At 40.7% G+C, this 123433-nt stretch overlaps 2 protein-coding genes, 1 non-coding gene and 1 pseudogene across 11 annotated transcripts; 2 read left to right on the top strand and 2 right to left on the bottom strand.

The window, feature by feature from the left end:
• Positions 1–12893: 12893 nt before the first annotated feature.
• LOC111750628 (U6 spliceosomal RNA) lies at positions 12894–13000 on the top strand. Its single transcript, XR_002785732.1, has one exon. It is a non-coding gene; the product is annotated as a U6 spliceosomal RNA (small nuclear RNA).
• A 9803-nt stretch (positions 13001–22803) lies between these two features.
• LOC100677638 (CTP synthase 1-like) lies at positions 22804–68024 on the top strand. Of its 9 annotated transcripts, XR_010318999.1 has the most exons (11): positions 28021–30093; positions 30746–30846; positions 31595–31717; positions 32279–32335; positions 34794–34886; positions 37941–38092; positions 43776–43909; positions 45067–45155; positions 59035–59191; positions 65599–65666; positions 66849–68024. XR_010318999.1 is itself a non-coding variant. In XM_064274601.1 (9 exons), exons 2-5 carry the CDS (start codon positions 30037–30039, stop codon positions 34800–34802), a joined length of 246 nt encoding a protein of 81 aa, XP_064130671.1. In that variant the 5' UTR covers positions 22804–27985; positions 30005–30036; the 3' UTR covers positions 34803–34886; positions 37941–38092; positions 43776–43909; positions 45067–45155; positions 57662–59020. The 9 variants fall into 9 exon arrangements, 3 of the variants coding, with proteins under 3 accessions (XP_064130671.1, XP_064130669.1, XP_064130670.1); XR_010318997.1 differs by lacking the exons at positions 59035–59191; positions 65599–65666; positions 66849–68024 and adding exons at positions 22813–27985; positions 57662–59020 and having other exon boundaries at positions 30005–30093; XR_010318998.1 differs by lacking the exons at positions 59035–59191; positions 65599–65666; positions 66849–68024 and adding exons at positions 31990–32185; positions 57662–59020 and having other exon boundaries at positions 28022–30093.
• LOC100659420 (thioredoxin-like protein 4A) lies at positions 65352–70611 on the bottom strand (annotated as a pseudogene).
• Positions 70612–101590: 30979 nt separating this feature from the next.
• Positions 101591–113664, bottom strand: FBXW12 (F-box and WD repeat domain containing 12). The gene is given in 7 exon segments (XM_064274245.1): positions 101591–102173; positions 102255–102487; positions 102914–103124; positions 103910–104113; positions 110932–111153; positions 111633–111926; positions 112594–113664. Coding segments are annotated over 7 exon segments (1641 nt in total). The 5' UTR covers positions 112924–113664; the 3' UTR covers positions 101591–102026.
• Between the last annotated feature and the right edge of the window lie 9769 nt (positions 113665–123433).

Below are 123433 nucleotides of genomic sequence, written 5' to 3'. Positions count from 1 at the left end.
TTACTGAGATTGAAAAGAGTGAAAATAAATGACTCATCAATTTAAAGATTTATTTACCCTTTTAACTGATTATAGTGCTTGCATACACGGGTATTGAACCCCTACCTGGAATGTTGGAGGATCTGCAGTGCTAACAGCTTGTTTCCAGAAGGTGTTTGCCTCAGCAAAGTCCATTTCTCACCGGTCCTTCCGGTGAAGGCACATATCCATTTCTACCTTCACAGGATACAGGTAGATTTACCACATAACTTCTCCCACCCCTTGTCAGCAGCCCGTCTCAGTGGACACTGTGCTCTGCTGTGGAGTTGCTCAGGTCAGAACAACTGCCACCTGAAGGTAGGAGTGGGGTTCATCCCACATGTGTCTCAGTAAAGAATCACCCTTGGCAGTTTCCTGAGCTGATGGCTGCTGTTGTTGCTTCTGAAGTTTGTTCCTCCAGGGACCCAGTGAAAAATCAAGACCTTTAATTATGTGTTCCTGAAGATACTGTCTACAGCTTCTGGATGTTTCAGGCAAGAAGTACCATTTATTGCAGACACATTTGGCATTTTTTTCTTTGCTGTTCTCTGCTCCTTTCCAGAAGGCTGTTGAGTTTCTAACACTATTACCTGCTGCTTATATTGGTCCTCCTTTCCTTATATAGAAATTACTGTTCTTTTGCTTTTTGGCCCAGACTCTTTTTTTTTTTTTTTAACATGTTCTTCTAGATTTTGTCCCGGACTTGGGGGTGTCCCATTATGGGAGAGATGAATTCAGAGTTCTATGTTTACCAAAAGCATCAAATGTTCAGAGTAATCTTGTTCACCTTTACCTTCTTGAACTGGATGCCTTTATGAGGAGATATTCTCCCATAGCATTTTATCCAGCCAGCTTGTGATCTGTTATTGTCCTCCTTGGATTCCCTTTAGTGATACTCATTCAACAGATACTGAGTACCTGCTATGGGTCAGACAGTCTTCTAGGTAATAGATACATGCCTCCCTTGTAGAGTTAACACAGCACAGGCAAAACCTGTGTCCATTTATTACTCTGTCACCTTGAGACTGAACAAGTACTTCCAATATTTTCTCAAGGTTTTCCGTAACTACTTAGTATAGCTGGCCCCATTTTGAAGGGTAGTCCTTAACTGCTCTTATGGCTTCTTTCTTTGCGGCTCTAAGAAGCCATTTTCCAATAGTTTCCTGAGCCCTAGTCCCCTCTGGGAAAGTTATTCTAGTCTCTTGGGACTTTGCATGTCTTCCTCTTTTAGATTTCTTTGGACCCCCAGGACACCTCCTGCTTAATAATAAGATAATGCCCTCTTTTCTGACTCTCTCCTTAAGAGTAGTTCCATCTGGATGCATTTCCTTTTTTTTTTTTTTGATGTCTAAGGTTTATTGGAGGAAACCTTGGTGGCGTAGTGGTTAAGTGCCACAGCTGCTAACCAAAAGGTCTGCAGTTCAAATCCACCAGACGCTCCTTGGAAGCTCTGTGGGGCCGTTCTACCCTGTCCTGTAGGATCACTATGAGTCAGAATCGACTCAAAGGCAGCAGTGGGTTAGGGTTTATTGGGGGAAATCTTATAAGCAGAAAAGTGATAGGATGCACCTGATTCTCCAAGGTTTTGTTATCACTAAGGGAGGTGTGCTGGGCATAACTGGGCTGGAACTTCTTTAATACTCTAAATATTTTAGGGAAAGGAAGGTAGAGAACATCTGTATGACTGTACCAGTGGAAGCTTCCTGGCCAGGGAAGTAGGACTGTTAGACAGAAGGAGCCTCTAGAGGATAAGCCTTTTAAACACAGACCTGCAGACCCACTGAGCTGGCTCTTTGCTAAGCTACAGAAAATGGGGAGGAAATGAACCGGTAGGGTCATCCATATTTGTCTCTCAGTTGTCTTCCAAGGTGTCAACTTTCTCTTAAAAGAAAAATCCCTCTCTTCTTTGTTTTAATTCTTTCATTGCTCCTAATCTGAGGGAAAGAGCCCTAGTGGCCAATGTTTAAGTTTGGCTGCTAACAGAAAATTCAGCAGTTTGAACCCAGCAGCCACTTCATGGGAGAAAAGACCTGATAATCTGTTCTCGTAAAGATTAAGTAGGAAAATAAATAAATAAAAGATTACAGCCTAGGAAACCCTGTGGGGGAGTTCTGCTCTGTCCTGTGGGGTCTCTGTGAGTGAGAATCAACTCGATGGCAAACAACAACAACAACGATCTAATGGAGCAGGTTTCTAAACCTCTGCTGTTCCTCCTTGACTTCCTAATCATTTCTGATTCCTCAAGACTGTTCCAAGCACAGGCCTTACTCATTACTTTGTTAACCTTTGTGGTAGTAATAATTTCACGGAATGTTTTCTCTATTCCAATGTAAGAATATGGCATTTTTTAATAAGGACACTGTTCCTTTTTTGTATAAGTAAAATCTGTCACCGTTAGTGAAAATTGCAGTGTAAATCTCAGAAGTATAAAACCATGGTCACGGTTTATTATATTGACAGATAAATTGAGATTCGCAAGTGGAGAGTGACCCTTAAGCCATGTAGGAAAAAATGCCTGAATTCCTCATTTTGTCCTTTGTCCTCGAGTGTAGCTCAGAACTATGTAACAAGAGATGGAATTTGGGATAGGCTTTCCATGTTTCCTTCTATACTGGGACTAACAGTGACAGCCTGGAGCTTACACTCTGTGTCCTTAATGTATGTGGAACTTAACTGTGGTTTAAAGCCTGGCCTGTAGAACTAGTTTAAAAAAACATAGTAAAGGACCATGTAATTGTTTTATCTTTGGTATCTAAAAGGCCTATATAGGAAGGACTTCTCTATAGTCAAATCTGTGCCTCAGCAGGGCCTGCTTACTGAGATCGCCTCCTGCTCAGCATCTGCAGATGCCTTCTACAAAAGAAGGCAGTGGATCTGTGCTAAAAGCAAGACCTGTGCAGGCATAGTTAAGGGTCAGACCTTAGCTTTTCCATGCTAAAACCACACACGTTTGCTGAAGGATACTGCCTTTGCTGAACTGTGGAACTGGCATTTGGCTAAGGTACTCATTCATTTGTGCCTAAATGTAAAATCAGATTTGTAAAAAACTTGCCTCTGAACAAAGTGGCCAGAAATCCATGTGGCCAACTTGAATACTATTTGAAATAGTTCAAGTCCTAGCCATATTATAGCCTCAGTTTACATGTGGGATGGGTATATTAATATCAGGCAAAATAGACTTTAAATAAAAAGTTGCTACACGAGGCAAAAGTACTTTGTATATTGATAAAAGGATCAAGTCGTCAAAAAAATATAACAGTTATACGTACCTAACAACAGGCCCATATGAAGCAAATATTGACAGAATTGAAAGGAGAAATAGTTGTACAATAATAGAGACTTTAATACACCACTTCCTAAAATGGATAGTGTGTTCAGACAAGATTAATAAGGAGACAGAGGACTTGGACACTACTGTAAACCAACTGGACTTAACATACATAGAACACTCCACCCAACAACAGCAAAATACACATTCTTAAGTGCACATGGATCATTCTCCAAGATAGGCTACATGTTAGGCCAAAAATAAAATTGTAATAAATTTAAAATGATTGGAATTATGCAAAGTATATCTTATGATAATAATGGGATGAAGCTAAGAACCAATAGCAGAAAAACAGAAATTTCACAATATGTGAAAACACAATCTTAAATAATGAATGTGTCAAAGAACCGTAAGGAAAATTAGAAAATACTTCAAGATGAATGAAAATGAAAGTACAACACACCCAAACTTATGGGATGCAGCAAAGGATGTCCAGGGAAATTTATAGCTGTAAATGCCTACATTAAAAAAGAAGATCTCAAATCAATAACTTTACAACTTGAGAAATTAGAAAAAGAAGAGAAGCTAAGCCCCAAGCTAGCAGGAGGAAGGAAAAAAATCAAGATTAGAGTGGAGATAAATGACATAGAGAATAGGAAAGCAATACAGAGAATGAAACCAAAAGTTGGTTCTTTGAAAAAAGAATCAATGACATTGACAAACCTTTAGCTAGACAAAAAAAAAAAAAAAGACAAACTAAAATCAGAAATGAAGACACTACTGTGAACAAATACACGGCAACAAATTAGATAACCAAGATGAAATTCCTAGAAACACAAAACTACATAAATTGACTCAGGAAGAAATAGAAAATCTCAATATATCCATAACAAGTGAAGAAATTGAATCAGTAATCAAAACTTTGTAACAAAATCTAGGACCAGATGACTTGACTGTGAAATTTTACCAAACATTTAAAGAAGAATTAATACTAATCCTTCTTAAACTCTTGCATAAAACAGGAGACCATTCTATGAGGTCATTCCTAGTTTATTCTATGAGTCCAAAACATCTTGACATCAAAGCCATTTAAAGACACCACATACACACACAAAAAACAAAAAACTACGGACCAATATCCCTTATGAATATAAACCACCCAGTGACCCAGTGCTGTCAAGTCGATTCCGACTCATAGCGACCCTACAGGACAGAGTGGGTTTTTTAGTTCTTATGAATATAGATGAGGAAATTCACAACAAAATGCAAACCAAGTCCAATAGCAAACAATTCAACAGCACATTAAAAGGATTATACGCCGTGACCAAGTGGGATTTATCCCAGGATTGCAAGGGTAGTTCACCACAAGAAAAACAATCAATGAAACACACCACATTAATAGAACAAAGGAAAAAAAAAAAAAAGCACATGATCATCTCAATTGATGTGAAAGAGGCATTTAATGAAATCCAATACCTTTTATGATAAAAAGCATTCAGCAAACTAAAAATAGATGTGAAATTCCCTAAGATGATAAAGGGCATTTAAGGAAAAACCCATCAACATTTACTCAATCCTCCAGCCACTCCTTGGAAACCCTAGGGGACAGTTCTACTTTGTCCTATAGGGTCACTATGAGTCAGAATCAACTTGATGGCAACGGGTTTGATTTGGTTTTAACATTACTGTAAAAATAGCTTGAGGGCAGTGTCTGACCTCCAACCCCACAAGGGGAAAGGAGAATCAAGATCAACAGTGCAAAGCTGACTCCCATGAGGTGGAGGCCAGGCAAGCCTCCTCTCTCTGCCGTCTTTACTAATTCTGACACCAACTGTCCCTTCCACAGCACTCTTCACTGGGTTTGACAATTCATTGCAATGGCCACACAGATCTCACAGACCATAGTCACAGTTACGGGGTTTATCAGGGAAATAAGAGTTACAATACAGGCTCAAGAACACTCAGGATACAGTTATTCCATCAGGAAAGCCTCTTCCCAGCTGTATTCACAGGCACACCTTTCCCTGGCCCTCACTCTCTGCCCAAAGGCAATCAGCTTTCTCACTCCGTGGGCCAAGAAACCCACCACACCATCTCCTACTGCCAGGTCTCTGCTGCTGGGTCTTTACTGCTGGTTTCTCCTTCCTTTGTGGTGGTGGGCTCCTCTTCCTACTCTGGAATTGGCTCTTTTTTAAGGCAAAACTGACCAATCCCCTTGGTAGGCCACAATTACCTTATCACATAACCACCTGGGTGGGAGTTACAAGATCATGGCTAGAAAGGCCACACATAAAAGTAATCAATCCATTGCAGTTACTCAATGGTAAAAGAGCTTTCTAAGGTCAGGAACAAGACAAGGATGCCCACTTTCACTACTGATACTCAACATTGTGCTGAGTGTTCCAGCCACAGCAATTAGGCAAGAAAAAGAAATAAAAGGCATCCAAATTGGAATGGAAGAAGTAAAACTAGCTCTATTCACAGATGGCATGTTCCTATATATATAGAAAACCCCAAAGATTCCATAAGAAAGCTAGCGCTAAAAAATTCAGCGAAGTTGTAGGGTACAAGATCAACCCACAGAAATCAGTTGTGTTTCAATACACCACCAATGAACAATCTGAAAAGGAAATTACTCTATTTACAGTAACATCAAGAAGAATTAAATACCTAGGGATAAATTTAACCAACAGGATGAAAGACTTGTACCCTCAAAACTATAAAACATTTCTGAAAGTAAGAAGATCTAAATAAATGGAAAGATATGCCATGTTCATGGGTTGGGAGACTTAATATTGTTAAGATGACAATACTGCCCAAAGTGATCTACAGATTCAATACAATGGTTACTAACATTCCAACAGGCTTCTTTGCAGACATGGTGAAGCTGATCCTCAAATCCACAAGGAATTGTCAAGGACCCTGAATAGCCAAAACAATCTTGGAAAAAAGAACATAGTTGGAAGACTCAAGTCTTGATTAAAAAAGTACTATAGTAGTCAAAACACTGTGGTAGCGATATAAGTACTAGCATGCCTAGTGTAAGGATAGACACATAAATCAATGAAATAGAATTGAGAGTCCATAAACCCATACATCGATGGTCAATTGATTTTTGACAGAGGTGTCAAGTACATTCTATAGGGAAATAATAGTTTCTTCAACAAGTGGTGCTGGGATATCTAGATTTTCACAGGCAGAAAAATGAAGTTGGACCCTTATTTCACCAGATCCATGAAAATTAACTAAAAATGGATCAATGACCTAAATAAATACAAGAACTAAAACCATGAAACTCTTAGAAGAACACATAGGGGTAAATCTTCAAGACCTTGTATTTGGCAATGGATTCTTAGATACTAACCCAGAAGCATAGCAACAAAAGAAAGAAAAGATAAATTGTACTTCAATTATCCAATAGATAAATTGGACATAAAAACTTTTGTGCATCAAAGAATATTATCAAGAATGTGAAAAGAAAACCTACAGAATGGGAGAAAATATTTGCAAGTCATGTAGCTGCTAAGGGTTTAATATCTGGAATATATAAAGAATTCCTACACTCAAAAACAAAAAGACAAATGACACAATTAAATTGGCAAAGGGAGGCGGGACCAAGATGGTGGAGTAGTCTGATGCTTCCTGTGGTCCCTCTTAAAACAAAGACCTGGAAAAACAAGTGAGTCAATTATATATGACAAGCTAGGACCCCTGAACATCAAATGCAAGTTGAGGAATCGGGCTGAGGTGGGGGGAGGAGAAATGGTTCGGAAGCAGCAAGTTGTTGCCAGACCTGACCTGGCAGGAACCAGCACCCCACGGGGCGATTCTACAGCTGCTGCGAGCGCGCTTAGGCAAGCGGAGGTGCTCAGGACACATTTTCCACATCAGGGGAAGCTGAATGGTGGAGAGTCTGCTCAACCCTCCAGAACAGAGACGTGGCCCACGATCAGCAGCAAATGATAAGTACCTGCGTTTAACCTACCACAATCCAAAAATACCCCTTTGGGAAAAACCTCTCGCCCACTTATCTGCTTCCTTCCCGCTCTGCACTGGGTCCCAGCTGGCTGCATACCCTGGGCTGGAAGAAGGACCCTGCACTCACCCTGAACCATTCTCCCAGCCTTGAAGAGGGAACAAAATAGCAAATGGGAAAAAATAATCTACCGTATCACCTAAGCTGGGAAATCAGGGCAGAAACATCTCCTTTGCCTAGGCACAGGCATAAGACATCCACAGACTTTGACTGTCTTTCACCCCTGCATAGACCTGTGTGGGCCCATTTTAACAGCATAGGCCCTCATTAGCACAGTAGAACAGGGTAAAAAGCTGCAGTCTAACTTCAGCTATTTCATCTACATGGTGGAGAAGCAAGTTCGTGTCATTTGACACCACTCTGCGTATTAAGCAGGGTCCTTACCTTCCCATATCAGGGGCCTGAGGACTGGTGGCTCCACCCACAACACCTAGCCACCTGCTACAGGGGTCCAAGAATAATTGGTGCCTCCCAGTCCCTACAGCCAACAGTACTGGGTGCCCATAGTCTCGATGCAAAACCTACCCACTTACACACTCTAGGGAACAGGGACATGCTTTCCTCACAGACACTCGGGGCAGTTGTCATTCCCCTGCCTTGCTCAGCACATGACCCCCTACTGCAGCCAGATACCTGTGCCTACACCAATCACCTCTGCTCATCTAGGACTGTAGGTGAGAGTGTGCACCAAACACTTGGTGACTATCTGGACACCTGAGCTGAATCCATATAAGAAAAGTGAATGGACTCCTGGGCTCGCATATCAGCTCTAACCACCTAGTGATAGGACGTTAGAACTTCAAAGGTGCCAGTAAACTAGCTCACTTGAGCAGCCAATTTGGGCATATCAAAACAAAAAGCAAGGAGCTAGGACACAGTAAGCAAACATAAATACAATAACTTATTGATGGCTCAGAGACAACAGTCAATATCAAATAACATAAAGAGGCAGGCCATGATGGCTTCAGCAAGCTCCCAAAACGAAGAATCAAAAAATCTAGATGAAAAGAACTTCCTGGAATTACTGGAGGTAGAATACAAAAGATTAATATACAGAACTCTTCAAGAGTTCAGGAAGGAGATCAGGCAAAATGCAGAACAAGCCAGGGAATGCATAGAGAAAGCATTAGAGGAACTTAAGCAGATTAGACAAGAGCATAATGACAAATCTAATAGGCTGCAAGAACCCATAGAGAGACAGCAAACAAATTCAGAAGATTAACAATAAAATTTCAGAATTAGACGATTCAATAGAAAGTCATAAGAGCAGAATTGAGGCATTGGAAATCAGAATTAGTGAGACTGAAGATAAAGCACTTGGTACCAACATATTTGAGGAAAAATCCGATAAAAGGGTTTAAAAGAATGAAGAAACCCTATGGGACCCTATCAAGAGGAATAACCTATGAGTGATTGGAGTACCAGAACAAGGGGGATAACAGAAAATACAGAGAGAATTGTTGAAGATTCGTTGACAGAAAACTTACCCGAAATCATGAAAGAAGATATCTATCCAAGATGTTCATTGAACCCCACACAAGGTAGATCCCCCCAAAAAAGTCACTAAGACATAATGAAACTTGCCAAAACCAAAGATAAAGAGAGGAATTTCAAGAGTGGCTAGGGATAAATGAAAAGTCACCTACAAAGGAGAGTCAGTAAGACTAAGCTCAGACTACTCAGAAGAAACCATGCAGGCAAGAAGGCAATGGGATGACATATACAAAGCCTTGAAGGAAAAAAATTGCCAGCCAAGAATTATATATCCAGCAAAACTGTCTCAAATATGATGACAAAATGAGGACATTTCCAGACAAACGTAAGTTTAGGGAACTTGAAAAACCGAAAATTACAGGAAATACTAAATACTAAAGGGAATCCTCTGGTTAGAAAGTCAGTAATGTCAGATAACAACCCAAAACTAGAAGAGAGGACAGAGCAACCAGATATCAATCTAGATAGGGAAATCACAAAAGTAAATCAAAGCTAAAATACTCAAAACAGGGAAACAGAGATGTCATTATGTAAAAGACGACAATATCAAAACAAAAAAAAGGGACTAAAAAAAGTCAGATCTTTCATATGGAGAGGAAGTCAAGACAATATTAAAGAAATAAAAGATTGGTTTAAACTTAGAAAAATAGGGGTAATTATTAAGGTAACCGCAAAGGAAACTAACAATCCTACACGACAAAAGAAAAATATAAAGACTCAGCAAATAAAAAAGCAACAACAATGAAAAAGAGGGAAAGGAAATATATAAAGAAAAATGACTTAGCACAGAAAATTAAGTGGAACAAAGAAACTGTCAACAATACACAAAAGACATAAAAATGACAGCACTAAACTCATACCTGTCAATAATTATGCTGAATGTAAATTGAGTAAATGCACCAGTAAAGAGAGTGGCAGAATGGATTAAAAAACACGATCTGTCTATATGCTGCCTACAAGAGACACAACTTAGACTTAAAGACACAAACAAACAAAAACTCAAAGGATGGAAAAAATATACCAAGCAAACAACAATCAAAAAGAACAGGAGTGGCAGTATTAATTTCTGATAAAATAGACTTTAAAGTAAAATCCACCACAAAGGATAAGGAAGGACACTATATAATGATTAAAGGGTCAGCATACCAGGAGGGCATGACCATAATAAATACTTATGCACCCAATGACAGGGCTCCAAAATACATAAAACTAACAGCTTTGAAAAGAGAGAGAGACAGTTCCACAATAATAGTAGGAGACTTCAACACACTACTTTTGGTGAAGGACAGAACATCCAGAAAGAAGCTCAATAAAGACATGGAAGATTTAAATGCCACAACCAACCAACTTGACCTCATAGACATGTACAGAACACTCCACCCAACATCAGCCAAGTATACTTTCTTTTTCAATGCACCTGGAACATTCTCCAGGATAGACCACATATTAAGCCATAAAGCAAGCATTAACAGAATCCAAAACATCGAAATATTACAAAGCTACTTTTCTGATCATAAAGAGAAATCAACAACAGAAAAAGCAAGGAAAAAAAAAATCAGACACATGGAAACAGAACAACACCTTGCTCAAAAACTATTGGGTTATAGAAGAAATTAAGGATGGAATAAAGAAATTCATAGAATCAAATGAGAATGAAAACACATCTGACCAGAACTTTTGGAACACAGCAAAAGCAGTGCTCACAGATCAATTTATAGCAATAAATGCACATATCCAAAAAGAAGAAAGGGCCAAAATCAAAGAATTAACCCAAGAACTCGAACAAATAAAAAGAAAACAGCAAAAGAAACCCTTGGACACCAGAAGAAAGCAGATAATAAAAATTACAGCAGAATTAAATGAAATAGAGAAAAACAATAGAGTTAAGACCAAAAGCTGATTCTTTGAAAAGATCAATAAACTCAATAAACCATTGGCCAAACTGACAAAAGAAAGACAGGAGAGGAAGCAAATAACCTGAATAAGAAATGAGATGGGTGATATCACAACAGAACCAACTGAAATTAAAAGAATCATAACAGAATGCTATGAAAGATTGTACTCTAACAAATTTGAAAACCTAGAGAAAATGGACAAATTTCTAGAAACACGCTACCCACCTAAGTAACACAAACAGAGGTAGAACTAAATAAACTAAAAAAGAGATTTGAAAAAGTAATTTAAAAACTTCCAACAAAAAAAGCCCTGACCCTGACAGCTTCACTGGAGAATTCTCCCAAACTTTCAGAGAAGAGTTAACACCACTACTACTAAAGGTATTTCAGAACTAGCAAAGGATGGAATACTCCCAAACTTATTCTATGAAGCCAGCATAATCCTGATACCAAAACCAGGTAAAGACACCACAAAAAAGGAAAATTACAGACCAATATCCCTCATGAACTTAGATGTAAAAATCCTCAACAAAATTTTAGCCATTAGAATTCAGCAACATATCAAAAAAATAATTCACTGTGACCAGGTAGGATTCACACCAGGTATGCAGGGATGGTTCAATATTAGAAAAACAATCAATGTAATCCATCACGTAAATAAAAGACAAGAACCACATGATCCCATCAACTGATGCAGAAAAGGCATTTGACAAAATCTGACACCCATTCATGATAAAAACTCTCAGCAAAATAGGAATAGAAGGGAAATTCCTCAACATAATAAAGGGCATTTATACAAAGCCAACAGCTAACATCATCCTAAATGGAGAGGGTCTGGAAGCATTCCCCTTGAGAACAGGAACCAGACAAGGATACCCTTTATTATCACTCTTATTCAACATTGTATTGGAGGTCCTAGCCAGAGCAATTAGGCTAGAAAAAGAAATAAAGGGCATCCAAATTAGTAAGGAAGAAGTAAAAGTATATTTGCAGATGATATGATCTTATACACAGAAAACCCTAGAGAATTTACAAGAAAACTACTGGAACTAATAGGAGATTTCAGCAAAGTATCAGGATACAAGATAAACATACAGTTGGATTCATCTACCCCAACAAAGAGAAGATTGAAGAAGAAATCACCAAATTAATACTATTTACAATAGCCCACAAGAAGATAAAATACTTAGGAATAAATCTAACCAGAGACGTAAAAGACCTGTACAAAGAAAACTATAAGACAGAACTGCAAACCAAAAGAGACCTACATAGTGGAAAAACATACCTTTCTCATGGATGGGAAGACTCAAAGTTGTGAAAATGTCTATTCTGCCCAAAGCAATCTACAGATACAATGCAATCCCAATCCAAGTTCCAATGGCATTTTTTAATGAGATGGAGAAACAAATTCCCAACTTCATATGGAATGGGAAGAGGCCCCGGATAAGTAAAACATTACTGAAAAAAAAGAACAAAGTGGGAGGCCTCACACTACCTGATTTTAGAACCTATTATACCACCGCAGTAGTCAAAACAGCCTGGTACTGGTATAACAATAGATACATAGACTAATGAAACAGAATTGAGAATCCAGACATAAATTCATCCACATATGATCAGCTGCTATGTGACAAAGGCCCAAAGTCCAGTAAATGGGGAAAAGACAGACTTTTTAATAAATGGTGCTGGCATAACTGGATGTCCATCTGTGAAAAAATGAAACAAGACCCATACCTCATGCCATGCACAAAAACTAACTCAAAATGGATCAAAGACCTAAATATAAAATCTAAAAAGATAAAGATCATGGAACAAAAAATAGGGACAACACTAGGAACCCTAATACATGGCAAAAACAGAATACAAAACAGAAACTAGATAATTGGGAGCTCCTAAAAATCAAACACTTAGGCTCATCTAAAGACTTCACCAAAAGAGTAAAAAGAGTACCTACAGACTGGGAAAAAATGTTTGTCTACAACAAATCCGCTCAGAGTCTAATCTCTAAAATCTACAAGATACTGCAAAACCTCAAAACAACAAAAAGACAACCCAATTAAAAAATGGGCAAAGGATATGAACAGGCACTTCACCAAAGAAGACGTTCAGGCAGCTAATAGATATATGAGGAAATGCTCACAATCATTAGCCATTAGAGAAATGCAAATCAAAACTACAATGAGTGCTTGCTTCAGCAGCATGTATACTAAAATTGGGGCGATACAGAGGAGATTAGCATGGCCCCTGCGCAAGGATGATGCTCGAATTCATGAAGCATTCAATATTTTTGGGCAGAGGACGTCAGAAGCTGGCTGAATGGACACAAAAATAGAGAGTGGAGGGAAGGAGCGTGCTGTCTCATTAGAGGGACAGCAACTAGGAGTATATAGCAAGGTGTATGTATATAAATCTTTGTATGAGAGACTGACGATTTGTAAACTTTCACTTAAAACACAATAAAAATACAGAATAAAGGTAAAAATATCTAATCAGAGGAAAAAAAAACTACAGTGAGGTACCATCGCACCCCAACAACCAAACCAAACCCAGTGCCGTTGAGTCGATTCCGACTCACAGCGACCCTATAGGACAGAGTAGAACTGCCCCATAGAGTTTCCAAGGAGTGCCTAGCAGATTTAAACTGCCGACCCTTTGGTTAGCAGCCGTAGCACTTAACCACTATGCCACCAGGGTTTCCCACCCCAACAAGTCTGGCATTAATCCAAAAAAACACATAATAATAAATATTGGAGAGGTTGTGGAGAGACTGGAACACTTATACACTTCTTGTGGGAATGTAAAATGGTACAACCACTTTGAAAATGGACTTGGTGCTTCCTTAAAAAGCTAGAAATAGAGCTACCATAAGATTTAGCAATTCCAGTCCTTGGACTATATCCTAGAGAAATAGGAGCCTTCACATGAATAGATATATGCACACCCATGTTCACTGCAGCACTATTTACAATAGCAAAAAGATGGAAACAACTGAGGTGCCCATCAATGGATGAATGGGTAAACAAATTGTGGGATATCCATAGAATGGAATACTACACAATCATAAAGAACATTGATGAATCCATGAAACATCTCATAACATGGAGGAATCTGGAAGGCATTATGCTGAGTGAAATTAGTCAGTCGCAAAAGGACAAATATTATATAAGACCACTATTATAAGAACTCAAGAAAAGGTTTAAACACAGAAGAAAATATTTTTTGATGGTTACAAGGGTGGGGAGGGAGGGAGGAAGGGAGATGCATATTCACTAATTAGACAGTAGATAAGAATTATTTTAGGTGAAGGGAAGAACAACACACAATGCAGGAGAAGTGAGCACAACTGGACTAATTGAAAAGCTAGGAAGTTTCCTGAATACAACCAAACACTTTGAGGAACAGAGTAGCAGAGGCAGGGGTCTGAGAAGCATGGTTTCAGGGGACATCTAGGTCAATTGGCATAACAAAGTATATTAAGAAAATGTTCTGCATCCAACTTTGGTGAGTGCTGTCTGGGGCCTTAAAAGCTAGCAAACAGCTGTGTAAGATGCATCAGTGGGTCTCAACCCACCAGAAGCAAAGGAGAATGAAGAACACCAAAGACACATGAGCCCAAGAGAAAGAAAAGGCCACATAAACCAGAGACTCCATCAGCCTGAGACCGGAAGACCTAGATGGTGCCCGGCTACCACCAATGACTGTCCTGACAGGAACACAACAGAGAATCCCAGATGGAGCAGGAGAGAAGTGGGATGCAGACCTCAAATTCTAGTATAAAGACCAGACTTAATGGTCTGACTGAGACTGGAGGGACCCCAGAAGTCATGGGCCCCTGGATTCTCTGTTAGCCCAAAACGAAACCATTTCCAAAGCCAACTCTTCAAACAAATATTGGAGTGGACTATAAGACATAAAATGATACTGGTGAGGAGTGGGCTTTTTAGATCAAGTAGACACATGAGAGTATGTGGGCAGCTCCTGTCTGGAGGCAAGGTGAGAAGGCAGACGGGGCCAGGAGCTGGTTTAATGGACACGGAAAATACAGGGTAGAGAGAAGGAGTGTGCTGTCACATTGTAGGGAGAGCAACTGGGGTCACATTGCAATGTGTGTGTAAGTTTTTGTATGAGAAATTAATTTGAATTTTAAACTTTCATTTAAAGCACAATAAAAAAATTAAAAAAAAAATTAGATCCTACTTGATCATCCAAATAACAAAGGCCAATGTGAAGGGGGGAGCCCTGGTGGTGCAGTTGTTAACACCTTGGCTGCTAAGCAAGAGACCAGCAGCTGGAATCCACTAGCTGCTCCTTGGAAACCTATGGGGCAGTTCTACTCTGTCCCGCATGGTCACTATGAGTCAAAATCAACTTGATGGCAAGGGGTTTCATTTTTTGGTTTGGTTCCAATATGACACTTTACTGTTTGGAGCTGATCATGCTGACATTACGTTATGGCTCTGAGAAGGTGACAGTGGTTCCTAAAAAAAGAGCTTCTGTGTGTGCACTCGACTGAAATCAGATCACACCTCAACTGGTGTAAATGCATACGTGTGGCCTTAAAATGGTAGGATTTCTCAACCTGGATCCATTTGTAAAACAAAATAAAAACGACTACAGAGAAACTTTACTAGATTATGTCCTCGAGGGCAGACTATTTTATTCACTTATGTCTTGCGAGTGCCTACCATGGTGCCTGGCACATAGAAGGAGCTCAGATATCTGCTGGATAATTACAATGATAGCATGCTCGTGTTTAAAAACATAAAAAGCAAAAACTTCTCTTGAGTTGCTCAAGAGGAACACAAACGTTTGCTAAAGATTCACGTGTGCAGAGCAGCTGCATTTTCTAAGAGGCATTGAAGTATGATAATTGAGAGCAGTGGCCTCAGTGTCCAGGTTTCTACTAAACATCTGCTCAAGGCAATTTAGGCTTTCTTTAACACTCTCCTCAAAATCCTTCAAGCCTCTGCCCCCTGCTTGGTTCCAAAGCTACTCCTCCATTTATTACAATAGCAGCCCACTTCCAGGTACCAAAATCTGTATTAATTACCTGTTGCTGCATAACAGTATCACCGTAAAATTAGTGGCTTAAAATAACAAACATGTATTATGTCCCAGTTTCTGTGTGTCAGGAATCTGGAAGTGGCTAACTCAGGGCTTCTCAGAAGACTGCAATCAAGATGTGGGCTAGGGCTGCAGTTACCTTGACGCTCCACTAGGTGGACACTCGCTTCCAAGCTCACTCCCATGGCTGTTGGCAGGCCAAACACAGTGCCTTGCCACATGGGCCTCTCCACAGCACAGCTCACAACTTGGCAGCTAACTCCTCCCAAAGGAAGAAAGCCAGAGAAGGAGAAAGGCACTCAAGACAGAAGGTGGAATCTTTTTGGAACCTAATCTCAGACGGGACAGATCATCACTTTTGCCATATCCTGTGGAGTGCCTGGGTGATGCAAAAGCCTCGGAAGAAAGGCCTGGGGATCTCCTTCTGAAGGGTCACAGCCTTAAAAACCCTATGAAGGGCAGTTCTACTCTGCAACACATGGGGTTGCCATGAGTTGGGATCGACTAGAAGGCAACTAATTTATTCATTAGAAATGTGCCCCTAGGCCCAGCCCACACTCGTGGGGAAGACATTACACCAAGGTCGTGAATTTCAGAAGGCACGGCTCATTGAGGACCGTCTTCGAGGCTGCCTTGTTGTTGTTAAGTGCCCTCAAACCGATTTACCCATGTGCCAGAATAGAACTGCCCTCTAAGGTTTCCTCGGCTAATCTTTATGGGAGCAGATTGCTAGGTCTTTCTTCTGCAGAGCCACTGGATGGGTTCAAATCACCAACCTTTTGTTTTTCAGCCCAGCGCTTAATCATTGTGCCCCCAGGGTTCCTTACAGGCTGTGTGCCACATGTAAATACTTTTCATTTCTCTTTCCTTCCTTTCCCATTCTGTCCTTATTCCCTTTCTACTTCCTGCTAGCACTTACTTCCTTGTCTATGATGAGTTCTTCCTCTGTCTCTCTTTCCCGTCCAAACAAAGGTTATCTGAGTAGAAAACCACTAATTTAGAGTCACTCAAATATTAAGTCCTTTCTCCCGTCCATCACTGGAACTGTAGCTTCCAGGGTGGGGAAGGCTGTCCTGTTTCCCTCCTTAAGCCATTTACTCTGGGAGAGCAGATATCATGTTCTTTCTCATGCTCTGAGACTGGCACATCAAACATGCTTTGCAAATAAGGAAAAAAAAGAAATTGCTGCCATTCACAACATCTGCGTGTGCAAAGTTTCTTGTCAATGGTGAGGATCATGAAAGAGAGCATGTATATTAATATAAACACAGCAACATTTATCTATTAAGGCACAAAACTGTTCCCTGAGAGGACAGGAAATTTAATGCTATTCTGTTTTGTAAAGTCATAGCTTGAATGATCTTCAGATACTTCTCTGGTTATGATATTTACAACTTTCCTAAATTTACCAATAAGAACTTCTAATTCAAGAGCTACAATATCTAAACCCACTAGTTACATAATTTAGGAGAAAGGAAATGGTTTCTTATATGTAGAAAGTAGGACTTTAAAACATCAGCACTATTCTCATACAAAACCCATAGTATTCCTTTTCTCAGTCTTATGTAGTTAATTTCTGTTCCATGTCATTCTGGATCAGCTACAGTCTGTGAACCCATCAGCTTCTACATAAGAGTTCTGGAAATCTTCATTCAGTCTAGTCACAGTCCTTCTCATAAGTCTAATATAGTCCATATTTTTGTTGAGATATTTTGGTCAAACATTGTCAGCAAATAAGCAAAATAAAAGCTTATCTGCAGACAGCAAATCTTAATATGGCCATGATTAATTTATAAACATAATACTCTTAATTACAAAAATTAAAGCCAAATAAAATCAGTTTAAAAAAATTTAAACAAAAATGTTTCTAAATATAATGATTAAGCTTATTTTCAAAGAGCTTCAGATATAAACACATAATCATCTTGAGACATAATACCCTATAGTCAGGGTTGCTATGAGTCGGAATCAACTCAATGACAATCGATTTGGTTTTTTTTGGTTTTACTCAGGATGTATCAAGAATATACCAAGATTATCAAGTCTCTAAATACCTCAACAGTAATAATAAAAAAAAAAAAGAAACTTCATAGTTAAATGATTTGAATTCCTCAATCAAGCCTTCGATGATGTTAGATTCAAAAAAATTAAGTTGTGACCAAGTTAGCAATAAAGAAATAATAATAAAATTATGACATAATATTATGTTTGCTGTCTAATACTAGACAAACATAAGAGGAAATACTAACATAAATTTTAACCCAAAGAGAATCATTCTCTTGATTTTGACAACACGTTCCATGTAATTTACAACATATTTAATAAATCTTTTTAGCACTTCTCTGTTATGAAATTCTTTTTTGTGGCTTTCCATGAAGTTTCAAGGTTGTCAGAAGTTTATTATAGGTCACAGAGAAACAGTACTTAAATTATGTAACCAAAGATGTTAAATGTAAAAACTTTAGCTTTTTTTTTCTTCTTAAAGCCATGTGGCTTGGTTTTCAACTTGGGCATCTTTTCTAATGAGAGACCAAACCTTTGTCTTCGAGGCAAATTTCACAAAGAATATATTAACCCTCCAACTCAGAAATCACAGGAAATTTTGTTATTTTAACAGCAAGCAGCCCAATTCTTTGTTATATATGCTATTTAACATTAAAGCTCTTAAACATTTTTCATAAATTAAACGATTAACCTTTAATCAGACAGATAGAACTTTAGATCATTATCAAATAAATTTCTTTTTAATAAACCTCTTAAATATTATCTTTGTTGTATCTCTCATAGTGCATCTCTTTAAAAAAAATGAACACACTCATTTGCAGACTCAGATATACATATGTATATCCTTTCTCTTGTGGCATAAAAAGCAAAAGTATTCAAACTTAAATTATGATGAATATCTATTAACTCAATTTAATATCAGTAAGTTACCTAAAAGGTCTTGGAAATTATTTTAAGTCTATATACCATAAAACATAACTGTAGTTGAAATAAAGTTTGTTTAAACATTCTAAGTTTTCATTTAACTTTTATTATGTCCCTTATTTTTCCCAATCTAATTTTAGCCTTTAAAGGTTTTATCAATCAGCTTTTGAAAATCACAAAGTCTCTGCTCAATGGAGTAATTCATTGATATGGATATAACCTTCAGCTTCTGGCTAGGGGTGCAAATATTTTTCCAGGCCATTTCAGGTGCGTCTCATTGTAATTTCTAATTTTTGGCTTCTTAAAGTTCCACTACAATAGAAAGTACATGTTTACAATTCTTCTATGATTGGAATCTACCCAATCTCTGATAATTATAGTAAGACAGTAATTTTTCTTCTTCTTTTTTTTAAATCCAGAAAGGTCTTTGCCTAGTTGTAAGGGGTCTTTCAAAAGCTTCCCTGGACCTAATATGACCTGGGAGACTGGGAGCTGGGAAGGCCTGATCCTGCCCTGCCCTCCCTATTTTTTGACTCATGGTAGAAGACAGGTCATTCTACTTCATTTACATATGTTTAAATTGACCTAGGCATTTTGAAGGGCAAAAGATAACTAATTTATTTTCCTTTTCTTACTCTCTTGGTAAGCAGTTTTGCTTTCTCCCTGTCACAACCTTTTACCTACACAGTAAATACCAAAGCTCTTTGGCACTTTTGTAAAGAATTCATCAATTCTTGGTTAGGCTTTTTTTCCCCCTAGGCTTGTCCTGTGCCTCGTTTTTCATAATCTGGAACTGCTAGCTTTACTTTAAGATAAAATTATACTTTTTCCTTAAATAAAACACATTTTATAATATCTAGCTTAAGTTACTTAGCAAGATTTTCACATACAGAACGTAAAGTTTTTCAAAGTAGCTACTAAAAGTCTAAATCCTAAAACAGACACAAGGCACAGTTTTTCTGGGACAAGGAAAGAACTGAGGTTCTAAAAAAACAGCCTTACAAAAAAACAGCAACTCTCGGCCATAGCCTCCAATGTGATACAAGACAGAAACTAAGACACAATGCTGTGGACCAGAAGCAAGCTCTCAAAACAAATTATGACAGAAAGACCACATAAATTCACCAGACAATGCCATACAAAACAGGGATGTGGAGATCCTAGTTTCTTAAAGCGTATACAGCAATTTTTGGTAAGATCAACTCAGTTCAAAAGAAAAAATACGTTCTAGATCAAACTTTTTAACTTGCCAGAGCCTCAGATGGAGGAATATTAGCCTTTTGACAAAACTTAAGCACTAAGCAATAGTTCCCCAAAAAGGAAAAGACAATACAAATGGAAGCTCATTTTCCCAAAGTGGTCACTGAAATTCCAAATTACTTCTAGTACATTCAGTTTGTAGTGTTTTTAAGTATGAACCCCGAACAAATGTCTCAGTAGTGGGGGTGGGGTTAGGGATAAATCCAGGCTCCTTTATCAAAGATGTTAAGCTCTTAAGATTCGAGCTTTTGGTTTTCTTCTTTTTGAACTTAATTCATCCTGCTGGCTAGACACCTAGTCTCTTATTTTAGACCTTAAATATAGTAGTTCCTTCAACTGAAAAGTATTTTAAAGTAGCTACTGATGATTTTAATTTTAACACTGATTCTTTATTGAGAAACCATATTATAAAACAGGTATGTAGCAGTGTCCAAATACCAAGGCATTCCTTGTTGGAGTTCTTTTTGGGACTCAGAGAAAACCTGGAAAATAATGCTCCGTTTTGCCAAATTTGCAGGGGCAATAATATCTCCTGACCTGTTTAAGGAAATTTGCAGAGAAAAGCAGTAGCTAACAACAACAACAACAACAAAAATACCATACTAGAGTGACAACATATTGATGTGAACAGGAAAAATGTTACTCAGAGACGCCTTGATGGGGAAACAATTAGCAAGAGTTGGTGATGGATAGAATGAGGGGGGCAAAATAGAAAGAGGGTTTGAAGTGAACCTTCCCATATCATGGATATGTGCTCATTTTTTGCTTCGTCATGGGTAATGCAGTGACAATGATGGCATTTGCATTACAGTGTAGTAGTGAGAACTAAATATGCTAGGTCCTGGTTATTAAAAGGTGGATAGACACGGTACCTGATAAGGAAACTGAGGCACAGAAAGGTTAAGTAATCTCATAGTAATCTCATTACAGTCTGGTGTGGAGGAGACAGATGGGTCAGTAGGCAATTTCAACACACTGTGATAAATGCCTTAGGGTGAGCATCAGGCCTGTAGGAGTGGTGCTATCTTAGGCTGGGTTTCAGAGGAACAAAGTCTTAGATAGGAGTCTTGAACAAGTGAATGACTGAGGAAATGCTCTTAGGCAAAAGCTGTAAAGGAGTATAAGGGCAGGAAAGAAGTTAGACAAGATATGTGTTTAGCTCAGGGGTCAGCAAATTTCAGCCTTTGGGCCAAACCTGGCCCACCGCCAATTTCTGTAAATAAAGTTTTATTGGAACACAGTTTTTATTTATTCACACTGTCTCTCTTCAACCTGCTACACTGGCCTTTCAGTTCAGCTGGGCTAGGCTCTCCTCCACCTCAGCCTTTTCAAGTGTTTTTCCCTCTGCCTAATTCTTACTCCCACCTCTCCCTCCCCTTTCTTTGCCAGTAAACTTAGGTCTCAACTTTAAAGCCGCCATTTCAGATAAGACTTCCCTGCCTGTATCCCGAGTCTCCACCAGACTTGGTCAGTCCCGGATGGGGATTCCCCTGGCAGGTGGCACTTCATAACCAAGCACTTATGAATATCGTAATAAATAGTGTAATGAGCTCATCAGTTTGCCTCACTATGTTGCCTGGAACTCCAGATTCTGCTTGGCGTAACTCTATCAGGGCCAAAATGACAGACACCGACGTGAGGAGGACGAAAGGCAACTGTATTGGCCGGCCAAGCGAGGAGACAGATGGGGCTGCATACCATCCACAACTGCCTCACTGGCAGCTGGTTTATATAGGTAGGATCTGTTCCAAAATAGAAAATGGTGCATACGCAGGCGTGCGGTGTTTTAGAATTAGTAAGCACTTTCTAAGACGCGGGTTGGATTCCCACCCCCTCAACCCCACAAGAGGAACTAGGGAGGGAGAATTTACCATGCATGAAGCAGTTAATGAGCTAAAGGTCATTGGAACGTCAGGATGGAGAGCAGGACCTGTTTCAGCTGATTCCGGCTAGCCCGTGGCTGTTTTTCTTTAAGAAGGTTCTGAGGAGGAAAAGAAAAAAGAACTCTAGGAAATGGGCTGCGTGAGGAGCTGTCCTGAGGCTAAGAAAAATGGCTCTATGGTTCTAGCCGTGTCTTAACTACATCTTTAGACCTCTGGGCACACGGTCTGTGTCGGTCTTGTTCACTGCTGTGTCCCTTGGTGCCCAGGACAGTGCGTGGCACATTGTGGGTGTTCAGTGAATGTTAGCTGGATGACCCGTACGTCTCTGGACCCTTTGTTCATCTAAAGCAGCCAGTGTCAGGGGAGATGTGGGTAAAAGGGACTCAGGAGGGAGTCAGCACGCAGCAGGCTTCCTTCTTGGACTTCCCGGGGTGACACTGCCGGCGACCCTTGGTCCAGAGGCCCGGCGGGAGAGACCACCAACCCCGTACATCGTGCTCACAGGTCGGACGTTTAAGTGCACGATCAGACGGATCTGGCTGGCAGCCCGTGGGAAGCGGGTGGCGAGAACTCCAGCAGGCCGCTGGGGAAGGGGTTTGGAGCCAGGCGGCGGATTGGCTAGGTGTGAATGCCGAAACGGCCGCCTCCACTTCAACATATAAGTTTGGACTACTAAAAACTAGCTGTGACAAAAGCGGCGAGGCAGAAATGCCACAGCCTGCTCACTCTGGACGGCCGTAAATCCCCACAGCTGGGACTACAGGCCTGGAGTAATCCCCTCGGCAGCCGGCTGGCGCCGGGTCAGAAAGCGGCGTTAGCTCCCGAACCCCCAGCTGCCCCCGCGCACTTCCGGCCCAGCGACTCCTGGTCCCGCCCCGAGGCGGCCCCACGCGCCCGTCCCGCCCCCAGCCCTCTGCGCGCGCACCGCCTAGAGCCCGCCTCCGTGAAAGACTGCCTGGCGCATGCGGCCGGGCCTGCTCACTGGCTGCGGGCCTCACCGCGTGCACTGCCCACTTACTTCTTTGGCTGATTTGAAGCCGGTGTGGGGTAGGCTGAATCCGGGGATCCCATGCGGGAATCAGCTGCGCGAGCAGAGCCCGGCGCGGGACAGACAGTGCTCTCCACCAATCAGGGGTGAGGTGCCCCGGCCTCCTGCCCAATGGGCTGCGCTCCTAACGGACCCGCCGGGGACGCCTAGGTGGCGGCTACACCGCGGGCCGCCTGGCCGCGCGCTGCTGGGACCTAAGCCAAAGGGGACGTGGGCGGTCTTAGGGGCTGCGGGGCCGGGGCTTCAGGGCCCGCAGCGCTCATTTCTGACCGGCCTGGCTCGGCTGGGCCAGTGATGGCGCGTAGATGGAGAGGGCTGCAGAGGCGCGGGAACCCCCTCTTCTCGGCGCCCCCTCCTCCGAGAAACCCTGGGTGGCCACCTCTATTTGATAATTACTGGCGATTGGAATGCGAAAGTTGGAGACAAAGAAGGATCAGTAGTTGGAAAATAAGGCCTTGGTGATAGAAACAATGATAGAATTTTGCAAGACCAACCACTTCATTGCAAATACCTTCTTTCACCAACATAAATGGCGACTATACACATGGACCTCGCCAGATGGAACACACAGAAATCAAACAGACTACATCTGTGGAAAGAGACGATGGAAAAGCTCAATATCATCAGTCAGAATAAGGCCAGGGGCCGACTGTGGAACAGACCATCAATTGCTCATATGCAAGTTCAAGCTGAAACTGAAGAGAATCAGAGCAAGTCCACGAGAGCCAAAATACGACCTTGAGTATATCCCACCTGAATTTAGAGACCATCTCAAGAATGGATTTGACACATTGAACACTGGTGACCGAAGACCAGATGAATTGTGGAATGACATCAAGGACATCATCCATGAGGAAAGCAAGAGGTCACTGAAAAGACAGAAAAGAAAGAAAAGACCAAGGTGGATGTCAGAGGAGACTCTGAAACTTGCTCTTGAGCACTGAGCAGCTAAAGCAAAAGGAAGAATAGATGAAGTAAAAGAACTGAACAGAAGATTTCAAAGGGCCGCTCGAGAAGACAAAGTAAAGTATTATAATGACGTGCAAAGAGCTGGAAATGGAAAACCAAAAGGGAAGAACACGCTCGGCATTTCTCAAGCTGAAAGAACGGAAGAAAAAATTCAAGCCTCAAGTTGCAATAGTGAAGGATTCCATGGGGAAAATATTCAGTGATGCAGGAAGCACGAAAAGAAGATGGAAGGAATACACAGAGTCATTATACCAAGAAGAATTAGTCAATATTCAACCATTTCAAGAGGTGGCATATGATCAGGAAGCGATGGTACTGAAGGAAGAAGTCCAAGCTGCTCTGAAGGCATTGGTGAAAAACAAGGCTCCAGGAATTGATGGAATATCAATTGAGATGTTTCAACAGACAGATGCAGGGCTGGAGATGCTCACTCATCTATGCCAAGAAATATGGAAGACTGCTTCCTGGCCAACTGACTGTAAGAGATCCATATTTATGCCTATTCCCAAGAAAGGTGATGCAAGCAAATATGGAAATTATAGAACAATATCATTAATATCACACACAAGCAAAATTCAGAGATCATTCAAAAGTGGCTGCAGCAGTATATCGACAGGGAACTGCCAGAAATTCAGGCCAGTTTCAGAAAAGGACATGGAACCGGGGATATCGTTGCTGATGTCAGATGGATCCTGGCTGAAAGCAGAGAATGCCAGAAGGATATTTACCTGTGTTTTATTGACTATGCAAAGGCATTTGACTGTGTGGATCATAACAAACTATGGATAACAAACTGAGAAGAATGGGAATTCCAGAACACTTAATTGTGCTCATGAGGAGCCTTTACATAGGTCAAGTGGCAGTTGTTCGGACAGAACAAGGGGATACTGATTGGTTTAAAGTCAGGAAGGGTGTGCATCAGGGTTGTATTCTTTCACCATACCTATTTAATCTGTATGCTGAACAAATAATCTGAGACGGTGGTCTATATGAAGAAGGACGGGGCATTAGGATTGGAGGAAGACTCATTAAGTACCTGCGTTATGCAGATGACACACCCTTGCTTGCTGAAAGTGAAGAGGACTTGAAGTACTTACTAATGAATATCAAAAACCACAGCCTTCAGTATGGATTACACCTCAACATAAAGGAAACAAAAATCCTCACAACTGGACCAATGAGCAACATCATGATAAAAGGAGAAAAGATTGAAGTTGTCAAGGATTTCATTTTACTTGGATCCACAATCAACAGCCATGGAAGCAGCAGTCAAGAAATCAAAAGACGCGTTGCATTGGGCAAATCTGCTGCAAAGGACCTCTTCAAAGTGCTGAAGAGCAAAGACGTCACCCTGAAGACTAAGGTGCACCTGACCCAAGCCATGATATTTTCAATCACGTCATATGCATGTGAAAGCTGGACAGTGAATGAATAAGGAAGACTGAAGAAGAGTTGACACCTCTGAATTGTGGTGTTGGCGAAGAATATTGAATACACCGTGGACTGCCAAAAGAATGAACAAATCTGTATTGGAAGAAGTGCAGCCAGAATGCTCCTTAGAGGCAAGGATGTCGAGACTGTCTCTTACATACTTTGGACATGTCGTCAGGAGGGATCAGTCCCGGGAGAAGGACCTCACGCTTGGCAGAGTACAGCATAACAATGATCCTAAGGATGGCTCAGGAGCGACCGGGCAGTGTTTCATTCTGTTGTGCATAGGGTCGCTATGAGTCGGAACCAACTTGACAGCACCTAACAACAACAACGACACCCTCTGGGCTTAATGAGGCACGGGCCTAGCTTTCCTGGGATGGGAGGCCAAGGTCTCAGACAGGTCCTCTGTGGTGGAAGATGGTTCGGCATCTAGCGGCGAGCCCCTTGGTCCTTCCATGCGCATGGGGACATGGCATGCCTCCACTCCTGTTGGTGGAAGGTGTCTTTGAGCTTTCCTGGCAGCCACCGCCCTTCCATTCGGCCCCACAGTTGTTCCCCTCCCTCGGGCTGCGGACAGTGACGGCGCTGGCATTTTAAAATAGCTGTCGAGGTTTTCGTGGCATGCTTATGTCCACACATAATTTTGAATCTTGAGCCGTCCTGTCACACACGCGATGTGGAGATTATCACCCCATTTTACAGATGTGAGAACTCAGGACTTGACTGAGGTCTGGTGCGTAAGCGGTGGAGCTGGAACTTGACCTCACATTAAAAAAAAAAGTTCAGTTTCTAGATCGGTTTCTGCTCCCCCGCCCCATTGTTGTTGAAAATTCCTCTGCTGCAGCTTGATCTGTATTGTGTTCATGAAAATCTTGCAGTATCTCCGCATCACCTTCAGAATAAAGTTCAGAGTCTAGCATTCAAGTTTCCCCTTCATTGGGCCCCTTGCTTACCTTTCCAACTTATTTCCCACAATCCATTCCCGTCCTCTTCTCCAGCAAAATTGGCCCTACCCCTGACCTCAGTAGATGTCCCTTACTTTCCGACTTCCCTGCTCTCTCCCACACTTTTTAAGCTACTTAGTCCTTCAAGGGTGATTGCCAGTCTCAGGTCTGCAAAGCAGGAGCAGTCTCCAAGCTGGACTTACTTCCTTCACCCTGCGCTGATGGGCCATGGTATTTCCCTTGGTCTGGGCACTGAAAGGTGCTATCTCTTCTTCCCCCTTATATACCTCATTTTGTCCATCTGCTTTTCACTGCCACAGGGTTACTCATTTATTTGTGTATGTTTCATGCCTGTAACTGGAAGGCTGCAACTTGAGATAGGGGCCCAAATCTGGTTAATTTTTGTGGTTCTCACAGTGTCTAGCACAGTAGCTCAAACATGGTAGGTAGCCCATAAATGTGAGCAAATGAGTCCTCCCTGCCTCCAACCTGGTCCATGTGTATATGGGAATGTTTATTGCCAGGCATTGTGGGAGACTGCAAGAATCTTCCCGAAAGAGTAAAACTGGGGCACATCAAATGCAAATGGATGAGATTAGTCTTCTGTAGAAGTAACCCAGCCAATAAAAAAGGTGGCTGAAGAATTTCTAGGAACATCCAAAATTTAACCAGTGAATCCAGGGTACAGTCTCAGCAAGGGTTATGTCAGTTTAGCTCATATCTATGAGGCAGCCACGTTTGATAGTCATGTGTCAATAGGAACGTTTCAACTGTAAGGTGGTGGGCAGGGTGGTATTTCCCGCAAATAATAGGGACTTAGGGTCAAACAAGAAATGGCACACTCTATACCCTTTTTGGGAGATCACAGTGTATGTTTGAAAACAGTAAAGAAGCCAGTTGATTTTGTTTAACCAGCATTTCTCCAATTTCTTTATCCATAAAACCCCTTTTGGGGATCCCATATGCACTTTGTAGGAGCCACAGAACCTGCTTTTGGGAGTGCTGCAACAGGATAGAAAGAGCAGGACGTGGTTGGGGTGGCTTCCTTGCTGTATGAGAGGAAAGGCGTTCTGAGCTTTAAACAAAAGCTGCATTGTTTGAGTAACCTTATTTTTTTTAAACTCATATTTGACTAAAGTTATTCAGTGTTCCAAGATCCAAATATTTGTAATGATCCCATTTAAACCTGACAACCTCCAGTTGTCAATTTGACAGATAAGGAAACCAAGGCTCCAAGAAGGCTTATAGCTCGTTAGTGGCAGAGCTGGTATTGGAACTTGGATAAGTTGATTGGTTGAGATGTATTTTATCTATAATTTTTCTTTCTCCTGGGTTAAGTGCTCAGCTGCTAACCAAAAGGTTGACAGTTCAAGTCCACCCAGAGGCATCTCAGAAGAAAGCCCTGGAAATCTACTTCCTAAAAACGAGCTATTGAACACCCTGTGGAGCACAGTTCTACTCTGACACACATGGGGTCATCATGAGTTGGAATTGACAGCAACTGGTTCTGGTTTTTAAGTTGACTGGTTGAGATATATTTTACCTATAATTTTTCTTTCTCCCAGGTCAAAAATTAAAATGAAGTACATTCTAGTTACTGGCGATGTTATGTCAGGAATTGGAAAAGGAATCATTGCCAGCAGCGTGGGCACAATTCTGAAGTCATGTGGTTTACGTGTAACTTCAATTAAAGTTGACCCGTACATTAACATTGATGCAGGCACCCTCTCTCCTTATGAGCATGGTAAGCCAAATGCATTTCTTTCTCGTTTTGTTTTTTAGTAATGATTGTGTAGTGTAAGAGCATGTATCTCATGGAAATTATATATGTATATATTGCATTATGTAACATCTATTTCCTGCCTTTTCAAAAGGTCTTTAGCATACAAAATTGTGTTTTTCTCAGTTCGACAGAGGAAGCAGGAGAAATGGTCTCTTGGTGGCTGACTGAAAGGTTGTCAGTTCTCTTGAGAAATGAAATCTGGGGACATGATAACCCTAAAATATTTGAGAAGAGGGATTATATTTATCCTTTGTGGCCCCAATCATTAGAAATAGGATTGGTGGATGGAAGTTGTAAGAAAATAGATTTTGGCCCAATAGAAGAAAGAGCTTTTTATTAGCAAATGCTCTTCAATAGTGGGGTGACCAACTCGAAGAAGTCATGAGTTCCTGTTGGTAGAGGTCTTCAGTCAGAGGTTAAATGGCCACTTTGTAGGGAGTTCGTGTTGTAAATACATGTTGTAACCCTAACCCCTATATTTGTGGATGTAATCGCATTTGGGATTAGGGTTTTCTTTGCTGTGTTGTTGAGGCCGTATCAGTGTAGCGTGTGTCTTAGGCCAGTCACCTCTGAGAAATAAAACGAGCAGAATAGGCAGAGAGAAGCAAGCAGAGATGGGGCAAGATAGATGCCACACCACATGGAGATCATCAAGGATCCGAGGAACAGAAGCTGAAAAGAGACAAGGACCTTTCCCCAGAGCCAGCAGAGGGAAAAGGCCTTCCCCTAGAGCTGGCGCCCTGAATTTGGACTCTAGACTCCTAAACTGTGAGAAAATAAATTTCTGTTTGTTAAAGACACCCACTTGTGGTATTTCTCTTACAGCAGCACTAGAGAACTAAAACACTACTCAAAACATGGATTGCTTAAAATTGGGAGTAGATGTGCTGTGAAAACATACTTCTAAGCTTTAAAATTCTGTATTATTGTCTTAGTGTTTAATGAACAAAAACCAAACCCAGTGCCGTCGAGTCGATTCAGACTCATAGTGACCATATAGGACAGAGTAGGACTGCCCCATTGAGTTTCCAAGTAGCGCCTGGTGGATTCAAACTGCCTACCCTTTGGTTCGCAGCCGTAGTACTTAACCACTACGCCACCAGGGTTTCCTACTGTTTAATGTTGAGGTAAAAATCTATAAGGATAAGTGTCAATAGAGCAAAAATCCTTATGTAACAAATAGCGTCAGGAAAAGATTAACAGACTGGAGTGATATTTAATACAGAATTCTTGAGCAAAAGATGAGCTATTTCTTTGAAAGGGAAAATGAGACATTTTTCTTTTCCCAGTTTTAAGCTTGTCACCCATTGTGATGGTAAGAATGAACCATTCTGTGTAAAATTTCTAAAATGAAGCTTCAAGGAACAAATGCTCGACAAAGGAGTAAGGGAAAACTTCTTCACTTTTACAGCTTTGTTTAGGGTTAAAGTGTAGCCCAGAGGTGATTTATAATCAACACAAATTTAATATATATATTTTATATAAATTTCGAATCAAATCATACTTTTATCACATCTTGAACTTTAGTTTTCTCAATTAGAATATTTTGAGAATTCCTTTTCGATAAGCGGCAGATAACATACTACAATAGCTTCCCACCATAGAATCTGATATAGCCACAGCTTTCTAGAGGGTGATGTCTTCCACTCCTTGCTATTTCCTAACTCCTGATTGAGAGTGAGTTTGTCGACAGGCTGGGGGTGTGATGTTACCTTTTGAAGAATGATTGGTAATTTTTCCTTCTTTTGTACATATTTAGTTTTCTGAAAATGCATTTCTTTGCCTTATATCAAATTAAGGCAGACTTTGTTCTATTTGAGTGTTTACACTTTGGAACTCCAGTTGTGTTACGGTATGTGTACTTGTGACTTACCTAAATATTTTACTGTTCCTTATGGGGGAGGTTTTTGTGCTGGATGATGGTGGGGAAGTAGACCTTGACCTGGGTAACTATGAGTGATTCCTTGACATCTACCTCAGCAAAGGCAATAGTCTGACCACTGGAAAGATATATGAGCACGTCGTTAACAAGGAACGCAAAGGAGATTACTTGGGAAAAACCATCCAAGGTAATGCTGGATTTACTTTTCAGATGTTAAGCTATTACCTCCACTTAGCAGATGGGGAAACCGAGCTTAGAAATAGTTTCGTGATTTTGCTAAAGATCACAGCTAATGAGTAGCGGAACTGAGATTGGAATGCAGACATTCTGACGCCAGGCGCTGTGCCCGAACCACTGCTATCCCTGTACTGCCCTCCGCACTGGAGTGTCGACCTCTTGGTGACTGGAAACATGGTGCAACAGGGTCCCAGCAGCCCCTCATGCCTGAGACAGCACGTAGGTGTGATGTTTCCACATTCAGCCTTGACTGTAAGCAACACGGGTGGCTACGTGGCCTGTCATGCTGGCGTGAAGCCAGAAGGTGGACTCCGCAAATGCAGAGGGATAGATGGCCTGATGTAGCTCGGGATGCCGAGCTTGACCTTGCTCCCTTGTGGTGCTTCCAAAAAACAACTTGAAAATCTGGAAAGGAAGCAGCCGGGGGAGCATGAGACCACAGATTCATTGGGGCCATTAAGAAATGTGACCCCACTGCTACTCTGTCAAGGCAAAGAGCACAGCAGTTTAACCTGAGTTGTGTCTGCCTGGATCCTGATTGGACCCTATGGTTAAAATTAATGGTGATGGGAAAGCGTAGGTGACACATTTCTCTTTCCCAGTTGTCCCTCACATCACAGATGCAATCCAGGAGTGGGTAATGAGGCAGGCGTTAAATCCTGTAGACGAAGGTGGTCTGGAACCTCAAGTGTGTGTTATTGAGGTTGGTATGCATCTTTTCTAAATTCCATGGTTCCTGTCTATACGAACAAACGTACATACTCATTTCCTTAGTCAGTCATCAATGACCTGTAAGACAATTACTACTGAAGCTCTTGGGCTTTTCTGTGCTCCTGCAATGTTGATTTAGGCTGTTGTATTGCAGTTTTCCTTCAAAGGTAAACCAAAAAAAACGAATCTGTTGCCGTTGAGTAAATTCCAACTCATAGAGACCCTTTAGGACAGAGTAGAACTGACCCACAAGGTTTCTAAAGAGTGCCTGGTAGATTTGAACTGCCAGCCCTTTGGTTAGGAGCAATAGCTCTTAACCACTACGCCATCAGGGTTTCCTCCTTCAAAGATAGGAGGTTCAAAAGTTCCAGCAGTTTGTTTATAAGTGATACTTTTTAATACAAAAGTTGATTGTGGTTAACTAAGGAGATAAGATTTAGGCTTCTTTGCTTTGTGAGTCCCGTGCAAGTAAAATTCCTAGTACCTCTCTCACCTGACCTTTTTCTTGACGTGATATAGAAGGGTCCGTAATAACCTCGGGGAACAGTTAGCCTGTCTGAAAAAGTCATCTTTTAGCACAAGGAAATGTCTAACTACTGTTAACTAAAAAAAAAGGCTAGAGAGTTTGTTACTGCCGTTACTGATATTGGATTGAGATGACAGGTAACAGTTGTTAGATAATGAAACCAGCAGAGGAGGAAGGTTTAGTGCTAACCTCTAAAATAACTTTGTTCTTCTAGCTTGGTGGAACAGTGGGAGATATAGAAAGCATGCCTTTCACTGAGGCTTCAGTCAATTCCAATTCAAAATCAAAAGAAAGAACTTTTGTATTTTGTAATATTCTCGTCAGCCTAGTCCCTGAGGTAAGGTATTCAAAGTCATACTTTGGGAGAAATGGACAAGAGGGAGAAAAGGATAATTTTCACTCCTTTTCTGATATATTTTTTTTTATTAACTTTTATTGAGCTTCAAGTGAACGTTTACAAATGAAGTCAGAGTGTCACATATCAGTTTATATACACCTTACTCCATACTCCCACTTGCTCTCCCCCTAATGAGTCAGCCCTTCCAGTCTCTCCTTTCGTGACAATTTTGCCAGCTTCCAACTCTCTCTATCCTCCCATCCCCCCTCCAGACAGGAGATGCCAACACAGTCTCAAGTGTCCACCTGATATAAATAGCTCACTCTTCACCAGCATCTCTCTCCTACCCACTGTCCAGTCCCTTTCATGTCTGATGAGTTGTCTTCGGGAATGGTTCCTGTCCTGGGCCAACAGAAGGTTTGGGGACCATGACCACTGGGATTCCTCTGATCTCAGTCAGACCATTAAGTATGGCTTTTCTGATATTTTTAAGTGCTTGAGGTACAGGAAGCAGGGAAGAAAGAACTTTTTGTGTGAATTAAAAATTATATTTTTTGAAAGGATCAGATGGAAACATTTGGAAAGGAGAAGTTGCAGTTAAGAGAAAGCGGATTGAAGGTATGTGTTTGTTTTTACTACATGACAGAACCTCATTGTAACTAAAATGGAGGGATTTTTTTTTTAAGATAAAAATTTGCAAAGATATATAGAACATGAGAGGAGTCGATAGTAATGAAATTAGGAAGCTGAAAAGCAGATGGGCAAGTAGAAACTGACCTAGCAGACCTGGGAGAGGTGAATCCTGGAAAGCAGAGAAGTAACCCTGTTTGCCCTCTAGAACCCCTGTAAGGCTTAGGAATTGGCAGCACCAAGCACTTCTGTAAGTGGGAGTGGAGTGGGTGGGGAGAAGTGGGGCTAGGACTCATAACTGCTGTTTCAGATGCAATTAACCCCCACATCTCTAATACGTGCGGCCTGGCATCAGGCCCTCTCCCACCTTGGCAGAGGACTGTGGGGTTTTTCTATAGAGAGGGTTTCTGGATGGGCTCACTCTAGGGACAGTTGAGGGCAGTAGTACTGAACTCAGATCATGAGGATTAAGTGCAATTTAGTGCTGTTGGCATCCAGCGGTCCCCAGGCATTTGGAGAAAGCATCTAACATGCAAGAGACCAAAACAACCAAATAAAGGGAACCTTAAAGGAAACTGAGGCTCTGCAGGGAGCAAGAAACTTAGAAAAAAAACACCTGTCAGTAATGTCCTCAGAGGATTCAGAGGAGAGAAACAGTGTCTATTAAACAGGACCTGGATGCTGTAGGGGAACTCAGAGAATAACAAATAACTCTTGGATATTAAAAATTGGATACCAGAAATGAAAAACTTAAAGAAAGCTGAAGAAATACACCAGAAAGTAGAGACAGAAGTAGAAGAGAAAAGGTAAGAAAATTAGATAACCAGTCCGGGATTCTAACATCCAGATAATAGGAGTTCAGAAAATAGAAACAGAGAAGTGGTAATTTGAACTAGGAGTCAGGCTGCCACCTGTTTTTAAAATAACATTTCATCAAAATAGGGCCATACCTATTTCCATATTGTCTGTGGCTGCTTTTGCACTGCAACAGCTGAGTTGTGACAGAGACTCTGTGGGCCACAAAGCCTAAAATATTTGCCATCTGGCCCATTATAGCAAACGTTTTCAGACCTTTGATCAAAATAATTCAGAGATGAGCTTCTAGAGTAAAAAGGCCCACTGAATTCCCAGCTTATTTCATGAAAAGTGACATGTACACACGTGCACACCAAGGCACGTCATCATGAACTTTGAGAATGATGGGGCAGAAATTCTACAAGCCTCTAAAGAGAAAAGTAAAGTTTTCTGAAAAGAGACAATCAGAATATCTTTAGACTTTTCAACACTGACAGCTAAAAGATGGTGAAGCTATTTCTTTAAAAATAGTAAGGGAAAAGAATTTCTAACCTAGAATTTTATACCCAGCAAATCTATCAATTAAAGTGTGAAAGGAGACTAAAGATAGTACATGGAAAACTGTTCCACCCAGACTGTGGCCCCTGGACACCCTGCTAACTCAGAACTGAAGCCACTCCCAAAGCCCTTTCTGCCAAAGATTAAACAGGCCTATAAAATACATAGTGACACGCATGAGGAACGTGCTCCTTGGTTCAATCAAGTATATGAGACCAAATGGGCAACACCTGCCCAAAAGCAGAGCTGAGAAGGGAGGAAGGGACAGGAGAACTGTATGAATGGACACTGAGAACCCAGGGTGGAAAGGGAAAGGGGGAGGGTGCTGACATATTGTGGGGATTGCAACCATGTCGCCGAACAATTTGGATATAAAATTTTTGAATGACAAATTTATGCTGTAAACTTTTGTTGAAAACACAATTAAAAAAAAAAACTCAGTGACAAAAACAAAAAGTTTATCGATGTCAAGAAAAACAAAAAGTTAGACCACATAATTGGGAGTGTATAGCAAGGTGTATATGGGTTTTTGTGTGAGAGACTGAGTTGATTTGTAAACTTTCACTTAAAGCACAATAAAAATTATTAAAAAAAAAATTAGACCAGAAAGGAAAAGTGTGGGACAAGGTTTAACTGAATAGCAATTTAAATACTCAAAAATATGTGAACCCTGCAGAGGGATCTAACTAAAATCCTGGGATGGGGCTGCAGGCAGGAAGGGTGTACGTGTAGTGGGGACAGGGGAAGGAGAGAGGGTGGGGTTGTCGTCCACCAGGGAAATCAGAAAATATCTGAGACTAAATGTCAAGACGTAGCAATAAAGCGTGCCAGAAGGATCAGTTAGAAGAGTTGCAGAGTGGTTGCCTCTGGGCTTGGAGAATGGGAAGGGGTGGATGAGGACTAGGTACCACTGTTCTTTAAGAAAGACCTTGTAGAACTATTTGACTCTAAAATATGTGCCTGTGTCACTTTGACAAAAATTAAAATTCTACAAATTCTACTATTTCCCTAGTAAAAGGGTGTTCAGGGGAAAGTCATACTTGAAAACTCTTTATTGTACAGAAATTAACTTATTTTTTCTTTCGTAAAATAGCCAAGTTGAACAAGTGAACAAGTTCAAGAGAAGAGTAAACCCACTTGAGATAGTGTTCAGACGCTTAGAGGGCTTGGGCTTTCCCCAGATCTGGTAAGATTTCCTGACTACCTGGTTTCCGTGTGATCTTATATGTCTAATTCAGATCTCTTCTCCATGACAGATAGGACCTTTGTTTTCTTGGCCTGCTTTTGATTTTAATTGATGGCAGGGAAAATAGGCACAGTGCTCTGAACTGGGCTCTTACTTTACAGGATTTCCGTACCTGGCGTGTGTGAGGCCTTGGGCTCTCCATGCCTTCTCTCTGCTCTCATTCCTTCATTTCTCCTTTTCCTTCCTACGCAAGAACAGCAACGAAGGAGGAAAACCCCAGTTAGCTTGTGTGGTTCGTTAATTTGTCTGTTTAATGTCCTGCCATTTATGCTGTCATTCTCTTGGGATTTGGGGCTTAGGAATTTAAGTTTTGAAAATAGTTAATGTATTTTCATAGCTTCCTTGTATTGTGCTCATTGTTAACATTTTAATCCATCCTAGCAATGTGATGTCTGCTTTGATTTCATTCAGGAATAAAACTCAACTTTGACACCCCTTCTTTCTACCTAACCTGACTTGTTTGCGTTACTGCTAGGTTGTGTGCGGGTGCTCAGATCATGTTGAGACATCAGTGAAAGACAATATAGCAATGTTCTGCCAAGTTGAACCTGAAGAAGTAATTACCAATTCAATCTCCATGTAAATCTTTTTTGGTTCTCATTGTCCTAGAGTCACGTAACCAGTTGTTTTGTAGTTTGAGTCAGTAGACAGTTCCTAGAAGAACTGATACCCCTGGGCTCTATGACTCATCGTTTTCTCATCTCTCCTGGTTCCCCGGTCCTACCTTTATCTGTCCTGCCTCCTTTCTCCCTGCTGCTTGTACTTTATGCTTCCGCCATGATGAATGTCTTTCGGGTCCCTTAACGCCCCACACTCTTTCTAGTGCTGGGCTTTTGCGCTTGCTAATTTCTGTGAGAAATCAGTGCTCTCTCTCCCTGTTGGTGTAACAATTTCTTCTTCATTGTCATCCTTCAGGGCGTAAATAGGACATGGTATTTTCAGCAAAGCTTTACTCGCCAAACCTCCTCAACCTCAAACCTCACGCACAGTTAAGCACTTCCTTCTCAAGGCTACCTGTGTGTCTCATACCTGCTGGTAGTGAGCTTGTCGTACCAATACGAGTACCAGTCAAGTTGATTCCAACTCATGGCAACCCATGCGTGTCAGTGTAGAACTGTGCTCCACAGCGTTTTCACTGGCATATTTTTCAGGAGTAGATCACCGGGCCATTCTTCCAAGGCACCTCTCTGTGGACTCAAACTGTCACCTTTTTCATTAATAGCTGAACACTTAACCATTTGTTCCACCCAGAGATCAAGCTTATCTTACAGCCCCCGGATGTCTGTGTGTGTCTGTGTGTGCCTCCCCTAGTAGACTGTGAGCTTCTTCAGGGCAAAGACCCGCTCGTCAACCTTGTGTAGCCGGTGCCAGTTGTGGAGGGCGTTGTAGGCTGTCAGACGTGTGTTAGTCTTTCCATTAGCTGTGCTCATGGAGGGAACCTGTGGTTCAGGAAATCCAAAATGTTGGGACCTGTGATAGATCCAGGCAGGGTGCATACTATGGAAATTCTAGGGGGTGATAAGTTGAGATGGTGGCGTTAGTCAGATTTAATAGGAGAGTGAAAGGAAAGTTACGGTCAAGGAATCTTGAGATGAAGTTTTTGGATACTTGAATTACACTGTTAAATGTCCTATGTGGTCGTTCGTTAGTTTGTTAGTGCTGCTACGACAGAAACGCATGGATGGGTGGCTTTAATGCATAGAAATTTATGTTCTCACAACTTAGGAGGCTAGAAGTCTGACTTCAGGGTGCTGGCTCTAGGTATAGGCTCTGTCTGCTCTGAGGGGAAATCCTCGTCTCCTTCAGCCTTTCTTCCTCGGTTCCTTGGTGGTCTCCACATGGCATCGGTCCTTCTGCATTAGCGCTTGTGTGCTTCTGGGCCTGATCTGCTCTTTTGTACCTCAGAAAGGGATGGGCTTGAGATACACCCTGCACTGACGCGGCCTGGTTACCGTAAAGAAATCCCTATTCCAAATGGGATTACATGCATGGCATATGAGTATTTCCCACATGTAATTTTGGGGGACATGGTTCATTCTGTAACAGGTGGGTCTCAACTTGGGTGCACAGCGGAATCACTCGGGAAGCTTTAACACATGCTGGTGTTGCCTCCTCCCAGGATCCTGAGTGAAGCGGCCTGGGGTGCAGGGCTGCCTGCCCCCCAGGATTTTGAGTGAAGGACCTGGGGTGCAGGGCTGCCTCCACCCAGGATTCTGAGTGAAGCGGCCTGGGGTGCGGGGCTGCCTCCTCCCAGGATCCTGAGTGAAGTGGCCTGGGGTGTGGGGCTGCCTCCCCGCCCAGGATTCTGAGTGAAGGACCTGGGGTGCAGGGCTGCCTCCCCCCCAGGATTCTGAGTGAAGTGGCCTGGGGTGCAGGGCTGCCTCCTCCCAGGATCCTGAGTGAAGCGGCCTGGGGTGCAGGGCTGCCTCCTCCCCCAGGATTCTGAGTGAAGGACCTGGGGTGCAGGGCTGCCTCCCCCCCAGGATTCTGAGTGAAGGACCTGGGGTGCAGGGCTGCCTCCACCCAGGATTCTGAGTGAAGCGGCCTGGGGTGCAGGACTGCCTCCCCCCAGGATTCTGAGTGAAGTGGCCTGGGGTGTGGGGCTGCCTCCCCGCAGGATTCTGAGTGAAGCAGCCTGGCAGACAGGGTGGGCTTCTGGATTTTTAGAAGCTCCCCAAGTGATCTAATGAGCAGCTGGGTCTGAGAACCACTAGTCCTCTGTTAATGCATTCTTGGGACGGATCCTGTTTGGGTATGGTTTTTTTTTTTTTACTTTTGTGGTTTGGTTTGTGAGTTTTTAGAAAGTTTTTTTTTTTTTTTTAATCCTTATTCATAATAGAGTAACCACTAATTTTCTACTCTATCCTTTTTTAATTGATTTCATTTACATTTTTCAAGAAATTGGTCTCTTTTTTCTTTTCAAATTGACAACAGATGTTTTGCAGAAGACATACAGCCAGTAGGAGGCTAACCTTTTTTTCTTTTTTTAAATAGGTCACCTGTGTCCAGGATGTCTCATGCACCTACCGAGTCCCCTTGTTATTAGAAGAGCAAGGGGTTGTAGATTATTTTCTTAGACGACTCAATCTCCTTATTGAGAGGCAGCCAACAAAAATGCTGAGGAAGAGGAAGGTGATGGCAGACAGGTATGCCTCAGTGAGGAGCTGGGGGATGAGCCTCATTTCTCTTGTTTGTAAGGCCTCAGGGAATTCAGCTCTCGCTGCTGCACTTTAGCATTTCTGCTGTCGAGTGTTGGAAAAGGTTTTAATGGGCAGAGATGTCACGGTTGTTAAGAAGGCCTCTTAGCTGTCAGGAACTCGCTTCCTGGATAAGGGAGTCCTGATAGAGCTGGGGCCGGGTCCCAGGTCTCAGACAGCAAGTCCAGATTACTTTCTATGACACTTGTCTCTCATCAGCTAGAAAATCAATTCAAACAGGCATCCCAGTGCAGTGGGCTGGCGCACAGCCCCGAAGCCCCCAGACTAGGCTCTGTTTTCTGGGCTGACTATGGCTGGAGCACTCTGTGTTTGGGAACATGCTGCTCACCCACACCAGAAGGGATCAGCAAGGGTGGAGTCATCTCTTACTAAAAAAAAAAAAATAGTTACCGTTGAGTCGTTTCCAACTCATGGTGGTTCCTTGTGTGTCAGGGTAGAACTGTGTTCCATAGGATTTTCCATGGGTGATTTTTTATTTTGTTCAGAAATTGATTGCCAGGGCTTTCTTCTGGGTGGATTTGAACCACCTGCCTTTCAGTTAGCAGCGAGTGTGTTCACCATTTGCATCCCCAGTGACGCCCTTCTTTTATTATTGCTGCCAAAACTCATTACCTCAAGGACTGTCCCAATCCACTTTCCTCTTCTTAAAGCTCTGTGATGTCTCACATTGCCTAATCATCCACGCCTATCACAGGGTATTTCAGAGCAGTGGGTGTGCCTGGTTTTAGCATTTGGGGAAGAAGCACTCCTTCCATTGCTCTAACCGTTCCTGTTCAGTCTTTGTCCATTTACAGGTGTGTCTTTGTGTAGCTACAAAAATGGCACAGTTTTGTGATCTTCATAAAGCATTTCAACCGTTTTCATCTGTTACTATTTATACTGTATGATTTTTTAAAATTGTACTTTAGATGAAGGCTTACAGAGCAGACTAGTCTCTCATTAAACAATTAATACATAAGTTGTTTTGTGACATTGTTTGCCAACCCCATGACATGTCAATACTTTCCCCTTCTCGTCCTTGAGTTACCCATTACTGGCTTTGCTGTCTCTTCCTGCCTTCTTGTCCTTGCCCCTGGGCTGGTGTGCCCATTTAGACTCGTTTTGTTTTAAGGGCCTCTCTAATCTTTGGCTGAAGGGTGAACCTCAGGAGTGACTTCAGTACTAAGCTAGAAGGGTGTCCTGGGGCCATACTCTCAAGGTTTCCCCAGTCTCTGTCAGACTGGTAAGTCTGGTCTTTTTTTTGTGAGTGAGAGTTTTATTCTACATTTTTCTCCAGCTCTGTCTGGGACCCTCTATTGTGGCCCCGTCTGAGCAGTTGGTGGTGGTAGCCAGGCACCGTCTAGCTGTGCTGGACTTAGTCTGGTGGAGGCTTTGGTAGTTGTGGTCCATTAGGCCTTTGGACTAATCTTTCCCTTGTGTTTTTGCTTTTTTTATTTATCCCTTGCTCCCGACAGGGCGAGACCAGTGGAGTATCTTAGATAGTTGCTCACAAGCTTTTAAGACGCTAGCTGCTACTCACCAAAGTAGAGTATAGAACATTTTCCTTATACACTATGTTATGCCAGTTGAGCTAGATATTCACCGAGACCATGGTCCCCAGAGCCCTCAACCCAGTAATTTGGTCCCTCGGGGAGTTTGAATGTGTCTATGGAGCTTCCATGACCATGACCTTGCCTTGGACAAGTTGTGCTGGCTTCCCCAGCATTGTATACTCTCTTACCCTTCCGCAAAGTTACTACTTATCTATTGTCTATTAAAGTGTTTTACCCCTCCACCCCTTCCCTCCCCTGCCTCATAACCATCAAAGAGTCTTTCTTTTTGTGTGCGAACCTTTTTGTGAACATCTATAGTAGTGGTCTCATACAATATTTGTCCTTTTGTGATTGACTTCTTTCACTCAGCATAATGCCGTCCAGATTCACCCACACTGTGAGATGCTTTGCAGATTTGTCATTGTTGTATAGTATTCCAATGTGTGTTTATCCATTCATCTATTGATGGGCACTTAGGTTGTTTCCATCTTTTCACTATTGTGAACAATGTTGCGATGAACATATTTGTGCATATGTCTATTGTGATGGCTGTTATTTCTCTAGGATATATTCCTAGGGGTGGGATTGCTGGATCATATGGTATTTCTGTTTCTAGCTTTTTAAGGAAGCGCCATATCGTTTTCCCAAATGATTGTACCATTTTGCATTCCCACCAGCAGTGCATAAGAGTTCCAGTCTTCTCGCAGCCTCTCCAACATTTTATTTTTTTTTCTTTTTTGTGCCAGTAATGTCGGGGTGAGATAGTATGTCATTGTGGCTGTAATTTGCATTTCTCTGATGGCTAGTGATCATGAGCATTTCCTCCTGTATCTGTTAGTCGTTTGAATGTCTTCTTTGGTGAAATATCTGTTTATATTGAAACAGGCTGCTCAGCCATATCTTGAACAGTACCTGAGCCAATTTTTTTTTCCTTCTTCTTTCTCTCCTTTCCCTCCCCTAGCCCATCCCTGCCTCCAAGTAAGATCCTGATGTTAGCTCCCCAAATGGTTAAGTGTTAACCAATGTTTCCTCTAAGACTGTGGAAAACAAGTGATATTGATCTAAGCCCTTCAAATAAGAGGAAGGGTGGTGCCAGCTACCCCCTGAGCTGATGGGATAATGGCAGGACAAGATCAACATGTTTGAGATACAACCACCAAAACTAAACAGAAGAAAGAGAGCACACATTCCACAAGTCCCTAAAACTTATGGCCCCTTTTCCCTTAAAAACCCGAACCCATCAGTAGTCTGGTGAGGTGGACGACTTTAGGAGATCATTCCCCTCTGTCTCTGTATACAGGTATATCTAATAAAGCTCTTGCTACCCACCTCACCCCGTCTCAAGAATTGGCTATTTGTGGCAGGCGACTCTAACTCGCAAAATTGCGGTAACAATATCCTTTACTCATTTTTTAATTGGAATTATTTGTCTTTTTGTTGTAGAGGTGTTGGATTTTCCTGTAGATTTTAGAGATTAGGCCTTTGTTGGATTTGACATAACCAAAAAATTTTTTTCCCAGTCTGTAGGTTCTCTTTTTACTTTTCTGGTGAAGTCTTTTGATGAGCGTAAGTTAATTTTTAGAAGACCGAAGTTACCTAGCTTGTCTCCTGCTGTTTGTGTACTGTTAGTTATGGTTTGTATCCTGCTAGTGCTATGTGTTATGTGTTAGGGCCTCTAGCAGTGATCTATTCTTCTGTGACCTTTATAGTTTTGGGTTTATATTTAAGTCTTTGATCCGCTTTGAACTAGTTTTTGTGTATCATGTGAGGTATGGGTCCCATTTCTTTTTTTTTGCAGATGGACATCCAATTTTGCCAGTACCGTTTGTTAAAAAGACTGTCTTTCCTCCATTTGATAGACTTTGGGCCTTCGTCGAAGATCAGGTGACCACAGGTGGATGGATTTACATCTGGGTTCTCAGTTTGTTCCATTGGTCAATGTGTCATCATACTGGTACCAGGCTGTTTTGACTATCGTAGCTGTATAGTAGGTTCTGAGGTCAAGTAGTGCGAGTCTTCCTTCTTTATTCTTCTTCTTCAGAAGTGCTTTATTTTTCCAGGGCCTTTTTCTTCTCCATATAAAGTTAATGATTAGTTTTTCCATCTCTTTAAAGTATGCTGTTGGTATTTGGACCAGGATTGCATTTGGTTGAATTGACATTTTCACAATATTGAGCCTGCCTATCCCTGAGCATGATTTGTTTTTCCATTCATGTAGGTCTCTTTTGGTCTCTTGCAGTAGTGTTTTGTAGTTTTCTTTGTATAGGTCTTTCACATCCCTGTTTGGATTTATTCCTAAATATTTTATTTTTTTAGGAGCTATCATAAATGGTATTGATTTCCTGATTTCCTTTTTGTAGTTCTCTTTATTGGTGTATAGGAATTCAACTGATTTCTGTATGTTTTTCTTGTATCCTGCTCCTCTGCTGAATCTTTCTATTAATGCCAGTAGTTTTCTCGTGGAGTCTTTTGGGTTTTCTGTGTATAGTATCATATCATCTGCAAATAGGGACCAGTTTGGATGCCCTTTATTTCTTTTTCTTGCCTTATTGCTCTAGCTAGGACTTCCAGCACAAGGTTAAATAGGAGTGGTGATAAACGGTATCCTTGTCTCATACCTGTTCTCAAAGAGAGTGATTTCAGCCTCTCTACATTAAGAATGATGTTGGCTGTTGGTTTTGTGTAGATGCCCGTTATTATATTGAAGGGTGTCCCTTCTATACCTATTTTATTGAGAATTTTTATCAGGAATGGGTGTTGGACTTTGTCGAATGCCTTTTCTGCATTGATTAAGATGATCATGTGATTCTTTCTTTTATATATGTGATAGATTATGTTGATTGATTTTCTAATGTTGAACCATCCTTGTATACCTTGTGTAAATCCCACTTGGTTGAGGTGTGTTAATTTTTAAATATGATGCTGAATTCTATTGGCTAGAATTTTGTTCAGAATTTTTGCATCTATATTCATGAAAAATATTGGTCTGAAATTTTCTTTTCTTGTGGTGTCTTTGCCTGGTTTTGGTGTCAGGGTTATGCCGGCTTCGTAGAATGAGTTCAGAAGTATAATTATAATTTTTAATGAGTATAGAACATTCTATTATGTGACTGCCCCATAATTTATTTAACTATTCCCTTCTTTCATAGGCACTTAGGTTGTTGACAGTTTTTCAGATTTTATTTTCTGTTAATTTTTCTTCATATTGTACCTTTTTCTGTAAAGAATTTGAGATGACTTACTGTCAGATGTTTTGGTACTGTAAACATTTATTTATATAGTTGTTATTCTTTCCTTCCCCCCGGACTGTTTCATACCATTTGGATAAATTCATACATGTAGAATCCCTGAACTGAAAGACATACGGGTTCCTATGGCTCTTAATATATGGTACTCAATTTCTTTTTAAAAATAACTGGTCAGTGTAACGGAAACCCTGGTGGTGCAGTGGTTAAGTACTATGGCTGCTAACCAAAAAAAAGGCCGACAGTTCAAATCCACCAGGCGCTCCTTGCAAACTCTGTTTGCAGTTCTACTCTGTCCTGTAGGGTCGCTATAATTTGGAATCGACTTGACGGCAGTGGGTTTGGTTATTGGTTTTTTGGTTAGGGTAACAGTTTCTGTCTACACATGTCAACATTTAGGTGTCATTATTTTTTGAGATTTTTGGTTGGTTTAAGGGTTATAAGATATATTTTCTTTTAATGTGGATTTCTTTTGATTTACTAGCTGGATTAAATAATTTTCTTTATATTGGTTTACTAATCACATGACCTCTTGTGAATTGTCTGTTATGTCTATTAATTTTTTTACGCTTTGAGATTTTAATTTTTTATAACCAATTTGTATGAGGTTTTGAAATAGTCTCTTGATAACAGCTTCTGAAATCTACTTTATTTAAAAAGCCTGCCACGTTGATTTGAAAATTGTCTTCTCTTTACTGGTCTGTGCATAGAACTCAGTTAATATCTGCTCCTATTCTTCCCAACATGTCTTTTTTCTCTTTAAAAAGCAAGTGTGATCTCACGGGGTTATGTACAGTCTAAGTAAATGAGTGTTTGTTGACCTCTGTTTGGTAGGATATGACTACTTACTGGAGACCTGCTCTATTGCCCTCGTGGGCAAATACACCAAGCTCTTTGACTCATACGCCTCTGTCACTAAAGCTCTGGAGCACTCTGCACTGGCCATCAACCGCAAATTGGAACTCAAGGTAAGGAGGGATGGCGTGAGTATAGCCGATGGGTGAACAGGGAGGCAGATGCTGCGTGCATATCTGCTTCATACTTTTGGAGCTCAGAATTTTTCCTTTGGGATGAAAAGATTTGTGGTTCGCTCCTGGGTTTGAAAGAGCAGTGGGGAGTTTTCAGGAAAGAATGAAGGGGAGATGTGGTCAGAGTAGACACTGAGAGTGAATGCTTGGATCTGAATATCAGGGACCAAGTGAAATTGCCTGTGGAAATGGGCCAGAGGCATGTTGTACAGTTGAAGGCACTGGCTAGAAACCACTTTAGATGCCTCATGACTCTGAGGCCATGCCTTTGAAGCACTGAGTCTTTTGACTTCCTTTCTTAACCTGTGGCTGGTACCATTTTCCTCATCTGTAAGGTGGGGGTAATAATACCCATCTCATAAACTGGTGCCTAGAACATGGGCAATAGTCGGTCAGTAGTAGTTAATAGTACTTATGTTCTGTCTATAAAGTGGTAGGCAGCAGCCGAGCTATGGAATGTGAGGGCAGTGGCCCTGCCTGCCTCTACATGAGGCAGTATAGGGTCGAGGTTCAGAGCGTGGGCCCTGGAGCCAGGTGGCCCAAATTCTGGCTCTACCACTTGAGCTCTGTGACCCTGGCAGGTTACTTCAGCCTCTTTGTACCTCATCTTCAAAAAGAAATAGTGATAATACCTTCCATCTGTGGATGACTAGGGTGTGTGTATACAATTGACAAAAGTCATAGAAGTGTCCACTTAAAATTCTTACATTTTATTGTATGTAAAATTATACTTCAGTAAAGTTGGAAAAAATTAAAGTCTAGGTGGAAGATGAAGTGCAGAGAGTGCCCCTTGGATAGAGAACACTTGAGAGCCTATTCCAGTGACTTAGCAGAGACAGGATCCTAAGCAGACTCAAGTGTGCGCAAATGGAGAGCTGGGCTTGGGAGCTGGGTGATGTTGAAGGAAACTCTTGTATTTTAAAATATAAGAAAGATTTCCAGATTTATCTCAAAGTTATAATTAAATTAAAACATTGAAATTATTTTTTTAAAACTAAGAAAGATGGAGTAGTGATAATATTGTGTTCAAATTATGAAAGAACGTGGCTCTGGAGTCATGAGCTGGCTTCTCCCTCCCCTGTCTGAACAACCCCCAGTACATAGATTCTACAGACCTGGAACCGAGCACCTTACAAGAAGATCCCATCTGGTACTATGAAGCGTGGCAGAAGCTCTGCAGTGCTCAGTAAGTCGTGTTCTCTACCTCTGGCATCCTGGGTTTTATTTTTTTAAAGTACAAAGTACTATGCTTTTGTGTCCTAGTAGTAAGTCATCTACTTGTTTAAATTTTTTTAACTACTGAAAGGACTATATATTATATGATTTAAGCCTTAGAAAAATACAACTTACCAATATAGTTGAGCCTGAAGAACACTTGTCCTCATTGTATTGGTCTACTTTGCTACATGTGTTCATTGATGAGACTTATTTAAAGATTTTTATCTACAATATTCGATGAGTGCCCATCAGTAGACTCTAAAAAATATATTGCTTTTGGCAGCTATTACTTATAATAGTGAAAAACTAGGAATAATTTCTATTTTCCTAAGCAGTTGAATGTCATGGAGGCACTGCAGCTATTTTTTTTTTTTTTTAACTTTTGTTGAGCTTCAAGTGAACGTTTACAAATCAAGTCAGTCTGTCACATATAAGTTTACATACATCTTACTCCGTACTCGCACTTGCTCTCCCCCTATTGAGTCAGCCCTTCCAGTCTCTCCTTTCGTGACAATTTTGCCAGCTTCCCACTCTCTCTATCCTCCCATCCCCCCTCCAGACATGAGATGCCAACACAATCTCAAGTGTCCACCTGATATAATTAGCTCACTCTTCATCAGCATCTCTCTCCCACCCACCGTCCAGTTCCTTTCATGTCTGATGACTTGTCTTCGGGGATGGTTCCCGTCCTGTGCCAACAGAAGGTCTGGGGGCCCTGGCCGCCAGGATTTCTCTAGTCTCAGTCAGACCATTGAGTATGTTATTTTTATGAGAATTTGGGGTCTGCATCCCACTGATCTCCTGCTCCCTCAGGGGTTCTCTGTTGTGTTCCCTGTCAGGGCAGTCATCGATTGTGGCCGGGCACCATCTAGTTCTTCTGGTCTCAGGATGATGTAGGTCTCTAGTTCATGTGGCCCTTTCTGTCTGTTGGGCTCTTAGTTGTCGTGTGACCTTGGTGTTCTTCATTCTCCTTTGCTCCAGGTGGGTTGAGACCAATTGATGCATCTTAGATGGCCGCTGGTTAGCATTTAAGACCCCAGATGCCACATTTCAAAGTGGGATGCAGAATGTTTTCATAATAGAATTATTTTGCCAATTGACTTAGAAGTCCCCTTAAACCATGGTCCTCAAACCCCTGCCCTTGCTCCGCTGACCTTTGAAGCATTCATTTTATCCCGGCAACTTCTTTGCTTTTGGTCCAGTCCAATTGAGCTGACCTTCCATGTATTGAGTGTTGTCTTTCCCTTCACCTAAAGCAGTTCTTATCTACTAATTAATCAATAAAAAACCCTCTCCCTCCCTCCCTCCCGCCCTTGTAACCACAAAAGTATGTGTTCTTTTCCGTTTTTTCTATTTCTCAAGATCTTATAATAGTGGTCTTATACAATATTTGTCCTTTTGCCTCTAATTTCGCTCAGCATAATGCCTTCCAGGTTCCTCCATGTTATGAAATGTTTCACAGATTCGTCACTGTTCTTTATCGATGTGTAGTATCCCATTGTGTGAATATACCACAATTTATTTACCCATTCATCCATTGATGGACACCTTGGTTGCTTCCAGCTTTTTGCTATTGTAAACAGAGCTGCAATAAACATGGGTGTGCATATATCTGTTTGTGTGAAGGCTCTTGTTTCTCTAGGGTATATTCAGAGGAGTGGGATTTCTGGGTTGTATGGTAGTTCTATTTCTAACTGTTTAAGGTAACGCCAGATAGATTTCCAAAGTGGTTGTACCATTTTACATTCCCACCAGCAGTGTATAAGAGTTCCAATCTCTCCGCAGCCTCTCCAACATTTATTATTTTGTGTTTTTTGGATTAATGCCAGCCTTGTTGGAGTGAGATGGAATCTCATCGTAGTTTTAATTTGCATTTCTCTAATGGCTAATGATCGAGAGCATTTTCTCATGTATCTTTTAGCTGCCTGAATATCTTCTTTAGTGAAGTGTGTATTCATATCCTTTGCCCACTTCTTGATTGGGTTGTTTGTCTTTTTGTGGTTGAGTTTTGAGAGAATCATGTAGATTTTAGAGATCAGGCGCTGGTCGGAGATGTCATAGCTGAAAATTCTTTCCCAGTCTGTAGGTGGTCTTTTTACTCTTTTGGTGAAGTCTTTAGATGAGCATAGGTGTTTGATTTTTAGGAGCTCCCAGTTATCTGGTTTCTCTTCGTCATTTTTGGTAATGTTTTGTATTCTGTTTATGCCTTGTCTTAGGGCTCCTAACGTTGTCCGTATTTTTTCTTCCATGATCTTTATCGTTTTAGTCTTTATGTTTAGGTCTTTGGTCCACTTGGAGTTAGTTTTTGTGCATGGTGTGAGGTGTGGGTCCTGTTTCATTTTTTTGCAAATGGATATCCAGTTATGCCAGCACCATTTGTTAAAAAGACTATCTTTTCCCCAATTAACTGACACTGGGCCTTTGTCAAATATCACCTGCTCATACGTGGATGGATTTATATCTGGGCTCTCAATTCTGTTCCATTGGTCTATGTGCCTGTTGTTGTACCAATACCAGGCTGTTTTGACTACTGTGGCTGTATAATAGCTTCTGAAATCAGGTAGAGTGAGGCCTCCCACTTTCTTCTTCTTTTTCAGTAATGCTTTGCTTATCCGAGGCTTCTTCCCCTTCCATATGAAATTGGTGATTTGTTTCTCTATCACCTTAAAAAATGACATTGGAATTTGGATCGGAAGTGCGTTATATGTATAGATGGCTTTTGGTAGAATAGACATTTTTACTATATTAAGTCTTCCTATCCATGAGCAAGGTATGTTTTTCCACTTAAGTATGACCTTTTTAATTTCTTGTAGTAGAGCTTTGTAGTTTTCTTTGTATAGGTCTTTTACATCCTTGGTAAGATTTATTCCTAAGTATTTTATCTTCTTGGGGGCTACTGTGAATGGTATTGATTTGGTTATTTCCTCTTCGATGTTCTTTTTGTTGATGTAGAGGAATCCAAGTGATTTTTGTATGTTTATTTTATAACCTGAGACTCTGCCAAACTCTTCTATTAGTTTCAGTAGTTTTCTGGAGGATTCCTTAGGGTTTTCTGTGTATAAGATCATGTCATCTGCAAATAGAGATAATTTTACTTCCTCCTTGCCAATCCGGATGCCTTTTATTTCTTTGTCTAGCCTAATTGCCCTGGCTAGGACTTCTAGCACGATGTTGAATAAAAGCGGTGATAAAGGGCATCCTTGTCTGGTTCCCGTTCTCAAGGGAAATGCTTTCAGGCTCTCTCCATTTAGAGTGATATTGGCTGTTGGCTTTGCATAAATACCCTTTATTATGTTGAGGAATTTTCCTTCAATTCCTATTTTGGTGAGAGTTTTTATCATAAAAGGGTGTTGGACTTTGTCAAATGCCTTTTCTGCATCAATTGATAAGATCATGTGGTTTTTGTCTTTTGTTTTATTTATGTGATGGATTACATTAATGGTTTTTCTGATACTAAACCAGCCTTGCATACCTGGTATAAATCCTACTTGATCGTGGTGAATTATTTTTTTGATATGTTGTTGAATTCTATTGGCTAGAATTTTGTTGAGGATTTTTGCATCTATGTTCATGAGGGATATAGGTCTGTAATTTTCTTTTTTTGTAATGTCTTTACCTGGTTTTGGTATCAGGGAGATGGTGGCTTCATAGAATGAGTTGGGTAGTATTCCGTCATTTTCTTTGCTTCGAAATACCTTCAGTAGTAGTGGTGTTAACTCTTCTCTGAAAGTTTGGTAGAACTCTGCAGTGAAGCCGTCCGGGCCAGGGCTTTTTTTTGGGGGGGAGTTTTTTGATTACCGTTTCAATCTCTTTTTTTGTTATGGGTCTATTTAGTTGTTCTACTTGTGAATGTGTTAGTTTAGGTAGGTAGTGTTTTTCCAGGAATTCATCCATTTCTTCTAGGTTTGCAAATTTGTTAGAGTACAATTTTTCGTAATAATCTGATATGATTCTTTTAATTTCAGTTGGTTCTGTTGTGATGTGGTCCTTCTCGTTTCTTATTGGGGTTATTTGTTTCCTTTCGTGTATTTCTTTAGTCAGTCTAGCCAATGGTTTATCAATTTTGTTAATTTTTTCAAAGAACCAGCTTTTGGCTTTGTTAATTCTTTCAATTGTTTTCCTGTTCTCTAATTCATTTAGTTCAGCTCTAATTTTTATTATTTGTTTTCTTCTGGTGCCTGATGGATTCTTTTGTTGCTCACTTTCTATTTGTTCAAGTTGTAGGGACAGTTCTCTGATTTTGGCTCTTTCTTCTTTTTGTATGTGTGCATTTATCGATATAAATTGGCCTCTGAGCACTGCTTTTGCTGTGTCCCAGAGGTCTTGATAGGAAGTATTTTCATTCTCGTTGCGTTCTATGAATTTCCTTATTCCCTCCTTGATGTCTTCTATAACCCAGTCTTTTTTCAGGAGGGTATTGTTCAGTTTCCAAGTATTTGATTTCTTTTCCCTAGTTTTTCTGTTATTGATTTCTAGTTTTATTGCCTTGTGATCTGAGAAGATGCTTTGTAATATTTCGATGTTTTGGACTCTGCAAAGGTTTGTTTTATGACCTAATATGTGGTCTATTCTAGAGAATGTTCCATGTGCGCTAGAAAAAAAAGTATACTTTGCAGCAGTTGGGTGGAGAGTTCTGTATAAGTCAATGAGGTCAAGTTGGTTGATTGTTGTAAGTAGGTCTTCCGTGTCTCTATTGAGCTTCTTACTGGATGTCCTGTCCTTCTCCGAAAGTGGTGTATTGAAGTCTCCTACTATAATTGTGGAGGTGTCTATCTCACTTTTCAGTTCTGTTAAAATTTGATTTATGTATCTTGCAGCCCTGTCATTGGGTGCATAAATATTTAATATGGTTATGTCTTCCTGATCAATTGTCCCTTTTATCATTATGTAGTGTCCTTCTTTATCCTTTGTGGTGGATTTAAGTCTAAAGTCTATTTTCTCAGAAATTAATATTGCTACTCCTCTTCTTTTTTGCTTATTGTTTGCTTGATATATCTTTTTCCATCCTTCGAGTTTTAGTTTGTTTGTGTCTCTAAGTGTAAGGTGTGTCTCTTGTAGGCAGCGTATAGATGGATTGTGTTTCTTTATCCAATCCGTGACTCTCTGTCTCTTTATTGGTGCATTTAGTCCATTTACATTCAGTGTAATTATAGATAAATAAGTGTTTAGTGTTGTCATCTTGATGCCTTTTTATGTGTGTTGTTGACAATTTCATTTTTCCACTTACTTTTTTGTGCTGAGACTTTTTCTTAGTAAATTGTGAGATCCTCATTTTCGTAGTGTTTGACTTTATGTTTGTTGAGTCATTACGTTTTTCTTGGCTTTTATCTTGAGTTATGGAGTTTTTATACCTCTTTGTGGTTACCTTAATATTTACCCCTATTTTTCTAAGTAAAAACCTAACTTGTATTGTCCTATATTGCCTTGTATCACTCTCCATATGGCAGTTCTATGCCACCTGTATTTAGTCCCTCTTTTTGATTATTGTGATCTTTTACATATTGACTTCCATGATTCCCTGTTATGAGTATTTTTTTTTAATTAATCTTAATTTGTTTTTGTGATTTCCCTATTTGAGTTGATGTCAGGATGTTCTGTTTTGTGACCTTTAGTTGTGCTGGTATCTGATATTATTGGTTTTCTGACCAAACAATATCCTTTAGCATTTCTTGTAGCTTTGGTTTGGTTTTTGCAAATTCTCTAAACTTGTTTATCTGTAAATATCTTAATTTCGCCTTCATATTTCAGAGAGAGTTTTGCTGGATATATGATCCTTGGCTGGCAGTTCTTCTCCTTCAGTGCTCTGTATATGTCATCCCATTCCCTTCTTGCCTGCATGGTTTCTGCTGAGTAGTCTGAACTTATTCTTATTGAGTCTCTCTTGAAGGAAACCTTTCTTTTCTCCCTGGCTGCTTTTAAAATTTTCTCTTTATCTTTGGTTTTGGCGAGTTTGATGATAATATGTCTTGGTGTTTTTCTTTTTGGATCAATCTTAAATGGGGTTCAATGAGCATCTTGGATAGATATCCTTTCGTCTTTCATGATGTCAGGGAAGTTTTCTGTCAGGAGATCTTCAACTATTTTCTCTGTGTTTTCTGTCCTCCCTCCCTGTTCTGGGACTCCAATCACACGCAAGTTATCCTTCTTGATAGAGTCCCACATGATTCTTAGGGTTTCTTCATTTTTTTAAATTCTTTTATCTGTTTTTTTTTCAGCTATGTTGGTGTTAATTCCCTGGTCCTCCAGATGTTCCAGTCTGCATTCTAATTGCTCGAGTCTGCTCCTCTGACTTCCTATTGCATTATCTAATTCTGTAATTTTATTGTTCATCTTTTGGATTTCGACATGCTGTCTCTCTATGGATTCTTGCAACTTATTAATTTTTCCACTACGTTCTTGAATAATCTTTTTGAGTTCTTCAACAGTTTTATCAGTGTGTTCCTTGGCTTTTTCTGCAGTTTGCCTTATTTCGTTTCTGATGTCTTGAAGCATTCTGTAAATTAGTTTTTTATATTCTGTATCTGATAATTCCAGGATTGTATCTTCATTTGGGAAAGATTTTGATTCTTTTGTTTGGGGGGTTGTAGAAGCTGTCATGGTCTGCTTCTTTATGTGGTTTGATATGGACTGGTGTCTCCGAGCCATCACTGGGAAACTAGTTTTTCCAGAAAATCCGCTGACTGGGACGCTGGCTCCAGGCTCTGAAAACAATCTCTGCTTCCCCGTATTTGTTCGTTTTCCGTCTCTAAATCTGTGTTTGTTGTTCAGGGTTCGTAGATTGTTATGTACGTGATCGATTCACTTGTTTTTCCGAGTCTTTGTTGCAAGAGGGATCCGAGGTAGCGTCTACCTAGTCCGCCATCTTGGCCCCGCCTCTTACTTTAGTTTTTAATTTAACTTGTGTCCTATGCAATGCAAATAAGGATTGCCTTTCAAAAAATGAACTCAGCTGCAGGAAATGATTTTTATTCCCTGAAGCTAGTTCCTGAGATTTGATATGTTTAACGCAGCTGGTTTTTGCTGAGTGACTCTCACCTCCACAGTAGCGTTTGTCTCCTGGGCAGGCAGGACAAGAACCTGGTCCCTGACTCAATGCAGGTAAAGCCCCCCCTGTAGCCCCTGCAGTGACAGAGCATCAGGTCCCAGCTCTCCAGTGGGGATTCGGTGCTAAAGGTTAGGGAGTTTCTGAGTAGTTTCCATTGGACCAGAGAGATTTCAGTTGAGAAAGATAAAACATATATTGAAAAATACAAAGGGAAGGGGAAGAGACTTGGGGCTGTCCTAGGTCCATGGAGTCTGAGGCTGGGAAAATATACTTTTGTGCCAAAGAAACTCAAGTCCCATTTTGTAAGACAAACCATTCCTCTCTCTTGAACTCGTGGCCTTGGGCACATCACCCAGCCCCCACCTCACCCAGATTTCTGAGGCCTCACGCACAGACACCTGGGTGTTTCGCCTGGTCCTCCCTCAGAGCTCCAAGACTGAGCATCCTGGTCATCCTCACAGGTGACCCACACAGGACAAGAGGAGGGGGGCACCCAGCATGGCTTTGCACCAAAATGAGGCCTGTCTCTCCCTTCTGCTATCCACAGGACCAGGGGACATAGGGGATCTCAAGGCCCTTTCTGTGCATGCTGGTATGACCTTGTCCCTGCCTCAGGCCAAGCTGTCATCTCACGAGCCTGGGCAGGAGGCCTCCTGCTCCACTCATTTCTGACCCCACCTCCTCAAGCCCCTCCTCTTTCCAGCCTTCTCAGCAGATGACCTTGCCACCTTCTCAGAGAGAAAACGGAAGCCACCTCCAGTCCCCTGTCATGGAGCCATCCTTTAGAAAGGAACTGGGTGACCCCAGGCTGAGCCGACTGAGTAACCACCCGCGCTCATCTTCCCCAAGAGCGCAGATTGCCCACCCTCTCACCAGGATCCACCACCCAGGTGTTCACAGGCCGTCCCCTTCTCATCTCTGCCCCTCTTGGAGGAAAAAGAAAAAAGAGAGGGAGATGCTAAAAAATAGAAAAAGTGGCAAAATGGCCATGCTTTTATTATTATCATTAGCAACTTTATTAAAATATAATTCACATATCAGAAAATTCATTGATATAAATGTGCAATTCAGTGGTTTTTAGTATATTCACAGGGTTGTGCAACCATCACTATCTAATTTAAGACACTTTTCTTCCCCCCAGAAAGAGAGCCGCACTCATTAGCAGTCACTCCCCATTTCCCCCCACCCTGCAACTCAAGACAACCAACTGCTGTGTGTCTTTGTAGATTTGCCTATGCTGGCTTCTTTAACGTGGCATAATGTTTTCAAGTTTCATCCACGTTGTAGCTGGTTATCAGAACTTCATTCCTTGTTGTAAGAGCCTGGCTGCTAACCAAAAAGTCAGCAGTTCAAATCCAGCACTCCTTGGAAACCCAATGAGACAGTTTTATTCTGTCCCATGGGGTAACGAGGATGGATGGCAATGGGTTTGACATGTTTGTTTGTTTGTTTGTTTTTGGTTTTAAAATTCCATTGTATGGATGTACCACATAGTGTTTGTCTACTCATCAGTGCTATTATGAACATTTGTGTAGAAGTTTTTGTGTGGACATATGTTTTCAGTTCTCTTGGGTGTGTACTTAGGAGTGGAATTGCTGGGTCAAATGTTAATTCTATGTTTAACTTTCTAAAGAACTCCCAGACTGTTTTCCAAAGTGACTGCACCAACAGCCTATGAGAGTTCCAGTTTCTCTGCATCCTCCACAACACTTATTATTGCTTTTTTTTTTAAATCATAGCCATCCTAGTGGGTGTGAAGTGGTATCTCCTGGTGGTTTTAATCTCCATCCCCCACAAGCATCTTTTCCTGCACCTCCGTGGTGTTTTGTTCATTCACACACTCAGCCAACCAGCCTCCATGTTGTCCTGGGCTGGGCTCTGGGGGATCCTGGAATGGCCTGGAGAGATTCACTGGAGTTTTCAGTCCCGAGGGGGCACAGCAGAGCACTGGGAGGTCACCCACCAGCGATCAGCCACAACCAGCAGGAATCTGAAGGGCCGTCCAGAAAGAGAGATGGTGGAGTGGGAAGCTCTGCAAGATCTCCAAGGAGATCAGAATCCGAGGAGTGCTGGAGGTGTGTTGGGAACTGGTTACAAAATATGACTATTAATTTTAAAGGTGACACCCATACCAATGGCAGAGATTCCAAAGAGGTCAGGCTCCAGAATTGCACCGTGCTTACAGTGCCGAGAAGAGAAGCGCGCCTGGGCATGTGTGCATTGCTGGGGCCAGTAGACAACAGCGATTGACGCTTCGATCTCTTCATTGCATGAAGCCAATCCCAACTAACCGTTGTTGGTGTAGGACGCGGGCACCATCTCTGAAGTAACTGATGTAACGAAAAAGAAAGCAAACCAGCTGAAATTCCACAGGATAATTAAGGAACCCATAACCCTTGCCGTCAAGCCAATTCCGACTCACAGTGACCCTACAAAGCAAAGAGAACTGCCCCCATAGGGTTTCCAAGGAGCTGCTGGTGGATTCGAATTGCTGACCTTTTGGTTAGCAGCTGAGCGCTTAACCACTGCGCCACCCCGGGCTACAAGGAATCTTTGAAGAGCTGCAAACCAGAAGGGCTGCGGTTTTCCGAGGGCGGCCTCAGTCCACGCGCAGGAGCCCAGCGGGTCTCGAGGCCAAGTCCGCGGAGGCCGAGGAGGCCGATGCATCACATGTCACCCTCCGCCCTACCGGTCGCTGCAAGTACACATTCCCCCCGCCCTCCATGCCGCAGGCACGCCCGCCCGCCGTGCCATGCTTACGCTGTCCTCCCCGCCCCTGCAGATACACCTGTTCCCCGCACACACACCGTTTGCCACAGGTACACCTGCCCCCACCCCGTGCCTCAGGTACCCCCCCTCAGGCGCCCATCACTCTGTCACCCTCCTGGGTGATCCGGGACCCGGGCCAGGGGTCTCACAGTGCCTTGGGGAGTCTCGTGAGCTTGGATGGCTTTGGCCCTGCCCAGCAATTCATTTTTAAAATTTTAATTGCTGGGCACATTTGCCGTGAGTGCATGGAGTCCTCATGAATATTCCATTCTGGAGACAACTGCCTCTACTAAGTCCCCGCTGCCTGCCTCACTGGGACCTGTGGTGATTCGGAGACGCAGTGGACAAGTGGGCGCAGGACCCCGCGGTGGGGCCGCTCCGGGACACCGTGAGTGGGGACACTTCACCCTATGCCAGTCCTCGCACCCTTCCCCCATGGTGCCTCAGCTTACCCGAACCGATCCTGGGGGCGAGGGGCTGGGGGCTCCTGCTGGCCTGAGGGTCACCTGGCGCGGGTGCACTCATGTCCCCTTCCTCAGTTTCTGGGACAGACTCCGGCCCCACCGAGGCGTCCCTCAGCGGGTTGCGGGATGGACGGGGTCCCACCGTCGGAGGGGACAGAAAGGGGCTTCAGTCCTAAGAGGCAACAGATGTGGGGTCCCACCCCCCGAAGGGGACAGGGGTCCTACCCTCTCCTGAGCCCGCTCCCCCCGTCACCAGCCTCACCCAGGGCTGACACTGAGAACGGTGGGGGGTCCCCGAGGCGTTCTGCCCTGGGGAGACCGGACCATGTTAGAATACAAAGGAAACAACACGAAGAGAACAGTCTGTGCATTTCGGGTCACTCAGCAAGCTCCTCGAGGCTGCATCCCACACTTGACCTATTCTCTGAAACCCTCTGTGAGTGGCCTGGTGTGAGCCTCCCTTCTGCACCCACATGTTCTAGTTTCTTGGCAGACAAAGCCAGCTTCTGCCCCACCCCCACCCCCACCTCCAGCCAAAGTAAGGTCCTGCCCAAGGCCACAGCTAATTACTCAAATCTCAAATCAAAGCAAACCCATTGCCTTCCAGTCAATTTCGACTCATAGCCACTCTATTGGACAGAGTAGAACTGCCCCCATAGGGTTTCCAAGGGGATAAATTTTTACAAAAACAAATTGCCACATCTTTGTCCCATGGAGCCACTAGTGGGTTCCAACCACCCACCTTTCAGTTAGCAGCCTAGCACCTATGCCACCAGGGCTCCTCCCAGGAGTTCCCTTGAGCTTGAAAGGCTGATTAATCTGTAGGTTTAAAGCATTTGTTAGATGTCTTATGCATTTTTGCTGACATCCCCCTGACAAAGGTAAGAACCCCACGAAAGAGAAGCCTCTAGAGAGCCAGTGCCACGCAACTTCATTTATAAAGACAAATTCTAGACATGCACAGGAGAACATGGCCCAGGAGACTCCTGTGACCTGAAACCACCCTGTTCCAGGCCCCAGGCTAGCACTTCTAAGCCACGTGTTCTCATCCCTAACATGGGAACGGTACAAGATTGTGAGGATTGAATGATATACATGGTATGGAATTTCAATAAGGAGCCTTGGAGGCACAGTGGTTAAAGTGACTGCTAACTGAAAGGCTGGCTGTACCTCAGGAGAAAGACGTGGCAGTCTGCTTCTCCAAAGATTTACAGCCTTGAAAAACCCTATGGGTTTTTTTTTGAAGAGATTTCAATGTGTAAACAACAAAACAGTATGTAAATACGAAATGTCAGTAGCAATAGTGCGGAAACCTGTCCACCAAGGGTGACCCTGCTGGTATTTGAAATACCGGTGGCAAGCTTGCAGTATCACAGCAACACACAAGCCACCACAGTACCACAAACTGACACAGGTTTCAGCGGCGCTTCTAGGCTAAGACAGACTAGAAAGAAGGATCTGGTGGTCTACTTTTGAAAAAAAACTGGCCAGTGAAACCCTTATGAATAGCAGCAGAACATTGTCTGATATAGTGCTGGAAGATGAGCCCTCCAGGTCCGAAAGCACTCAGAATATGCCTGGGGAAGAGCTGCCTCCTCAAAGTAGATGTTGATAGAATCAAGCTTTTGTGACCTTCATCTGCTGATGTAGCACAACTCAATATGAGAAGAAACAACTGCAAACATTCATTAATAATCAAAAAGTGGAATGTACGAAGTATGAACTAGGAAAATTGGACATTCTCAAAAATGAAATGGTACTCATAAACATTGATATCCTAAGCATTAGTAAGCTGAAATGGACTGGTATGGGCCATTTTGAATCAGACACTTCCTAGGATATGGCCGTGGGTGATTCTTTGTGTTCTAAGAATTCTTTGAGAAACCCAATGTTACTAAGACTTTTTCCTATGTTACCTCCCAGATGTTTCATAGTTTTAGCTTTTACATTTAATGTATGATCATTTTTAGTTTGGTGTATGGTGTGAGGTAAGGGTCAGGCTTGCTTATTTGTTTATTCATACACAGCTATTTCATTGTCCCAGTACTGTGTGATTCTCCTTTGCCCTTTGAATCAAAAGGCCATGGCATCTTTGTCAAAATTCAATTGAACTTATATGTCCATTCCATAACTTTTAAATGCTTTTACACTAACAGTAAATTTTATATTTGGTTGCCTTGTGGTTCATTTTTTCAGGCAAAAAATCTATTTCAAGAGCTTCAAGAACACTTTCAAGCTCTGACTGCAACATTAAGCTTCAGAAATATCCTTTTTTAATAACAAATACTACAATGCTTTTAGACTGTTAAATTATCATGGAATGTATTTTTGTTATCTGCTATTAGTGGGCAATTGTTTACTTAGGACTTTCCAGTATTCACCCCTGCATTTTTATGTGGCATCCTGACGTAGTAATCACCATTCACCTTAAGCAGATGACTTTACTTCCTTTTTGGCAGACAATGCAGGACATTTGTATGGCAAGTGTAAAGTGCAAGGAATACAACATGCAATACCACCAAATGGCACTTTCCCAAAAGCCCTAAATCTGGTCGATCTGCCCTGTAACATTCTGCTTGTTATTCTCTAACAACAACCAGAAATCTGCAAACATAATAGTGAAGGTCTCCACCACAGAATACTAGCTATGGTTCTCCCCCACCTTTGTTTTAACTTCAGTTGCTCACTGTTTTGTCTTAGAAACGTGAAATCAAACAGAATCAGGCTAGGATGTTTGTTTCCAGTTTGAGCAAATCCAGATATGAGCAACCTAAACATTCAATCTGAGTTCACTTTACACAACTAAATGCATTCCTTAAAAACTCCGTGTGACGCAACACTTAGGGGACGCTGAGCTTCTAAGGGTAATGGGAAAGATTTGGGAACAGCTCATTGTGGTGGTTGAACCTGAGGAATGTATTTAATGTCACTGACAGTACATGTAAAGATTGTTGAAATGACAAATGCTTTCTCACCTATATATTTGCCACAAAACAAAACAAGCAAATCCACGGCACTAAAAATGTACATCAATTGTGAGGTGCATCCTGTGTTCAAAACATGCAAATGCAGAGAAAAATGTGCATCTGAGAGGCAAGAAACAATGGTGTTATACAACAAAGAGGGCATTGATAAGAATGGGGGGGGGAACTCTTCTAATTATTAAAAAAAAAAAATCTATGTTTAAAGTATTTGCATATGGACCATTTATTTGTAACTTTTGATGTTGCAGCTGGGTTCCCATAGGAGGAAAAGATTTTGAAATGTCAAAATTTAAACCATAGCAAAACTAGTGTAAAAAAGAATTAATTTTCATTATAGTTACAAGCTCATTAGAATTTGACTAAAATATACCAATGTCATGTCCCTGACATCATGTCCAGTGTTACAGCACCAAAGTGAGCCACCTTCTCACACTGACCTCTCAGGTTTAAAACTTAAATATGCACATTAAAAAAAAAAGTAATAATAACTTCATTGGTGGTAACTAATTTGCATTGACATCATGATTTTTGGTTTTCTCATTTTAAAAACTGCCATCTGTTTATATCATCTCCTCTGCCCTGGAGATTTTTTTTGTCAGACCAGTAGGAGCAGGGCCAAGCTGAAGCAGTGTCCCTGGAAGTACTGGAAGAAATGGGAAACCACACTGATGACTTATTATAGAAGATTGTAAATGACTTAATGGTGCAACCTAGAACTGAGAGTCGTATTGAAGAACAAATGGTAAGATCGTTATGAATCTGAATCTGTTTCTCTTTTGCATGTCTTTTGATCACTTTCATCTTGAAAAATACAATCCCATATTTGTTTGTTATGGAAATTACTGCTTTGGAACTACATGCAAAATTTTCGGGAATAATAAAAGATATTTACAAATGCTATTTTCTAAACAGACTAACTAAAACAAAATTTGTCATAATTCCTTAAAAATCACACATCTTAATGAAAAAAACACTCTTATTTAGAAATCAGGTTTTATTAAAACACTTTTCACCCCCACCCCCAAGTTAGTCTTCAAACGAAATGCAGTCACAGTGAATTGGAGCTTATTTAAAAGCTTCCCTTGTGCTATAGTGGTTAAGAGCTCAGCCGCTGACCAAAAAAAGGTTCAAATCCACCAAGCTGCTCCTTGGAAACTGTTCAGGGCAGTTCTACTCTATCGTTTAGGGTCACTGTGAGTCAGAATCAACTAGATGGCAATGGGTTTGGTTTTTTGGTTTAATGCCTTTTAGAAACAAAGCCCTGGTGGTGCAGTGGTTAAGAGCTCAGCAGCCATGCAAGGGTGGCAGTTCGAATCCACTGGCTGCTTCTTAGAAACCCTACGGAGCAGGTCTACTCTGTCTGATGGAGTTGCTATGAGTTGGAATCGACTGGACGGCAACAAGTTTGATTTTGGTATCAATGCCTCTTTAATGAAAAGAAAGACCTAAGTCAGGTTAAATCTGCCTGAATGAGTTCGTGCTTACTGTTGTGCTAGATCAGGGATTTTTAATAAAGGGCTTATGTCTTGGATTTTAAGAATTCTGCGAACTCCCAAACAGTTGTGTGCTGGTTGGGGTTGTGAATGGCAGGAGAGTTTGTGACTCCAAAATGTTAAAAACGACTGTTCTGTATCCGGACTGATTTGGCATTTTATCGGTCTCCTCAATAAATGGCAACACCTGTAATATGTTTTCTGCATTTAATTAAAATACAGAGAGACAGCATAATGTTGGAAAAGTATGCTTTCCTGGACATGGTTAATGGTTAATCACAGAAATGGATTATTCACACAGTAGTAATACCTGTTTGAAGAGAACATACTATTTATTCACTTTGAGCTTTGAATACACATTGACTCCCATCTACTAAAATGAAAATCATTTAACTTAATATTTTTCTCTATATTAAATTTTTCCTAAGCAAAAATATTTCAATAACTACAGAAAATTAAGGTGCTTTTATTGGCAAATTTGGGCCTAAGTTTATTTACTGTCCATTAATTGGTATAGACCTCCACGCATCTGTCAGTTTGTCATACTGTGGGGGCTTGAGTGCTGCTGTGGAGCTGTAAGCTATGCCACCGGTATTCAGATACCAGCAGGGTCACCCATGGAGGACAGGTTTCAGCTCAGCTTCCAGACTAAGACAGACTAGGAAGAAGGACCTGGCAGTCTACTTCTGAAAAGAATTAGCCAGTGAAAACCTTATGAATAGCAGCAGAACATTGTCTGATATAGTGCTGGAAGATGAGCCCCCAGGTTGGAAGGCACTCAGAAGATGAGTGGGGAAGAGTTGCCTCCTCAAAGTAGAGTCGACCTTAATGATGTGGATGGAGTAAAGCTTTCGGGACCTTCATTGGCTGTTGTGGCACGACTCAAAATGAGAAGAAACAGCTGCAAACATCCATTAATAATCGGAACCTGGAATGTACGAAGTATGAATCTAGGAAAATTGGAAATCATCAAAAATGAAATGGAACGCATGAACATCGATATCCTAGGCATTAGTGAACTGAAATAGACTGGTATTGACCATTTTGAATTGGACAATCATATAGTCTACTATGCTGGGAATGACAACTTGAAGAGGAATGGTGTTGCGTTGATTGTCCAAAAGAACATTTCAAGAACTATCCTGAACTATGACGGTGTCAGTGATAGGATAATATCCATTTTTTTACAAGGAGGACCAGATAATACAGCTATTACTTAAATATACATACTAACCACTAGGGCCAAAGATGAAGAAACAGAAGATTTTTATCAGCTGCTGCAGTCTGAAATTGATCGAACATGCAATCAAGATGCATTGATAATTACAAAAACAAAAACCAAACCCAGTGCCTTTGAGTCTATTCCAACTCATAGCGACCCTGTAGGACAGAGTAGAACTGCCCCATAGAGTTTCCAAAGAGCGCCTGGTGGATTTCAACTGCTGACCCTTTGGTTAGCAGCCGTAGCACTTAACCACCACGCCACCAGGGTGGTGTTTTAATGCAAAAGTTGGAAACAAAGAAGAAGGATCAGTAGTTGGAAACTATGGCCTTGGTGATAGAAACGATACTGGAAATCAAATGATAGAATTTTGCAAGACCAACGACTTCTTCATTGCAAATGCCATCTTTCACCAACATAAATGGCAACTAAAAAAAAAAAAAAAATTTTTTTTTTTTTATATATATATGGACCTCGCCAGATGGAACGCGCAGAAATCAAATTGACTACGTCTGTGGAAAGAGATGATGGAAAAGCTCAATATCGTCAGTCAGAACGAGGCCAGGGGCCGACTGTGGAACAGGCCATCAATTGCTCATATGCAAGTTCAAGCTGAAACTGAAGAAAATCAGATCAAGTCCACAAGAGCCAAAATATGACCTTGAGTATATCCCACCTGAATTTAGAGACCATCTGAAGAATAGATTTGACGCGTTGAACACTAGTGACCGAAGACCAGATGAGTTGTGGAATGACGTCAAGGACATCATCTATGAAAAAAGCAAGAGGTCATTGAAAAGACAGGAAAGAAAGAAAAGACCAAGGTGGATGTCAGAGGAGACTCTGAAACTTGCTCTTGAGCACTGAGCAGCTAAAGCAAAAGGAAGAATAGATGAAGTGAAAGAACTGAACAGAAGATTTCAAAGGGCCGCTCGAGAAGACAAAGTAAAGTATTATAATGACATGTGCAAAGAGCTGGAAATGGAAAATCAAAAGGGAGGAACACGCTCGGTGTTTCTCAAGCTGAAAGAACTGAAGAAAAAATTCAAGCCTCGAGTTGCAATAGTGAAAGATTCTATGGGGAAAATATTCAATGATGCAGGAAGCATCAAAAGAAGATGGAAGGAATAAACAGAGTCATTATACCAAAGGAATTAGTCCATGTTCAACGATTTCAAGAGGTATCCTATGATCAGGAAGCGATGGTACTGAAGGAAGAAGTCCAAGCTGCTCTGAAGGCATTGGTGAAAAACAAAAATAATAAAAAAAAAAGGCTCCAGAAATTGATGGAGTATCAATTGAGATGTTTCAACAAACAGATGGAGCGCTGGAGGCGCTCACTCGTCTATGCCAAGAAATATAGAAGATAGCTTCCTGGCCAACTGACTGGAAGAGATCCATGTTTATGCCTATTCCCAAGAAAGGTGATGCAACCGAATGTGGAAATTATAGAACAGTATCATTAATATCACATGCAAGCAAAATTTTGCTGAAGATCATTCAAAAACGGCTGCAGCAGTATATCGACAGAAAACTGCCAGAAATTCAGGCCGGTTTCAGAAGAGGACGTGGAACCAGGGATATTATTGCTGATGTCAGATGGATCCTGGCTGAAAGCAGAGAATACCAGAAGGACGTTTACCTGTGTTTTGTTGACTATGCAAAGGCATTCGACCGTGTGGATCATAACAAATTATGGATAACATTGCGACGAATGGGAATTCCAGAACACTTAATTGTGCTCATGAGGAACCTTTACATAGATCAAGAGGCAGTTGTTTGGACAGAACAAGGGGATACTGATTGGTTTAAAGTCAGGAAAGGCGTGCCTCAGGGTTGTATTCTTTCACCATACTTATTCAATCTGTATGCTGAGCACATAATCCAAGTGAGAAGCTAGACTACATGAAGAAGAACAGGGCATCAGGATTGGAGAAAGACTCATTAACAACCTGCGTTACGCAGATGACACAACCTTGCTTGCTGAAAGTGAAGAGGACTTGAAGCACTTACTAATGAAGATCAAAGACCACAGCCTTCAGTATGGATTGCACCTCAACATAAAGAAAACAAAAATCCTCACAACTGGACCAAGGAGCAACATCATGAGAAACAGAGAAGAGACTGAAGTTGTCAAGGATTTCATTTTACTTGGATCCACAATCAACAGCCATGGAACCAGCAGTCAAGAAATCAAAAGGCGCCTTGCATTGGGTAAATCTGCTGAAAAGGACCTCTTTAAAGTGTTGAAGAGCAAAGATGTCACCTTGAAGACTAAGGTGAGCCTGACCCAAGCCGTGGTATTTTCAATCACATCATGTGCATTTGAAAGCTGGACAATGAATAAGGAAGACCGAAGAAGAATTGATGCCTTTGAATTGTGGTGTTGGCAAAGAATATTGAATATACCATGGACTGCCAGAAGAACGAATAAATCTGTCTTAGAAGAAGTACAGCCAGAATGCTCCTTAGAAGCAAGGATGGTGAGACTTCTCTCATATACTTTGAACATGTTACCAGGAGGGATCAGTCCCTGGAGAAGGACATCATCCTTGGTAAAGCAGAGGATCAGTGAAAAAGAGGAAGACCCTCAATGAGATGGATTGAAACGGTGGCTGCAACAATGGGCTCAAGCATAACAATGATTATGAGGATGGCGCAGGACCAGGCAGTGTTTCGTTCTGTTGTACATAGGGTCGTTATGAGTTGGAACTGCCTCGACGGCACCTAACAACAACAATTAGTATAGAAATAAACCTTTACCTCTTTCAATATATTCAGACCAGTGACATGAAAATGTGATCAAATGAAAACTGTTCTTTTGAGTAATAATCTACGGAATATGACTTCTGATTTTCAGTAATTTAAAAATTCATATTAGTAAAATAAAAGATTAAAAGAACAAAGGCAATGCAATCAGACAGTAGTAAGTGAGTCATTCTTCTAACTACTTAACAAAGATGGCCGTGAACAAAGGCAGAATGTTTCCAGTGGTCACCCTCCCCCATTCCTTCCACCCCTGGTGACCACTAAAACCTTTGGTCTCTATTCATTAGCCTAGTCTAGATATTTCATGTAAGTGGGATCATACAATATTTGTCCTTTTGTGAAGTCTTCTTTTACTCAGCATGTTTTCAAGGTTCATTCATGTTGTAGCAGGCATTAAGATTTCATCTCTCTTTATGGCTGAGTAATATTCTATTGCATGAATATACTGTATTTTCTGTCTTCATTATATGTTGATGGACGTTTAGGTTGTTTCCACCTTTTGACTACAGTGAATGCATTGAACACTGGTGTACAAATTTCTGTTTTCACTCTTGCTTTCAATTCTTGTGGGTGTATACCTAGGATTGGGGTTGCTGGGTCATATGGTAGTTTAATGTTTAATTTTTTGAGGAAATGCCAGACTTTTCCAGCAGCTCCACCATTTCATATTCTCCCCATAACCAGATGAGGGTTCCAGTTTCTCCACATCCTCATCAACACTTGTTATTTTCCATTTATTTGGTGACAGACAACCTAGTTGGTATGAGGTGGTATCTCATGATTTTGATAAATATCTCCCTAAAGACTAATGATGCTGAGCATCTTTTCATGTGCTTATTGGCCATATATCTTTGGAGAAATAGCAGGAGTGTACTCAGATACTTGAATTCACATAGATTTTTTTCACTACCACCTCCTAACTTTGTGAAATGGTATTATACTCAAGATTATAAAGGGGGAAATTAAGGCTAGAGAGATGGAATTGTAGATTTGCATTTGAATTTAAAGCCAGATTTAAGCCTGTTTAAAAGTCGACTTTTTGTTGTGTCAGTGTTCCCCACGCGTTAGCAATAACCAGACCCAGCAGACGCAGCAAACACTTCCCACCGCTTCCACACCTCCCAGGCCCTGTCCTAATGTATTACGTGAAGGAACACATCTGCTTATGGGCAGACACTGTTATGCCCCTTTCACAGCTGGGGTAGAGCACACAGAAGGGAAGGACCTTGTCCAAGGCCACTTAGCTGGGCAGCAGAGCCTGGATCAGAACGCAGAGGCTCCAGGCTGCGACCCCCCCTGCATTGGTGTTCAGGCAAAGTACAACCCTAACCATAAACCGAACCCAAAGTACAAGTGAGATGCTCCCTGGGGGATCCCAACCAATCATTCCCCATATGCCAGGATAAAGGGGGTTTAGCAAGAGGCACTTGACATTGTAATAAAGATACCTCGTGGCTGTATGGACTGAACCATGGGTCATGGTTTCTACAGAAAATTCAGTGGTGTTTAAGTATATTAGATATAATCTCAGAGGGAGTAAGAGATAGCTCTTTCTCAAATGTGAAAGGAAGGCTCACAGAATCAATATCTTATTACACTGTTTTAATAATCAGGAAAAGATTAAAAGATACTTTATCCTAATTGTGTGTTCTTTCTGGACTCAAGGCTACACGGACTCCCACTGACAGATCTATAAAGCCTATCAGCCTCATCGCTTCACCCCAATGGTAAAGGTAAGAATTAATTTTGGCTACCCATGAGGGATCCATTCATCAAGTTTCTTAAAAACAAGCAATTATAACTGTTCATAACCTTGTATTTTATTTACTTCAGTTAGATATTTACAGATATTTGCCAATATAGAGAAAAAACAGACAGGCAGGTAGAAAATCGAAGGCTATGCAATCCTGACTTCAAAAAGTCACTCCCGCTCCTGGAGGTGCATATACTTTTCCAGCAATTTCCCAAAGGCTTTAACTAGTTTAAGATGTTCCACCTGGAAGCGATTCCACAAGCCTCACATACACACAGAACAGTGGGAGCTGCGGACCCAGCGGCCAGAACTCAGTATCTGTACTTGGTGGAGTAGTCCTTTGGAGACACCACCAGCTCCCGGCCCTTGCGCACCCCTCGGTAGATGATCTCTATGATGTCGATCATTTGCTGTTTGTTCTCCAAGGCCCAGTTAATCTTGTTGTTGTTCCCAGTTCCCAGATCAATCATGATGTGCTTGTTCCTTCAGAGAGAAAAAAAAGAGGAATAAGTTCTCATAATAATCTTTTAAAAAGAGTGTCCGGTGAAGAAAATGCCTTCCATGTTGCACCAAGCTCTCTTCAGTCTCAGTGGCCCACAGGTAGAGCCCAGGAGCTGTACCCAGTGGCTTATCCTAAGGAACCTCGCTCATACCCAATTCAGTCAGTCTAGGTGATGAGATTTGGGACTTTTAATTGATGAGATTTAATTGACTTTCAACTGATGCTGTAATGAGGTTAGACCCTTGGGAACCTTGAAGGAGGGGATGGACTTTGCATATGGGAGCCAGAGGACCAACTCAAACCTTTGCATCTAATACATTGACTTATGGCAACCCCATGTGTTACAGAGTAGAACTGCACCATAGGGTTTCCTTGGCTGTAATCTTTTTGGGAACAGATAACCAGGTCTTTGTTCAGCTTGAGTGGATGAGTGGGTTTGAACTGCCAACCTTTAGGTGTAACCCATCACAAACCACTTGTGCCACCCAGGCTCCAGACTATGGTAGGCAAAATCCTAAAATGCTTACCCCTGATCCTTCAAATATTTCCTGCTCTAATCCCTGGGTCTCTGTAATTAAGTTACATAGTACTGCAAAAGGGGTTTTACAGACGTAATTAAGATTACTAATAACTGACTACTAATAATTGACTTTAAAATAGGGAAAATACCCTGGATTATTTGCGTGAGCCCATCCTAATCCCGCAGACACTCTAAAAGCAGTTGCGTCAGGCTAGCAGCAGAAGAAGAGTCAGAGGACTGGACAGGCTGTTGCTGGACTGAAGAAGGAGGGGCCATGTGAGAAGGAGCAGGGAGGTCACTCAGAGCAGAGAGGCCCAGCTAACAGCAGCAAGGAGACCTCATGCCCAGCCACAGGGGCTGGTTCTGCAATAATCCGACGAGCCAACATGGACTCTTCCCAGAGCCTCCAGAAGACCCCCTGGCTTTGGCCGTGAAGGACCCAGAACAGAAAGCCTACTGAGCCCACAGGACTACTGACCCACACAGCTGGGAGCTAATATATAGGTGTTGATTTGAGTTGGTACATTTGTGCTAATCTGACAAGTAAAAACAAGGCCAATTGTGCTTTCTTTCCAAATTACAGCTTCACCACAGATTTTCTGACCTGATAAAGCAGTCTTGCATTTACAAGCACAGTAATTAAACACAGGTTTTTCTCTTGCGTTTCACAAAAAGAACACAAAATAAAGTCATTGACATCATATGATATAGTTATTTTAAAACAGATCTTTTCATCACGAGATTATATTTTAAGGCATCTTAAATGTCAGTAACAGTATCTTCCATTCATCTACACCTCACCTAGGTCTTTGGGCAAAGTTATTACAAAGGACAATTTGTTACTGAGTAAATGCTAAAACTGAAATTGTTTCTTTGGTGAAATACTTTAAAATATAGTCCCATTGCATGTTGGTATTGTAACATGATTGCTTCTAAATAAAAAAAAGCTAAAGACATCTTGATTACATCCAATTCCAGACTATTTTCAAGGCAAGTAAGAACTTTAGGATAATATGACATACCTATAGAAAAACATGATGGTGCAAGGGTCATACAACATACATTTTGTTGCAGTCAGGTACTTCTGTGATATCTACAACATAAATAACTGCACATCTTTTAACCTAAAAAAAAGGAGATTAAAAATCGATGTGGCTTTCATTCTGCAACAGCACACTTAAAAAAAAAAAAACAACAGTTTGTGTCAAATAGGACAATTTTCAAACTAGTTCTCTAACCTTTTTTTTCCCAGTAGAGGTGACACGTGGGAAAATCACGCAGCAGCATAAGGACCTGCTGACCATTCGGCCTCCACACCTCACTTTTTTCCTCAGAACAGTTTAGGAGCAGCTAAGCTTTACTCAAGCAGCAAGTTACAAATATAATATTCTGATCTAATAATAATCCAGAAACCCTGATGGCTTAGTGGTTAAGTGCTACAGCTGCTAACCAAAGGGTCAGCAGTTCGAATCCGCCAGGCGCTCCTTGGAAACTCTGTGGGGTGGTTCTACTCTGTCTTGTAGGGTCACTATGAGTCGGAATTGACTCGACGGCACTGGGTTTTTTGGTTTAATAATAATCCATACATAGGTTTACAAATTTGTAATTTCACAAATACTTAATAGTATGCATTAAGCAACGGCTCTAAAATCATGCCTCTAGAGCTCAGAAAAACCCCTCAATTATTTGGGTTTGAACACTTGTAAATACTAATAGGTAGTACCCCAAAATAACATTGGATGCAATAATTTGTCTTTTTTTTCATTAACTGCAAGCTCTTCAGAGATTTAGAAAAACCAGAAATATATAAAGGGAATGATATCATCTCCAATCCCAACACACAGAGGTAACTGCTGTTAGTATTTTGAGGTCTTCCCGTTTTTTTCTGGGTCTGTCTAGAAAATCTGTTTATATGGTTTTAACAAAATGTTCAGTAGAATATAGTGATCATAGTACAATATTTTGAATCCTACTTTGAAGTATGAGCATTCTCTTATATAAATCATATTTTCCAAAAACACAATTTGATGGCTGCATAATATTTCAAACGGCTATGTAATTAATTTATTATTCTTCTGTTATTTTCTGGGTTTTCATGAATATAAGTAACCCAGATTTTTTCATGAATATCAATTATTCAGCTACAATGTAAGACTTACTCTTAAATCTGTGTACATACTTTGTTCTTTTTCCTAAGGATAACTTCCTAAAATAGAATCTCGGGAACAGAGGATAGGAACATTTTAAAGGCTTCTTATAAATACTGTCCCTGTGCTCTGTAGAATGTTTACACCAATTTAGATGCATAACATTTCCTCACACTCTATCAATAGAAATTACTGGCTTATTTGGGGAGGAAGACATGAAGCACTGGAACTTTTGAGAAGACTATGGAAACTTCTTTCAGAAAAAGACCTGAACTAAAAGAAGAACCCATTGCTGTCGAGTTGGACTCATAGTGACCCCACAGGACGGGGTAGAAATGCCCCATAGGGTTTCCAAGAAGCACCTGGATTTGAACTGCCAACCTTCTGGTGAGCAGCCATAATTCTTAATCACTACACGACCAAGTTTCCATAGGGGATCACTAGAAATTACTCACTTATTTAGGGAGGAGGGTATGAGCCACTTTATCTTTGGAGAAGACTACAGACACTTCTCCCCAAAAAAGACCTGAACTGTCATGTACAATTTCAGACCCACAAGGTAGGAATGGGTCTGGACGTGGATAGTGCTTCTTGTCTTTATTTGGTGAATGTGTTTATACAGAAGAGAGTATAGGATACAGTTTTTACCTCACTTTTAATTTTACTGCCAACTGGCAAAGCAAAGGAAACCTGGTGGCACAGTGGTAAAGAGTTATAGTTGCTAACCAAGAGGTTGGCAGTTCGAATCCACCAGGTGCTCAGTAGAAACTCCATGGGTCAGTTCTACTCTGTCCTGTAGAGTCACTATGAGTTGAAATTGACTCCACAGCAACGGGTTTGGCAAAGCAAAAGGAATCCAAGCACAATGAAATTACTAAAATGGTTATTGCACCCCACATGAAGAAAACGTACCTTTTCAGCTATGCTGTATAAAAGTTCATCCATTTTCATACAAGGAGGATCCCAGTCGTGGCCAAACCGCATGATGACAACATGGTCCTCCTCAGAAAGGATGGCCTGGTCCACCTGCCAGCCGTTGTGTAGGTGTATAAGCATGTATGACATCTCGAAAATGTGACTGATATCTGAGAGAGACAGCCGTATGCATCAGTCTTCTGATGACAGGACAAGGTCACTTTGATTCCATCAAGAAGCTGCAACCACCTTCTTGATGGAATGGGTGACACCGAATCAGGCTCTCACCTCTGGGGGTTCTGCTGCGGGGGGGCTCTGCCACTGCATTAGACCTTGCCCACCCCCATTGGGCTCCTGGAGCAAATGCACCCCTGCTGATTGGGCCCTCCAACCCCAATGCCCCGCCTCCAGCTTCCAGCCTGTCCACCCCCTCCCCCCACTGCCCTCCATCCCATCCCTCAGGGCCTCCACCTAGAACTTGCCCCAACTGGTTTCCCAGCCTCCACCCTGAACCTACACCGCCCCTCCCTCCACTCGGTTCCCTCACCCTGTGAAGTACCCCCTGTCTAGCACCCCCTCTCCTTTTCACAGCACCTAGCCAAGAGCTTGGGATATGGCAGGGGTTAAGTAGCTGTAAAGTGAAATGGACTTGCCTAGGCTACATCTGAGGGACAACCCCAGCTCTATATCCAGTACTTTCAGGCAGTCCTAGCCAATCCTTTCTCCTGCGAGGTACCATCCCCAGAAAACCTGGGGTTTAGTTATTCCCGTTCCTCCAACCCTCACCTCCCGCCCCACCCCGCATTTCTAGTACAAGAGACCTACCACCCTGTAGTCTACAGCTCCTCCCCTATAAACATTCACCTCAAAATGAGAAGAAACAAAGCTGTCCTGTTGATTCTCCAGAGCCAAAACTGTGGTGACCTTACAGAGCCTCAGGTCTCCAACTTTTATGAGCCCAGCATCTCCCACATGCTGGCCCCTCCTTTTGTTGCCCACCAAATTAGAAATGAGAGCTTGATCCTATTAGAAAATGTCACTCCCTCCCCCAGGCCCAACTTCGGAAGAGTCTCGACAGACTGAATGATTAGATGAAGAGAGGGTGGGTGAGGCTCAGTAAAATTGCTGGTGAGTGGAATGGGGGAAGGGAGGGGCCTGGAAATATGAAATAAATGCAAATATAGAATAAATGCTGCAAAGTTCTTTACTTGGTGCAGGTGAGCCCTCAAGACTAAGGTGCAGAATGGCCGAGGCCATTCATTCATCATTATTTAGCAATGCATTTCCTGACAAAGGAAGTAGACATGGCTTCTCTTCCAAAAAGCTCCCAGGCTTCCGGGGAGACAGCAGTTGCTGCTGAGTCTTCTCTAATTCACCAGTCCAGGGCTGCCTAGAGAGAGAGCTCATTGGGCTGAGCTGGGACTGCCCATGGCTGTGTAAAGCCTACTTTGCGGCCAAGAATGTCTTCCTTCTTCTCTTGGGAAGTCCTTGCAGAATGCAGTCACATAATAAATGCTCCCTCCTTTCCCCTGCTCCTTTTCTCAGCCTGTGCTGGGGCCCAGGATGACCGGAGGTCAGTAGACGGGCTTGTGGGGTTCTTGGTCCTATGGAAACCCACCTCCTTGAGCCTTCTCCACTCTTCATTCTTAAGTTGCCGTGTACTAGCCCTTCCCCAAAAGAACCAAGAAACTCTAGAATGCCAGAGAAGTGCGGAAGCATCTCATTTACCCCCTCCCACATTTTACAGAATAATCTAACGCCTAGGGAAGTAATTGACTGACCAAGAGTTCTGCAGTTCCTTGTTCCCCACAATCAGTAATTTTTTCTCATCCAGTCACCTTCTAGAAAAAAGGAGGCGGAGCTACCCCTACAGCAATGTTCATCGTAGCACTTCACAATAGCCAAAATGTGGAAACAACCAAAATGTCCATCAACAGATGAATGGATAAGAAAAATGCAGTATATACATTCAATGGAATATTTCTCAACCATAAAGAGAAATGAAGTCCTCATACATGGTACAACATGGCTGAACCTTGAAAACATTCTGAGTGAAATAAATCAGTTGTAAAGGAACAAACACTGTATGATCTCATTTATATGAAATAAGCAAATGTGTAAAAACCAAAAATTATTAGTGGTTACCAGGGATGGGGGGGTGGAAGGGGGAGTTTTTGTTTCGGTGCATAGAATTCTTGTCAGTGGCTGTGGAACAATTTGGAAAAGGGAATAATTTACAACTGGAAGAAGGTAATCAGTGTCACTGAATTATACATGTAGAAATTATGAATCGGCATATGTTTGGTTGTGTATATTTCCATCACAATCATAATAATTTAAAACTACCCCAAAACTTACTGGCTTAAAACAACAACAAAACAAAACAAAAATGAGACAGAGCTGTTGAGTCCATTCATTCATTCCACTAACAGCTATGAGCTAACCCTGTATGTTTGGCTCTGCTCTGGGAGCTGTGGATGCAAATATGAGTGACACAGCCCCTCTCTTTGAGGGGTTCACACTCTATGTGATGATGACAAAGAAACAAATCCATCGAAATGAATAAGTTATGAGGGCTGTGAATGAGGCACATTAGGAGATTCCTAGGAAGGTAGGGAGGTAAGCACAGGTTTACTGAGAAGCTTATCTGGTCTTCAAGGTGACTGCACGGCTTGCCAGGGGCTGGAATTGGTGTGAGGACAACAGGACGGGGAATGGAGGGGAGCTAATGGTGGCTAAAGAGCTCTAGTGGTACTGTGGTTAAGTGTTTGGCTGCTAACCAAAAGGTCGGCAGTTCAAATCCACCAGCCCATCCTCAGAAACCCTACGGGGCAGTTTTACTCTGTCCTATAGGGTCGCAATGAGTTGGAATTGACCTGGAAGGCAACAGGTTTTTTTTAGAGATGAGGAGGGAGGGGAAAGTCATTACGCATTAACTCCTCAGAGTTTAATTTTCCTAAACTGCAAATCTAATTATGCAATTCTTTAGCTTAAATCTCTTGATTACTCTTTATTGCCCTCAGAGGGGGTATTTACTTTGTTCATTATAAGGAAAAAAGCACGGAGGCAACTGAGACTGGAGGCAGGAAGATCCTCTGGAGGCCAACACAGGAGCCTGGCAAGGAGATGATGGGCCTGAACCAGACAATAGAGTTCAACATGTTTAGAAAGGAGATGATGGGAGACCACAGAGCCTACCAAGAGCACTTGGCATCAAGGTGGAGAACGTGCCTTTATCAAGATCGCCTCCCTCATCTCCAAGTTAGGCCCAAGCCCCTGATCCAAGCTTCCAGAGGGTGCTGCTGTGAACTCTAAAGGGGTCTTTCCCCCTCTCTGGCTCTGAAACTCCCCAATTTTAACATGAGATGATATTACCATCTTGTTTCGGTCACTTGAACTAGCACAAAGGCAAAGTAAGTATATAAGACCATTTCACTTTGGAGTCAGATAATTTCTGTTGTTGCTAATTGCAATCGAGTCAGCTCCAACTCATAATGATATTACATATAAGAGAAAGAAATGTTCGATCCTGTGCCACCTTCGTGATTATGGTTGGTGTGTTTGAGTCCATTGTCACAGCTATTGAATCAAAAACATTTTCTTTGGTGGAGAACTTTTGGTTAGCAGCCAAGTGCTTCAACCACTGCCCAATCAGGGCTCCTAGTCCAACTGCAAACCCCCAAAAAGCAAACCCGTTGCCATCAAGTCAATTCCAACTCGTAGTGACCCTGTAGGACAGAGTAGAACTGCCCCATAGGATTTCAAGGAGTGGCTGGTGGATTCGAGCTGTGGACCTTTTGATTAGCAGCCAAGCTCTTAACCACTGTGTCACCAGGGATCCAGTCCATCTCCACCTGGGTCAAAATCTTGCTTCCTTTATTAACGGCGTGGATGTGATATTTCTAAGTCTTAGTTTCCTTATCTACAAAATGGGATAATACTAACGTCCCAGGTTATCTTCAGGAGTAAATGAGAAGATGCATGCACAGTGCCTGGCACATTGTAAGTACTCAACAACTGGTATTTACTATTGTTATAAGGAACCTGGTGACACAATGGTTAAGCTCTTGGCTGCTAACTGAAAGGTTGGCAGTTCGCACCCAACAGTGACTTCATGGGTGAAAAGACCTGGCAATATGCTCCTGTAAAGGTTACAGCCTTGGAAAACTTATGGATATTCTGCTCTATCCTATAGGGTTGCAATGAGTCTGAATTGACTCAACAGCACACAACAACAACATTATTGTTATGTCTTCTTCTCCCTGTCATGTTCCTGGACTCCCCTCACCAGGAGGTAAAGCACTCACACATAGACAAAACGGACAGATCAGAGATACGGAATGATTTAGCCAAGGTCACAAAATAAATTAATAAAGGATGGTACTGCTCAGTCTAGGAGTTTCCAAGCTGCTTCTGAGCCAGACTGCAGTCTCATTAAGAATTATTATTACTCTTCTTCCATTTGAGCCATTTACACAGCATCTTTATGGTCTTGGCCAATTCAGAACTGAAGGAATAATCAGAGTTAAGAAGTTTTCTGACATTGAAATAAGCTGAAGGATAAGTGTTCCTGATAGAATGACTTTCCCCACCTAGTGTAATTGCCTGTTGCTGGGAAAATACTCACATTATTTACAAAATTGAGGGGAACTGGCAATTCATTATCATTTTATTAGAAATAGTATTTACAATCCATAGATGTAAAGTCATCATGTTTTCTGGAATGGGATGGTTAAGAATAAGAAACAGATCTATGGAGACTGTAATGCAGTCTTTAGGAAGTTAGAATGAAATAAAATCATTTAGAACACGAGACGCACAATGCTAAGAGAAGTCACTGAGATAAACAAAGTTACATGGTCAAGATATTCTACCCATTCCTGCCTTGTTATGTTTGTTTTGGGGCAATTATTACCCTTTTGATGTCATATAATTGGTTGTTCTAAGGAGCACGTTCCTCTTGAGTGCTATTTTTTATTTTATGGGCTTGTCTATTATTTGGCTGGAAGGTGTTCTCTGAGAATGGCTTCAGTTCCAGGTCAGAAGGGTGGCTTAGGGCCATAGTCTCAGGGGTTCCTCCAGTCTGTCAGTCCAGTAAGTCTAGTCTTTTTCGTGAATTTGATATTTTATTCTACATTTTTTACCCACTCTGTCCAGGAGCCTCTGTTGTCATCCCAGTCAGAGTGGTTGTTGGTGGTAGCCATCTAATTCTTCTGGTTTTGTGGTGGTGTAGCCTGAGGTTCATGTGGTCCATTGGCCCTTTGGACTAGCTGCCATCATAAGTCTTTGGTTTTCTTAACTCTCCTTTGCTTCAGGCAGGAAGAGACCAATAGTTATATCTTAAGATGGCTGCTCAGAAGCTCTTAAGACCCCAAACGCTGCTCACCAAAGTAGGTTGCAGAACATTGTCTTTATGAACTATGTTGTGCCAATTGACATAGATATCCCCTGAGCCTACGACCCTTTGCTTTGGAGCCTAGAAACTTCATTCTGTGAGGTGTTTGGTTATATCTAAGAGGTTTCTCAAACTGTGCCCTTTGTGTGCTCTATATTAATACATTAATATATAAGGAGCACCTACAGTCACCTATATAGAAATATCCATCATTAAACCTCTAACTGCAGGTAAATATGATCCCTTATACCCTCCCCACACCTCTTGACATATCTACCTATGTATTCATTTATGAATTATCATCTGTTAGTACTTTTTTTGCAGGATTGTCTATGCTATAGTAGTTACCACAGTTGCCCTTGCATTCCTCTCGGTGTCATCTCTTGCCTTGGTCATGTTGTGCTGACTTCTCCCATGCTGTGTGTTGCCTTTCCCTTCACCAGTATTAACACGTGTCTTCTATTTGGTAATTTTCTCTCCCTTCCCCTCCCATCCCTAGTAACCACCAAAGGATTTATTTTTATTTTTCTGTGCGTAAACCTTTTGTTGTTTCTTTGCAATTAGTGATCTCATACAATATTTTTCCTTTTGTGATTGATATATTTCATTCAGCATAATGTCCTCCAAATCCATCCATGTTGTGAGATGTTTCCTGGATTCATCATTATGCTTTATCGTTGCCTAGTATTCCATCATGTGTATATAACACAGTTTGTTAATCTATTCATTGGTCGATGGGCACTTAGGTTGTTTCCATTTTTTTGCTATTGTGAATAAGGCTGCAATGAACATGTGTGTACACACTTTATTCATGTCACGGCTCTTATTTCTTTAAGGTATATGCCTAGGAGTGGGATTGCTGCATCATATGGTATTTCTATTTCTAGCTTTTTGAGGAAGCCCCATACCATCATTTTCCATAGTGGTTGTACCATTTTACATTTCCACCAGCAGTGTATAAGAGTTGCAGTCTCCCCACAAACTTGCCAACAGTTGTTATTTTCTGAGTTTTTTTTTTTTTTTTTTTGATTAGTGCCAGTAATGTCGGGGTGAGATGGTATCTCACTATGGTTTTGATTTACATCTCTATAAATGCTTTCATCATACATGAAAAGAGCAAAAGTTTACTAAAAAGATATGAAAGAAAAGACCAAAATGGATGTCAGAAGAGACTCTAAAACTTGCTCTTAAATGTAGGGTACAAAAACAAAAACCAAACCCAGTACCTTCGAGTTGATTCCGACTCATAGCGACACTATAGGACAGAGTAGAGCTGCCCTGTGGAGTTTCTAAGGAGCACCTGGCAGATCTGAGCTGCCAGCCCTTTGGTTAGCAGCCATAGCACTTAACCACTACGCCACCAAGGTTTCCAAATGTAGGGTAGCTAAAGCCTATGGGAGAAATGATGAAGTAAAAGAGCTGAACAGAAAATTTCAAAGGGCGACTTGAGAAGACAAAGTATTACAATGAAATGTTCAAGGACCTTGAGTTAGAAAACCAAAAGGGAAGAACACAGTTGGCATTTTGCAGGCCAAAATAAATGAAGAAAAATTAAAGACTTGAGTTGCAATTCTGAAGGATTCTATACGCAAAATATTGAACAACCCGGAAAGCATCAAAAGAAGATGGAAGGAACACAGAGACTCACTGTACCAGAAAGAATTGATCAACGTTCAACCATTTCAGGAGGTAGCACATAATCAAGAAACAATGGTATGGAAGGAAAAAGTCCAAGCTGCACTGAAAAAAAAAAAAATTGAAGCCACTGGCAAAAAACAAGGCTCCAGAAATTGATGAAATACCGGTTGAGATGTTTCAACAAACAAATGCAGCCCTGGAAGTGCTCTCTTGTGTATGCCAAGAAATTTGGAAGACAGCTACCTGACCAAGCAACAGAAAAAGATCTACATTTGTGCCCCTTCCAAAGAAAGGTGCTCCAACAGAATGAGGAAATTATTGAACAATATCATTAATATTGGAAACCCTGGTGGCATAGAGGTTAAGTGCTGCTACCAAAAGGCCAGCAGTTTGAATCCACCAGGCACTCCTTGGAGACTCTATGGGACAGTTCTACTCTGTCCTATAGGGTCACTATGAGTTGGAATTGACTCAACAGCAACAGATTTGGTTGTTTTTTTTTTTTTTTTTTTAATCATTAATATCACACACAAGCAAAATTTTAGAAATCGTGGTAGCATAGTGGTTAAGAACTATGGCTGCTAACCAAAAGGTCAGCAGTTTGAATCCACCAGGTGCTCCTTGGAAACCGTATAGGGCAGCTCTACTCTGTCCTGTAGGGTCGCTATGAGTCAGAATGTACTTGACGGCAAAATTTTGTTGAAGATCATTCAAAAACTGTTGCAGCAGTACATCAACAGGGAACTGCCAGAAATTCAAGCCAGATTCAGAAGTGTAACAAGGGGCATCATTGCTGATGTCAGATGGATCTTAGCTGAAAGTAGAAAATACCAAAAGATGTTTACCTGTGTTTTATTGACTATGCAAAGACATTCAACTGTGTGGATCATAACAAATTATGGATAACATTGCAAAGAATGGGAATTCCAGGACACTGAATTGTGCTCATGAGGAACCTATGCTTTAGACCAAGAGGCAGTCATTTGAACTGAATTAAGGGATACCGCATGTCTTAACATTAGGAAAGATGTGCATCAGAGTTGTATCCTTTCACCATACTTATACAATCTGTATGCTGAGCAAGTAATCCAAGCAGCTGGACTATGTGAAGAATTAAGTTTTGCTTGTTTGCTTTGTATTTTTGTTGTTGAGTTGTAGGGAAAGTTCTTTGTATATTCTGAGTATTAGTCCCTTATTAGATATATAATTTACAAATATTTTATACCATTCTGTGATAGTCTTTTCACTCTCGTGACAGTGTCCTCTGATGCATAAGTTTCAATTTCGATGAAGTCCAATTTTTCTACTTTTTCTTCTGTTGCTCATGTTTTTAGTGGCCTAAGTTTCATTGCCAAGTCCATAGTCATGAAGATTTTTTCCCTAGGTTTTCTCCTAAGAGTTTTATAGTTTTAGTTCTTACATTTAGGTTTTGGATCTATTCTGAATTAATTTTTGTATATGGTGTAAGGTAAGGGTTCAACTTCTTTCTTTTGCATGTGGATATAGAGTTTTCCCAGCACCATTTGTTTCACATCTTTGTATAAAACATTTGGTTATAGTCCTAGAGAACACATACATAGACATGCACACATTAAATTAGGGAAATAATGAGGAAATACGTTCTTGTATTAATATGTGCTCTAATTCTTTTTTCACTTTCCAAAATTTACAAACTGTGCACTAATGATATCACCTAGGACTAAGAACATTTACTTAACACAAACTACTGTAGAAACTATAGTCATTTGCTCCAATTTCTTCTCAATTCTTAGGAAGCAGTGTAAACAGAATAAGAAGAAAAAATGATATTCTTTTTAGAAGGTCTGAAATGAACCTCAGGTAACAGGCATCAGTAATAATAACAAAGGCTCTCAAGTGCGAGCACTCTGATACAAAGCTAGAATTAGGAATAGCTTGACTTGGTCATCTTCCTGAGTTCTCATGAAACACAGAGAACCTACAATTCTAAAAAGTTTAGATTTAATGGCACTGTGCTTTTAGTGTGAATGTCTTCCCCTAAGATATGAGAGACCTGAGAATGTATGCAGAAATGAATGAGTCAGTGCAGAGATTGAATATGATATTAAAATAGTTTCAGGAAGAAAGTGGAGATAAGACTAATGGTTAGAGTAGAGACTGCCACTGAACTCAAGTTGACGGATTTGAATCTTTTCCACATGATCTGAAGATTCAGAAGCATCTTGCTTATCAAATGCTTTTGATTAAAGTTCTCCAACTAAAGAAAAATATTCAAACACCAACACAAAGTTTAGGCACACTGTCATGGAAGGCCTTTTAATGGAGGTTATTCTTTATTCCTCACAACTAGACCAATAAGCAACATCAGGATAAATGGAAAAAATACTGAAGTTGTTGAGGATTTAATTTTACTTGGATCCACAATCAATGCCCGTGGAAGCAGCAGTCAAGAAATCAAAAGACTTATTGCACTGGGCAAATCTGCTGGAAAAGACCTCTTTAAAGGGTTAAGAAGCAAAGATGTCACTTTGAGGACTAAAGTGCACCTGACTCAAGCCATGGTATTTTCAACTGCCTCATATGCATTCGAAAGCTGGACAATGAATAAAGAAGACTGAAGAACTGATGTCTTTGAATTATGGTATTGGCAAGGAATATACCATGGACTTCCAGAAGAATGAACAAATCTATCTTGGAAGAAGAACAGCCAGAAAGCTGCTTGGAAGGATGGGTGGCAAGACTTTGTCTCACATACTTTGGATATGTTATTAGGAGGGGCCAACCCCTGGAGAAGGACATCATGCCTAGTAGAGTAGAGGGTCAATGGAAGAGAGGAAGATCCTCAATGGGATGGACTGACAAAGTGGCTGCAACGATATGAGCATGGCACAGGACTGGGCTGTGTTTCGTTCTGTTGTACATAGGGTTTCTATGAGTTGGAACCAACTCGATGGCACCTAACAACAACAATTCGTGATTTAGTTATCCATTTTCCCCTCTTCAAACAGGCCTTCTAAGACCACTGCCTTTAAAGTGGCCCCATGCCTAAGTATCCTAAAGCATATTTCTTCAAATCATTCACAAAATTGTAAATTCATGTTTACCAACTATTCATTATATAACTTCATTTCACCATTACAATGTACACTCAATGTGGACAGGAGCTCAACATACAGTAGGCTCTCACTTGATTCTTAAATAATTTTGCTGCATTGGAAACTTTCTCTCAATCTACAATTCCTAGGAAAAGATGGAATGTGCTTTAAAACACAACCAAAAGGACATCATCAGGAATGGCATAGTAAGAACCTCCAAAAATCAACTCTCCATAAAAGCAATGAGAAAACTGGGGTAAAATAGTAAAAAATCAACTTTTTCAAAATACTGAAAATTATCCACAGGCTTCCAACAATAGCAGGATTGTTTATTCAGGATAGATGGCTGAATCTCAGTTAAAAAAAAAAAACAAAAAACAAGTTTTGTGGCATTTAAAATTGCCCTATTTTCATCCTCTACCCCCGGCTCTGCAGTAGCCCTGAAATCATGGTGAAAACCAGAAGCCTCATAGCCGCTGCCCAGGGTAGAACAGATTTAGAGCTCCCAAAGGGCACTGTCCCCAGAGAATTATCATTATTAAACCTGTCTGGCAGTGTTCCCTGGAAACTCTCACTTGAGGGCTTGTATCCATTTGACCTGACTGAAAGCTCCCACACTGAGAACATTTTCTTCCCTAGGTCATTTGTCAAAAACAATCAGTGGCAGTTGTTTTAATTTGCAAACGCCTGACATAATGATACAGTTGGGGCAAACAAGAGTCTAACCAAAAACCCTAAAAGTAAAAGCTAGCAATAGGGTATCCATCAGGGATTTGAAAAGCTCTGATGTTCCTGGGAAGGCACAGGGCTGTGTACATGCCCAGGAGAGACTTTAGAAGGTTCTAGATTCACCTTGAGTGATATTGAAGCTATCTACAGTAAAACATGAAGGCTAAGGGAGAATTGTAAACTGCCTGCCTGACCATGGAAGTCATGGCCCAACACACACACACACACAGCCACAGAAGGAGCCAGCATAGGCTGGGAGACTTATTGGTTCTGGGCATTTAAGGAAGCCTCTGTCCAAACCACTAAGTTAATGGAGCCAAGAGTTAAGTGACTACACATGAGAAAGAATACAGACTTTACAGAATTAGTTCAGAAAGGCCACTAAACAAACAAACAGCAATAACAACAACCAGCCACAACAGTCACATCAAAAAACCCCGGTGGGAGAATAGTCTGATTTCCAGAGTTACCATATTATATTATTCAAAATATCTTGTTTAAACAAAAACAACAACAAAAATATGACAAATACAAAGGCCAAGAAATTATGACTTACACACAGGAAATAAAGCAATCAACAGTAACTGTTGCTGAGTAAGCCCAGGTGTTGGAATTACTAGACAAAGACTTTGTATCATCTATTTTAAATATGTTCAAAGAGATAAAGAAAACCATGTTTAAGAGCTAAAGGGAAGTATAGAATGTCTCAACAAATAGAGAATATCAACAAAGACATAGGAATTATTATTTTTTTAATAGAAATTCTAGAGTTTGAAAGTCCAATAGTCAAAATGAAAAATTTTACAATAGCAGCTCAAAACCAGATTTGAGCAGAGAGACAAAAGAATTAGCAAACTCAAAGATAGGTAAATGGAGATTATTCAGTCTAGGGACTAGAAAGAAAAAAAATAATGAAGTAAAATGAACAGAGCCTCAGCGACCTGTGGGACATGACCAAGCACATCAACATACACATAATGAGAATCTCGGAAAGTGAGAAGGAGCAGGAAGAATACTTGAAGAAAAAAATAGTCAAAAATTCCTAAATTTGATGAAAAGCATTAATCTACACATACAAAAAGTTCGATAAACTCTAAGTCAGATAAACTCAAAGAGATCTACGCCTAAACATATTTTCATTGTTGAAAGACAAATGCAAAGAGGGAATCTTGCAAGCAGCAAGAGAGAAGTGACTCATCATGTACAATTGATCCTGAATAATATTAAAATCTGATTTCTCATCAGAAACTATGGATGCCAGAAGGCAGTGGGACAATACATTCATCTCACTAAGAAAAAATGACTGTCAACCAAGAATTCTATATCCAGAAAAACTATTCTTTAAAAATGAAGAAGCATATATAGGAGCCAAAGTTTATTAGTGGTTACCAGGGGTAAGCGGGAGAGAGGGGGAAAGGGAGACCAAATTGCTTAGGGAACACTGAGTTTCTGTTAAGGGTGATGGAAAATTTTGGAAATGTATAGTGTTGATGTTTGAACAACATGGTGGACATAATTATTGTCATTGAACTGTACATGTAAACAATATTGAAATGTAAAATTTTTTGTTATATATTTACCAGATTTTTAAAATTTAAAAGGTAAACTAACCAGATATGTGTGATTCCATTTCTGAACTCTCTGTTCTGCTTTACTGACTTATGTTTCTGTTGCTTTGTAATACCATGCTGCCTTGATTATGGTAGCTTTATAGTGAGTCTTAATATTGGGTAGTGTAATTCCTTCAAATTTGTCATTTTTTTTTTCAAAATTGTTTTGCTTATTTTAATTCCTTGGTCTTCCCACATAAATTTTAGAATCATCTATGTCTACAAAAGATTCTCCTGAGACTTCTACTGAGATTGCATTGAATCTAGAAATCAATTCGAGGGAAGATTGATATCTTAGCAATATTGGGTTTTGATGAATAAATACGGTATGTCTCATGATTTATTTAGATCTTCTTTCAACGGTGTTTTCTAGATTTTAGCATAGACAGCCTGCACATATTTTAACAGAATTATGCCTGAGTATTTCATATTTGGTAAGATATAGGAGGTGATACTGCTTTAAAATTTTTTATTTCCAATTGTCCATAATTAGTACATATAAACAGGATTTTGAAAATGTTAACCTTATATTCTGAGACCTTTATAAACTCACTTATTAGTTATTTAGGCTATTTCAAAGGTTGCTTGGGGTTTTCTACATAAACATTTATGATATCTGCAAATAGAGCAAGTTGTATTTTTTCCTCTCCAGTTTGGTTTCTATTTCATTTTCTTACCTTACTGCAATGGCAAGGACTAGAAGTGGTGAATAGATGTAGTGATAGTGGACATACTAGCCTTGTTCATGATGTTTGAGGGAAAGCATTCAGTCTTTCTCCACTAAGTATGTTGGCTGTTGAATTTTTGTAAAAAAAAAAAAAAATAGACATTATTAAATTAAAGAAGTCCCCTTCTATTCCTTGTTTCCTGAGGTTTTTTTTTTTTTACCACAAATGTATGCTGAATTACATCAAATCCTTTTTTTTTTATTAACTTTTATTGAGCTTCAAGTGAACGTTTACAAATCAAGTCAGACTGTCACATATAAGTTTATATACATCTTACTCCTTACTCCCACTTGCTCTCCCCCTAATGAGTCAGCCCTTCCAGTCTCTCCTTTCGTGACAATTTTGCCAGCTTCCAACTCTCTCTATCCTCCCATCCCCCCTCCAGACAGGCGATGCCAACACAGTCTCAAGTGTCCACCTGATATAATTAACTCACTCTTCTTCATCTCTCACCTACCCACTGTCCAGTCCCTTTCATGTCTGATAAGTTGTCTTCGGGAATGGTTCCTGTCCTGTGCCAACAGAAGGTTTGGGGACCATGCCCGTCGGGATTCCTCTAATCACAGTCAGACCACTGAGTATGTTATTTTTACGAGAATTTGGGATCTGCATCCCACTGATCTCCTGCTCCCTCAGGGGTTCTCTGTTGTGCTCCCTGTCAGGGCAGTCATCGATTGTGGCCGGGCACCAACTAGTTCTTCTGGTCTCAGGATAATGTAGGTCTCCGGTTCATGTGGCCCTTTCTGTCTCTTGGGCTCTTAGTTGTCGTGTGACCTTGGTGTTCTTCATTCTCCTTTGCTCCAGGTGGGTTGAGACCAATTGATGCATCTTAGATGGCCACTTGTTAGCATTTAAGACCCCAGACGCCACATTTCAAAGTGGGGTGCAGAATGTTTTCATAACAGAATTATTTTGCCAATTGACTTAGAAGTCCCCTTAGAGCATGGTTCCTAAACCCCCGCCCTTGCTCCGCTGACCTTTGAAGCATTCATTTTATCCCGGAAACTTCTTTGCTTTTGGTCCAGTCCAATTGGGCTGACCTTCCATGTATTGACTGTTGTCCTTCCCTTCACCTAAAGCAGTTCTTATCTACTAATTAATCAATAAAAAACCCTCTCCCTCCCTCCCTCCCTCCCCGCCTCGTAACCACAAAAGTATGTGTTCTTCTCAGTTTATACTATTTCTCAAGATCTTATAATAGTGGTCTTATACAATATTTGTCCTTTTGCCTCTGACTGATTTCGCTCAGCATGATGCCTTCCAGGTTCCTCCATGTTATGAAATGTTTCACAGATTCGTCACTGTTCTTTATTGGTGCGTAGTATTCCATTGTGTGAATATACCACAGTTTATTTACCCATTCATCCGTTGATGGACACCTTGGTTGCTTCCAGCTTTTTGCTATTGTAAACAGAGCTGCAATAAACATGGGTGTGCATGTATCTGTTTGTGTGAAGGCTCTTGTTTCTCTAGGGTATATTCAGAGGAGTGGGATTTCTGGGTAGTATGGTAGTTCTATTTCTAACTGTTTAAGGTAACGCCAGATAGATTTCCAAAGTGGTTGTACCATTTTACATTCCCACCAGCAGTGTATAAGAGTTCCAATCTCTCTGCAGCCTCTCCAACATTTATTATTTTGTGTTTTTTGAATTAATGCCAGCCTTGTTGGAGTGAGATGGAATCTCATCGTAATTTTAATTTGCATTTCTCTAATGGCTAATGATCGAGAACATTTTCTCATGTGTCTGTTAGCTGCCTGAATATCTTCTTTACTGAAGTGTGTGTTCATTTCCTTTGCCCACTTCTTGATTGGGTTGTTTGTCTTTTTGTGGTTGAGTTTTGAGAGAATCATGTAGATTTTAGAGATCAGGCGCTGGTCGGAGATGTCATAGCTGAAAATTCTTTCCCAGTCTGTAGGTGGTCTTTTTACTCTTTTGGTGAAGTCTTTAGATGAGCATAGGTGTTTGATTTTTAGGAGCTCCCAGTTATCTGGTTTCTCTTCGTCATTTTGGTAATGTTTTGTATTCTGTTTATGCCTTGTATTAGGGCTCCTAGGGTTGTCCCTATTTTCTCTTCCATGATCTTTATCGTTTTAGTCTTTATGTTTAGGTCTTTGATCCACTTGGAGTTAGTTTTTGTGCTTGGTGTGAGGTATGGGTCCTGTTTCATTTTTTTGCAAATGGATATCCAATTATGCCAGCACCATTTGTTAAAAAGACTATCTTTTCCCCAATTAACTGACACTGGGCCTTTGTTAAATATCAGGTGCTCATATGTGGTTGGATTTATATCTGAGTTCTCAATTCTGTTCCATTGGTCTATGTGCCTGTTGTTGTACCAATACCAGGCTGTTTTGACTACTGTGGCTGTATAATAGCTTCTGAAATCAGGTAGCGTGAGGCCTCCCACTTTCTTCTTCTTTTTCAGTAATGCTTTGCTTATCTGAGGCTTCTTTCCCTTCCATATGAAGTTGGTGATTTGTTTCTCTATCACCTTAAAAAATGACATTGGAATTTGGATCGGAAGTGCATCGTATGTATAGATGGCTTTTGGTAGAATAGACATTTTTACTATGTTAAGTCTTCCTATCCATGAGCAAGGTATGTTTTTCCACTTAAGTATGACCTTTTTAATTTCTTGTAGTAGAGCTTTGTAGTTTTCTTTGTATAGGTCTTTTACATCCTTGGTAAGATTTATTCCTAAGTACTTTATCTTCTTGGGGGCTACTGTGAATGGTATTGATTTGGTTATTTCCTCTTCGATGTTCTTTTTGTTGATGTAGAGGAATCCAAGTGATTTTTGTATGTTTATCCTATATCCTGAGACTCTGCCAAACTCTTCTATTAGTTTCAGTAGTTTTCTGGAGGATTCCTTAGGGTTTTCTGTGTATAAGATCATGTCATCTGCAAATAGAGATAATTTTACTTCCTCCTTGCCAATCCGATGCCCTTTATTTCTTTGTCTAGCCTAATTGCCCTGGCTAGGACTTCTAGCACGATGTTGATTAAGAGCGGTGATAAAGGGCATCCTTGTCTGGTTCCCGTTCTCAAGGGAAATGCTTTCAGGCTCTCTCCATTTAGAGTGATATTGGCTGTTGGCTTTGCATAAATACCCTTTATTATGTTGAGGAATTTTCCTTCAATTCCTATTTTGGTGAGAGTTTTTATCATAAAAGGGTGTTGGACTTTGTCAAATGCCTTTTCTGCATCAATTGATAAGATCATGTGGTTTTTGTCTTTTGTTTTATTTATGTGATGGATTACATTAATGGTTTCTCTGATATTAAACCAGCCTTGCATACCTGGTATAAATCCCACTTGATCGTGGTGAATTATTTTTTTGATATGTTGTTGAATTCTATTGGCTAGAATTTTGTTGAGGATTTTTGCATCTATGTTCATGAGGGATATAGGTCTGTAATTTTCTTTTTTTGTAATGTCTTTACTTGGTCTTGGTATCAGGGAGATGGTGGCTTCATAGAATGAGCTGGGTAGTATTCCGTCATTTTCTATGCTTTGAAATACCTTTAGTAGTAGTGGTGTTAACTCTTCTCTGAAAGTTTGGTAGAACTCTGCAGTGAAGCCGTCCGGGCCAGGGCTTTTTTTTCGTTGGGAGTTTTTTGATTACCGTTTCAATCTCCTTTTTTGTTATGGGTCTATTTAGTTGTTCTCCTTCTGAATGTGTTAGTTTAGGTAGGTAGTGTTTTTCCAGAAATTCATCCATTTCTTCTCGGTTTGCAAATTTGTTAGAGTACAATTTTTCGTAATAATCTGATATGATTCTTTTAATTTCAGTTGGGTCTGTTGTGATGTGGCCCTTCTCGTTTCTTATTCCGGTTATTTGTTTCCTTTCGTGTATTTCTTTAGTCAGTCTAGCCAATGGTTTATCAATTTTGTTAATTTTTTCAAAGAACCAGCTCTTGGCTTTGTTAATTCTTTCAATTGTTTTTCTGTTCTCTAATTCATTTAGTTCAGCTCTAATTTTTATTATTTGTTTTCTTCTGGTGCCTGATGGATTCTTTTGTTGCTCACTTTCTATTTGTTCAAGTTGTAGGGACAGTTCTCTGATTTTGGCTCTTTCTTCTTTTTGTATGTGTGCATTTATCGATATAAATTGGCCTCTGAGCACTGCTTTTGCTGTGTCCCAGAGGTTTTGATAGGAAGTATTTTCATTCTCGTTGCGTTCTATGAATTTCCTTATTCCCTCCTTGATGTCTTCTATAACCCAGTCTTTTTTCAGGAGGGTATTGTTCATTTTCCAAGTATTTGATTTCTTTTCCCTAGTTTTTCTGTTATTGATTTCTAGTTTTATTGCCTTGTGGTCTGAGAAGATGCTTTGTAATATTTCGATGTTTTGGACTCTGCAAAGGTTTGTTTTATGACCTAATATGTGGTCTATTCTAGAGAATGTTCCATGTGCGCTAGAAAAAAAAGTATACTTTGCAGCAGTTGGGTGGAGAGTTCTGTATAAGTCAATGAGGTCAAGTTGGTTGATTGTTGTCATTAGGTCTTCCGTGTCTCTATTGAGCTTCTTACTGGATGTCCTGTCCTTCTCCGAAAGTGGTGTATTGAAGTCTCCTACTATAGTTGTGGAGGTGTCTATCTCACTTTTCAGTTCTGTTAAAATTTGATTTATGTATCTTGTAGCCCTGTCATTGGGTGCATAATATTTAATATGGTTATGTCTTCCTGATCAATTGTCCCTTTTATCATTATGTAGTGTCCTTCTTTATCCTTTGTGGTGGATTTAAGTCTAAAGTCTATTTTGTCAGAAATTAATATTGCTACTCCTCTTCTTTTTTGCTTGTTGTTTGCTTGATATATTTTTTTCCATCCTTTGAGTTTTAGTTTGTTTGTGTCTCTAAGTGTAAGGTGTGTCTCTTGTAGGCAGCATATAGACGGATTGTGTTTCTTTATCCAGTCCGAGACTCTCCGTCTTTTTTTTGGTGCGTTTAGTCCATTTACATTCAGCGTAATTATAGATAAATAAGTGTTTAGTGTTGTCATTTTGATGCCTTTTTATGTGTGTTGTTGACAGTTTCATTTTTCCACATACTTTTTTGTGCTGAGACGTTTTTCTTAGTAAATTGTGAGATCCTCATTTTCATAGTGTTTGACTTTATGTTTGTTGAGTTGTTATGTTTTTCTTGGCTTTTATCTTGAGTTATGGAGTTGTTATACCTCTTTGTGGTTACCTTAATATTTACCCCTATTTTTCTAAGTAAAAACCTAACTTGTATTGTTCTATATCGCCTTGTATCACTCTCCATATGGCAGTTCTATGCCACCTGTATTTTGTCCCTCTTTTTGATTATTTTGATCTTTTACATTTTGACTTCAGTGATTCCCTGTTATGAGCATTTTTTTTAATTAATCTTAATTGGTTTTTGTGATTTCCCTATCTGAGTTGATATCAGGATGTTCTGTTTTGTGACCTCGTGTTGTGCTGGTATCTGATATTATTGGTTTTCTGACCAAACAATATCCTTTAGCATTTCTTGTAGCTTTGGTTTGGTTTTTGCAAATTCTCTAAACTTGTGTTTATCTGTAAATATCTTAATTTCACCTTCATATTTCAGAGAGAGTTTTGCCGGATATATGATCCTTGGCTGGCAGTTTTTCTCCTTCAGTGCTCTGTATATGTCGTCCCATTCCCTTCTTGCCTGCATGGTTTCTGCTGAGTAGTCTGAACTTATTCTTATTGATTCTCCCTTGAAGGTGACCTTTCTTTTCTCCCTGGCTGCTTTTAAAACTTTCTCTTTATCTTTGGTTTTGGCAAGTTTGATGATAATATGTCTTGGTGTTTTTCTTTTTGGATCAATCTTAAATGGGGTTCGATAGATACCCTTTCATCTTTCATGATGTCAGGGAAGTTTTCTGTCCGGAGATCTTCAACTATTTTCTCTGTGTTTTCTGTCCTCCCTCCCTGTTCTGGGACTCCAATCACACGCAAGTTATCCTTCTTGATAGAGTCCCACATGATTCTTAGGGTTTCTTCATTTTTTTAAATTCTTTTATCTGTTTTTTTTTCAGCTATGTTGGTGTTAATTCCCTGGTCCTCCAGATGTCCCAGTCTGCATTCTAATTGCTCGAGTCTGCTCCTCTGACTTCCTATTGCATTATCTAATTCTGTAATTTTATTGTTCATCTTTTGGATTTCGACATGCTGTCTCTCTATGGATTCTTGCAACTTATTAATTTTTCCACTACGTTCTTGAATAATCTTTTTGAGTTCTTCAACAGTTTTATCAGTGTGTTCCTTGGCTTTTTCTGCAGTTTGCCTTATTTCGTTTCTGATGTCTTGAAGCATTCTGTAAATTAGTTTTTTATATTCTGTATCTGATAATTCCAGGATTGTATCTTCATTTGGGAAAGATTTTGATTCTTTTGTTTGGGGGATTGTAGAAGCTGTCATGGTCTGCTTCTTTATGTGGTTTGATATGGACTGCTGTCTCCAAGCCATCACTGGGAAACTTGTTTTTCCAGAAATTTCGCTGACTGGGACGCTGGCTCCAGGCTCCGAAAACAGTTGCTGCCTCCCTGTATTTGTTCATTTTCCATCTCTAAATCTGTGTTTGTTGTTCAGGGTTCGTAGATTGTTATGTATGTGATCGATTCACTTGTTTTTCCGAGTCTTTGTTGCAAGAGGGATCTGGGGTAGAGTCTACCTAGTCCGCCATCTTGGCCCCGCCAGCCCAAATCCTTTTTTAAAAAAATTGATATGATCATGTGGGTTTTCTTCTTCTCTCTGAGATTGCCCTCTCCTTATTTGAAGACCCCATAATAAGTTCACCTAAAATTAGATATTTTGCATGGGAACTTGGTTCTCCTACCACCCATCTACCCCTTATTGTTAACTTTTATGAGATCCAAGTAGACTTCAAGGGGTCTGAGAAAAGAAAGCACATATTAAATATACATTGCAAGATTGTCAATTTATATCAACAAAACTGGGAGAATGAGTTGAAGTGGATTCTTAAGATGTTTGACCAGAAATAAAGGAACACAATGATGGATCATGACAATACATTAGATATTAGAGCAAATTACCAGACTCTGAATCCAGTCCATCTGAGCAGTAGAAAGTGGCTTTAAGAGTTTGCTCATTTGTTGATTGGAGTCTGAACACAGTGGTCACCTACATTAAATGAAGTGAGATGCCAGAATTCCTTGTTATAAGTAGTGGAAAGAATCCAGTGCTTTGGAAGATAAACATTTTAGAACGTATATTTCATGCACAGTAATCTCACTTACCTCTCTAACTACGCCACTAGCCTTGCACTGTCTAATTCAGGTGCCAGTAGCCACGTGTGGCTATCTAACATTAAATGTAAATTCATTAAAAGAAAAGCAAAAATGTAGTCCCTTAGTCACAGTAGCCATATTTCAAGGACTCAATGTCACGTATGGTTAAAGGCTACAAAATTGGACAGTGTAAGGCTGGTAGAATATTCAAGAGTGGTGGTAAGTGGTAGGCTTGCACATGAAATATACATTTTAAAATGTTTATTTTCCTGACTTTTGAATAAAGATGGACTTGACCAGATACCAAAGGCCCAAATTAATTCTGCAAGCAGGTGGCTCTGACCTCCAGGGACTCTGTTGTGCTGTAATTGCACTTCTCCTTCACCCCACACCTATGTCCTCAGGAGGAGTTCCCTACAACCATGTGACCAGGAAGAAACAAAATCAGGCCTGAATTAGTAGTACTAGTCAGAAGCAGAGTGTCATAACCTGCAGGAATACAGGGGTAGCCACAAAAAGGAGGTGCTAAAATAATACCAGGTTTATTATTTCTGTAGATTTCCAATTCTTTTCACTCCAAAGCCATCTACTTGTTTTTCTAAATCCTGACCCAAATTATAATAGTTTCTTTATTAAACTTTCTGTATATTACTTTGAATGTGACATCTGTATCACCTTTGGGCCTAGACTGATGTAAATCCAACTCTAAGCAAGAATATTTTTACTATTAAGAACTCTCTGGAGAGAACTGTTTTCTGCCCACACCCAAGAGGCAGCTATCCCTGTCATCTTTCTCCAGTGGGTATATTTTCCCACACTTTACCTACCCATTGCTGTCCAGTTGATTCCGGCTCATGGCAACACTATAGGACAGTGTGGAACTGCTCCATAAGGTTTCCAAGGCTGCAAATCTTGACAAAAGCAGACTGCCACATCTTTCTCCTGCAGAGCAGCTGGTGGGTTCAAACTGCCGACCTTTCAGTTCATAGGCGAGCACTTTAACCACTGCACCACCAGGACTCCTATTCAGAGAAAATTACTTGGAGGCTATTACTTATTACCTGTCTGAGAGGCTTGGATCTTGCAGACTCTGATCTGACATACGGTTTGGAAAAAGGCCCGGTATTCCATAATGTAATCCTTTTAAATTCTATGAAGCAAATCATTAACACAGCCATTTATTGATTTTTCTGAATTTTTGGCTTAAGGGGTTTCTCTTCTATTCCAGCCACCTTAAACAAAGATTTTAAGAAAGTTGATATTGTGTTTGCAATCTTGAACATTTACGTGCTGTATGTAGAAGGAATTCTCTGCATATCTGGGCCTCTGTATTTCTGGAAAGAGAAATCCCAGCAACAATTCCATTTTTCTCCTTTAATGTAAGTTATTTAGAACGCTCAGACCCATGTGGGATCCTATGTATGCCTGTTTTCCTTTGATGAATGACATTCTTTGTGCATGATTCTACATATCCCTTCCTCTATCCACCTTCTCCACTGCCACAGAATCAAGAAAATGACTTAGCTGGCTATCCTCAATCACTGTGACTACCTTTAAATCAATTTTCCAAATGGCAATGAAAAGGATCTTTAAAAACATAGGTCTGGTTTTGTTTGTTTGTTGCACGATTTGATACTTCCTGACTTTTCATCTTTGTCTCAGTATATGCTCCTCATCACCGATTTCAGCCACACGGACTTTCTTCCCAGAAATAAAACAACATGAGGCTGTCTCAGATCCTTCCCAGATGCTGTTCCTAATGGCCTAAATGATTTCTTTGCCACCCACCCTTGTCCTTCTCCACAGACCTTTTATGGTGATTCCTTTCCTTCATCCTCCCAGTCAAAACTTCAAGTGTATTTCTACAGAGAGGTGATGGGCACTTTATAGCCAAGAAACCCACATTGCCCTTTGGAGCAACTCATATTGAGATTACATTCCCATGAGAGTACAAACTCCCCGCTTAGATCACCTTTTTTCCAAACCTCCAAAGCCAGGTGGTTAGACCCATGTCTTGTGCTTGATTGATTGTTACTCTCTCCCAGAACTTTGGATCCTTAGCTAGTGATACACTAGAGGGCCAGTTCTTTATCATATCTATTACAGTTACCACTCACGTGGTTTAGCCTTTGATATATTTTGTTTCCTACTCCTCTTGAGGATTTTTTATTTTAATCTATTTTCTGAGTCTCTTCTTCTAGCTAACTTTAAATATTAAGCTTTTTTTGTCTTGCCAATAAATTGCACTTTTTGCTTAAAATTTTATACACTTTATTTCTGGTTGCTTACAGGCAAGAACACTGACTGATACAGGTGCTTTCACTTTCAAACTAGCTTCAATCTAAATTCCTGCTTCCACCATAATTTGCTGTCCTTGCATTGTTTGGAATTGTATATTTGTGTGACCACTCATATTTTACTATCTTAGTATTGTATGTTCTCCTTGATGGCAGGGACAAAGGATATGTTGCTTCCTACTCTATCTGCACAGAGCCTGATCCATAGTAACTGCCACAGGGTCTGATTTACTGTACATAATTAAATCACTAATCTTTCCTTAAGACAGCAAAACTAATCATTCTGAGCTTGCCAATAGAATTCTTTTTATTACATTGAGGAAGATGATATAAAGTTAATTCTACTAGTTGCCATATTACACATTCAAAGAGTATATCACCAGATGGTAGAATTGATCAATTCTTGCCCCAGCATATGCTTCACTTTTTACCACCATACAGGCTATACTCATGTTATCACATATTGCTCTGTAGATGTAGCTGCCAATAGAAAAAAAAAAAAAAGATCATGAGTGGACAGAAAGGAAAGTAGGAATATCTACTGCTGATACTAAATGAGAATTTGGCAAATATAAGAACATTCTTCCCAAATCAACTGGCCCTTTGATTGTAAAGTTTACCGTTATATTTGCTTTTGAATAATTGCACAAATTTGGCAAAATGACGCTGATTATTATTCTTAAGAATGGCAATCGCAATCTGCTCTGAGGTATCACTACCTGTGATGGTTAAGGTGATGTGTCAACTTGACTACGCCATGTTTCTCAGTGGTTTGGCAGGTATATGTAATCATCCTCCATTTTGTGATCTGATGTGAGCAGCCAATTAGTTGAAAGGGGAGTTTCCTTGGTGGTGTGGCCTGCATCCAATATATATGGATGTTATAGCAAATCTCACTTTCTCGACCCTGCATTCACCTTATCATCCTCTGACCTCCAGTTCTTGGGATGTGGGCCAGCAGCCTGCTTCCTGACCTGCAGATTTGTATTTGCCAGCTCCCACAACCCTGTGAGCTAGCAGTCTGCCACCTGACCTGCAGATTTTGAGTTCATCAGACCCTTCTACCACATGAGTCAGGAGAAGCCTCCAACTGACACCTGACCCATGGATTTGGGACTTGCTGGCCTCCACAGCTGCATGAGCCATTTCCTTGAAATAAATCTCACTGTACATATTTATATATATGCTTCACTAGTTTTGCTCCTCTAGGGAATCCAGACTAAGACATTTGGTACCAGGAGTGGGGTGCTGCTCTAACAGATACCTAAAAAGTGGAAGTGGTTTTGAAATTGGATAATGGGTAGAGGCTCACAGAATTTTAAGGTGCCTAATAGTAAAGGCCTAGGTTGCCTTGAATAGGCTGTTGGTAGAATTATGGACATCAGAAACAATTCTGGTGAGGGCTCAGAAGGACATGAGGAGAGCCATAGAGAAAGTCTCTATAGTCTTAGAGAACATATACGGTGCCAGCAACAAAACATTGCTAGAAATGTGGGCATTAAATGTGCTTCTAGTGAGGCTTTAAAAGGAAATGATGAGTATGTGATTGGACAATGAAGTAAGGGTGATACTTTCCATGCAGTGGCAAAGAACTTGTTTGAATTATGTTCAAATGTTTGGTGGAAGGTAGAACTTTTAAGTGATGAACCTGGGTATTTGACCAAGGAGATTTTCAAGCAAGATCTTAAAAGGAGCTGCATGGGTTCTCCTTGCTGCTTATATTAAAATGTGAGAAGAAAGAGAAGGACTTAAAAATGAACTAAAATAAAAAAAACAATAGAGATCATGGAAGAAAAAATAGGGACAATGCTAGGGGCCCTAATACATGCTATTAATAGTATATAAACCAAAACTAACTGTACAAAAACACCAGAAGAGAAACTAGATAACGGGGAGCTCCTAAAAATTAAAGACTTACGCTCATCAAAAGACTTCACCAAGAACACCAGAGACACAAGGTAATTATGAGCCCAAGAGACAGAAAGGGCCACATAAATCAGAGACTACATCAGCCTGAGACCAGAAGAACTAGATGGTGCCTGGCTACAACAGATGACTGCCCTGGCAGGGAACACAACAGAGAACCCCTGAGGGGGCAGGAAAGCACTGGGATGCAGACCCCAAATTCTCATAAAAAGACCAGACTTAATGGTCTGACTGAGACTAGAAGGACTCCGGAGGTCATGGTCCACAGACCTTCTGTTAGCCCAAGACAGGAACCATTCCCAAAGCCAACTCTTCAGACAGGGATTGGACTGGACTATGTGATAGAAAATGATACTAGTGAAGAGTGAGCTTCTTGAATCAAGTAGACACATGAGACTAGGTGGGCATCTCCTGTCTGGAGTGGAGATGAGAGGGCAGAGGAGGTCAGAAGCTGGCCAAACATACATGAAAATAGAGAGTGGAGGGAAGAAGTGTGCTGTCTTATTAGGGGGAGAGCAACTAGGAGTATATAGCAATGTGTATATAAATTTTTGTATGAGACTGACTTGATTTGTAAACACAATAAAAATTAAAAAAACAAAAAAACTTCACCAAAAGAGTAAAAAGAGAACCTACAGTCTGGGAAAAAAATTTTCGCTATGGCATATCTGACAAAGCTCTAATCTCTAAAATCTATAGGAAAAATCCAACACTTCTACAACAAAAAGACAAATAATCCAATTAAAAAACAGGCAATGGATATGAACAGACCCTTCACCAAAGGATTCATTCAGGTGGCTAACAGACATATGTGAAAATGCTCGTGATCACTAGCCATCAGAGAAATTGCAATTCAAAACTACAATGAGATACCATCTTACTCTGACATTGCTGGCACTAATTAAAAAAACAGAAAATAACGAATGCTGGAGAGGCTGTGGGGAGATTGGAACTCTTATGCACTGCTGGTGAGAATGCAAAATGTTGCAACTATTTTAGAAAATGATATGGCACTTCCTTAAAAAGCTAGAAATAGAAATACCATAAGATCCAGCAATCCCACCTCTAGGAATATATCCTAGAGAAGAGCCGTCACATGAATAGACATATGCACACTCATGTTCATTGCAGCACTATTCACAATAACAAAAAGATGGGAACAACCTAAATCCCATCAACAGATGAATAGATAAATTATGGCACATATACACAATGGGGAAAGCCTGGTAGCGTAGTGGTTAAGTGTTACGGCTTCTAACCAAAAGGTCACCAGTTCAAATCTACCAGGTAGGTGCTCCTTGGAAACTCTATGGGGCAGTTCTACTCTGTCCTATAGGGTTGCTATGAGTTGGAATTGACTCGATGGCAATGGGTTTTTTTTTTTTTGTGCACAATAGAATACTACACAACAATAAAGAACAATGATGAATTTGCAAAACATCTCACAACATGGATGAATCTGGAGGGCATTATGCTGAGTGAAATAAATCAATCACAAAATGACAAATACTGTATGAGACCACTATTATAAAAATTCTTGAAGAGATTTACAGCAGAAAGAAAACAATCTTTGATGGTTACGATGGAGGGGTGAGGCGGGGAGGGAAAAAAACTAAACAGACAATAGAGAAGTGGTAACCTTTGGTGAAGGTAAGACAGTACACAATACTGGGGGAAGTCAGTAGAACTTGACCAAGGCAAAGTCACAGAAGCTCCGCAGACACATTCAAATTCCCTGAGGGACTGAGTTACTGGGCTGAGGGCTGGGGATCATGGTCTTGGGGGACATTTAGCTCAACTGGCATAACAGTTTATAAAGAAAATGTTCTACGTCCTTCTTTGGTGGGTAGCGTCTGGGGTCTTAAAAGCTTGTGAGCAGCCACCTAAGATAAATCTACTGGTCCCACTTCATCTGGAGCAAGGGAGAATGAAGAAAACCAAAGACACAAGGGAAAGATTAGTCCAAAGGACTAATGGACCACAACTACCACAGCCTCCACCGGAGTCCACCACAACTAGATGGCACCCAGCTACTACCACTGACTTCTCTGACAGGGATCACAATAGAGGGTCCCAGACAGAGCTGGAGAAAAATATAGAATAAAATTCTAACTCACAAAAAAAGACCAGACTTACTGGTCTCACAGACACTGGAGAAACCCCAAGAGTATAGCTCCCAGACAAACTTTTAACTCAGCACTGAAATCACAACCGAGGTTCACCTGTCAGCCAAAGATTAAACAGGCCTATAAAGCAACCAATAATACACACAGTTCAACCATGTATATAAGAGACTAATGGGCACATCAGTCCACGGGCAAGGATGAGAAGGCAGGAGGGGACAGGAAAGCTGGGCAAATATAAAAGGGGAATCCAAGGCTGAGAAGGGGAGAGTGCTGACATGGCAAGAGGTTGGCAACCAATGTCACAAAACAATTTGTATATTGTTTAATGAGAAACTAACTTGTTCTGTAAACCTTTACTTAAAGCACTATTAAAAGCAAAAAAAGAAAGGAGCTATAGTGCTGTATCTGAACACTTTCGAGTGATGCCTGCATGTCATCTGTAAACCAGGCACAAGTTTTCTCTTCCTCAGTCAATTGATCATAAGGAACTCCCAGGAGGTCATAGGTGCAGAAGGGGAGAGGGCAGGTATTGTGAGACAATGGGCATTTGAGCCACTTCCTCATTTAACTTACTTGTGCCTTCAGGTCCTGCTCGGCCACTTCCATTTAATGATGGATGGCTGCTGTGCACACCCGACGTTATGGCTCTGTGGGTGAGATGACACCCAGTTTATGACGGGCAGCTCAGGCCACGTGGTGACTTGGTGGCCCGTGATTAAGCATTCAATCTCTACTAAGACCCAGTAGCAAGAAAAAGCTGTTTCTCAAAGAGAGAGTAGCAACTCACAGCAACCCTTCGTAAAACAGAAGGAAACACTGCCTGGTTTTGTGCCATCATCACAAACATTGCTATGCTTGAGCCCATCATTGTAGCTTTTGTGTCAGTCCATCTTGTTGAGGGTTTTCCTCTTTTTCACTGACCCTCTACTTTACAAGTATGATGTCCTTCTCCAGGGATTGGTCCCTCCTGATAACATGTCCAAATTATGTGAGATGAAGTCTCACCATCCTTACTTCAAAGGATGTACTTCTAAGTACAGCATTCTGGCTGTACTTCTTCTAAGACAGATTGTTCGTTCTTCTGGCAGTCCATGGTATATTCAATATTCTTCACCAACACCATAATTCAAAGCCATCAATTCTTCTTCAGTCTTCCTTATTCATTGTCCAACTTTCTCATGCATGTGAGGCAACTGAAAATAATCATGGCTTGGTTTAGGTGTATCTTAGTCCTCAAAGTGACATCTTTGCTTTTCAACACTTTAAGAGAGATCTTTCGCAGCAGATTTGCCCAATGCAATGTGTTGTTTGATTTCTTGACTGCTGCTTCCATGGATGCTGATTGTGGATTCAAGTAAAATGAAATCCTTGACGACTTCAATATTTTCTCCGTTTATCATAATGTTGCTTATTGGTTCAGTTGTGAGGATTTTTGTTTTCTTTATGTTGAGGTGGAAGCCATACTGAAGGCTGTAGTCTTTGATCTTCATCAGTAAATTCTTCCAGTCCTCTTCACTTTCTGCAAGCAAGGTTGTGTCTACCACATATATCAGGTTGTTAATGATTCTTCCTCCAATCGTGATGCTGAGTTCTTCAGAGAGTCTAGCTTCTCAGGTTATTTGCTCAGCATACAGATTGAATGTTGGTACTCCATCAATTCCTGGAGACTTGCTTTTCACCGATGCCTTCAGTGCAGCTTGGACTTCTTCCTTCAGTACCACTGATTCTTGATCACATGCTACCTCCTGAAACAGTTGGATGTCGACTAATATTTTGGCACAGTGACTCTGTATTCCTTCCATCTTCTTTTGATACCTTCTGCGCTGTTCAATATTTTGTCCATAGAATCCTTCAGTATTGCAACTGGAGGCTTTAATTTTTTCTTCAGTTTTTTTCAGCCTGAGAAATGCTGAGCTGTTCTTCCCTTTTGGTTTTCTAACTCCAGATCTTTGCACATTTCGTTATAATACTTTACTTTGTCTTCTTGAATCGCCCTTTGAAATCTTCTGTGCAGCTCAATTACTTCATCAGTTCTTCCTTTTGCTTTAGCTACTCTGTGTTCAATAACAAGATTCAGAGTCTCTTCAGACATCCATTTGTTTATCTGTTACTAGAATAAGCAGGTTTAGCAAGGTTGTAAATACAAGATCAATATAGAAGTCAATTATATCTCTACATACTATCAATGAAAAATTAGAAATTGAAATAAATAAGACAGTACTGTATTTAATAGCACCAAAAAAAAATGAAATACTTAGGCATAAATCTTACAAAATATGTGCAAGCTCTGTATCCTAAAACTACAAAACACGGATGAAAGAAATAGAAAAAGACTTAACTACAGGTTCCTAAATTGGAGGGTACAAAACATTAACAAAAAAATTCCCCAAATTGATCTATTAGAACTCCAACAGGATTCCAATGTAAATCCCAGCAAAATTTTTATAAAACCTTATAAGCCAATTCTAAAAATTTATGTGGACAACAAGGGAACTAAAGTAGCCAAAATAATTTTGGAAAAAAAAAAATTGAAGCGCTCGTACCACCTGTTTTAAAGTTTCTGTACAGTTACATTTTTATGGTAGTGTGTTATTAGATAAAGGTCAGACATAGAGATCAGTGGTGCAAAAGATAATCTTGAAATAGATCCATACTTATAGGGTCAAATAATCTGACAAAGGTGCAAAGGCAATTTTATGAAGAAAGAATAGTTTTCTCAACAAATGATGCTGAAATAATTGAATATCGATATGCAAAAAATTAATAAATCTTGATCTATACATGGCCTCTATATAAAATTTAGCTCAAAATGGACCACAGACCTAATTAATGTTTAACCCACTAGCCCACTGCATTCTTTCTCACAGCAACCCTATAGGACAGGGTACTTCTGCCCCACAGAGTTTCCAAGGCTGTAAATCTTTATGGAAGCAGACTGCCACATCTTTCTTCTGCTAAGTAGCTGGTAGGTTCAAACCACTGACCTTTTGGTTAGCAGCTGACTACAATAACAACAGTGCCACCAGGGCTTCTTAAATGTGTAATCCAAAACTATGAAACTTTTAGAATTTTAGAAACTTTTAGAAAACATTAAATCTTTGGGACCTTGAGTTAGACAAAGATTTCTTAGATAAAACACCCAAAGGCCAATGCTTTTAGAAAAAAATTAGACTTTATCAAAACTAAGAGTGGAAAGTCAAGTCACAGAGTAGGAGAAACTATTTGCAAATGCTTATGTAATAAAATAGTATAGTTCAGATATATAAAGAAGTATAAAAACTCAATGATAAGAAAATAAACAACTGAATTTAATAATGGGCAAACAATTTGAACACGTACTCCACCAAAGAAGATAACTGGATGACACATAAGCAAACGAAAAGTAGCTCAGCATCATTAGGGAAATGCACATTAAAACCACAACATGATATCCCTACACACCTATTAGAATGTAAAACACACACACACAAACGAAAAACAGTAATACCAAGTGAAGTAAACGGAATTCTCACACATTGTTGGTGGGAATGAAAACTGGTACGACCCCCAAGGAAAGAAGTTTGCAGTTTCTTATATACAGTTAACATACAAGCCAATAGTTCACTCTTAGGCAAATACACACAAAAATCTAACTGCAAGCGTTTACAGCAGTTTGATCCATAATTGTCCCAAACTAAAGACAATAAAAATGTCCCTTAACAGTCAAAATGATAAATAAAACAACATACATCTGGGCAGTGGAATACTACTACTCAGCAATATAAGGACTGACCTACTGATACATGCCATGGGTGAATCACCGAAATATTATGCTCATTGAAAGAAGCCACACACAAAGGAATATATAGTGTATAATAATATTTACATATAATTATATTACATATGATACTGTGTAACATTTATATAAAATGTATTGCATAAAATTGTAAATATGTACTGTACTTACATAAAATATAAACTAATTTACAGAGACAAGCAGATCAGTGGTTGCCTGGTCCTGGGAGTGGAAGGAGGGACACAGTGTAATGGAGCATGAGGCAATTTTATTTTTTGATTGTGCTTCTGGTTATAGGACTTTATATTTTTGTCAAAACTCAAACAGTGTCAGGGAACTAGATTGTATTTGGGAAATACCTGAATTTTTTTACTCAAAAAAAAAAAAAAATCAGATGGATAGACAACACAAAGCTGTGAAGAAACAGGAGCTCTCTTACATTGCTGGTTGGAGCGTGATATGGGATACCTGATATGCAGGGGTGTATTTTTTTTTTTCTTTTTTACATATTGATTTGTAAGTTTTTTTTTTTTTATTGTACTTTAGATGAAAGGGCAAATTAGTCTCTTTTTAAACAATTAATACACATATTGGTTGCCAACCCTACAACATGTCAACACTTTCCCCTTCTTGAACCTGGGTTCCCTATTACCAGCTTTCCTGTCCCCTCCTGCCTTCTTATTCTTGCCGCTGGTCTGGTGTGCCCATTTAGTCTCATTTTGTTTTATGGGCCTGTTCAATCTTTGGATGATAAGTGAACCTCAGGAGTGACTTCAGTACTGAGTTAAAAGGCTGTGCAGCTGCCATACTCTCCGGGTTGGAGGGGTGTATTTAAAATTATTGAAAGAAAACAAGTACTTATGATTGGGAGTAGGCTGAGATTTATTAGATTGGATACAGAAAGCAAAAAATATTGAAGAAAAGTCTGTTAAATATAATTATACATCTTCAAAATATTTTTGCCTCAAAAACCACTGGAAATAAAACTTCTTATCTGAACATAGGAATCTCTTCCTTTTTTTATAACAGCTATACAATACCCCATTGTGTAGATATGCCATAATAATGCGAACAGTGTCTTCTGATGGGCACAGTGAGGTAGTTTCCACCATTTGACAATCACAAGTAAAGCTGCAATGAACAACCTACGTATTTTTAGCCATCAGAAGTGCACCTTCAGGATAAATTCCACTTGGTGTCACTGGCAGTTCAAAGGATAGATGTATATGTAGTTTTCTTACATATTTCCAAAAAGCACTACAAACATTGTAAGGACAGCAATCAGGAAGAAATTTCCAAAGTATATGAAAGACAAGATTCCTCTTTACAGTATGTAAAGCCTTAAGAAAAACAATTTAGATGAAGGCAAGCAATCCAAAAGAAAAATTAGCAAAATGGAGGTAAAGGCAGCTCACTAAAGAAGCAACCCGCATAACTAATGCACTCAAAGGTTCAAGCCTAGCAAGTAAAAAGGATAATGAGGACGTAAATCTTCCATATATTGCTTGTGGCAGTATAAACGAGAGCCATTTTGGAACGTCTTGACATCTATTGAAACAGCTGTAGACAGCCTCCATGAACTAGCAATTCTCTTTTTAGGCATAAGCTTACTCATATAAACCATCAAAGAATCTTAAAAAAAAACTCTACCCTTAATTCATTTTTACATAAAAATCTAAAGTTTTCAAGGCAAGTTTAAGTTACAAAACAGGGCTTACCACTGTGGTGCCTGGTCACCCGTCACTTTTTCCAGATGACAGCAGCTCCTGAGGTATGGATGGCGTTCTTCCTCCTCCCACATGTACACATGCAGAGAATTGTCAATGGCTTTTTTTTTTGTGGTGAGGATATGGATAGGGTCCTTCAAAGGACACCCAGGAGTGAGCGGCCAAGAAGTAAAACTCAGAGCAATAAACAGAGAGGGGAGAAGGATCATACATACCACCCATACATGGTAGATTCATGTCTGGTGGTCTTGAAATTGTTGTAGCAGGAGGCCATTGATGGTAAAGAGGGACAAATATGGCCCATTCTCAAGGACAATCACATTCCCATCACTGCTTCCTGTGTAACTAGGAAACTCCGTATCAACTGGTAACGAGAAACTTGCGACCTGATGTGCTTTTTTCACACAAAACACATACATTACATATATATATATGACAGGACAATATCCTTACACTAACTGTAAAAACATACTCCGTATTTCTATGGAACTTAAGTCCAGTGATGAAAATGAAGGGTGGGCCACTGGCCTGACAAATACATGTCATTGGCCATGGTTTTGGTACTATGACACAGGAAGAGAAGGCCATGAGAGGTGTGGACATGGACAATAAATAATAGCTCAGACACTGAGGGGGGACCTGTAGTGCGAAGGGGCATTGGAATCCAGGCCCTAAAGCATCATGGGAGTCTAAACATGTCTGCCGAAAAGGGCAGGACAGAGTAGAGAAGTCAGAAGCATGGGTACTATAGAGTCAAACAGGCATGACTTAGCCCACTGCTAAAGAAATCCACTACCCCTATTTACATAAATTTACAGCTTATAATGAATGCACGTGTCATGAGAAGAAATGTTTCTGAAGTGGCATGGCTTACCTTGGATGGCTATTTTACCACCAATCATCTCAGTTGTAAAGTTAAAGGTGGTAATTCTTATCATTTCGTTAAAGTCTCTTCGGAACATCACTATTACCCTGTTTGTCTTCCTTGAAGCCCAGCAGGAATCCCAGCACCACGCAAAGGGAATAGGGAGGGACAGGGGGGTGTTATCTTCTGACGGTTTCAGTAAGTACGCTGTGAAAAATACCTAAGGAGAGATTATTGCACTTGTAGTCAAGTGAAGGCAGAAGTTATAGTATCTCAGAACAGGAGTGATTCTAAAAATCTTTATCTGTAGCCAAAGCTATATTCCACATGTCAGGGAGGGTTGAATAGTCCCTGCTTGTCCCACCAAAACACAAAGAATTCAGAGTCTTCCTATACTGTCTCTTGTTCACAGATAGCACAGGAGTCCCTGAAACTTTTCTTCTGACATGCTAAGGAGTTACAATATCTTCATGCCACATTGGCCTTCTGATCAAGTTGAGGTTGGCTAAGTAGATTTTCCCTTCTTGGAGAACTATTCAAGGGATGTTTTGCTTTTGCTACCTGTCCTCTTAACTCTTTGTGCTCTGGTGCCCAGTTCATGTGTGCCATGTTAAGAACGGTCTGCTCAAAGGCCAAAGACTTTCTCAAAGTGACATTAAGAGGCTGATGCATATTTATTTACCTCTGGACCTCTCTGTGCTTTCCAGTCAAGGTAAATAAAAGTAAAGGAAAGCAAAAGCAAAGAAGGTTGCCAAAGATCAATAACTCTTACATCCTCCTCCACCTCTTTGGTTGACTCAGACTTTGTGAACAAATTTCATCAGTAAACCTTTGCCTTTGGAACTGGATATCATCACTTCAAAGAACATTTTCCTGGCTATCAGAAGAGATTCCACTTGCAATATGTCTAGAGAGAGGAAGGAACAGTATTCTAGTCCTCACTGAGCTTTACAGCGTCTGCAGTACTTCCTAACTTGACCATCCTAATACTTGACACACACACACCCCACCCCACCCCTGCCAAGTTAAAGCCCACAGCAGCGTACCTACCTTTGGAGAAAAATATTCTTTTATCCCAAATACAGAGATTGATTTTTTGTCAGGAGAGCAGAGCAGATGTCCACCACAATATCTCAATGCATTAATGTTAGAAATATACCTTAATTTAGGCACTGTAAATGTGTAGATGTCACCTTCATAATTACTCATCTGAAACCAAAACATCACAACAGTGTCAATGGGAAGAGATATGAAATCCTGAAGTACACAGGAAGCAAACTGTCGGCTGCAAGGTATGCCACTGTTTCTTCAATCACGTGATGGAGATCTAAATCTCTGACCAGACTGACTCACAAAGTTTTTGGGATAATCCCATGGGATAAGTCTTTCTAAGCCCTACAGCACTCTTCTCAAAGATAGTTGTTCATTAGAATATTGACACTATTCTGCTTTTTCAATATTTACCCAAATTCAAATCTTTCCCTCCATTGTCACTATCCAAGTTCATGTCTTATACAAAATACACATTTGAAAGAAGAGACTGATATAAAGTAATTCAGGGAATTTTTATTTTTTTAAAGAATTTCTGGAAAGTGTAATTGAAGTAGGTCCAAGGTCAAGATGGTATGGAGGTTTGTATGCCAACATTCACTAGCGTATTGTTAATGACTCTCAAGGTATGTGGAAGGTCTGAACCCAAGAAAACAGATTGTGATTCCATAGCAATGGACCCTTGCAAAAGTGGTGCAATGGTGTCAGATCTCCTCTAACTTCACAAGGGGAGGAGATAGAATCAAGATCATCAACCCAAGGCTGATTCCTATGAGACAGAGGTCAGACATACCTCCACTCTTCAATCTTTTTACCAATTCTGACACCAGCCATCCCTCCCATGGCACTCTCTACTTCTTTGCCGGGTTTGATAATTTATTGCAATGGCCACACAGAACTCACAGGCCATACTCGCAGTTATGGGGTTTATTAGGCAAGTAACAGGTTACAATTCAGGATCAGGAACTACTCAGGATATAGTTCTTTGATTAGGACAGCTTCTTCTCGGTATGCCTACAGGCAAGCCTCTCTCTCAGCCCTTGGCCTGGCCTCTGTCCTGCTCAGGCAGGTGTTATAGCTTTTTAGCTCCACCAACAAGTGCCCAGAGGCACCCCACTCTGCCACAACTGCCTGTCCAAAGGCACTTAGCTCTGTCACTCTATTGGTCAGCACGCCCACTGTAGCTGCCTCACTCCATGGGCCGGGAAACCCACTGCACCATCTTGCTTTGGTCTACTGGTTCTGCTGCTGCCGTTTTTCTGCCACTGGACTCTGCCATGCTTGCTGCCACTTCTCGCCATCTTGCACATTCTCTGGTGTTATACCTCTGTCTCCTGGGTCTAGGGTGTTCTCAGTGCAGAGACCAGGGTCCAAAAGACATGCTCCACTCATGCCTCTTGTCCTTGATGGTAGTGAGATCCCTTTCCTAGCCTCTGGGGTTGGTTCATTTTAAGCCTAACAAGATGGCAAAACTGACCAATCCTCTTGCTAGGGTTCCATACACATTATTTGTATGGTCCCACTCCCGCAAAGGTTCCATGCACCTTATCTGCATTATTAGCAGGCTGTCCAATTCCCTTGGAGGGCCATAAATACCTTATTTGTATAAGTTCTACCCAATCATTTTGATGGGGGGAGGTCTCAAAGACCATGGTTAGAAGGACCACAAAAACTAATTTACTGCACCACAGCCCTCAACATCTGTTAAGGAAACAGACATTTTGTTTTGTAGGTTCCCTCCAGAGGCAGACGCTCACTTACCACCAGGAATGATCCATCCTTTGTGAGAAAGGCTTCCATAGAAAAACAGCACTGAGACATGGCGAGAACAGCCAGAGCATCCCTATCCCAACAATTCCACACCTTGATAGTTCCCGCCAAATCTGCCATGAATGCAAGATGCCTCTAAGGGAGCGTCGTCATACGTTTAATATGAGACTGCTGGTCTGGGCTTACCCAGATCATAGTGCCCTGGAGAATGACAGTAACACTGTGTTTGTGGAACTTTTAAACTTACTGTGCTTCACTCTACCCATGTTTATTTGGAAACCTCTTCCAAGTCAGTCCCAATTCTTGCTTCTGGGATAAAAAAAAGGATATGAAAATTCTCCTAAACAGCTCATTTATTTGGTGTGGACATGAGAACAGGAACTCTGCAACATGCTCAGAGGCAGGAGCTCACTGCATGATGGGTATAAAGAACAATTAAGACTAAAACACTTGGGCTCAAATCAGTTCTAATTCTTACTTACAGTGCAACATTCAGTAAGTTACCACCATGGCTTCCTCATATGTAAAATGGCAATCGTTGACAAAGAGATAGTAGAAGAGGTAATAAAGATGCCCATTGCCAATAGATTGAAGTAACTTTGTGAAATAGACAAGCTACCATTAGAAAACAAGACTTTGTACGCATTTACATGTGGAAGCACATATTAAAATCTGAAGTCTCTAAGTATTTAAGATCTAAATGAAAAGGTCACATATTATAAGCTAGAAGACTTGATTTAAAATTTGTTTCTTTTTCCAACACACAGGGAACATTTTCCAGAATAGATCACATATTAGACCATAAAGTAAGCCTTAACAGAATCCAAAACACTGAAATATTACACAGCACTGACTTGATTTGTAAACTTTCACTTAAAGCACAATAAAAATTAAAAAAAATGAAAATACTTGTAAGAAAAAAAAATATTACAAAGCGTCTTTTCTGACCATAAAGCCATAAAAGTAGAAATCAATAACAGAAAAAGCAGGGAAAAGAAACCAAGACTTGGAAACTGAACAACACTTTGCTCAAAAACGACTAGGTTATAGAAGAAATTAAGGATAGAATAAAGAAATTCATAGAATCAAATGAGAATGAAAACACATCCTACCAGAACCTTTGGGACACAGCAAAATTAGAGGTCGATTTATAGCAATAAATGCACACATCCAAAAAGAAGAAAGGGCCAAAATAAAAACATTAACCCTACAACTCAAACAGATAAAAAGAGATCAGCAAAAGAAGCCCTCGGGCACCAGAAGAAAGGAAATAATAAAAATTAGAACTGAGACAAAGAAAATAGAGAATAGAAAAAAATTGAAAAACTCAAGGACACCAAAGGCTACTTCTTTGAAAGGATCCAACAAAATCAATAAACCATTGGCCAAACTGACAAAAGAACAGGAGAGGAAGCAAATAACCCAAATAAGAAATGAGATAGCTGATATCACAACAGACCCAAATGAAATTGAAAGACTCATAACAGAATACCATGAAAAATTGTATTCCAACAAATTTGAAACTAGAGGAAACGGACAAATTTCTAGAAACACACTACTTACCTAAACTAACACAAACCAAGGTAGAAAAAACTAAATAAACCTATAACAAAAGAAGAGATTGAAGGGGTAATAAAAAAGACAAAAAAAAAAAAAAAATCTCCGACAAAGAAAAAGCTCTGGCCCTGATGGCTTCACTGGAGAATTCTACCAAACTTTTAGAGAAGATTTAACACCAGTACTACTAAAGGTATTTCAGAGCATAGAAAAGGATGGAATACTCTCAAACTCATTCTATGAAGCTAGCACAACCCTGACACCAAAACCAGGTAAAGAAGCCACAAAAAAAGAAAACTACAGACCACTATCCTTCATGAATGTAAATGTAAAAATCTTCAACAAATTCTGGCCAATAGAATTAACAACATATCAAAAAAATAATTCTCCATGACCAAGTGGGGTTCATACCAGGTATGCAGGGATGGGTCATCATTAGGAAATCAATGTAATCTATCACATTGATAAAAGAGAGGAACCATATGATCTTATCAATTGATGCAGAAAAGGCATTTGACAAAGCCCAACACCCATTCCTGATAAAAACTCTCAGCAAAACAGGAATAGAAGGGAAATTCCTTGATATAATAAAGGGTATTTATACAAAGCCAACAACCAACATCACACCAAATGGAGAGAGTCTGAAAGCATTCCCCTTGTGAACAGGAACCAGGCAAGGATGCCCTTTATCACCACTCTTATTCAACATTGTGCTGGAGAGCCTAGCGAGAGCAATAAGGCAAGAAAAAGAAATGAAAGACATCCAGATTGGTAAGGAAGAAGTAAAAGTATCCCTATTTGCAGATGATATGACCTTATAAACAGAAAACCCTAAGGAATCCACAAGAAAACTACTGGAACTAATAGAAGAGTTCAGCAGAGTATCAGGATACAAGATAAACACACAAAAATCAGCTGGCTTCCTCTATGCCAACAAGAACTTCAAAAAGGAAATCACCAAATTAATACCATTTACAATAGCCCCCAAGAAGATAAAATACTTAGGAATGAATCTAACCAGAGATGTAAAAGACCTATACAAAGAAAACTACAAAACACTACTGCAAGAAACCAAAAGAGACCTACATAAGTGGAAAAACGTACCTTGTTCATGGATATGAAGACTCAACTTTGTGAAAATGTCAATTCTACCCAAAACAATCTACAAATACAATGCAATCCAATCCAAATTCCAGTGACATTTTTAACGAGATGAAAAAACAAATCACCAACTTCATATGGAAAGGGAAGAAGCCTCGGATAAGTAAAGCATTACTGAAGAAGAAGAACAAAGTGGGAGGCCTTACTTTACCTGATTTTAGAACCTATTATACTGCCACGCTGGTTAAAACAGCCTGGTACTGGTACAACAACAGACACATAGACCAATGGAATGGACTTGAGAATCCTGATGTAAATTCATCTACCTATGAGCAGCTGATATTTGACAAAGGCCCAAAGTCCAGTAAATGGGAAAAAGACAGTCTGTTTAACAAATGGTACTGGTATAACTGGATATCCATCTGCAGAAAAATGAAACGAGACCCATAAATCACACTATGCACAAAAACTAACTCAAAATGCATCAAAGACCTAAATATAAAATCTAAAACAATAAAGATCATGGAAGAAAAAAATAGGGACAACGCTAGGAGCCCTAATACATGGAATAAACAGAATACAAAACGTAACTAACAATGCACGAACAGCAGAAGAGAAACTAGATAACTGGGAGTTCCTAAAAATCAAACACTAATGCTTATTAAAAGACTTCACCAAAAAAGTAAAAAGACAAACTACAGACTGGGAAAACATTTTTAACTACTATGTATTCGTATATCAGATCAGGGACTAATCTCTAAAATCTACAAAGTACTGTAAAACCTCAACAAACAAAAAGACAACCCAATTAAAATATGGGCAAAGGATTATGAACAGACACTTCACCAAAGAAGACATTCAGGCGGCTCCCAGACACATGAGGAAATGCTCACAGTCATTAGTCATTAGAGATAAATGCAAACCAAAACTACAATGAGATACCATCTCACCGCAACAATGCTAGCACTAATTCAAAAAACACAAAATTATAAATGTTGGAGAGGTTGTGGAGGGACTGGAACACTTATGCACTGCTGGTGGGAATGTAAATGGTACAACCACTTTGGAAATCAATTTGATGTTTTCTTAAAAAGCTAGAAATAGAAGTACCATAAGATCCAGCAATCCCACTCCTTGGACTATACCCTAGAGAAATAGAGCCATCACACAAATAGATATATGCACACTCATGTTCATTGAAGCTTTGTTCACAATAGCAAAAAGAAACAACCTAGGTGCCCATCAACAGATGAATGGATGAACAAAATATAGTACATACACACTGTGGAATACTATGCAACAATAAAGAACAATGATGAATCTGCAAGATATCTCACAACATGGATGAATCTGGAAGGCATTATGCTGAGTGAAATTAGTCAGTCGCAAAAGGACAAATATTATATGAGACCACTATTATAAGAACTCAAGAAAAGGTTTAAACACAGAAGAAAACATTCTTTGATGGTTACAAGGGTGGGGAGGGAGGGAGACGGGTATTCACTAACTAGATAGTAGATAAGAATCATCTTAGGTGAAGGGAAGAACAACACATAATACAGAGGAAGTCAGCACAACTGGACTAAACCAAAAGCTAAGAAGTTTTCTTAACACAACCAAATACTTTGAGGGACAGAGTAGCAGGGGCTGGGAACTGGGGACCATGGTTTCAGGGAACATCTAGGTCAACCGGCATAACAAAGTTTATTAAGAAAATGTTCTGCATTCCACTTTGGAGAGTGGTGTATAGGGTATTAAATGCTTGCGAGCAGCCATCTAAGATGCATCAATTGGTCCCAACCCACTTAGAGCAAAGGAGAATGAGGAACACCAAAGACACAAGGAAAATATTAGCCCAAGAGACAAAAGGGCGACATAAACAAGAGACTCTATCAGCCTGAGACCAGAAGAACTAGATGGTGCCCAGCTACCACCAATTACTGCCCTGACAGGGAACATAACGGAGGGTCCCTGACAGAGCAGGAGAAAAGTGTGGTGCAGAGCTCAAATTCACATAAGATGATCAGACTTAATGATCTAAGACTGGAGAAACCCTCAAAGCCATGCTCCCCCGGACGCTCTGTTAACCTAGAACTAAAACCATTCTGAAAGCCCACTCTTCAAAGATTAGACTGGACTATAAAACGTAAAATAATACTTCTTAGTTCAAGCAGATACAGGAGACCAAATGGGCGGCTCCTGTTCGGTGGCAGGATGAGAAGGCAGGAAGGGACAGGAGCTGGTTGGATGGACACGGGAAACGGGGGGTGGAAAGGGGGGAGTGTGCTGTCACATTGTAGGGATTTCAACTAGTGTCACATAACAATACATGTATAAATTTTTATATGAGAAATTAACTTGAGCTATAAACGTTCACCTGAAGCACAATAAAAAAAAAAAAGGAAAAAGTATATTACTTAAAAAAAAAAAAAAAAAAACTTCTTTCTGTTACCAACTTTGAGTATCATTTTCCTGTCAGCATTGCTGATTTATGTGTGTAACAGGATGGACCCAGGTACGCATTACATTTGCTCCAAGACCAAACTCACCTCTTGTACATCCCAGGCACAAAGCTTGTGATCTGACACACCACAAACAATTGACTTGTCTTGTCCATCCTCTGACAGGCTGCTTCCTGAGAGATAAGCCATAGGTTCACTAGGTTCTGGGACTAAACACAGACAATACTTGGCTACCAGACAGATGAAGGGTGGTCCAAACCTAATAAAGAAAAATTCTGGGAAAAAATCATTTTTAAGTTCTCCTTCACCCTCTCAGGAGGGCTTGAGGTCACGTGGAGAAGAAGATAAAAATTGGGCTTCAGAGTCAGGCCTGAATGGGTTCCCATTGGAGACTGGCTGTTTGTGAGATATCAGCCAACCTGTTTTCCCTCAGTTTCCACAGATATAAAATGAGAATAAAACCTCATCAGAGAATTGTTCTGAGATTTTAAAGAGGTATCAGGAATTAAGTGAGAACTAGAGCATCTGTTATTCAAAATTTTCCCATGCTTTTTTGTTGTTGTTGTTGGATTCTTTTCCTAGAAAGGGTAGGAAGCCTTTGGAGAAAGACAGTAACAAGGCTTGCTTTTTTGTTGTGAAAAGATAACCCCGGCTTCTCTGTTCAGCATAGAACATAGGAGACAAGAGAGGTAGCAGGAAAGTTAATACAGCAACCCAGTCCCATTAGATTTGAATTAGCTCTTCATTAAATCAGAACATAAAACTGCATTTAAAAAAAAAAAAAAAGCTAAGAGTGAATTCCAGAAACGAATTCGCCATACTCCTCTTGCACACCACGTCCCCATACCGATTCTCCCAGGTACTTCTTTGCAGGCGAAGTCCTCTGGCTGCGCCGATGCCATGCGATACTCCTGCTTGACTTGCTTGAGGAAGAACTGCTTCCAATGCTTTGCATCTAGGGGTTCATCAGAACAGCACAAGGTCCATCTCTTCAGATACATCATTCTGGAACCAGAGTCACAATCCCATCCGGCTTCCCTGGTCAGCCCACCTCCTCGGACCACTGTTAAACTACATGAACCCTTTACTCACTGGAATCTTCATGCATGCCCCTACAACACAGCTGCACACAGGGCTAGGTGCTCCAGGCAAGTGCATAATTATAGTCCTCCTCTCCCCTGACATACACCTTCCTCTGCCCTTTACTCACCTCCACAGGTAATTACTCTGTGCAAGCATATTCCACTGCTAATAGAGAGAAAGGAATAAACAGTAAGTCAGTGCCCATGCGTTGGTTCCTCCTCTGCTATCATTTGTTCTGGGAGCTGGGTCCACACAGGTTAATCACACAGGATCCCAGCTCTCAAAGCCCTCACAGTCTGGGGGGCAGGAATGATAACAGCGGAGACCTATCCCTACTAATACTGGCACTCAGTATTCCTGTGAGAATTCAGAGGAAGAAATGGTGATTTCCTAGGGCTGGAAATAAGAAACCCACAGATCATTTAGTCATCGCAGCAACTTCTTCATATCAGTTTGACATTTTCATTTACAGAAAATGAGACCTTTAGAGTAAACGATGCTAACCTCAAAACGTATCACACTGCTAGTCTGCAAACTGGTGCTCAAGTTGGTCAAGAGAAGCGGCCGATTCCCTGGAGTACTACTGGTGTATCAGAGTAGAATGGATGGATCTAGATTCGGAACAAGGTAAACTAAAAGAATAAGGGAAGGTTATGCGAGTGTAACGCTGGGGTAGCAATATTCCGTGCCTAGGAGAGAGGTGAGGGGGGTCTCATGCAAGGACTGACAGGACAGCAGGGTGCCGGTGGAAGCTGACCAATTCAGACAGAGCAGCTGAGGGTGGAAAGCCTTTACCTTGTTCACTTGGGAAGCCTGTAGCAAGCTCAGTCCATCCAGGAAGGAGAAGACTTTCAAAATCGCAAAGTCAGACAATCTCATGTCCGTCTTATGCAGCATTGGCCGACACCAGTCTCCTTTCTCCTCTGCAGGTTGCTCTGAATTTAAAGGCTTGGCCAAAATCTGCAGTACTTGAAAGGATCTCCACCCACAACTCATCACACTCTGATAGAGATGGGTTGCAGGTGTGCAGACTCACAGACTGACCTCCTCTTAAGCTTCTTTTCCTGGGACAGATCCACACAGCCGAGGGCATTCCTACACTCACTTGGCTTGTTAGTGTTGTTTAAACTCATTCAACAACACATTCTTTGCACTGTGAATGGAAAGTGCAGGGCCCAGGGCAGTCCCCATTTCTGACGAATTTGTCAGGCCTCTAGGAAATTTCAGTTACCGTGACTCACCTTCATCAGATTCTAGTCTCTGTGTAACACCTTTTTAGTTCTAGATTGCCAGGGTAGGCAATCCGCTTGCCATGTTGATGTGTCTGCCTTGGGACATCAGATCTGGTCAGCAGGGCCTCTCTCTCTGCACCAATACAGCTTCTGGGTTTCCATCATTGTGCATGTTACTTTCCAGTGGGAGGGGAATGTACAAGCCAATCAGACTTTTCCAGAGAGGTCTAAGGTAGTGGGCCTCATCTGAAATGGCTCTTACAGTCAGTGCCTTCCCCTTGTGACCGGACACTTTTCTACGGTTATCAATCTCTCAAGAACTTGACAACTTATTTTGGTAATTTCTATGGGGGCCCCTCTGTGGGGCTCAGTGATGAGACCTGTCCCTTAAACTGCCACCTCCAGCCTGATACACAGTACTGGTTCTCAGAACTACCGTTTTTTCCTACAGTGTTATCTGCTCCATTGTCCAAACCACATGGTACTGACTGTTCAGGGACAAAAAAATGTCCTCTTCCTCAGAATTTGGAAAGGAAAACTTGGCATGTGAGCAGATCCATGAAATACAAACATGACCACTATGGGAAGACCACATTTTTCGTTTTGCAGAATTGGGTTTGTAGGAAACTTGTTTGAAGAGAATGTGATTTAAAGAGGAGAAAACTAGCATAAAGAATAAAAACTTGATTTAAAGAGAGATAAGGGAAAGCCTTGATGGTATCTTTTACATCAGTAATTCTAGTCTTTCCTAATTCTTTCACTTTCCCTGAACTGTATCATTGTACTAATTATAAAATTAAAATAAAATCTGTTTTTGGTTTACCTAATTTAAGCTAATAAACAACCCAACTTTTCTGTACCATTAATATCAATAAAAAATTCATATTAGAATTTATTAGACCATCATACACAGCTTGAGCTTTACTTCAAATATATCCATATATGGACAATAACACATTGGACTATAACTTCTTGTTGATTAGCTTCCTCTGGTTCTAATAGTCTGGAACATCATATATTTTCAAGTTGCTGTACCTTCTATGGAAACCCTGGTAGCGTAGTGGTTAAGAGCTGCAGCTGCTAACCAAAAAGTTGACAGTTCGAATCTACCAGGCACTCCTTGGACACTCTATGGGGCAGTTCTGTTCTGTCTTATACGGCTGCTATAAGTCAGAATCTATTTGACAGCAGTGGGTTTGGTTTTTGGTATCCTTTATAAGGTGGGAATGGTGATTTCAAACTCACTATATTTGGGGATCTCCGTCTCCAGAGATGACTAAGAATTCCTGTAATACTTCAGGACTCCTTACCATACCTGTCTCCACCCTATAGGTCCCTGTGTCTATTCAACAAATATGACTTAAATCAATATTGAAAATAAATAAGACAAGGGTGAAGGTGCTTCCAAACTTATGACTATGTGTTGATATGAAACATCAGTGAAGCCACTCTGGGAATCATTGTGAAACAGTCAGAGCTTGAGATGACGGCAAAGTCTTGGATGGGCCATTTGTGGACAAGAAAGAAAGCAGGTCTGTTCTATAATCACGTGAACACTTGCTCCACCCAGCTCACAATTGGAGAACTGCAAATAATACAGAGATATTCCGTTTTAAATCTATCAGTTCACCAAATATAATTTGGTAATATCCAGTTGGGAGTTGGAATGGGGAACATTTTAAAAGATCCTAACTTTTCAACAACATCAAAATGTTCAGATTATGATACACAGCTAAAGGACTCTCACGGAAAGATCTCCAAGACATACAGCTAAATGGGAAAAAAAATCAAGTTTTAGGTCAATATATGCATTTGATTTTCAAATGCAAAAAAGAAGACAATTTAAAAGTCATATGTTTCTACATATATGTGCAAATAGTTAACAACATGTCTCAAAATATATATACATAATCTGATCTCATGTTTACACTTGAGGAGGACTGGCATGGGAAAGTGTGAGACTCATTTCATCCTTGTCGTGGGACTATTTTACCTTGAATATTAATTAATAAATCCTAAAGTTTTAAAAATGACTGCTTATCGGAAGTGAGGCCAAGGTGGTGGAATAGCCAGATGCTTCCAGAGATCCCTCTTACAACAAAGACCTGAAAAATCAAGTGAAACAATTATATTTATGACAAGCTAGGAGATCTGAACATCAAAGGCAAAGTTAGAAAGTGGACTGAGCGGCAGGGGGAGAAAGAGGCCGTTCAGAAGCAGAGTTGCCAGACCTGAATCACTGGGATCCCTCAGGGACCATTCCCGGAAGTGGGTGCAGCAGACTAGTGTTAGCATTCCTCCACAGTTTTCTGGAGAGAAGCAGCCAGCTGCACAGCCTACTCACACCTCTGGAACCAGAGAAGAATGGCGCTCTCGGCAAAATCTTAGTACTTATGTATATTTTACCTCACCCCCACTCCCAAGCCAGCTTCGGTGGCTATTAATTTCCCTGGACCTGAGATAGGCCCATTTGAGCACCCTGAGCCATGCTCCTGGACTTGGAGAAGGAATAAATTCACAACAGGGGGAAAGATAATTTGCCAGCTCCACTAACCTGGGGAGCTCAGGACAGAAACAGCTCCTGTCCAGGCATAAATGGTCCGTGGACTTTGAATACCTTTTCCCCTGCATGGACCTGTGTGGGCCTATTCCAGGAGAACAGGCCCTTGCCGGCAGACTGCGGCTGTTTAAGCTGTATGGTGGAAAGGTTGGTGTTTGATATTTGACGTGGCTTTGCCTATTAAACAGGGTCCTCACCTACCCACATCAGGGGCCTAAGGACTGGTGGCTCCACTCAGGTCACCCAGCCATCTGCAACACGGATCCAAGGATAACTGATACTCCCAGTCCTTACAACCACAAGCATTGGGTGCCCATGGTCTGTCTGCGGAACCCACCCCCCTGTATGCAGTAGGGAACAGGGATGCACTTTCCTCAGAGACACTTGGGGGATGGTTCTCAGCCCATTGCCTTGTTCAGAGCTGGCACCTACACCAAACATCCCTGCCCCTCTAAGACCGTAGGACAGAGCCCGTACCACACACTTGATGACCAGCTACCTGGACACCCGAGCTGAATCCACACAAGAAAAGTGAATGGACTCATAAGCTCATATACCTGGTAACAGCTTTAGCCATCTGGTGACAGGACGTCAGAGCCCCAAAGGCAAAAAAAAATAATCAAGCTAGCTCACTCAAGCAACCCATTTAGGCCTATCAAAACAAAACAAAGCAAAAAACTAGGATAAGTAAGCAACCATAAAATAAACTAATGTGATAACTTATATATGCCTCAAAGAAAACAGTCAATATCAAATCACGTAAAGAAACAGACCATGATCACTTCAACAAGTTCTCAAAACAGAGAATCAAAAGATCTTCTGGATGAAGGTGCCTTCCTGGAATTACCAGATGCAGAATTCAAAAGATTAATATACAGAACTTTTCAAGACATAAGGAAGGTGATCAGGCAATACGCAGAACAAGCCAAGGAACACACAGATAAAACAGTTGAAGAAATTTAAAAGGTTCTTCAAGAACATAATGAAAAAATGTAATAAGTTGCAAGAATCCATAGACAGCAATCAGAAATTCAAAAGATTAACAATAAAATTACAGAATTAGACAACTCAATAGAAAGTCAGAGGAGCAGAATCAAGCAAGTGGAAAGCTGAATTGGTGAGCTTGAAGATAAACCACTTGGCACCAATACACTTGAAGAAAAGAATTTTAAAAAGTGAAGAAACCTTAAGAATCATGTGGGACTTTATCAAGAGAAATAATCTACGAGTGATTGGAGAACCAGAACAGGGAGAGATAACAGAAGATACGGAGAGAATTGTTGAAGATTTGTCGGCAGAAAACTTCCCTGATATGGTGAAAGATGAGACGATATCTGTCCAAGATGCTCAATGAACTCCACGTAAGGTAGATTTTAAAAGAAAGTCACCAAGACATATTGTAATCAAACTTGCCAAAACCAAAGATTAAGAGCAGCTAAGGATAAATGAAAAGTCACCTACAAAGGAGAGTCAATAAGAATAAGCTTGGACTACTTGGCAGAAACCATGCAGGCAAGAATGGAATGGGATGACTATATAAAGAATTGAAGGAAAAAAAATGCCAACCTAGAATCATACATCCAGCAAAACTGTCTCTGAAATATGAAGATGAAATCAGGACATTTCCAGATAAACGGAAGTTTAGAGAATTTGTAAAAACCAAACCAAAACTACAAGAAATACTAATGGGGGTTCTTTGGTTAGAAAATCAATAATATCAGGTATCAAACCAAGGCTAGAACACTGGACAGAGCAATCGGAGGTCAATGCACACAGGGAAATCACAAAAATAAATCAGGATAAAAAAATGCTCAAAACAGGGAAATAACGATATTATGTAAAAGAAGACATCATTAAAACAAGAAAGAGGGACTAGGAAATGTAGTCATAGACCTTTCAAATGGAGAGGAAGACAAGGCGATATAAAGAAATAAAAGTTAGGTTTAAACTTAGAAAAATAGGGGAAGCAGCAGTCAAGAAATCAAAAGACGCATTGCACTGGGCAAATCTTCTGCAAAGGACCTCTTTAAAGTGTTGAAGAGCAAAGATGTCACCTTGAAGACTAAGGTGCGCCTGACCCAAGACATGGTGTTTTCAATCACATCATATGCATGTGAAAGCTGGACGATGAATAAGGAAGACCAAAAAAGAATTGATGCCTTTGAATTGCAGTGTTGGCAAAGAATATTGACTATACCATGGACTGCAAGAAGAACAAATAAATCTGTCTTGGAAGTACAACGAGAATTCTCCTTAGAAGCAAGAATGGTGAGACCGCGTCTTAAATACTTTGGACATGTTGTCAGGAGGGGTCAGTCCCTGGAGAAGGACATCATGCTTGGTAAAGTACGGGGTCAGGGGAAAAGAGGAAGACACTCAACAAAGTGGATTGACACAGTGGCTGGCTGCAACAATAGGCTCAAGCATAACAACAACTGTAAGGATGGCACAGGACCAGACAGTGTTTCAGTCTGTTGTGCACAGGGTTGCTACGAGCTAGAACCGACTCAACAGCACCTAACAACAACAAAAAGGCAGTGGGCTCAGTCTGGGTCAGGCTAGTTAACTCTAAATCTCTGGGCAGAGCCTAGGCTGGGAGGATATGGGGGTGTTCCACCCATTGCATACATGGGCAGCACACTCTGTTACCTTGTTCTGCCTAGCCTTGGAACAAAAAAGGCCTGGTCTACCCTGAATGCTGCTTATTGTAGGAGATGTAGTTTCTAGTGATAGATCAAGTAGAAAGGATTTCTGAGAGTTGGTGTGATGGATGCCCATTTTCTGTTTTGGTGGCAGTGCATTTCCACTGAGGTTCTCCTTCTGCTTCAGGGAGAGAATATATAGACTAGGGATGGAGTGACATTCCCAGACTTACAGGACAAGTCTAGTTTGTCATGACTCTTATGTCCCAGACTATGTGTATGTCTGGATGTGCTTATATAGAACTCACCTTCTTCAGGAAAGAAGCTCAGAGAAGAAAGGGAGATAAACTTCCATTTTAAAGCCATAGCTCAAGAGGGTTGTTGTTTTCTTTCTCCTTCAGTCTTAAAAATACTCATTTTCCCTCTCTAAATATTCCCTGCTTAGCAGAACCTCTGGCAAGTGCCCTATTCCTATTTCTTCCCATTTCAAGGAAAACTGGGATTCACAGGATTGGCTTTTCACAATCCTTTATCCTCCACTCAGTTTTGAAGTGTTCATTCAAAATTTCAGCTATACTATATTATTGAGGCAGAGCCAACATGGCACTATAGACAAAAGCACCATGCCATCTCTCTGCAGCAAAGACCTGAAAAACTAAGTAAAACATATACAAACATCAATCCTGGAACCCTAAGCACCAAATGAAGAAATAAAGAACTCAATCAAACACCAAATGGAATAAGAAACTGACAGAAAACAACGAGGAAAGCTATGGAGTGGAGGTTCCCTACCAGCTTACGTGGCTGGCTTTGCCATCTTGGACTATAGTCACCAAAGAACAGACAGGGAGTATAGGAAGGCAAGTTCATGGAGCTCCAAGCAGGAGACAGAGCACCCAGTAACCAGGGATACACGCTTTCCCACCCCCACCCTTCTTCCTTGTACAAGGATTCTGCCACTTTCCAATGGCCCATGGTTGCTTAGTGGAGAGATACCACCTCACTGCCACCTGGATTCTCCATCTTGGACCTCAGCCACTAAGGACTTTGGACAAGGAGTACAGGAAGGCAACTCCACAGAGCTCCCAGCAGGAGACAGAGCACTCGGTGACCAGGGATACATGCTTTCCCACCCCCCACTTTACTTCCCTCTGTGTGGCCTCTGCTGTTTTCCAAAGGGCCACAGGTGGTCGGCTGGAGAGACATCAGCTTTCTGCCACCAGGGTCTGCCCTGCCCCTACCAGTGGGTCCCTTCAGAGCCATTTATTTATTTAGGTTCTTATTTTTGATTTTTGGCTTTTTGTTGTTGTTCTTGCTTCTTTCTTTCTCTGTTCTTTTCTCCTGCCCTGCTAGCCCCGTGTGCCATCCCCTCCCCTTCATGATGGGCTGTGTTTTTTTAGTTTGTTTGCTTTGTTCTTTTTTTTTCTTTCTGTTTCTCCTCTCTCTCTCCTTTCCTTTCTCCAACCCACCCAGCCCTGTGCACTACCCCCACCCCTTCTGAAGTGGCCATGTTCCACAGCTCAGTTAGAGAGTCACTGTGCATGGCCTTTCCAGGTCTGCAGGTCTGTGCTGCCATCGCCAACTGTCTCCCTCAGCGCCATTTTATTTATTGTTTGTTTTTGTTATGGTTTCTTCTCTCTCTCTCCCCCTTCCTTCCTCTCCTTTCTCCCATCCATCCAGCCCCACGTGCCACCCCCAACTTCTTGGTGGGCTGTGCATTCTAACTACCAGCCTTTTGGTTAGTAACAGAGCACTTAACCACTGCACCACAAGGACTCCTTACTGGATGTCACAAGCGCCCACGATAATGCTCCATTTCTTTTTTACAAAGCAAATGAGAAGTTTCTTTTTCATGAATGAGATCTGTGCCTCGTTGAAGCAAGGTCTTTTGCCCATTGGTTGATGCTCAGGAAGGGGTAAGGGCAGAGAAAATGTGGGGAATGAAGTAGGGAAGATTTGAGGAAAAATAATAAGGGGATGGGGTGGAGTTTGGAGTCTGTTTCTATAGGCAAGAGAGTAGGTCACTAAAGGTAAATCGATTTAAAGAAGAACACTGAATAAGAAAAGGATTACTAGTAAGTCCATGTGTATGGCCAAAATGGTGTCCTACAGTAAAATCACCACGAAGTTACAGTGCAGAAAAAAGAAAGATTTTATTCAGCATATGTTCCAAGAAGCAAAAATGGGAAATGGGCAAGCACGCTGTCAGCTATGTATGCCTGAGTCTAAGGAACATTGTAGAATTATCAGTAAATATCAACATTACAAATAGGTAAAATCATTAAAAATTTCACCTTTTTACAGATTGGCTAAAAACTGCTAAATCACCATGATTCTACATTTGAATTGTCTTTCTTGATAATCACTGGTACACATTTCAGTAACAATAGTCAGAAAGGTCTTCATTGGTCCAACAAATCTTACTATTTACTAAATGCTAATTTTAATAAGAAAATGAGTGTGTCTTTTGTGCTCTAAGATTTGCTTACGTGAAATTTTCCCTAAAAGGTGTTTTCCAAGATTGTCCTAGCTATTGCTTTTATACCTCAGGGCCCAGTTGATGTGTCCTTGTGAGTCCAGCTCCAGCGGAGTCACATTCTTTACACTTGAGGACTGGGAACAATGGCTCCGATTTTAACTCCTAAATCACTGTTGAGTGACTGAAGCTTGGGAAACAGTTATTTTATTGGCTCTTTCTTCTCCACTAGGCTGTGAGTCTCACTGTTCTTAGGTTTTGCATTCTCAGTGCCTGGTATAGCTCCTGGGCCACAACAGACAGGAAGTAAGCGCTAGCAGAAAGAAGGGAATGAGGAAGGAATGGGAAAAGAAGGAAAGAGAATGGAAGGTATTTACATATGGCACGCAGCCTATAAGGAACTCTGGTGGTGCAATGATTAAGCAGTGGGCTGAAAAACAAAAGGTTGATGATTTGAACCCATTCAGCCACTCTGTGGAAGAAAGGCCTGGCAATCTGCTCCCCTAAAGATTACAGCCAAGAAAACCCTATAGGACACTTGTATTCTGGCAAATGGGGCCACTATGAATCAATCGACTCAATACACCTAACAACACCAAGGCAGCCTCTAAGATGGTCCCCAATGACACTTGCCTTCTGATATTCGTAACCTTGTGTAATCGCCTCCCCATGAGTGTGGGCTGGACCTATGCACACATTTCTAATGAATAAATCAGTTGTGTTTGAGTTGATTCCAATCATGGTAACCCCATGTGTTGCAGCGTAGAACTGTGCAACACAAGGTTTTTAAGGCTGTGACCCTTTGGAAGTAGATTCCCAGACCTTTCTTCTGAGGCTTTTGCATCACCTATAAACTCCACGGAATATGGCAAAAGTGATGAAATGTCACTTCTGAGATTAGGTTTCAAAAAGATTATAATTTCTGTCTTGAGTGCCTTTCTTGTTCTCTGGCTTTTTTCCTTTTAGGGAAGTCAGCTGCCAAGTTGTGAGCTGTTCTATGGAGAGGTCCAGTGGCAAGGAACTGTTACCTTCCGCCAATAGCCAGCAAAGACCTGAGGCCTGCCAACAGTCGTGTGAATGAGTCTGGAACCTAGTGTCCCCCTAGTGGCGCCTCAGGATAACTGCAGCCCCAGCCCACATCTTGATTGCAATCTTGTGAGAAACCCTTAGCTAGCCACTTCCAGCTTCCTAACACACAGAAACTGGGAGATAATAAATGTATGTTGTTTTAAGCCGCTAATTTAATGGTAACACTTTTACACAGCAAAATAATTAATACAGATTTTGGTACCTGGAAGTAGTTTGCTGCTGTAACAAATACCTAAAAACCGAGGAGTGGCTTTGGAACCAAAGAGAGTGTTAAAGAAAGCCTAAGTTGCCTTGAGCAGATGTTTAGTAGAAATGTGGACACCGAGACCACTGCCTCAATTATCATACTTCAATGCCTCTCAGAAAATGCAGATACTCTGCACCTTTGCAAGAATCTTTATGCAAACGTTTGTGTTTCTCTTGAGCAACTCAAGAGAAGTTATTCCTTTTTAAAAATGTTTTTAAACACAAGCATGCTATCATTATAATTATCCAGCAGATATTTGAGCTCCTACGTGCCAGGCACCATGCCAGGCATTGGCAAGACAAAACTGAAAAAAATATGCCCTTGAGGACATAATGTAGTAAAATTTTTCTCTGCAGTTGTGTTTACTTTGTTTTACAAATGGATCCAGGTTGAGAAATCCTACCATTTTAAGGCCACATGTATCCATTTACACCAGCTAAGGTGTGATCTGATTTCAGTCAAGTGCACACACAGAAGCTCTTTTCTTAGGAACCACTGTCACCTTCTCAGAGCCATAATGTAATGGCAGCATGATCAGCTCCAAACAGTATGCTAAAGTTGTCATGTTGGGACCAAGCCAAAAAACCAAACCCCTTGCCGTCAAGCTGATTTGGACTCATAGTAACCCTATAGGACAGAGTAGAACTGCCCCATAGGGTTTCCAAGTGGCTGGTGGATTTGAACTGCCGACCTCATGGTTAGCAGCCAAGCTCTTAACCACTGAGCCACCAGGGCTCCCCCCTTCACCTTAAAAAAACTTGGGCTTTGTTAATTGGATAACCAAAAAAAAAAAAAATTTTTTTTATAACCAAGCAGGATCTAATTCATATGCCTTTGTAAATTCTTTCATATAAATAATTTTAAGAATTAGTGACAAAAAATTCATTGTCACACCATCTGTCCAGATTTTTGCTCTAGAATATACTGTAGCCCCTTTCCCAGTAAAAATGATGCTTTCTGGGGAAAGACAGGGGATCCCGAGGCCAAGATGAAGGCCTTTCCCATTTTAATTGGGAAAGGAGCTATACAGTGTTAGCTACAGTATTTTCTAGAGCAAAAATCTGGACAGATGGTATGACAATGAATTTTTTCTCACTAATTCTTAAAATTATTTATAGGAAAGGAATAACAAAGGTGTAAGAATTAGATCATACTTGATTATCCAATTAACAAATTGACATTATTGAAAGAGGTGCAATTAGGTGTAATGGAAAATCTGTAAGTGATGTTTTGTAATATCACTTGCTGCTCTGTCCATGC

The sequence above is a fragment of the Loxodonta africana genome, chromosome 22 (genome assembly GCF_030014295.1).
Source record: "Loxodonta africana isolate mLoxAfr1 chromosome 22, mLoxAfr1.hap2, whole genome shotgun sequence".
NCBI classification, from domain to species: domain Eukaryota; kingdom Metazoa; phylum Chordata; class Mammalia; order Proboscidea; family Elephantidae; genus Loxodonta; species Loxodonta africana.
Note: the sequence above shows the minus strand (reverse complement) of the source record. Positions and strands in the feature narration are given on the sequence as shown.

What these genes read in the sequence shown, in the direction of transcription:
- LOC100677638 (XM_064274600.1), top strand. Translation starts at nt 30,784, where the DNA reads ATGAGGCAGGCGTTAAATCCTGTAGACGAAGGTGGTCTGGAACCTCAA. An exon ending in CTCAAGTGTGTGTTATTGAG is followed by an intron (nt 30,847 to 31,594) that starts GTTGGTATGCAT and finishes TTGTTCTTCTAG; the next exon opens with CTTGGTGGAACAGTGGGAGA. An exon ending in TCGTCAGCCTAGTCCCTGAG is followed by an intron (nt 31,718 to 32,278) that starts GTAAGGTATTCA and finishes ATTTTTTGAAAG; the next exon opens with GATCAGATGGAAACATTTGG.